The sequence below is a fragment of the Struthio camelus genome, chromosome 1, assembly GCF_040807025.1.
Source record: "Struthio camelus isolate bStrCam1 chromosome 1, bStrCam1.hap1, whole genome shotgun sequence".
In the NCBI taxonomy this organism is placed as follows: Eukaryota; Metazoa; Chordata; class Aves; order Struthioniformes; family Struthionidae; genus Struthio; species Struthio camelus.
In genome coordinates this window covers 61,914,134-62,058,312 of record NC_090942.1, presented here as the reverse complement: position 1 = coordinate 62,058,312, position 144,179 = coordinate 61,914,134, and the positions used below count along the sequence as shown (strand labels likewise).

Genomic DNA, 144,179 nt, shown 5'->3' with positions numbered 1-144,179 from the left:
GGCAGTGAGGGCAGTCTAATGATCTGCATATTCCCCTGTTGGTGACTCGCTTAGAGGTCAGAGTGATTCCACCTCAAAATGTAATAGAGCTGAGAGGTTATCTATCTCTTGGCCCAGCTGGAATTCATCTGTGTGCCTGCTTTTTCAGATATGTATTTTAAAAGCTCAGTTACATGCGCATGAGAACACATTAGAAGAATGCTTTGGTTGCCAAGTCGTGCTCTCGCAAGTTAGGGAATACCAGTACTACCATTCTGCGTCCTGAATGCAGATCGTGGGGATGTATTTTGATGTCAGTCTGCACCTACTGGGTGCTGCATGGGGTGTTTGTTGAGGGTTTTTTTTGTATCATTACAAAAATATTTACTGCAAATCCCAGGCCATGGCCAGGAGAACAAGCCACTTCCTAAAATAAAAATGCTTTAAAGCAAATTCCACGTGCGTGGTACAAAAGGGCACACAAGCAGTATTAATATTAATCAACAGAACAAATAGGTACACTTCCATCTGCCAGGCTTATCATGTGTATCATGTCTCTCACACTGGTACACAAACAGTTCTGCATGGAAACAGGCTCCTTTTTCAATAGGGGATTTCCCAACAGAGCTCTTCCAGAATGTGCCCTTGTAATGCTCTTTCTGGACAAGGACTGGCAAGGACAGTTGCTAGCAAGCTTGGATAGTTTTGTTAAGGACAGATACTTGTGCCTCTTGCCTTTAAAAGAAAAAGTTACAGCAATCTGTGGAAAAAAAGTTTTCAGTCAAACTTGTGCACATAATATAGGGTATAACAATGAGCTAAGAACTAGGTTATATTCCTGTACCAGGTCCCACCTTGATCCGTGTGCCTCTGTCAGATATAAGAGCAGCCTCTGCCTGGCAGCCTTGCTGGGTTATCATTATTGCAGTGAGGAGACTGAACCTATTGCAAACCCACAGGAAAGCTTTGCAATATCTCCTTTATCCTGTCCCTCTGCAAGGTTAGCTCCAGACTAGCAAAGTGTGAGAGCTGCAGCTCTTCTGCGATAACTGCGGTCTTGAAATGCCCTGGTACAGACTAAAGTGCAATTTTAGGACGCACAACCCCGGGAGAGGTGAGCTTTAGCCGATGATCACCCATTCAGAAGCAAAGGCTGACACTTGAGAAATCTATCTGTAAGTGTCAAATATGTTATATGTGAAATGTCAGCGCTTAAAAGAAACAACAAAAACAAGAGTGTTTAATAAGATAAGCATGCTGATAAAAATAGATATACTAAAAGATAAGATGAAACCTTTCATTGAAGCTGTAGGGTGTTTCAAGCTGTAATGACTATCTGTCTCCATGCTACTTAAATACTGGTTGCAGTTTATCTTTTTAGTTCATCATCTTAATCATGGACGTTAAATGGACTGAACATAAAGGTCAGCAATGCAGCTAGCTCTAGTGAACAGGAGACATACCATTCATTAATGTGCCATTAAGAAATGCTGATGGTAACGACAGCAGTTGCTTTGGTGAATATGAGCACATATTCTATATAGGCGTTCCTTATATGCTCACTATACCCTATTAGGTGATTTCTGTGTCTGCTTGGGCTTCATGACAAATGCTGGATATATGAACTTGTTTGAGAAGCCCTTAAACCAGTGAGTGCTGTATTATACTTGCCCTGATTCAACTCTTAACAGTGTCCCCCAGGCCCATCATTATGCTCTTGGAAAGATGGGTTCTTCCTTCCCAAGTCATGTGCTTAGCCTTTTGTTTAGCATGTCCGAACACTTCAGCCTCATGGCGCATTTACGTTTTAGGAAGTGTTATTTATAGCTCACCAAACAATCAAGGCAAATCTCTCTCTGTCTGAAAGCTAATATTTGTATTTATTTATTTGCTTTAAAGAAACATGCTCACAATCTGTTGAAAGATCGATGAACAGCAGAGCCAGCACCTTCTCTACACGTGCGTAAAAGCCAAGGTAAGATCTGCTAGTGCAGCTTCTTTCCTATAGACAGCCAGCTCATTCTAACTAGACATATGGTTAAAATAGCCCAGGCATCAGAGTGAGTTGCAGTAGATGCAAAGCAAAAAGAGCTGTATGTGGTTGAAAATGAGGGCTGGGTTTCAAGTGATATGATCCAATTCTGCATCCTGGCACAAACTTCTTATGGGACCATAAGCAACTCGCTTCACTTCTGCACACCTGCATCCACCTCTCCCTTGCTTGATTTTTCCAGAGCAGGGATCTGTGTCCTGCTTATCACAACAGCCCCCATACCTACTGAGGCAATAAAGGTGCCTCATCCTTCTTTTCACAAGTCATGAGCTTGTAGAAGAGGAGACTCTGTAAAGAGGTAGCTATGGCTGGAAGCAGAGGGAGGTTCTGATGTCAAGAACAACAACTAGCCTGCTCTCTGACTATTGCAGCCTCTCAAGAAGTTGTCTCAGTGTGGTAGAGGAAGGAATACATTTTATTTACTTTCATATGTCATTCATTTTATGGAGATCAAATTGTGCCTCCTACCCTACCTCAGGGTGAGGGGGGATATCGTGAGGGGGATATTTGCCTGGTGACTTCACACAGACTTCCTTCAAACTAACCTCTACTCATGTATTTGCTTGCAGAGAGGAGCCTTCTATTGCTCTGAGGCAACCATACAGCTGGCAGATTTTCCTGAGGGGCAAGGTGGTATGCTCTGGTTTTGCTTTGTGGGTGACAGCAAACTGTCTGTGCTACAGTCTGCCGCTTAGGGATAACCCTAAATAGGGATGTTGCAGGTTGGTTAATACATGAAAAGATAGGTGTAAATTAAACACTGATATAAGAAGACAATACTTCCAAAAGAGTGACAGAGAGACAAAAGGCTGGTCGACAAAGCAGAGATTAAGACTTTCAGAGAATTCAAACTGGGGCTAGGGAGATGCTGCAAATTAAAATGACAAATGATGCAGTCACTCCGTTGGCAGATGAAACTGGTCCTGGTACAGTGATCAGGACAGCTCTATCAGAAAATCCGTCATGATGTAAAGCATGGAAGTCTGCTCTAAGAGTGAGCAGAGAAGACAAATGTAGTATCTCAAGCAAGAAACGAGACAGAAGAAATCATGTGTGTGAAAAAATCTCTTCTCACCCAAAAAGTCTTTTCCGAGTTGAGAGATTTTGCTAGACAAATTCATTGACTCACCACCCAGGTTGGTGAAAACTGGGTGAAAAGGTTGAAAAACACTAATGGATCAAGGGAGATTTAGTTTGGATCAAGAACAGGGACCATAAAGAAGAATGGAGGCATGAAGTATTTGAAACTAATTCCAACAAAACATCTCGTAAGAACCTAGAGATTAACTGTGTGTTTAATTTCCTAATGGGAGATTCAGATGGATCTTTTGTCACTGAAGGATCCAATTTTGACTTTGTGTAACCTCATTTTTCTGATGGTTCTTGTTACATCTTTAAATGCTAAATTTATACAATTTATTGCAATAACAATGAGCCTCACAATTGGCAGGTCGAACATTTCTAACATCCTCTCTGGGAGGGCTTCTCCCTCAGCTGCTGCAGCTCTGCTGGCTGGGGGACCTATTCTAAAGGTAGGCTAGCTGTGGAACTGGCCCATAGAGTTTTGTGAGCATCTTTTACAAGGGAGATTAGACAGCAGATTTTTGGTACATTGTTTAAACCCTCTATTTGACTGAAAGGTCTTTGTTGTCAGGCTAGCTAAAGGGAGAAATAGGGAGTGAGACTGATAACATTCGGTTGCCTCTGGTGAAGTGAGATGTGAGGAATATTAACAAGGACTTTTTGAAAACACCTTCCCTTTCAGCTTCAGATGAGACTGTAACTGCAAATGCAATTGCTTAGGTGAGAAACAATGGGGCAGCACGGGAAAATTTCCCTGATTTACTTATGAGACCTCAGTAAAGATAATTCTGCCTTCCCAGATGATGATGCCTCAGCCAAACTTGCATCACTTTCAGCCTTCTGGGCATTTCCATATGCCTTCTCTGAGCAACTAACTCACAACAGCCTGTCCTATAACCCTGCAGGCCCTCCAAGAGAGAGGAGGACTTGCAGCTACTTGTACTCACACCCACCAGGGTTTCTCTCCATGTTAGGTCAGGCTTACAAAGCTGCAAAAACAAGTGCCCTCTCCCCCTTGGGGATCGTACCTGAACTCAATGACATTTGGGTAAGGCAAATAATTCGATGGAGTCCAGCTGAGTTTCTCCAGACTTCTAGTGACTGTCACCAAGATCAGCATCTCTCCTCAGCTGATAATCTGTTGTGCTTCGCTTTAGTTGTCAGCTTAAGTTATCTGTGAGCACAGCTGATGAGAGCACTCAAAAAGCCTGTTTTGCAAACTGATAGCATATCTCAGAGGAAGCGTTTGCAAAATGTCAGTATCCCAGTAGAGATCCTGTGATAAACAGTCCCAGTAAAACAAATACATCCCCCCTTGACAGCAAGCAACGGATATGTGGTTGGCCTGGGTTTTGCTCGTTAGCTTCCTAAAGTGCCACGCAAGATTTGAGGTTGAAGTCTGGGGTCTGTTCTCATGGTGCTTGAGCTGGCGGCCAGGAGCGCTGCAGAGGCACAGTGCCTAGTTTTGAAGGGCCACAAGGTCAGGGAATCACTGCTCAGTAACATAACCAGCAAAGAGGATTTCAGTGTATTTGAAGAGTGTTTGATCACACCTGACTGCTCCGAAGAAGTAAATTATAAGTTGAGGGTTTTGTGGAGGAGGAAAGGAAAAGTCTGCCACCAAATCAAAGCGGAAAGACAGCAGTCCTGTGCATTTCTTAGGCAAGACTGAAGGGGCCAGTCTATTGCTCATTCAAAGCTGGCAGACAGAACACATCTTACTCACAGGGAAGAAACAGTACTAAAAATGAATATCTTTATGTTAAAAAAAAATAAAACGAAACCCTCATTTAGCTGTCAAAAGCTTTTATAGTCATCCTTGAGTGCGAACCACAAGAGCCCGTTCGTGTCTATCAGTTTGTTAGTCACAGGAAACTGGGTGCATTTTAAAGATTCCATTGTCCTTTCATTCCCCTGTTTATTTGTCTTCCTTTGCAGGGCCCTGAAAGTGATGGATAGTTTGTTGACTTCTGAACCCAAAGTTAACTTTCTGAGTTGTGTCTCACGTCGGAGGAAAAACACGTAAAGGGGAGCAGGAAAGATTTCAAAGATTCTGTGCAGCGGAGGATGGCAGCAAGCCATTAATTATGTGCAAAAGAATAATACCAGATAGGCTTTTTATTTTATTTTTTTGCAAGGTGAACTATCGAGTGAAATGAATAGCTGCTGCAGAACGATTGCAACCCACGTAACCAGCTAGGATTCTACAGTCTTTGATTAAAGAGATTAACACAGCTTTGGTAGAATACATTAGTATGCTGGATAACAAGGTTCTCTGGAAAGCTTTGGAAGCGTCCCTCCCCCCATCAAATTACCTCCAAATTCTTATTTATTATTACTTAGAGAGCACATTAAGTGCACACTGTGCATTATAACAAAGCCATGGCTCCTGCCCTGAAGATTTACAAGTCTGAGGTCTTGATCTCATGCCATTTAAATCTATGGGAGTCTTTGCCTTGACTTCAGTGGGGTTTGGATCAGATCCTTGTACGGCATTTCATGAGACTTAGCAACGGTTCTTGTTACTCGCTGGTACATCCAGTTAGTTCAGGAGGTCCAGGGCACATTCATGGCTGAGCAGTTCCCTGCAGTAGTCCTGCTGAATGCAATGGGAACAGTCACTCCTTGAGTGAGTGAGCACTTACCCACCTGGGCAAATGCAGCCCCGATGGGAATGAGGCTAGAGGAAGGAGGGGGAGGGCACCATGCTGTTTTGCTAGAGCTTTTTTTTTTTTTTAATCACCAGACATAGTATGTGTGCATGATGGCTTGCGAGGCTAAAATCCCTTACCCCTTCTCTCTCCCTGACCAAGAGGTGTGCTGTCAGCCCATGTGCAGCCACCTTAGCAGGCGCACGTCACTCCACCTTCTCCCTGAGCCACCTTCTGCGGGAACATTGCGTGCACCCAGCCTTCACCCCTGCTTTACTCATTTAGCTGCTTTGACTCATGTGACCTTACCGATGGGAATTTATAACCCTTTTTCTACTACCACAGCACCAGCTCTGCAAGTATTCAGCTTGTGATGGAGGTTGATGTATGCTTGTTTGGAAAGGCTGCTTGTGTATTGTTTTGCCTCAATGCAAATGCTTTAGGCCTCAGTGCAGCGAAGTAATTAAGTATATGCTTAGCTTTAAGTCCATGAATGATCTCTGAATCTGTGTCTTTGTACTCAGAAACCAGAACAAAACCCCTTAAATAAAGGCATAGCCTGAATGCCAGCAGCCCAGCTGTTCCTGGACAACCCTCCAATAACAAACGCGAGAGCATTTGCATTGGTAGAAACAAAAGTTGGATAAGGAGGCTGATTCACTGTCTGGCTTCTGGAGACATTTTATAAATAGCAGCGAGAAAAACACAGGAGGTTTTTTTATTATTATTATTAGTTGATAAAACATGTTGACAGAGTCCTTTTCAGGATTGTAACTTGGGGGCAGCATGTCTTTTTGGACAGCAGACACATGGCAAACAGTTTATTTGCTGAAGAAAGCCAGATGCTCTGTGTCCTTGGCAGGCAATTTGTAAGATTAAGGAAAATCATGCTAGCGACTAGAGTGTGGTAAATAAGTAAAATAAATAAATAAAACACTCGCGCTGCTTGCGAGAAACTCTTCTGTCCTCTTTGGCAGGACAGCTGGTTTTCAGCTACTTTGCTCCATAGTGTGCGGCTGACAAGAAAGAGCAGGCCACCTGAAGGGAAGGGTGTTTCTTGTTTGTCAGCTGCTGCTTTCCCTGTCGATTCCACTGCATAAACAAGCTCAGCTGCCTCTGTGGAGTCTCAGAGAGCGTCCTCCTGAAGACTTATGAGCATGGTGCTGACCAGCGGATAAGGTGAGAGATGCATGTGAAGGAGAAGACAAGGACCAGGAACTTATGTGTGAGGCATCTTCCATGGAGCAGTCACCCAGCCTGACTTTGAAGCTGTTATGCGGGAAGCAGGCCATCCCTGGCAAACCTCCGGTGAATAATAACCAGGCTCAGATCAAGGGCCAGAAAACAGGAAATACAGTATGTCTCCTACATGTAGGGCTTGATCCATAGCTGGCGCAGATCAGCACGATGCCATTGGAAGAAGAGAATTTGTATAGATTGAGACCAGCTGAACATCAGAATTACCAATAAAATAAAGTAATTGTGTGAATAAACAGAATGCTAGTGGTGGAAAAAACAGAGATGATAAAGTCTGCGTTGTTTATTCTTTACACAACTGGTCTTTTCTTAATTTTTCTTTAGCAGATGTTTGCACCTGCACAGCTTAGCGATCAAGATATTTTACAACTCTTGAGCAGTGTCAGGGAGGGAGTAGGAGGTAAAATATCCACTGTGCCATTCCAGTTTATGAACCAATGGTCTAGAGAGCTCATGCTATAGAGTTATGAATGCCTGTTCAGAGCCTCTGAATTATATACGCTCTTAACATTGGCCTTACTATGCCCCTAGGTAAAATGTTACTTTTTCTTTGTTAAGGCTTCCTTCTCAGGCAACATACCGACACAGCTTCAAATAACACAAGGATAATTCCTCTGTCACTAGTCCCTGTGGAAAGAGGAATGTGGGAACAGAATCCCTCCACTTGCTATTCTGCTCTGTATAGGCCCTAGAGATGATAATACTTGAACATCTTCCACTAAGGCATTACAGTGGCAATATCTGTCCCCTTGGTGCCATTCTCGTTGCTTCACACCTGGAAGGGATTTGTGGGTGCAGTAAAGGTGTCATGGGAAGTGAGAGCGCTCAGACTAAAAGGCAAACTGTCCCTTAACACAGGGGCTACATTCTCCTTCATACTAGGCTTCTTTCCCTCTTACGTTAGTGCAAGGGGACATGAAGGAGCAGTCATTTACCTGGGTAATTGATTACACAGGGTAAACAAGAAATGAACTTGTTGACTTATTTGAATAACACAAAGGAGAACCTGAATACTGTGAAAGTATTTTGATTTAAACAATGCACCCCTCTCCCTGCCCAGCCTACTAAAACCAGCTGGGACAAGAGAGAGAGAGCAAAGTATGTACAGTGTGTTACATGCTAAGCCCCAGAGTAGCTTCTTGCTGTCTAAATCCCCCTAAAGGATAGGAATTTGGAAAAGACGGGTAAGGCGGTAGTGCCAGTGTGATCTGAGCCTCTTTCTTTTTCAGGAAGTACAGACCCCCCTCCTGCTTCCAAATACAAAGATATGATTTGACATCTCTCCTGTATGCGGGTGGAGACTTCCCTCTATCTCTTCTGGTTTGATCATGTAGATGTGTGGCTTCTTGGGAGGAGCAGCACACTTTGGTAAAGGAATTGAACAGTGACTAAAACTGCGTGGGAGAAAGAACCTGAAGGCTGAAAATCTTGGAAAATCTTTTTTTTTTTTTTGAAAGGTCCATTTTTAATGACTATAACATTCTATTAATGTTCAAGAGAGATATAATTAGGACCTTAATTCTATTTTGAGAATATTCTATTTTTGTTTTTGTCTGAGTATTGGTTTGGATTGCAAAGCAGCACTTTGGCAAACTTGCACTTTTGTGCTTTATTGGAGGGCAGTCCTTGGGTTGACCTGATGGGATTACAGAAAGTATTCACTGGGCCTGCTCCCCGAGCCAGCTCTGGCTGGACACTTGGTGGGATTTTGGTGAAGCTGACACCATTTTGTGTGCTTTCCATTGCAGATAAAAGAACACAAATAGCCAGGTGATGAAAATTGAAAAGGCATTTAAGGTGCCACTTTAAAAATGCATGTGCTGTTTCATAGTTTTCTCTGAGTTGCCCAAGATCAATGCGGTGTGGGCAGTGTTTTCTTTAAACTATCCCTCTACAAAACCATCCCTCGTAATCATGTACCAGACTATTTATTCCCAGGGACGGCTTGCATCACATATGAAAGAATTTAATAATAACACTTGGATGAAGTGCTGTTATTTATGGAGGAAAAGGTCGTGTTCTGGGCCTCTGTCAGCGGTGGGTGGCTGCAGCCCTTGGAAGCACCGAGCTGGATTGCTGTGCTGTTACTAGATAGGGGAGCATGCCTGACAGCCAGCCACCTTACTCTTGTCATTACTGCAGAGCTGGTGCATCGTGCGCCTCATTTCTGGCTTTGTTATTTATATCACTCTGTAAATAAAACTGCTGCCTCTTCCTTCTGATAAATGGTGAGGAAACCAGTGCAAGTTAACCTGAATGAGGGAGGGAGTGGGAGTACTGTACTGTTGATATTTACTGGTATCCTCGTGTATCCTGTTTCGCAAGGGAGAAATTGGTTTTTATTTCTGGAAAGTAATCATTTTTAGTCCCCAATCAGTGTTTCTCCCTTTCCATCCCACTCCCGTGTTGCTTGCCAAGTTTTGCTTTTGGATGTTCTGGAAACGCCCTTATGGCAGGAGGAAAACTGCAGCGCTGCCAGCCGTGCCTCGTGCTGGCTGCTGTGTTCTTCTTCCCCCAGTCCGGTTCAGCTGGCTGCTCCCTGGCTCTGCAAAGCGAAACAGTATCTTTACTTCTCTCCCTCTCTGTGTATCCCTCTCTATCTAATGTTTTCCCATTTCAGGAAATGTAACTAATAACTGTGATTTCATTTCTTGTGGTATGGACCTTAAAAACTGAACTTAAGCTTTCTTTTTTGGGTATTATTTGCAAGTAAAAGTAGGGCATGATATATTTGTCTTACACAAATAACACAGAAACTCACGTATCTCTTTCCTCCTGGTCGCTTATTTTAATTACAATTTTTAAGGAAACAAGCAAACAAATAAAATGAGATATTATGTAGATTAATTTTGAGAATAAGTTGAGGTAGGATAAGACAGTAGAGTTGCTCTTAAAAAGAAAGAGAAAAAGTGCACCCTTCTAGAAATGCTAGGTAGAGGTCTGCTGTTTTGTGCTGTGGACTAGACGGCAGGTCTTTTAGAAAAGAATAGCAATGATGTGGAGCAATGTGTTGCTGTGTATTTCCAAGCCCAGACTAAATGTGGTAAATGGAGAAAGCAAAAGGATTTCCACACCATTCCCTATATTTATTGCTAGCTCTGCCAGCTCTGCTGGTGGAGCATTAGCACCAGCAATAGAGAGTCTGCAGGTCACATCTCTGCATTCTGGAGTTTACTCCTACGACTCCATTGGTCTTCAGTGGGATAAAAACAGATACACATATCGTTTCTGAAGTAAGCGTGGTGGATACTGAATGCACACAGGAAGCAGATTTTTCATAAAGTCACTCTCCCAAGTAGAAATGAACTTCCTGGGGGGAACTGATCCTCTCAGTTATCATCTGTGGGGATGAAAACCCCCATATTTGCTCTTTAGATTTTAACTGTTTTGTGTATTTGTGTGTGTGTGGTCTAGACTCCTGTGCAATTTAGTCATAGCCTAGCCCTGATTTTCCCATTGTTTTACACTTAAGTCATTCTCAGCACTTTCCAGCCTACTTACCGTTCCTCAGCGGTGTTTATAATTTACCAGCTAAAAATGATAAAAGTCCATTTTCATCCTTCCCTTACTATGAGGAGTCCTGATGGAGCACAGTCTTGCCATCACCCTATAAATCAGCTGTTCCACAGTGGGGAAAGGACTATGCAGATAATTACTCAGGAAAAAGTGAAATGATCTATGCCTGAAAAAAAAACGGGAAGACCACTAATCTGTAGTAGAAAGTTTTACATAAGACAAACTTACAGAAGAGATGTTTTACAGAAGAGGTGTAAAAGGCTAAAAATAGCCTTCCTCCTCTTCTCCAGTGACGCTTTGTTAATTACTTGCTCTGCTTGCAGTTACCTGTGGAGGCCACATGGCATCTTGTAGCTCGTCATGAATCCGCACATGGCCACTGACCAAGCCTTCTGCAGCGTGACATCTCTTCAGATACCTCGAGTAGAGGAGGAGTTCCCCTTTGGTTCTCGCTGTCACAGCTTTTTAAGGTACCGTTTTAGAACAGCCCGTGTGCAGCCCAAGCCCTGTGTGGGAATACTGGGGCAGGGGTCTGTGCCAGCCTGCCATGCTGTCCCTGTGCCCATGAGAGAGCACTGCCCCACTGCTGCTCTTTGAACTTGGATCCTACCTTCTCTTTATTTTCTGTGACTGAGTTAAGGGCCAGGATTTAAGCTAGTTGGTTTAAATTCAAGCCATATGAGACGGAAGTGATTTTCTTGGACAGGAAAAATAATCTTGGGGAGTTTATAGGACTTACAATTGCTCTGTATTTTCATGGAGTATGAACACAATTTGTCTCTCTGGTTCTCAGTCTCAATGTCTTATTGGATCTTATTGGATTAACTTGTTGTTCTTGGAATTTCCATGTACTGGCAGGGGCTCAGCAAGCCTTTTTCTCATTTGGTAAGCCTGAAGATTGCAACTTTTCTTCTACAACATGAAATTGCTTATGGAGATGATCCCTTCTCCCTATTTTCTCCTGATTGTATTTAATGCAAATCAATTTCTTTCTGTCCACTTTTCAGTCCTCCTTGGACCAGGGCTGACCTAAGCAGAAACCCTGGTGTACCCCAACACAACCAGCTAAAAGAAGATGCTATTAATGCTCATGCTGCTTGCTTAGAAGCAGTAGCTCTACAAGGAAGTGGACAACATTTTGGCAAATGAGGAACTTGCCCAATTCAAGAGCGATGTGGTAGTACCTTGTCTTGGGTGTACTCTATGGAGAATTATGTACCCAAAAGAACCCACTAAAAAATCTTTCTGCTCTCCGTGTATCATGGAGGAGATGTTTCTGAGCAGCTTGCTATAAAATGCCTTTAAACCTGCAGAGCTGGGCCCATGCACCTGTGTTACGAGAAAATATAAGTGTATGATTCTGCCTATATTAATGACTGCCTTGATCATGGTACTCACTGCTGTTTCTTCAGAGCAGTAGTGCAAAAATGGCTTTGGCAAAATTGATGGGTGTCAAGAAAGGAAGTTTGATCCTTGTCTCAGTAGTGGCTAGTAAGCACTCCAGAGTGTGGTGTGAGGAAAAACATGCAGTGCTAAGGAATGGAAAGTAGATTCCTGCGGTTGTCTGCCTGAAGATCTGAGCAGTTCAGAGAAGTAGAGAGCCTTCAGGAAGCAGTGAATAGCAAAGAAATGGTTTTCAGTTATCACAGCATAATGAAACAGCGGGCATTCACTTCTATCTCATATGCTTACCTTACCACACCTAGAGTGAAACGTTGATCTGATGTAACATGGCTGCAGCGCAGTCCTTCCTCCAGGTCTGCATAACAGAGTGTCTGTAATTCTTCGCACAGAAGTCAGACCCTTCTAAGACCCAGACATTCATATTCCTATCAAAATCTGGACAGTGGGTTTTTTCCATCATCAGTTTTAGGCTATCAGCCTCAGCTGTGAATGAAAAATTCATCAAGCTAAGGCTAAAGAAGTCACACCTGTCAGCTTGACACGCTGTTTATCTCAAGGATTTTACTTCAGAAAGTATAAACAGTAGAATATTTATTTTCCTTCTTGCCATCTATGAGGCCATTCAGCAATTTAAGTGTGCTCACGCACAGCTTTCATGAGCCAGCCTTAATTGCACAGCCATGTGCCATAAAAACAAAGATTAGGCCTTATTATCTAGGAACCAATTTTACATTTTTCTCCTCTGACTTGAACTGTTTAAAATATAGGGCACTATCTCATCTTGGCCGTACATAAATATCTCAGTTGTCAAACTGCCCTTACTCAACCAGCCAACTTTTCGTGGTGGTTGAAAATCATAGTGTTTAATTGTGTCAACTGAGGTGAAAAATGTTATTGGTTCACCACCTGGCTGTACCATATAGTTAAAAAAAAATTAAGCAGTATAGAATGTGAAATTCCAGTGACTGCAAAAATATTTTATCCATTAACAAATGAACGTGATGCAAGGACAGAATGAAGAAAATCTACACAAACGATGTATTTCATTATCCAGGTGCATTCTTGCTTTCTCCTTGCTAGCGGTTTCAAATCTTCCAAACAGCATATAATTAAATAAGATGTGATATGGGCCCAAGGCATCAGCAAGAAACTTCTGACAGATTTCAGTAAGCTTTCAATTAGTCTGTGTCTGCAGAATCTTGCAGTTATTCAATAGCCTCTGTAAGCTACGTGAGCAGAACTAACAAGGAAGAAGAAATACGGACCAACATGAAATGCTGTTTTTCTGGGTTCAATATTTACTGTAGTTCTGGTGACCTCATCTGTCTTACAACAGAGGCAGAAGCAATTTGGTGAGGAACTTCATTACAGACTACCTGGGTGCAGGAGAAAAGCCCTGCTAGATAGTAAATTTTAGCACTCATTGAATGATCTCCATGCTGGACGAAAGTTTTGGCAAGCGGTGTAAGCCATCTGCTCCTAGGAATAGGTTCCAAGGAGGTATGAGAGATTTATGGTATTTGAGATCCCTTTTGCGTACCCCTTCATCAGTGAAGAGTGCAACAGTGACATTAGTTCTCAGCTAGGACTCTCCCACAGAGAGAAAGCTTTGGGATCTGGACAAAAGGGGAACAGACTGTCCTATATCAATTATTATTTATAGAGAGTTTGCTTTCTGTGTCATAGATATAATACTATGGTGTTTTTAGCAGGAGGAATGGTAATGTGGATGCTTTTAGTAGAGCTACCTTGAATCTCTCTCTACAGCTCAGTCTTTGTCCCATACAGATCTACCCACTGGTGCAGGGTGTAGCAGAATTTAAGGTGGGGAGGAACAACTAGATCTTTTAGCCTCCCTTGTGGTGTGGCATAGGTTATTACATTTCACCTGGTAACCCACACTCTGAACCAAAAAACTTGTCTTGAATGACATGATTTTCTTCTTCAGTAGATGAGGCTCTCTTATGCTGGAGGCAAATGATGGACATCGAGATATGAACAACTTGTGTTATCATAGGTATGAGTGGATGAAGTGCGCACTCAGCTTCCTTGCTAGCTCCTCTACTGGTAAGGTGGGAGCGCTGCTGAGTCCTTGGGAAATTTTCAGACTGGTTGTGGACCAAGAAGGAAATAATCTGGGGGCAAGGTAAGGTAGGAGAGCTGTGATATGCTGTTCCTTGGCCAAGAAAGGTGATGCGAGAAGCAAGCATTGACTCTATTTGCCTTGAATCACTTCTCTTTAAAGGTAGTGATGTTTATACTCATAGCGTGAACAAATACATTACCCTGCAGGACCCCTTACTGCACATCACCATCTTCCCTAGCAATAGAATCTGATTTGCTGCAGGAAAAGTTTGTTCAGTGAGGCTTTTATTGGAGTATGTCAACATTTTTTCCCCGTGGAATCTCAAGCCTTAGGTAGAATTCAAAAAATCAGCCACCAAGCTCTAATTCTTCTACAGTCTTATGATACATTCAGGACTGGTATGTGCCTCCTATTTAAGTCCTTTACTCCCAAGACAGTATTAAATATTACGTTTCTTCTAAAAGTGATCTTCTGTAGTGGAGATTTTCTTGGTAATGTGCCGTATCAATTTGTCACCCATGTGCTTCCAGCTTTACTGCCTAAACTTTTGTGCATGTGACAGTTTAGGAACAAGTCCTGTCACAAGTAGTTTGTGGTACAGTTAAACGGTAGATATTTCTGACTCCTGCTCCTCTTGACATCTGTCTAAAATTTTTGAGCATGGCTCTGTTTTGGAGCTGTGAAGAAGGTGAGACAGAGCACAAGAAAAATGCTTATGGCAAGGCCCCCTGGACACACACAGCCCACTTGGACAAGCTAAGTATGAGCCTGGTCTGCTCATAGCTGCTCTTTGACCTGAGGCCCATAGAGGAATAGTCTCTGGAGAGTATGAATTGCCACGAGGGTGGCAGTTTCTTTCTCCTGACCTTTATTTTTCCTTAGGATCTTCTCAGCCCCTTCCCATTTCATCACTGCTCAGGAGCTGTAGGGCTTTCCTGACAGCATCCTGGGGACCGGTTTCACTTGGTGCACCCAAGGTCCCAGCGTGTGCCAGGCTGTGCGCTCACGTGCTCAGAGCTGCCCTTGCCTACATGCACGGAGAGCTCGTCCGTGGGAGTGGGCTGCTGCATCCAGCCCTCCTGGAGTGGGTCCCGCCAGCCAGGAGAGCTGGCCCTGATCTGAGTGTGCCAGTAGACAGCCTTGTGACTTACAGGGACAGAGTTATTATCCCAGCTCTCTTCTTTTGCAAAAAAGGATGTTTTACTCTGTATTTCCCTGCCATTTCATTGGTAATTTCTTATTCATTCCCTGCCTTAAGTTGTCTGATGCTGTTGTGCAGCCCAGTGGAATAGAAATCCCGTTTTCAAGTCCTAAGCCTAGGTTTGCTGAGAAATGAAAAGACAAGGTTCCAGCTTTCGTTTTAGCGTATTGTGCTAGTAACAATTCACTGAGATCTGGCATTCTGTTTGGTCAAAGGGCACTTCCTCCCTTCCCTCCTTCTTCTTTCCCTCCCTCCCTACTAGCCTCTTATGAAATTAATAAAAATAGAGTGTTTATTGACTGGGTGGAGAAATTGCATTCAGATCACATAATGTCTGAGGCCTGGCAAGTCTTTGTGAATCTGTTCTGGTCTTTGCTAAATGGAGCAGGGTGCCCTTCAGTCTAGTAGCAAATATCTTAGAAAAAAAATTGCTTATATTGCTATTAATTAAAGAAATGGGTCGGTATGTTTTGCAGCCCACTGACCCTTCATTTATTTATTTATTTAATTTGGATAAGAGAGATTGTGGTCCTCATCATGGTGGAAAAACAAAGTCTCTGTGGTTGGAACCACATTACACAGTACTCAGCAAACCTGGCACTCCTACAGGTCTTTTATAATGTGATAAATGCGTCTGGGCCAGGAGCTTTGTAGGGGCTTGTGGGTATGCACATATCACCCACTTCCCTTCTCAAAGAGAGATTAATGTATCTAAACACAGATGGGCTCCCAGGCCAAAAGACAGGAGCCGTAACAGCTCCAAATATGCATCTCTATCAGCCAACATGACACTGACAACTAGCAACCTTCTAGAGCCTCATTAAGAGATCTCAAGCTATTTGACATGTCTGGGGTCTCTCTGAGGACCTCATCTCCAGCACTGGTTATGGAGGCAGTTCAGTGCTGCTGTGCTGGATCTGGTCTCTCAGAGACTTGTCTGTCAAAGCACTCTGCTTCTTAATAGGCCTGATGGTTATGTCTAAGTGGATGCCTTGTTTTCTTCTCCTACCAAATTGTGGCATTTCCCCTGGGCCACTATCAAAGACTACAGCAGTTCCTGTTTTTTTATTTGTATGTGTACGTGTGTTGCTCTTCTAAACAGGGACAGGAATTTCCTTTCCTGAGTCTAGACATCAGCCATTCGCTATTTCTGTAGCTTGCAAACAGGCTGTCTGCTGCCCTGGACCCTTTAATTTTTCCCACGAGAGTGGCAAATTTGCACTGGGCTGATAGAGGAGGCCTTGTACGATACTTCTGGAGCGCGAGTCTGGTTTGTGCTTGTGGTGTTTTAACTGCACTAACTATCCTTTTAAAGCAAGCCTGGAACTCATGGAGATTGTTTCTCTGCCTCCCACTGCAACTCCTGTGGCGTCTGTCCTTGCTATGCCTGCGTTGACAGTGTGCCTCCACCTTGGCCAGAAAGGGAGAGGCAGAGATCCGCCGGTGTGACTTCAGCCTGAACTGGTGTGTCCACAGAGTGCAGCTCACACCAGCAAGAGACCCTTGGTCAGATCCAGAACATCGAAAACCACTCGAGCATGGAAAAGGTTTTGGAGCAGGGAACCCACGGTGAAGCTCTGCCTGTGCAAGAATCGCCTGTGCAGAAATTGCTGTCCCCCTTTCCGCTGAGCAGGGGGCTGCTCAGGGGCAACCTGGGGCTTTAGGCAGTAATTTTGGCACTGGCACACCGTAGTGATTGCAGGCCTGTGTACCATGGAGCACGGTCCTGAATAAGGTTCTCGGGACGCTACTTGGCTTTGTAAACTGAGAGGGTGTGGGCTGCTTCAGATGAATCTCACAGATTTCAGTGGCCTTTGAGAGCAAATTAAGCCTGCCAGTACTTTTCTGAGAGCAGCAGATAAAGGCTGAGTACACTTGCTAGTCACTTTTCTCACTTTTTCTCAGTGGCTACCGCAGCCAAAAGTTACCATGAATAGGGCTAGGAGGGAAAACTTCTCAGGCAAATGACTCCAAGAAGGCTACATTGGCTGGTAAAATCTGTCTCAATGTACATTAAGGATGAGCAACCAGTGAGTACAAACAGAAGATACTGTAGAGAAGAGAAGAAAAAAATCTTGGTGAGGTCACTGAGAATAAATTCTTGTAACACAACTGAGTTCTCCGTCCTCCTTTTCAGCCTGTGACTGTCCATCTGCATTAAGTGTCTTGTCTGACTGCCCCCATCTGCATAAGTATTGGTCTGTCTGCCCACATGTCATTCCTCCTCCCTTTAGAAACTTTTGAAGTGGTTGGCTAATTTCAGCCAAATTAGTTGAAGGATAAAGTTGCTAGGATCTTGGGAGCTTCTGGAAAGTAGGCATCTGGCTTGGAGCAAGGGACTCTGTTAATGCCTTAGCTGAATGAAAGACTGCAGAATGAGCTGAATCCCTACCTCGTATCAGGGAACGCATCCCCCAGGCAGGGAGGATGGCAAAAAACCAGACTGCAGTGCTCCCATTTTTCACAGACCTACTTATTTTTGCATTCACAGCCTGCAGCACAGCTCTGGTTATGCCACACTTCAGGACAGAAGAAAAGTAAATACCTAGATCTGAATACAGTTAGTGTTGAACTGTTTAACAGTTCAGCTGTAGTCTCAGCACATTCATGCCTGGGTCCTCCTTCTGAAACAGGCTTATACTGGTATCATCCCGATGGCTATACCAGCCTTTAGAGCCAATCAATACGGGCTTTTTGAGAAGTCTCTCTTTGGAGTCTATTTTTCAGCTGCAGTCTCTCAAGGACATAAGGAAGTTGATAGAAGTATAGACTTCATTAGTTGTAAGCTTTATTTTTTAAGATGGAAAATACAAAGTTTCCAGGTGATGCAGCATTTCCTGAAGTAATAAATAGCAAAAGACATACCCGGTGTAACATATTCAGCATTGTTCATGAAGCCCAGCGTTGCAAAAAACATACTTTTTAGGAGGAGGAGTGAGAGATTAGGCAGGCAAGGGCTAAAGATTGTGAACTTTATGTACCAGGTGAGTAGTGTGTCCTGGGAAGTGATGACAAAGTGCTGGCAGCAGGTGGACAAGCAGCCATGGCATGAGTTCTCAGCGTGACTAGAGTAGACAGCAGAGGCTGGACTGTGTTAGCACAGGAGTAGTGGTCAGAAGTAGATTTGTCCCCCTCTGCCCAGTCCTGCTGCCTCCCGCTCTGGCCTCTGTTCTCAGGCTGAGTGCTGAGAACCTGCAGAAGAGTCAGAGAAGAATTACGAGAGTGAATTTAGTGCTAAATCCACTCCTGACAGCTGGAGGTGTGAGGAGCTCTGAGTGCTGAGTTTATCTGAAAAAGAGACAGAGAGGCCCCCTGGTTCTCAGCCTGAAGTCTCTCTGTGGGGTGAATGACAGGATACCAATGGGCTCTTTGAACAGCAGCCTTGAACACAACAAGATGCAAGGCTTGGAAAGTGAAGTCAGAAAATTCAAATTGGAAATGCAACTTGAATTTCTTAACCACAAAGGTAACAAATGCTTGGAACAGCTAACTGAGGATGTGGTAAGTTCTCTGGCACTTGGAGACAAAGTCAAGATACCCTGGGTCTCTTGATCACAGGGTTAAATGTTGTGGCACGTGTTAGTCAAGAGGCCAGACCAGATGATCAGTCTGGTCTGCTCTGGCCTTCGGAAAAATGAATTGATGTTGTAGCAAGGATATAGGAGAATTACCAGGAGACAAGAAACAGAATAATTAAATAACCACAGTATTTCCAAGGGCTAACATCAAAGAGTGGACTATTTTTTAAGCAGGAGCGAAGATTCAGAAATATATCTTGGGGAGGGTGGAGGTAGCTTTCCTACTTGGAACCTTGCCCAATGGCCGACTCTGACCCCAGAGATAAAGCTGGTCTTCATACTGGAGGTTCATGAGCTCATTCATGGTCTCCATTTATTGGAAAATTACTAGAGTTCCAAGGTGGGCTTATCCTAAAACATTACTAGCTTCCAAAATGCATTCATCAGTCTTCAGAGGTGCAGTAAGGCATGGTCTTGCACAGAACAGATTTACCCAAATGGCTTATTAACAAAATCAGGATTATGGCCAAGCAGATGTCATTTTGACTGATTAGCTCAAAATAAACACAGTTGTGAGATAAGAAATAGCTGTGTTTTTGCTCCTTCTTGTGGTTGCATACTCAATAGATGATGGGAAATGACATGTTAGGTATGAGCTGAAATGAGTCATCTACTGCTACAGCTCGTAGAAGGCAGAAAAGAGGAATTCAGGAATTCTTGTTCTGTGGTATAATATAAGCAATGGCCTCATCCAAGAGACTCTACCATGGAGATGGATCCCCTCAAGGTGTGCAGCAGCCTCTCTGTTTTAGGATTGTGCAGGTGTAGGGTTTTATTTTGGCAACTGAAACACTACTATCATTTCCATTAGGCCACATGGATTAAAGTTCTGATAGCTGATAATATTAGACAAGAAGTAACTGTTGTTCTTTCATGGGACGTAAATATTAATTTAGGCCAACTGAGGAATATAGGCATTTTAAGGGCTTTTTAGTGAGAAGCAGAGGTCTGTATTACCTTGCTTGGTCCATGTTATCAGCATGAAAAATGTTAGGAGATGTTCCCACTGAATCCAGTGTTAGACGTCATGAATTGCATTAGATACGAATCAGCCACATCGATCCGTGTACATTGAAAACTGTTAATCAAGTCCATTTGCTACACAGCTTTACAGAGAACATACAAATCAGACTGAAGTCATGGAGATAAAAATGGTAATAAGCGGTTATTTATTGGCACTCCCTTTTGTGCAAAACCTAATTGCTTGCTCAAATATGGTAAAAAATCCTAAATTTTTTTCAATGTTCCTAGTGGAAAACTGGGTTTTGTGTTACAAGGTACTCTGTTTTGGTAAATGTGTAGATCCATGAAACTAATTTATAGTTATTCAAATACTTTCATTCATGTTACCATTGTCTAAGTGAAACGTTTGGACTTGTAAATTTTCAGTGCTAATTTTTCATTTCAGTAATTTAAGAAAGAATTGAGCTAGCCAAATCATTGCTGAGCAAAACATTTTAGTCAGCCTAAATAAGGACGTCCTTCTGTACAGCCATTTCATTGTGAAAATGGAGCAGCTGGGGAGAAGGAAAAATTGTTTTGTATCAGTTGGAAATGAAACTATTCTTGCTGAATATTTCTCATGATTATTCTTTTTTTGGCAGGCAAACAAACCAACACAGCAAAGATCTACACACAGACTTCCTTGAAAACTTGATCCCTTTTGGTATGGATTGCCTTCTAAAGGATTGAATCAGCCTTCCAAAATGCTGCCTGGATCGCTTTGGAACCTATTATTTCATTCATTTTTAGACGGAAGATGACTGTATTTATTTGCACTACAGGAACATTATGAGAACAACACTTTCCAAATGGAATAGATCACCTCTTCGCCAGCCGCCCTGCTTTGATTCTTTTGACTAGTGGTACTAGACCACATGCTGTCCAGGCAAAGAAATGTACAGAGTCACAATGCCTCCTCCAGTCCTACCTTCGTCTCTTCCTATCTTTCTTGTCCCTGTCTGTGCTCTAGCTTAGCTGAACTGGCTGATCTCCTTTGAGATGAATGAAAAGATTTTGTGCATTTACTGCCTCTCTCTGTCCCATTCTCTGCCCTTTTACTATGATGCAGGCTGTACTTTCCCTCTCTGCTTTGGTTGATAGAGAGTGTTAAGATCAAAATTCACTAATTAGCATACTCCCACTTCTTGTTCTTCCTGGGCCTTCTAAACATTTTCCTCTCATATTACTCTGAGGCATACTGGATATTACTCCCAGAAATGCATGGATACATTTTTTTTTTTTATTTACACATCCTTTTAAAAAATGTGGATGTCAAAGTATTTCCACACGATTCTGTTCCCAAACACTCTGCCATTGAGCTGGGGAAGCTCTGCTTTCTCAGGAAGAATGTAAGCAGTCTTGAAGGCATGGGAAGCAAGGATTTAGTATGATTTAGATTGAAATTCATCTCACCCCTCTTTAGATACCAAACTGAAGTGTTTAATTTAGGAGATTTGTTGCTCTAAAATCCTATCTAATCAAGTAAGATGAACAGGCACATTCAGCAAATAATTCAGTTCTTAGCTGGACCTACTACCATCATTTTAAAAGGGTGAAATGGCTTGTAATTTATAGCCAGGTCTTCAGCTGAAGTAACTGGTAGCATCTCTCTCAGTGTCAGTGGAACTATATCCACTCACACTCTATTCCAACTCACACTCTGTGCTTCCAAACTCTTGCGAAAATGATTGATACTCCTCATATTAGCCTCCTCAGTGAGAACATTTTTGCTCTATCCATGCCATTTTCCCTGTAAGGTATGTTATTCTACAGTAACCAAATACCCTTCCTTCTGTCTCTCTGAAGCCAAAAAAGGTCTACAATGCCTGCTCTTGCCAAGACCAGATTTCATGCACCTGCTGGAAGGGGTTGAGGCAAAAAGAAACTTGTGGGCAGGAGAGCCTTGTTTTGCCCATGGAGGGTACTTTGGGAGTAGCAGGCTTCAAACTCAGCCTTGAAGCTCTTCAGCATTTCACAGGGTATTATCAGAGAGGAGATAAGGCTCCCAAAACATAGGGCAGAAAAATGAAATGCCTCTGTAGAGAATGTGTCACCACTTCACAACCAGCAGTGGTAATGGTTTTTGGTCAGGACTTGCCTTGATAGTTCTGTGAGTGAAAGCCAATCTTCTTTTCAAGGCACTGTATTTGTAGTTATTTAATCAAGCTAAATTATTCCTCCTCTCCTCACCCGCAGTTAGATCATGGCACAAAATTAAGCATAGCCTTTCATTCTGCCTCCTCTTGCCTCTCTATTTGACCTAGACTTTGGGGAGCCATTAAGTTGTCTGAGATATTGATTTAATAAGGGTAGGAGAATTAAAAAGGACAAAGAGACACCTGACTAATTGGCATTTCCAAGAGATTTTTGTAATCAGCCAATGGGGATTTTATAAGGTATGAAGTATTTGCTTTCACATAAATTTCTTCCACATTCTTTCTCTCATGTTTGCTCGGTAAACCTTCTGGAATAAAGATCACATCTGCCTCTCTGTAAACTTTATACTTGGGAGGTAATTGAGTTGGCTCTTTGTTATGAGAGCATGTACTCATTTAATTGCACATATGTGTCTATGAACACACTATCCCTGCTTCTCTCCTAAATTTGATTTGGAATGAATCCCATGAAGGGCTATTTTCCAGTGTTAATGGATAAAAGGTCTTTACCAAAGGGAAAAGTATTCAAACACTAAATTTAATAAAGTTTAGTTTGAAAGTTGTTTCTTTGTGAGAATTCTCCTTGAAAATATACGGTTCTGAGAAAAATTCCTTTCTTCTCACAGTGTTTTAATAGCATGTATCTTCTATCAGTTTTGAGATTTGTACCCAATGAATTTTTATTGTGTAAATATGGCATAGTAACATGACAATTTAATGGCATTACAGTGAAAGAGTCACATTTTTGTGAAAGTTGCTTGTTCTATCCTGCCCTGCAGTGCTGAGCAGTAATGCAAAACTTGGGAAGATAAGACCCTTATGGTGAGATGAAAATAAACACTATGGTGAGCTTTATTCCATTTCTGTGCATCTTAAGCCCAAATACTGACCAAAGAGAGTGAAGCAAGTGAATATTCATCTTCAAATATATAAAGTGTTCCTGTCAGAGACAGCACAGCAAAGTGCTAGGAGGGAGGTGATATGAAGGCCAGAAGATTTGTCCCTTAGGCTGAGAAGTCACATTACTCAAGCCATTTCAGGCAGTGTAGATTAGGTAAACTATACTTGAAGTGGTGCTGTGTGTCACTTTGATCGATAATGATCCTGTGGGCTTTTTATTGTTTTCCACTAATTTGAATTGTATTGTATGGCAAGACTCAACAACTTCTTATTACGAGCTGACATTGTGATATTTTTATTCCATTTCTACTTAGCCGTTGTTTAATACTAACTCAGATAAAACTGTCAATAGCTGAGCACTGCTTGAATGAAGGCATCAAGATCGGGGTCAGCTGAATGCTGCATATTTGTGCCAAAGGATGTCACACACGTGACAGCTTCTTCTGAACTTAGGAGAGGAGGTACAGAAGTGGAGGAGATTGGCTGTTAGTTTAGCTGACCAGTCTGCTGTGGAGATGGGCTTTCATACACCAGCAACTAAGTTGTGCTACTTTATGCCACGTGATGCTTCTGTGGGGTACGAAGGAAACAGTTCTCTTTTGTTCACTGATTCTGTGTTCAGACTCTGACTGTTAAAAAGTGCACTGCCCCTGTTCTGTCTTTTGGAGAGTTCAGAGATGTTTAGGTCTTGGATTTTGATCTATTCTGGTAGAAAGGCAAGAGCTGGCTATAAAAGCAGCATATGCTTTCAGATATCAGTATTTTCCAGCCTAACTTCTTACCCTGGATTCCTAGGGTGTTTGAAACAGAATACTTGATGCCTAGCTGAGTTTTTAGGATTAGGTAGGGGAACGTGAAAACAAGACTCTCAGCTGAGTGCTGTAACTATTGTGTTTTGGGTATAATGAGGCTCCAGCAGAATTCTGTTTTTAAAAATTATTCAAGCTCTGATTGGCTGAATTTCCAGATTTTTAGTTGAGCACCAGTTTATTCTTTATACTGAGGCAGATGCTCAAATACTGGTAGACAGGGTATTGTACAACCAGCCATTTGTGGTGTCATTAAACCAAAGGTTAGTTTCATCAAAAGCAGCAGATTTCCATGTCTGCTATGTCCTAGGTCACTGACTAAGAGCCTGCCAGTTGGAATCTGTTGATTAAAGAATTAGAAACTGAGATTTTCTGAAGACAATGAGAATCACCTTTTCTTGTAGTCTGCTCTAAGCAAAGCCAGAGTTATAACTGGAAACTGGGCCAGAAGGGGAAAAACATTTCTCAAAGTTTGGTATGCATTTGTCTCATGCAATGCAGTCTGTGGCAAACTTCAGAGCTAGCTTAAATTAAAACTTTCGTACAATCCCAGAATACCAGTTTGAGGCCTAGTTCCGTATCCATGTTCATAAAATAGCTACTGCTTAGGTGTGTGCAAGAAAGCAATGGCAGACAAGAAAATATTTTTTTTTCTAGGTTTCTCCAGGCGCACCCTATCAATGTTTTACTTTATAACTTTCAGTTTTGCCAGGAAATTGGGGTTTCTGCAATATTTCAGTGCCTCTGCAGTGTCTACTGTGTATGAAAGTGTTTTAACATTTTTTTCCCAGGAATAACCCCAAATCTGCAGTTTGAGTCAAAATCGATATCCTAAAGTCTTTAGGTGCTCTGAGTTCTATCATAAAGTTGCAATTTTCTGAGATATTTGCTATGAGCACATACATTTTTATGGTCATTTTCTGTTGCATTCTTGATACGGGTGAAAAATAAGCGGTATTGGCCGGCTGGCCTATATGGAGGCCTGGCCCAATATGGCCCTGAATGAGAAAGGGAGCCTAATTGGGGACCATTGTCAAGGCAGAGGAGAAATCAGGACCCTCGTCTTTGACTAGGCAACTTTGGGGTGGTATGGCTGCAGGAGAGCTGCAGAAGGAATAGCACCCTCCAGAATCCTGCTTAAAAACTCCCAGCCCTGGGTCTTCTCTTTCATCTGGACTGGGCTTCGTAAGCACAATTAAGGCCCAAATTTTCAAGTGGCCAAAACTCTGTTTCATCAAAGCAGGCATCAAAAAGGCAAGATTTGTTCTTCCATTCCGTTGAGATTGCAGACTCATAGCAAGAGCTAAGACAAACCCGACTCTTGCTGTCGGCTTAATTAGAAAGAATATCAGTCCTGCAGGTTCTTGACACCAAATAATTTTCATCTGGAGAGATTTGAAACAGGGCCAGATTCTTAGGGAGTGCAAATTTGCATTGCATCACTGGCTTTGATAGGGTGATTCTAATTTATACCAGTAAAGTCTTACTTTTATTGGTGTGCTTTCAGAAACAACACGGAAATACAGTTCGGAATGACAATTTCAGAACAGCATGGCATAACAGAGGGTTTGACTATCTGCAAGTCGGTGCACACCTTGTAATTTATGCAGTGCGAAGCCCGGTAACAGTGCTGAGGAGCCAAGAGCTTCCTGATAACCGCACCTCCTGGAACTGTGCAGTGCTGCGGCTAATAAATCTTAGTGATGGCACACGGCTAAGCTGGGAAAAAATGAAATCAGCCACTCGGGCAGCTGAACAGCTGTCTCAGCTGTGCTGATTCACCCAGAATTATGCACTCCAAGGGGTTTTCACCGCCTAAACAGATGTTCCCCTAGCACAGGATGCTTTCCATTTTTCTATTGTTCATGCTGGATTTGTGTGTTGTAGATCAGATCTTCAGCTGCTGTAACCAGACCTGTCTAGTCAAATGCTGTCAGGGCAAGACTCATGCTCTCAAACCCCATCTCCCACTTCCGTCTGTGGTGCAAGCATTGCTCCCGCTGTAAGCTACACCGGCTGCATGGAGTCCCAGAGCTGGAGAGAAGCCACAGTGATGTGCTGTGTGTGGCACGGTGTCTCCAGACAGGCTTTGCCAGAAGGCATCTTTCTCTGGCAGTGGGAACCTCACTCCCACGAGCCCCTTTTGCTGGGAGGGTGGGATCGCACAGAGGCATTCAGATAACATGGAAGCTGCGTGGCAGTCAGCACAGCTCCACTGAGTTTAATAGTGCTATGCCATGTTGTTCCACTGGAGGGTCTAAACAGAGAGAAATTCTGGCCTTTAGATTATATCTGTATCAATACTGCTCTCTAAGTGCGAGTCTCATTATTTTGGCTCTGCAACATTCAAGTTGATCATGCAGAGACAATCTTCCAGCCTGCTCAGCCCTGAAAAGAAGATACAGCTATTTTCCCTTCCTTTAGAGCAACTGGGGGACTGTGACTTGGTGGCTCGCTGAAACAGAAGAGAACGATAAGAGATGAAGGCAACCCCTTAACAAATATGTAAGTCTCCAGTAATAATAAAGGCAACAAAAACTGGCTAGTTAGTTTTCCTATGACATGTTGCATTTTCTGTAGTCTTCAACTTCCACATTTTCACATCTCAGGAAAACACTTTTAGATTTCAAAGTTTTGAGGATAGTCTGCAATTTACCCTTCCAAGAGCCAAAGCTGGGACATTATTGAGAATTGGAGGGGACAGAAGAGCCTCATACAATTTAATTATTGAAGCAAGTATGTGACCATACAATAGCAAGTGTGCTGGAGTGTTAATCCTTGTGTGAGACTGCTGCAGTGCTATACAATAAATGCACAATAATAATAACACAACAGCAATTCCAGATTTCTGTCAGTTTAGGAGCTGTGCCTTTTTGGTCAATGACGTTGCAGTCTCTTTTTGCCTTGGACTGCACTGCTTCTTGGATGTAATGGAGCTCCAGTCCATTAGGGTCTGATTTTCAGCCAGATCCAGCTCACCCCTATGCAGAACTGTGGGGACAAATACACCATTGGATATGAGAAACACCCAAGCACCAGGTGCAAACTCTGAACAAAATGTTGATGTGCTGTTCTTATCCTTATCCAAATATACGGGAAGATGTTTATATCTGTGAAGCAAAATGGAAGTCCGTATGCTTAAAGACGGAAGAGACCTGAGAGATAAGTTGAGGACTTACTCCTGAGATTCAGTATCAAGGTAGAGAAGGGTATGCCATATCTAACACATACAAGAAAGGCAGAAGTCTGCATAGAAGAGAGGCTATTAATAGCTAATATTTCATAATGACTATCATACAGTGTGAGCTGTATAGTATGATTTTCCCTAATCTAGGTATAGGGGCTAAAAGGGCTAAAAGAATGAGCGATTCTGTAGCTACCAGAGCACAGTGTCTGTCGGTGGATGCTTACTCTTACCTGGTTGCTACCAGAGCGCTAAATACAAGTTTTTGAAGTGTCCTGTCCAGCTGCCAGTCTGGATGTGAGGAGTGTTAGGCCTGTGTGACATCTGCTGCGGCTAATGAGATCAAGGGGGTTTGTTACTGTAAAATCTGGACTAGACAGTTGAATTGACGCCTTTGTTTCTGCTGCAATTATTAACCCATAGCAAGGGGAATCATGGGGGGACTTCCTTGCACAGTGTCAGTGGGCTGTCTGCTGAATACCTTATCATAACAGACAGTGTAGGGGGACGTCTCTCTGTTCAGGATATAGGAGCCCAGCTTTTAGCCATCCCAGGCAAGTAGCTGGTCTAAACTGATATCACTGTCTTAAGTTTATATGCCATGATACCTAAGGTACATATCAGCATTTATTGGAATAAGGCGCAACACTGAGAACTGAGCAATGTGTTATGTTACTACCCACTCAGAAATGTCAGATTAATTCAACCCCCTCCATGCTTTCCTGTAAGTTTTCCCCAGCAAGGTTTTGGACAGAGTTGACCAAAATCTCAGGGCTTTTACTATGGAACAGTTTTATGTGAATTTTTCCCCCTACTTTAAGCTCAACTTGAATAGCTGCCTCTCAGGTTTTTTAGTTTCAATGAACCCCAAAACTCAAAGGGAAACTTGACCACAACTGCAAGATTTTCATCTAATTTATATTGGAAGCCATGAAAAGCCATTAATCATTCAAGATTTGCTGAAATGTCCAGGAACTGAGCACTACTGAACCAGAACAGAGTTCCTAGTGGAAACCACACTCAGGTAGGTTTTCTCTTGTTGCCTGTTTTATGGAAGTAGTTTTGTACCATTGTCCATTTTACATGAGATTTTTCATTTTTTTCTACTCAGCCTGAAATGTAGTCATCTCCTACAGAAAACAGGACCTTTTCCTACCATGAATTGATAGCAGTCAGAATGTCAACGCTTGATGGTATCTATGTGGCTTATTAAATGAACAGTGGAAATAACAGTGTCTATGAGTTCCCATGACTCTTAGCCGACATAGTGATGTGATTGTTGGCCTTATAAAATGTTCAGTTATAGTGTGAAAGAACACTCAAAAAACTGGAGCAAAATAAATCTTTACAAAATGCATTTTTTTCCTGTGCTAGTTTTTGTAGCCTCTGTTTGGTTTAAACAAAAATATGAAACTTTTTATTTGGAGCAGAAAGTCAAAATCAATATAGTTCACCTCAGATTTTTTTAAAGTGAATATTCTGGAGCCCCAAAGCCTCCCTTTTATTAGAAGAAGATAAGCGATGTCTTTTTGCAGCATGCAGTAGGAACCCTCATTTAAGCTAAAATAATAGAGGGAAAGCTCCTTAGAAGTTATTTTTAGCACCAAACGGCATTCTTACAAAACTATGTCCCCAACCTGCATTATACTGACAGGTTTTAACACTTAGGAATTTATACAGTAAAGCCATTGACCATCTTCCTTTAGAAAAGGAAAAATGAGACAATTTTATAGCCACAAATTCAGAGATTTTTAAAGCCAGGTTACGTAATGGTGATCCTCTAATCTGACCTCCTGTATGACACACATCTATGAACTTCATTGCAGTGCCTCATGATTTCTGCTGTCCATGATAACAGACAGCTTTTTAGCCTTTCCTTAAGGGCTGCATGGGATAGAGAATTCGTTTCATCATATTGAATTGTTATGCCCTTCACAGTTTACAGAAAATGGCTGCCCTATTTCTGCTTGGAGTTTGTCCAGCTTTGGCTTCTACCTAGTGGATTTCATTATGCCTTTTTCCCTAACACCTACATAAAAAAATCTCTTCCTCTTAGCTGTACTAGTTACTCTACCATCCAAGTATCTGTGAGCTGTGATCATGTTACTTCTTAAGCTTCTCTGGGATAAATCAGATTAGACTTCTTTAGTCTCAGTCTGATTTCCAGACCATGGGTCATTCTTGTAGCTCTTTTCTGAACTCTTTCCAAATTTTGAATATACTTTGTAAAGTTTGGATGCCAGAACTGCATGCAGTATTTCAGTAATATTCTCACTAGAGTTATATACAGAATCTTTCAAATTCCCCTGCTTATTTATCTAAGGTTCAGAGTTGCTTTGGGGAGTCACGTTCAACTGATAATCTAATGTGACCGTGAAGTTTTTTCAAAGTTAATTATTTCTGAGTTGCTGTTTCATATCTTAAAGGGTGACATAAAGCCTTTGTGGCAAGATATATGAACTTACGTTTGTTCTGAAAATCCTGTTCTATCAAATGACAATGAATTAATCCTTATAACAGAATGTTCCCTGCATCACTTTTATCATTCTCTATCCCCTTTGTGTTGTCTAAAACTTTTACCACCGTGGTTTTGTTTTTGTTGACATTGTTGGTATAAATGTCGTTGACAGCAGTAGCTGGGACCAAGATGGAACACCTCTCCGGCTGGTAGCCATTGTGTTAAAATTACTTTTAGGAATCCATTCGTTAGCCAGCTTTTAAGCCATTTAGCACTAATGGATTGTTACGTGGGAGTGAGTTAAACACCTTAGAACATCTAAATATTTTTCCTTTATGCAGCTACTTCTATCAGCCAAGCTGGCAATCCTCACCAGGACTGTAATCAAGTCCTGCAGGTTTACAGATGTTGTTATTAATGACTGCTGTTTAACATCATCTCTAATTGCCAGTGAAATAGTAAGCATTAAGTTAGGCCCTGAATATACCATTCTGAACCTGAAACAGAAACATTTGTCAAGTAGTTCTCTATTTCCCACACTATGATTGATAATTTTACTATTCTTGTTTAGTATTGGACCCATCCCATACAACGCTGAGTATATCAAGATCTACTTTTCCACCTGGAAATGATGCTTCTTTGGAACCTTTTGAGACAATATGTCTGTTTCCACTGTATTATCAGCAGAAAAACTTCCTAGGTTGGTAGGGGAATTGTGGGAAAGGAGAAAATGAGTCCTACTCTGGAGATACCTGATGTTAACTTCTCAACCTCCTAAAGTCCTGATGGGAGGGACCCTGTGTGGGGGTCTGCGTGAGTGGTGAGGGGAAGGGGCATGCTTACGCATCGGTTTGTGTGATGACTATAGCACATGGTCTGGAATTGTGCCCTCCGACGGGTATCCTTTCAGAGTGAAGCCCCCGAAAGAGACAGCTCCCCCAGATGTGGCTCAGGGCTTCGGCTTTCCTCCCACTCCTGCTTGAAGTGTGAGATCCGATGGGTCTGCCAGTGGTCAGGAGACTTCCCTGGGAAGTACATCCCCAGGTCACAATCCTTGTTTTGCTTTGGAGTAGTTCCCTGACCACCGAGCTATACAGGCCATTTCACTTTTGTCCAGTGAATACTTAATTGAAATCAGCTACGAATCAGCCAGAGCAAGAACTTGAATCCGGAGCTCCCTTTTATCTCCAGGGAGCTTCCTAACCACTAGACTGCATACTCTCATACTCTGTAGCTCAGTTCATATGTAATTGTTTATATGGAGTGGAGAGGCTCCAAGGAGATGGGGGCAGAGGGTGAGAGAGAGTTAACTGAAGGAGCGTGTGGGGAACGAACCGGCTTTCCGTAGCTGTCTGATGGGGGGAGTCCGAGTTCCTCTCCCTCTTCTGTCTGACAGTGCTGGGGAGTTGGGAGCCAGGCCTTCCCCTTCGGAGAGGAATAACCGAGGCACTAACCTATGTGCCGTTTGGATCCCCTTCTTCTCTTTTCCTTTCTGGATCTTACGTGTGAAGGTTTTGGAAGCATTGTGGCTTTGTTCTGATGTGTGATAAAAACAGATCTGCAAACCTCCCGATTTTTTTTTTCTTTTGAATTGGGAAACAGAATTCTTGTCCCGTGGCCAGCCCTGCGTATCACATCTGAGAAGCAGAACCTGCAGCAGAAAGATTGATTGAGTCAAACCTGACAAAACCTGATTGTGCATTCCTTTTCCATTAGTCAGCAGGCTCCTCTCTTTAATAGATCAAGACTTTTTGGACTAGTTGCTCATTCTTAAGTTGAGATATATTCTTTCATTTGTACCCTTCAGGCATGCTGTGGAAGTAAGGTTCCTATTAGCTCAATACAGTCCATTCCTCCCACCCCCCCACCTACGTGTTCCCTGTTTTGTGCCAATTCACATGCTGAAGGACAGATCAGAATATGCTGGGGATGATTGTTTCACATAACACAAAGCCCATGTCATTCCTTTGTATCGCCATTTGTGCACTGCACTACCCATGCGGTTCAGATGCTGGGAAAACCACGCTTCCTATTAAAAGGTGCTTGTTTTATGTGTCTCTCTGTAGGGTTCTAGATGCTCTGTAGTGTGTAGATGCTGCAAGAGGAGATAGAAAATGTGAAAGAGAAACAGTTTAAGGGCACTGTAACCTTTCCATGGATGGCTGGGTGTTCAGAGCACACGTGCCAGGCCAGATCTATGGCTGGTACTCACAGTATTGTTCCACTGATTTATGCCAGGGAGCCCACAGCACTTACTGTGCTGATCAGTGAGCACCAACATTACGGCACTTTTAGATCAGGGTTGCAGCTCTCAGTGCAGCAGAGCTGGATTAACTCAGTGGAGCATAAGGGCCTGTCGCCAGGAACTTGAAATGGCATTTCTTGTGTGGCTCTCAAGGCAAGCCCAAAATCCCCTCACAGTTTTCACTGGCTTTTGGGACTGTTCATCCTAGGTCACACTTTCAGGCTTCACAGCACTACCATAAAGGCTGAAAACCTATTCTCTTCACTATCTAGGTTTGGCAGAATAACAGCAAAGGTTTTCCACGCTGAGAACACTCTTCTACCTTGGCTATAGCAAAGAATAAAAGTGCTAGATTGGAATAATTTGTCATAATCAAGGCACGGTCATCAACAAATATCTGCAACAGGTGATACATCAGATCTTTTTATTTTGATTTTGTCCATGTCTTTTCCTTTCTTCCTTCCCCAGGGTCCTCCGAGTATCCCCAAGCATTTATTCTGCTTGCTTGTCCCTGTTCTACTCAATCAACCAGTACCAGGCTATATATTCTGAGTTGTTGGTATCACACATACATACTTTGAACACAGGTTTTTTTAAACTGTGTCAAGAAGATATTTTTCCCTCAGAAACATGCTTTCTCGTGCGGCTGATAAGGCATATAGTAATAAAGTTGCTGAGTCAAGCTCAGCAAGTTGAGTTAAATGGACTTTTTCATGCTCCATTGAAGAACTGTGTTTATAAGGAAAAACTATAAGAAAAGATTTCTTAACTGCAGGACCATTTCTGTTTATTGAAAGAGCTTGGTGGAGTTTCCAGTTTGCACTGGGTAAAGATTTCCAGCCACTGAAGTGAGTGCACTGTAACACAGAGACATGGAGCAGAAAGGTTGCTGCAGACAACCTAGAGAGTTAATCTGGAGAGACTGTTTTCCCTTAGCAGTTACAGCAGGGGAAATGGCAAATCTGACATTGCTTTCGAACAAATGCTGGTTTAATGCTCTGGGCGTAGTAGTTGGTGTGTGTGATCTTCTGTGACAGAGACGATGTTACTATGAAATCTGTCTTGTCTGGTTCTATCTCATATCCCAAGACATAAAGGACAGATGGCAGGAACTGCGTGGAGACATAGTTATATCAGCAGTGACCCGGAAGATTTGTTTTGTGAAAGGTGCCATTATTCTAAATGTCTCCACGCACCTTCAGAAGAGTGAGTGAATTACGATACTTCTGTTACAGGATGCCTGGAAAAGGGCCCACACTGAACAACTCAAACTTAGAACCTGAGGATTTGGTTCCAGGGGTTTACCTTCATCTGTTGTAGAGGAAGCAGTGAATGAGAAATTCAGTTCTGTGCTGAAGGCATCCCATAGTCTGGTTAGTAAAAACCTTCAGCGCATAAATCAAGGCTTAGCTCAAGCCTCAGGTTAGTTTTGTTATTGAGCTTTAAGTGCTTTTTACATTTTAAATGATGTCAGCCTCAATGTTTATGAAACTAGGGAAGTGCTGAGTCGAAAACATTCACATTAATAAAGAAATGTTGGGAACCACTGAGATTGTGCCAGTGTCAACCGCTGTTGTTAAGCTAAGAAGTTCTTTGGCACTGCTAAACTAGGGAAGATCATACCCAATTTATCTCTTGTGGTTAGTCATTTGATTCACGGCTTTTGATTCACGGCTTTGTCTTGGACTGAAAATACCAACTTCCTTATCAACCAGCTAAGAAAAATGTTTTTAAAAAATGATTTGACCATATTTTCACGCTAATCAGGCATGGGCCAAGTCATCGACCAGGAATGTATCTTAGTAGCATCCAATGTCTTACTGATACATTACTATACTGCATCTCACTGGATGCAGTGTCTCCAACTCCAATCTGATTTTATAAAGCAAGATCTATTTTTCTGAGCCCCGCACAGATTACTGCAGCATTACAGTTGCTGTCTTGTACCAATGGATATCTAATTAAGATTGAGTGATCACAACTCTGCCTGTTCCCATATCGTGCTGCCAGGAGGATCTCAGATACTTGGCAAATACGATTCCCTTCCTTGGGTGTTGCCTTCAATGCAAGTCTCTCGTATGTCTTTGGAATTTCCTCATCCGAATCCTGAGATGTGGAGTATGATAAGAAAGAAGTAGTTTGTCAGTGCTCTAGTCACTGCTCAGTAGCTTTATGTAAAATAAAAAAATTAGATGAATAAAATCACTGTTGTTCATCTAATTGTTGATGATAGTTAAAATGATTCCATTTGACCTGAGGAAAAAGCAACCTTTCCCTTGTAAGGGGAGACGTCTATTTATTAATGTTGCTCAAGAGTAGCTGCAGTTTCCAGGTGATAGGCAGCTCGCTGCCCTTTGTCACTGTTCCCTTTTGGATGCACCTCCATTGTTTCCCACATATGTTTTTCAGTGGTCACAAAGCTCTACAGTCGGATACAGTAGGAAGATATTATTATTGTTATTTCATAATGGAGCTGTTCTCATGCATGACTCTCGGGCAGATGGAAGGTCTCTGAGGTTTTTCTGTTGAGTTTTGAAGGTGGTGTACTCCCTAACACAACATACTCTGCATGTTTCAGCCAGAAACACTCGAACGAGAAATGAAGAATATCAGTTTTATCTACCAAAGCTGACTGTACAGCCATATAAAGCAAGCCTCATTAGCAGGCATTTGGACATGTCTAGAAAGTCACTTTGACAAAAAGGGCCCAAAAGACTTGCCTAAACCTCATGGTTTTGGCTTTTTTTTTCCCCAGTGGTACATATCATTTGTCTGAAGAAGCTTGAAAACACTGTGGTTTTGGACCTTCTTAATGCTTAATCCATCTTCAAGTCCCTCAGTCCTGCCTTCTAGAAAACCTGGGCTAAAGAGTCCAATTTCAACATTCTGCTGTTCCGGTTTCATACTAATGCAATCCTCTGAAAGTAATAGCAGCACAAAAACAGGATGAGCGATTGCTCAGTCCCAGAACAAATATGGCCTTCAGCAGGATGCAAATATAAGTAGGAGGCTCCTCCATACAGCTGGAGTTTGCTTCTTTGATGATATTTTCCTCCCAGGAAATACCTAGACAAATAAACTGTGTGGCAAAAGGGAGAGGAAAAGGTATAATTTTTCATTGTTATGACTTTTAAGCAGAGTTTAGTTTGGAAAGTCAGGAGGCCCTGTATTTTTGGGAGAACAAAAGAGTGGTTTGAGTGAAGTGGGATTTGCCACAATTACAGTGGGAAACACTTGGGGTTGGGTTTGGCCATTGTATAGATGGGTGCAAATACAGACTAAGTCTGCTGATTACAGTGGAATCATGCCAGATGTGCAGCGGTCTCTGCAAGTGTGCAATTTCATATGCAATCTTTTTATTCCTGTTTATGGCAAGCAGCTTTTTCTCTTCTTTCAGCTTTCTCTGTCTAACATTTATGATGAACAATTGTCTGCTCCTTGTAATTGGGAGGGCGTTACAAGCCATGAATGCCTTTGTTGCGGTAAACCGCTTCCTCTTTGTGTCTCTTATGTCCTTGCTTTGCAAGAGTAGAATAAGCCCCATTTGGCATCTGAAAATAGGATAACATCAAGCTTTCTGCATCTATCTGACTAAGCATCTGCAGGGTCTACTATGGCAGATGCAATTAACCTGGTGTGGCTCCAGAAACATTATCTCAATTCCCAGAATGCCCTCGGACAGAATTGGATGTCAAATCACCATACATTACACAGATGCAGGCAGACAACTGCAGCTTGCCCCAAGCTTGTAGTTTGTCTACTGTCTTTAAAAATAAAAACCTAATGTTTCTCTTTGTGAATTTTATTGCACAACCCATAATACAAGGGGCAGATATGCTTGTCCTAGAACTTTTTAATAGAACTTAACCAATTTAAGCTTCCTTTTACTTGAAGAAATTACAAATTGCCTTGTACAGCTTTTATAGTGCAAATCTTACTCAGATAGGGCCTGTTTCTGTGGCCAAACCCATTCAAATTACTCAGGTCAAATGTCCTTTAAGTCCTATAAGGAGGGACATTATACGGCTCCTTAAAAGGTCATATAGGCATGGTATTTGAATGTAACTACAGGACAGAGTGCAATCCACTGGAATGGCCTTAGCCAGCCAGTGTCTTTGGCCAGGGCATGGCCCACTTCTGCAAGGTGCTGAGCAACCCCTGCCACAGACCAGTGGCAAGAGGAAGCTAAGTGCCTTGTAGGAAATGCTTGATGTCTTGCAGTTTCAGGCTACCCAGATTGCAAAGAGCAAAGCTCCTGGGTTTTTTGAGTTGCAAGTCCCGGTACACCTACCAGTGAAGGTGCCAGCCCTATGTCACAAATGCAAGCCTTGCTTTTCTTACTGTCTTCTGCAGACCTTTTAGAAACAGCCAAGGACAGCCCATGTGGTCCATGGATCACAGATTGAATGCTTTTGTGTAAACTAATATTTCAGCTTCCAAAGGAACAAGTGACTGGGTGCAATTCGTCCTTGTGCTGAAGGCTGGTCAAGACTTACAGACCATTCAAGTAACGTCTAGGTGTGATGACGGTTCTTGGTAGGATTTTTATCCCATTTCCCTGATTCGTGGAAGGATTGTATGAATAAGGTCATGTCAGCATAAGTAATGCTGACATGAATGGTTATGCTGACATGAATGGAGGAATTTTACCTGGGTTTCTGGCATAGTTAACTGCGTGGCCCATGCTTGAGTTTCTCCTTTCTAGCTCGTCCATCTTGAGTGTCCCATTAGGCCAGATGTGGGTTGTCTCCTGACATTCCTTGTGGGGCCTGTGCAGCCCCTGGGGCTCACTCTCTCGGCCTAAGGACTGACTGAGCTGAATCACAGTCTTGCTCTTTCCTAGCAGAGCGTGAGAGAGCATGTCCATTCATGCTGGGCACACAGGAAAGGCTGTGGGAAGGCATGAGAGGACCTCTCTCTAGCATCTGAATGGCAGTTGCCTGCGCACACACTGTAACAAGGTCATGCTACGGACTGAAGAGCTGTTGTTAACTGAGCGTTACCCTGCACCAGTCAGATACAGCTGAAACACCACTGCTTATAACTTAAGGATTTTAACATAGAGGCAGCACTTAATTTAATGGCACATGCTAATTGTTAGCCATGTTGATTTTACAAGACAAGATATTAGTGATGCTCTAAAAAAAGAAGGGTAAATAGGAACCTAGTGTAGCACGATTTACTCCACAGAAAGGATGCTCCCTTTTTCATTGCCCCATTTGAATTCTCTAAAATAGCAGAACAACCGATTTAAAGCAGATGCATGGAACAACAATCAGGTTTCATCTCTGGTTTTAATCTTTTTAAACCACAGCATTTGGCACTCCGAGCTCAAAGGAACTGCAGACGGTATCAGGAGTTTGCTGTAACTTAGCAGCTTGGTGGAAGCAAATTTGTGGCTCTGTAACAGGGAGAGATGAAACAGCTCTGTTCAAATAACCAAATTATAATAAAATATGCAAGTGTTGGAATCTGGAGACAAATGAACATCCAGAGTTCCTGCCTGTGAAATGTTATCAGATACAGCTTGGGAACAATAGAATTAAATAGTAAATGGCTAGCTCAAGTACTGCTTCTTAAGTGATGAAACAGTGAACTTGTGAGTTTTATTGGTACTTGCTATCCTGTGTGCCACAAAAAATGAAATGTGGAGTGAATCAGTTTTATGTGAAAGCAGGACTTATGAATGAAGAGTAGTATGATTCAATTTTTACTTCTCTTAGTGACTTTTGGGAGGGCCTTCTTTTTCTAAACAGGGCAGCAAAAACAAAAAACCCTCATGAGAGCCACATGGGCCCGATTTCCCGTTTCCCTGCCCGCTGTGTGTCAGTGTTTAACCTCAGAGACTTTGCATCACTTTGTGTGACTGCCCACGGCTGCTGATCCCGTGAGGCTGAAGTCATTCTTCAAAGAGCAGCTGATTTTTAAGGACTTGGTAGAGGGAGACTGAGAATCAGATCATCCAACACTGGGTAGGACAGCTGAAGCCCACATGGATATGATGTCTTTCAGACAGACAAGCTAACGCTGAAAATTCCTTGGGGACCAGCCTCGTGACATGATGTTATGCCATTACAGACGTGTTTTCAAGGCAGTGGCTGTGGCGGGTGCCTCTTGCCAGCCTGCTTAAGACAAGTAGCACTAAGTAGGGGTACTTACCTGAGTATGTTTGCATAGGGTTGCCAGGACAGCCTCTCTCTCTAAAAGTAGAGATACCCAAAAATGATGTTGGAGGAGTGTTCCCCAAACAGGGGAACAGAATCTTCAAACAGGTTGAGCAGAATCTTCTTTTTTTTTTTTTTTAATGAAGTTCAAAGTGATAATTTAGATATTTTAGCTCTGGGAGCCATTTTAATAACCCTTCTCTCAAAGACCAGCTCATCCTTGCTGCCAGGGTGACTTGCAGAAGGGCCGTGGTACCCAGATGGTCAGTGTGCAGGCAACCGCTTCTCTGCACCAGCGAGCGTGCTACAGGCAGTGAGGGCATCCGGAGAGCAGGCTGAGCTCGCAGCTGCTGTCCTTGGCAGGGGTGCCCGCACCGATTTCGGAAAGGCCGGTTATTTTAGCTCTCCCTCCCTCATTTCATGTCGCTAATGCAAAGCATGCTGGAGACAGGGAGAGATCAGAAAGTGAGAAACACTGCCATGGCTGCGGTAGCACAGGATGGATGATGCTCGTAGTGAAGTACTGAGCAGGACAGTAAGGAACGGAGCGGTGTGCATTAGGGTACAGCCTAATCCCTACTGAGCAAGCAAGCTTTCTCTCATTTTGCTAGCTCCCTGTGTTTCTACTTCTTTCTTTGCTTTTTTCTCTGGTTGAGGTTGAGTCATTTAAGTGTCCCTATAAGTAGACAGCAAAAAAAAAAAAAAAACCTAAAGGCATCTGTATGGCATGTTGCCTTATTAACCACCACCATCCTGTAGTAAAGACAGGACCTTGTCATGTTCCTTGAAAGGTCATAGCCTGATCCAAACTGTGGTCTACGGATCTTTTTTCCCTGGATTTACAGCTCTGGACTATGAGATCACAGCGTAGCCTGATATTCCTTATCCTTTCCAAATGTCAAGAACGACTCCCTTCTTCTTTAGCGACTGACATGTGTTTAATTCATTTGTGTTCCCAGCTTCCCATTCTGATCTCCAGCCTTTTTTAAAACAGCTCCACTCCTCCCCCTTCTCCACTGCTTACGTGTAGTTTCAGCATGCTTTAGTCTATTTCTGTATAAAAAACACTCGCAAAACACAGCACCAGAAATTATGAAACCACTTAAGCCTTCAGACAAAAAAAATCTGAAACTGTTTATATTCACAAATGGTACCTATTTAAACAGTTTTGGAACTATTGCTTCCTCTGGTAGCAAGTTTAATAAAAAAATTGAATTTAATTCCAAAAGGATAAATATGACAGAAGATATTTACAGAAGAATTGGAGTGTTTTTATGAAAAGAGCATTTTCTCCACTGCCTTCCAAATGGGATCTAAACAACTGGACTTACAGAAGATTAAAACACAATCTGTCAGTCCAGGACAAAAAAGAAATACATAACCCCAAGCATTCTTGTAATAACAGCACATTGCTGATAAACAGAGCAGAGGCTGCAGTGCCACTTTTCTACCCCATAATTCTATTTTATCTTATTAAATGTTTTGCAGCATAAAGAGGCTCAGTGTTATATGAAACAGGTGAATAATTTCTTTATAATTTTTAAACATGTGCACTGAGAAAATACACGTGCTTTGCTTGTAGAAAAGGAACTTAGCCCTTGGGAAACATTGGGAGTGTGGAGTGATGAGGCAAGTTTTCCAGCCCAGGGCTTGCACGCTACAGCCTTGCCCACCGGGCAGGGGGAGAGCCGAGCAGAGCAGCGGTGCCACTGCACTCTCCCTTTGAAACAGGAGAAAATAACTGCTGGAGGGCAGGGCAGGAGACAAGCAGGCAGGGGGATGTTTGCACATGCTGATGGACATGCTGACAGCCTTGTCAAGCGATAGCAGCTCTACGCTGAGTCCTGCTGAGATATTTCAGTAACGCGGGGCTACTGTCTTCTGAGGCTACGTGAACTCATTTATCCTCTTCTTCAGAAACAATGAATGCAACGAGGGATGAGGCTGTCTTCCTGGTTATGTAAGCTAGGAAGGAGAGGAAAAAGTCTCCACCACTTCCAAACTGCCGGGCTGTAAAAGCAGTTCTCTGCTCTCCATAGTTGCTGCAGCGTGCTGGTTTTCTCCCAGCTTCTCCAAGCGAGGGGGCTGGCCAAGGTGGTGGGTGCCCCCTGCTCCCTGCTGGGGAGGCAGCTCAGACACAAGCTCGCCTGCTCCGGGTGCCAGCAGACGCAGGTGGTGCTTGCCCTCCGCTGATCACCAGCGTCCTACCTCACTAACCAAGCCGACGCGGAGGTGTCGTGGGGGCACGTGAGGAGTGCCAGGGAAGGGTCAGTATCCCACTGCCCTGGGCACTTCACAAATACTGACCAGGAGGTCTGCGACCATGCTGTAGGGCTTGGGGATGCTTCCCAGCCTAGCTGTGCCCCAGCTCCACATCCAGGCGGGATCTTCTCTTCCTTCTTGCCCTCCCCTGTTGCTGTGAGCCCGCATTTCTCGGAGGCAGTAGCCTAGGCTTGTAGGTATGGGGGGACCGTACTCTCAGCTGGGCCAGAGTCCTCCGTCTAGATGCTGGGAGTCTGGGCGTACTTGCCACCTGCTCTAAATATAGCCACAGAGAGTGGCTGTATGACTCCGGTAATACCTTCCTTATTTACTGAGAAGGTGCTCGGGGGTTGATGTAGATTCGGAAGAGAGACACTGCACTCCCAGGACAGGCTCTCTAGTGCTCTCGGAGATGGATGGCGTTGCTGCATTCTCACCCGCAGTTGATGATTTCAAATATATGTAACCTAAGTTTATGATGCAGGGAGACATTGTCAAGGGACTGATATGCAGATACAGGAGAGCTGGTTCTAGGTTTTGGGGCTTTTTTCCCCCCTAATGTGAAAATCAATCTGCTTTTGAAAATAGCAATGTATATTTATTTACTTCCCTTAGATAGCTGTTTGTATGGCTTTTGAATATTTGCACCAGTTCTAAATGTTTTCCGATAGGTACATTGCAACTTTTACAGAGACTGACAACTAAAGTAAAGATTCCTTTAAAAGACAAACCTAATTTTCTAAGCTTTTGAGCAGCTCAATTAATTTTAATTGTAATTGAACTCTTCTACAATCCTCAGTTTTCAAAACTGACCTAATTATAATTTAGGGATAGATTCTTCCCTCTCTCCACATCCTTCAGTCTGCTGGTTGTTCTTTTTCCTTCTCTAGCGACTGAAGTATCAGAGCGGTAAGAACAATGAGAAAATATAGAAGACAGACTCTTCAGTTAAGCAACTCATCTATCTGGAGAGATATCAAAATAAAACAACAGAAAGCTCAGCAATTTTATGGCCCCAGACCCTGAGCAGGATGATGAATGAAAGTTGAATGAAATTAAAAAGCCCTTTTGTCCCTGGTGACTCTAACCGCTTGCAAAGTCCTTAGGCACCCGTGAAGTGTGGGTCTGTCATTACTCTGATATGCCTTTGACAGACAGAGCAGTGTCTTCACTCTAAAGGCATTTGACCATCTAATACTTGGGGCTGATCTTTGTTGCACCACATGACATCATTCCAAATGTTTTAGTGGTTACCAACTGTTTTGCTGGACAGTAAAAGGAGCTGATCAAAGCTGAGTTTAAGAGATATGTTGATGATATATATTTTTTGAAGTGCTTCCCCTAACCAAGCCCCGCATTCCCCTCCAGAGTCAACACAGGCATATGCTCCATAGGTCTGCAAAAGGAAATTGGTCCAGATTTTTTTTTTTCCCAGGGAACCCGCTTGCTCTGAATATATCTTTGTCCTAAGCATGAGAAGAGCAAAGTGCTAGATACTGCTTCACGGTACCCAGTTTGGGCTGGAAGAGGCTTTACGGAGGGAACAGAGGGCCCTGGCATTTTGCGCATGCCATGTTTGCAGTCAGCTCAGCTTAAAAAGATGAAGTACAGTCTGCTGCTTGCTATCGGTCATGAGAAATGAAGCCCAATAATTCTAAAGTATTGTTTAGCATGTCGTTCTTGGGCCATTACACTGAGGTAGTAGTGCTAGGAGAAGGGATTTATTTTTCTCTCTCTCTCTCTCTCCTACTGTAACAAGTCTCGGATTAATAATGCTGCAGGCTTCAAAGTCTGTTTTGTTCATAGCTGCTGGCTGGGGAACAGGCAAAAATAAGGATCAGATTTGCAATGAATTGGCATTAAATCCTCTAAAAAAGCGTCTTTTGGCCCCACCGTGAAGAACTATTAACGACATTACTGGATGACTGCAGAAAAATGACAAGTTATTATAAGTGGCTATAATGTCTTGGATTAGCTACCAAACAATACCTGACAAATAGGTGGTTTCAGTTTATTTAGGGCCCAGTTTTTCTTTCTGCTAAGGCCCCTTTCCATTGCTACTTTGCAGGAGTGTAAAAGGGCCTCAGTTTAAATGGGAATCAGGCCCTCAGGATCCAGACAACGGAACAATCTCAGCACACCAGGGCAATGTGACCAGCTATGCCTGTTTTCCCAGGAATGAACGGGAACCAGCAGCCGCAACATTTGATAGCATCTGCAACCACAGCATATTAAAAAAAAAAAAAGGTGAAAAATTCTAATGAAAAAATGATAGCTAATGTTGGGGACTCTAGCAGTAGATCTAACTTGGCTCAGAATAACAAATGTCTCTTAGGTGTGAATATCCAAAGCATCTGAGTTGACTGCTGCACTAAGCTCACCACTTGCTTACAGCTGATCTTCTTGGAAGAGGACTGCTGGCTGCTTTTCCCCAATAAGTCAGGCAAAATTTTCAAAATCAACTTAAGGATTTCATTTTCAAATTTACATGAGTTCTTTTAACTTCTAAGACATTATTCCATGTGTCTAAATATAGGGATGTATGTTGCAATGTTGAAAAACCTATGCTGAAAAGTTTTCTGACTCATACAACGAGCTGTTTCAGTTACTACATTCATTGTGAGTGCCTGCTACATACAGAAATGGAACTGGAAATTGGTTAAAACAGTTCAAAGTTTTAAACTTTCCAGAACATCAGCTAGCTCATTCCCCGTGTGTTAGGCGTTCCTAGACTGTTAGATGGAGGCATCACTCCCTACTAACAGGGCAATGAACACTTGCAATAAATATGCCACTAGTGGTTGTGTGACTAGACAGCTATTGAGAGCGAGGAAGAGAAATGTGGAAGGAATGGGCTATCTCAGGATTTAGAGCTTTCCTTTTGCATTTTGAAGCACCCAGTAAGTTAAAGACCCCAAGAGTGAAGCAGGGAAGAAGAGCATGGTCATGTTTCTTCTTTTTCCTGAAGGGCGCTATTCAGGCAGAGTTGCCATCAGACAGCTTTATCTCTAGAGAAAGAGTTGCATTTTTACATGCGGTGTGTTTGTATGCAGTGAAACAACTTACTCCAAAGAGCAAGCTAGTGCACCTGTAGTCCAAGAAGCAGAGCTGCGGTAGAGGAGGACACATAGCAGACCAAGGTAGTCACGGGAATTAGGACACAGATCACAGGGGAAGTTCTGGCATTGCCCATAGCTGACTGACAACACGGCACAAGAGCTCTGACACAGCAAGCGGGAAGAGCACAGGAAGGTCACGAAGTGGTCAGTTTTCTAAAGAAGGAGATGCCAGAAGTACAGACCTGGGCAGAACATGCTCACTACACCCCTAAGAGGTCTTTGCTGCAAGAATTCTTAGTGGGGGGTAAGAAATTTCTTCCTTCTTCTTACTGGAAGAGGTGGGAAACAAGGATGTTTGTGGGAGTAAAATGTTCAGCCTTGGTCTGACCATCCCCTAACATCACTCATGGGTCCTGTCTAACTCTTCTCTCTGGCAATGCTGTTGTCCATCTGTGTTTATCTCTACTCTGAGTGTCCCGTTGGCTTTTAAATTTGTGGATGTGCTCCAGATTCACTGATGAATTTGTACTTTATGATATTTATATCTCCACCCTTCCCTGACTGTTGCACAAGATTTCGGGCTGGGATTTCTAATCCCAGGTTTTAAAGAAGGCTCCTTGATTTAGGGAAAACAGAGCATTTTCTGCCTAGAAATGGAGAACTCTCTGGCAGCAGAGAAGAATAAAATTAAGGAGGAAGCAAATACCTGAAGAAGACAAGCCGCAGCAGATGCTGAGGACCTGATGGGCTATCACTGTGGACAAGCTCTACTTTGGCCCCGTAGACTGAATTACTGTTAGTGGATGGAGTGCAGCAAGGTACCTTTCTGGAGGGCGTCTTTGAGTTTAGTATCATCTGAAAGGAGTCCTGTTCATGCACTCTGAGACTACCCCACAGTATAAAACAAAGTGCAGAGTGTGGGGTTATCAGAAAATTTGCTTCAAAAGTGCACCCGTGATCCATATTAAAATGAAAGTGAAATGGCTGAATCCAGCCTATCCTGGGCTGGATTCAGCCCTGGATCCTAGAAAGTGAGCATCTGACAGAAGACAAATGAGGGAGCTGTGTAATGAAAAAAGAATTGTGAGCTACTCGGTAGTAAGAAAGTCAGCAAAAGGGCCATGTTGTCTGAAGAAATGGATTGCCTAGAGCAGGGACGTGCCTGCAGCAGTCAAGGGCTAATGTTGTTCTAATCCCTTTTCCTAGCTGCCACCACTTCTAACACTCTCCTGATGTAAAGGCCAAAAAGGGCATTGAGACAATAAGGCCATCACATACCTTCCTCAGGTAAATTCCTTAATCAACCAACATGAATGTGATACTCTGATAATAAAGTAACACAGAAACTCCTTAATATGTCTGAAAGAAGCATAGCAGCTGGGCTCCTGAATGCAGCCTCAGCAATCCTGGACCACCACATAGCTGAGACTTTGTTCAGCAGGTCCTTGGACTTTGTACTTGTTAGAGATTTGCACACAGGAGCCACAAACTCTTCCCCGGTCAGTGGCAGTAACAGGCTTAAACCTTTTGTATAAAAAAGGCAGCTTTTTTACTGTAACAAAAAGGTCTAGTATGCTTCAGGAAGAGAGCTCACAAGCATCACCAATGACTCAAATCCCTAAATAGCAGGGAATTTTCTGAAGGTGAAAATGCCAGACAATCTAGGTGACGTTTGCATCTTGAATCCTTTGGACACCGCTGTGCCAGAAGCCCTACAGTCTGGGACCTAAAGTAGCATTTAGGGCCAGCTTTTCCTTTGAAACATGCCTAGCACTCCTAAATATTTAGTGTTCAAGAAAGCTAAGCTGAGATCACTAAAGATCCATGTCTGAAACCATCAGAGCCTATTTTCTTTCCCTCAAAGCATCCCCAGGAACTCAGTACTTCTTATGGATGCTCCACATCCTAGTGAAGACCAACGAATCAGATTTTTATTACAGATAAACAGCATTTTCTGTTTATGTATGTGGTTGTGGAGGTATCAGAATTTGGTATCATGAAAGTGAATGAATTAGTTAATATAGTAATTGCCATTAGAAAGAAATGAACATTGGGATTGTAAACTAGAGTTATATTTTCCTTCCAAAAGCATATCCTCTAGAATGGCATGCACAGGTCAAAAGGAGAGCAAATATAATGAATCATGATCTTTATATGCTTGCAAGACCCCCCAATTACTGTGCTAGACATTTTGTATAATGAATTTACTAGACCAGAAATATACACCTACTGAAGTTGAATAATAACGCATCCTTACAGCTCTCCCAAAATGTATTTTTGGGTTTACTTTTGTATTATTCATTTCTTGCACTGAAGCTACATTAAAGAGATCAAAGCATGACTAACAGTTACAAACTTCTGGCTGAAAATTTTTGTTCTTAGTTTGTTACAGACCTCTATTTTCAGTCAGCTGGAACAGTAACAGGGTTGTTACGATCAGTAATTTCTGGTGTTTGTGATGCATTTTCAGAATGTTACCCAAGAGGAAGTATTCCCAAATATTTTACTTAATCTATTCAAAACACTTAGTGAGGTTGACCTTTTAACTTTTATTGCATGTTATATTATCAACACCAGAAAAGCTTACAGCAAATTTGATTCTTGTGTTACAGTAGAATATTACAGAAGTCAGAATGATTCAGCAGAACTGGGCAAGTTACAGGGGGTCTCATCCTGCTAAATTGTTAGCGTCCCTAGAAGAGACTGAGCAAAATCACGCACCACTGATGTTAATGAAGTTTAGAGCTGTCAGTGCTTTTGAAGACCAAACCATCTATCTCTGTACTCTGGTTTTCCTGAAGTAATTGGTGTTTAATTGACTTGGAGTGTTGTAAGAATTAATCTGGAAATGAAAACATCTGAATGCTTTGCTGGGAACAGAGAGTGCTCATGGCCAAAACACACAGCTGCACACAGCATCAGCGCTCCTGTACAACAGTGCCCTGAAATTGCTTACTTTTGTGCGGTATGTTGTGCTTTATAGGTGACAAGCACTCTACAAGAAATGTGTTTTTGTTGTCCTTATAAGGATATGAATACACAATGACTACATAAATTAGAATTAACAACAGTGAATCAGCACATTCGGAGTTAACAAGAATTTAGGTTTCCCTCTTTAAACATTTCATCTAGCCGTATCCGATTCTTTGGAAATTTCAGACTGTCCTTCCTCTATAAATCTTTGCATGAATTTACACTTCAGCTTGATCATACAGTTTTTTTAACATTTGGGGGCCTGATCCAGTGAATAATGAAGACAGTTGAAAACTCCCGTTGAATCCTAAGAGCTCTTAAACAGATGGTAAGATTTGCGATGGGAAGAGGATGACTAATTGACATATATCAGGTAATTTGCTACTTACCAGGAAAAGTAATATAATTAAAGGAAGAAAAAGCGTGGGCGAGCACATGTATGAGCATGTGGGCATTAGTCTGCACTTGATATCAGAGTGTTTGCAACTTGCCTTTCATTTTTCTTACAGTTTCTTGGGTGGAATAATTCTACCCAGTGAATTGGATACAATGGGAACATGCGCAGCATTCCAATATTTGAGCTTAAGTTAAAAATTGCTTTTGCTCGTTGTCTTTGTTTTATTCTCAGTATGGCAAGGTGTCTGAGGAGATGGCTCTCAGTAGCAAAATATTTTCTGAAAAAAAGGAAAAATCTGTAGACTGAAGTCTTTTGTCCTCTGACCACCATGTATTCCAATGCCACCAAAATCCCCTCTTACTCATTTCTGGCTCTAAGAATTCAATAGTTGTTTAATTCTTGTAGATGCTTTGTAGTGCTAAATCCTCTGCCGCTCTTTTCAGCTGCTAAGGTACAATGTGACTGTTCCCTACGTTCTTCTGTGGCCTGCTAGAGGTGCAGAGCATTTCTCCACTAACGTGTAAGTGAGGGCATATTTGTAACAAAGCAAGATGAAGTTATTCAAGGAAGTCTAGCAGAAATGCTGGTGGCTAGATCAGAATCACATGAAAGAAAGACACGTCAATGTGAGTAGGTGTCTCTTCTGTAACCACAACTTGAAGAAGAAGTTTTGATCCAAATGGTGTCACATGGCAACATTTATTGCAGGCGGAAGGTATTAAAGACATCCTATTATATCGGGGAGCAATATCCTTGAAGTTAAACTCAGTCCTTTCCTCCTCTTCCCAGGAGTCTCCCTCCGGGTGGGCGATTCTGGAAGAGCACGTTGAGCTGACTCCCCATGGTGTTGCTTTCATTTCAACACGCAACTTGCTCTTTGTATCAACTCTTTCAGCGAAGTGCGATGCTGGGAATGGCGAAAGTAAGAACAGAGCGAAAAAGCTTGAGCAGGAACCAGGCTGTTTGAAGACTGGGCATTGGACAATATTTAAACAATGTTCTATGCCTGCCATTCTTCATGCTTTAAGGGAAATGTGAAGTACCAGCAGTAAAATGGGAAAAATCAGCAGCTTCAGAGAGCTGTGCGTGGGCAGCATGAGTGACTATCGTCTATAGATCAGATGCCTAAAATACCACAAGAGACAATGCAGAAAACAATGCAGAGGCCTCTAGACTTTGCCTTCTTTACAGTTCATTGGCACTGAAAGGAACAGCAGAAATGCTGAGGAAAATGTTGCCCACTAAAATCACGGCTTCTATTTTACAGCCCGTGGATTCTAGCTTGCAAAATAGGCACAAAAATCCTACCAGCAATTCAAATCATTTAGATAACATTACAACATCTGTACCAAAAATAATATGCGCCTGTCCGTTTGCAATTTAGTTAGGACTGATAATTCCAAAAGCACAGATATAAGCTGAAGTCTTATTTTTAAAAGTTATTTTACAACTGTTTCAGCAGGCAGGAACCATATGGGCATGTCCACCATAAACAGCAGTGCACAGAGCCCCATGCAACCTAGGAAAAGGCTGTTATATCTCCAAGGCACAACACAGGGACACGAGAAGGTGCCAGCTGCAATATAGCTTTATTTGGGGCTGCACCCAAATTAATAATCTCTTTTTTGAAGCAAGGCCAGTTAGCAGTTGCATCCCATCCAGCTCTGGAAATAGATAGCTCAGGGCTCTTTGCCTCGTACTCCCCTGCGTGGTGTAGACATGCTTCAAATCACAGCACAGTGCTGAAGAAACACTGACTCCTACGTTGTTTTTTAAAGACACCTTTGAAAATCGTGATTGATGGGGGATCCTTCAGTTTATTTACTATTGTATTGAAATATGTTGCTGGAGGTCCTTCAGCTCATCACATCTTCCTTGTCCAACAGATGATTCATTAGAACTTCCTGTCTAGGAAGCAGACAGAGATCTTTGCTATAAAGGAGTCCTGATGTGGCAGATGGGCGCATAGGTAGGTTAGAAATCGGGAGAGATGCTCCAAGAAGGAGCAAGGCCTCCCCTCCCAGGGAGGGGAGGAAGAGCAAGGCATTTTGCTCTATGCTCCCTCATGAGAGGTTAGAGAAGGCACCAACTTGTTTCATTGCAAGCTATCCTCAGAGACAAAATGACCCAGTTTCAACTTTTACTGTGGTCCTTCACGCTCATTTTGCACTACTGACGTTGACCTCACTGACATTCCTGTTTTCAGTGTGCTGTACTGGAGTTTGTTTTTGTAGTTTCTCTTTCCACAGCTGCAGCGAGTGCCCAGATGAGGTGCTGCCCAAGCCCGAAGAGTGCCATTCCTCTGAGCAGAAAACAGACATTCATTAAGAAAAGGGTAGAGACTGAGGGGAAGACAGCTGGGAGACCGACTGGGTTCAGGGCCCTGAACCCAGCAGCTCTGAAAAGCATTTCACCCAGCAGCTGTCTCGTTCGGAGATCATGAAGCACTCTGTTAACCTGCTGCTGCCTCGACTTCCTCACGCGGACTGATTACCCACCCCAAGCAGGAGGTCTGACAGCAGCGGTGCTCATGTGTGGTGCAGGGGAAAGCTGTGCTGCAGGAGCAGGAAGGCCCTGCCTCAGCCCCTAAAGCCTGGGTTGCCTGCTCAGTTGTTGACATCTATTCCTTTTGCAGACTAAACGGGTATGGGAGTGGACTTTGCTTGTCAAGTCATGCAGTTTTGCACAGTAGTCACACACATATATGGTGGGGTATCTGATTATTTTAAATACGCTCACACGTGCAGTTTATACATGGTCTTTTCTAATGTGAATTTTTGGTTCCAGAAAAAAATATGTGCAGAATTGCACTCAGCTTTTGATCAGTGGAGTCTAAATAAATATTCATAGTATAATTTATTTAAAGATGCTATAATTTCATGCACTGTATTTTTCCTTCGTTTATACTCACAGATCAGGCCGGTAGAATGGTCTTGATTCTAATATCACAATTACTGCTGACACAACATTGGCTTTACTCCAGGGATTTACTCCCATGCAGACTTTTTGTGGGATTCTGTTCAGACAACAGACTTAGACTCTGAATTTCTGGTTATTTCTGGATAGTTTACTTCTGAGTGTTCTTTCCTGCTTGCCTTTGAAACTCCCGTTTCTATTGTTAAAGCTGTTTGGACTGGAGTTTTCTCCTTCCCAGCCTGGATTCTCCCTTAGCTCAGCGATGCCAGGAACTCCTAATCCCGTGCTCCTGACATCACAGTCTGTTACTATGGAAATGTCTGAGAGCCGCACATTCAAAGACTTGATTTTTCTGCAGAAAATATATAGGCAAAAGGATGAATTCAGGGGAAGAACTAACATTCATGTGATGTGCACACATACAAATGCATGCAAAAAACAACTAGGGGAAGAATGCAAAAGCTAGAAGGCCAAAAGGGATTTTTGTTTTTGCATTTAAGGTGTGGGCTTGAAGCAGAGGGAAATGTTTCTTGCGGATTTCCTAAATTCCTAGCTCTTGGTCTTGTGCTGAACCTGGGTACTACGACTTCATCCTGTCAGCATACTGCCAGTGCCTTCTGTTCATGGATATTCAGTTGGTGGTTGGTTGGGTTTATTATTGGTTATAGTTTTTCATGACTTTTCCATGTTTTTTCTAAATTTGCATAGTTGAAAGAGGGAGAGAACAAACAACACAGGTTTATCCATCTTTTTATTTCTCCTCTAGGTATTCTGCAGTTTTAATATTCTAGCGAACAGAAGAAATGCGTAGCCGTTGGAACGATTCATTCAGATTACATGGCACTTTCCCTTTCTTTCACTAATGTCTGGTTCCACACTGAATTGAAAATATGGAATAATATCTTTTGGGGTTTTAGATAATTTCTTTCTTCTTATATTTAGTTGCCCACCTCTTAAGATATCTGTGTGTCTTGTAAGGAAAAATGACTGTGCCGAAACTTAGCTGTTAGCACGGAATTCCCTTTGTTTAATTGCACTGTTTTCCCCGACTGTGTAAATGTAACCTACTACATTGTAGTCACATCTCATCCATAATTAATATGTAGAAAGAAAGAAACAAATATCTTTAGTCATATGCTCACAATTTAAGCTATATATAATCTTTTAAGAAATTTTATATTCTTGTCCCACACATGGGGGAGACTCTGTCTGTGGAAAACTATGGAAAAGGGCAAGAATGCTCGCTCTTTGCTTTCAACTCTCTTATCATAGTCAATGGATGCTTATTTGGCACTGGTATTTGGGCTGAAACTCCTGAAAAGGGGGGGATTGGCTGCCTGCTGTTTGAGCACCGGAGTACATGGCCCAAAGTAAGCCGGTTGCATAAGATATCCCCGAACTTGGCAAATCTAATCTCTACTTTACAGAGAAGCCAACCTGCAAAGTCTGCTCTCCTTCGGAAGGCAATTTACTCTGCTGTATGGATTGAATATGTGACTTCTCTGATGACAACATTTTGTTTAAGCTGGTGAATGACTCTCTGCCTTGCCAATTTATGACACTATATCCCTCCAGGCATCCCTTTTGACTTGTCTGTTACTGCCAAGATATGTGAATTGAATCATCTGGTAGTAGTTGAGCTGCACATCTCACCCCAATAAATGGCCGATGGTCAGACTGACTCAGCTGTTGCTATATGTTATACTTTTAAGCTTGTTACGTTTACTTAATTAATTCATTCCTGCTCTGAGACATTAGAAGCTGATAAGGGAAGGTTGCCCTTAGTTCAGTTCCTATTTCTTAACTTAAACATTTGATTAAATGCAATAATAAAATTACATTAGTCCTTTGAACTCGTATCTATCCATGAGTCAAAGGATTAGAAGAAGTTAATCCAATCTTTTAAGGAGGTTTTTGAAGTTTTGAGAGCATCTTTCTTCTCAGGGGCACACTTTGTTGCGTTTGCCCCATTTCTTTGTAATTTTCTGTCGCTTATAGATTTGTAAGGCTTGAATGGACCGCTGCAGCCACCTCATCTGCCTGCTGCCTGCCCTGAACCCTGGAGCTCACGTTCGGCTTCCCACACTGGGGGGAGGTTACTCGGTTTTACTTCTTAACGAGCCCTCCGACAAAGCCCTCACAAAATACATGCACTGCGGAAGACAAATGTAATATATGCTTTTTCCTCATGTCATCTTTCACTTGAGCGGACTGACAACCATCAATAAGCCCTGTATCTCCATCCGATTCACGGATGCCACGGAGGTTATATTTTGTTGGCTAAGAACAAAAGGTTGAATATCCCTAAATTCCTCAGATGCCTGATGAATTACCACAGACAATTAACAAAAGAGAGATCTTTCCCTCCTCCCACCAAAAGTCACTTCAAAACCTGCACCTGGCTGTAATCTTTTCTACTTGAACTAATTGCTGTTTGCAGTGGCATTTGGAACAAGGCTCCTTTGGCTAATACTGGCATTTCAAGGTACAAAGAGATTTCATAATAGCGCTTATTCAGTTTTGGGATTGTCTGTATTTTACAATGATTTTCCTGTGCAGGAACTGTGGTTCTTGAAAATCTGAAAAAAAGAGAACAAAAAGCAAGTGACTCTGACAAAGCACGGGAATTTTCATATTTAAAGCTCCCTGAAAGAAGGAGTAGAGAACATCGGATTTTGTTCACCTCTCTGAATAATTCATATATACTCACTTAAAACTCTGACGGAGATTCTAGTTCATGTAGAAACTTTATTTATTTTTAAACTAACATGTCAAATTAATTTCCTTTTGTTGTACTAGGCACATAATGTTATTAATACTTTATCAATAAGCTTTTGGCAGATAATTAATAGCTGTTAAGGCCAGAATGCATCACTGTGATCACCTGTTCAGAAGCCTGGCACAGCATAAGCTGTAAGTCCAAAAAATTCTGCAGCGGAGGAAATTATTCCTTCCAAATTTGTTAGTGCAGTGCCTTCTGGGATTTATCTTTTAGGAAGGCATTCAGTGTTATATGAAGATAAGTAACAATAAATGAACCGTTATAATAAGCTTTGAAGCACAATTTTTGGCTGTTCCAAGCTAGAAACTCTCATCCTTTCCTCACCCTAAGACCCACTTAATTTTTAGGAGGAGGTGATTTCTCACCTTTTGCTCCAACAACACCTGTTTCATAGACAAAGAGAGATAATTAACTGCTGGGCTCTTGGCTAAAGAGCGGGCAGACCTTCTACCTATCTTTTGAAAGACATAAAACCATCTTTCGCTTTATGAAATAAAAGAATTAGGACTCTGGCGCCAGGAGAAGAGCTGAGGTTATGACTCGCTAGCACAGATGAGCACATCCCTGCAATTCATTTAGGAGATGGACAAATGCAGAGGGTGAGACTTGCTGATTGGTCTTCATTTCTCATGGCTGGGTGTAGCTCGCACTGTGAAACTGCAGTTTCTATAAATCCCACTATAGGAATATAGCTATGGGGGCAGTTGTTGGAGTTGGTGATGATGGTTTCTTCAGTGCCAGTCTGTTGCTTACTTTCACCGTGTGTGTATGTTACTGTGATAAAATGTCAGTTTGTGAGGAGCAGCCGCAGTTACAAGCTGATCAGAAGAATTGCCAGTGCCTGAAAGGTGAGAGGTGGCTCTGCTTCTGCCATGCTTCTGTGCCAGGTGCGATTGCAGTGAGGGCAGGTACACAGGCACCCTTGTGAATCCTGCTCCATCGGGTGCTGGTGGCAATGTCAGCAGGGCAGTACAGGCTTTGGGACACCTAAGGCTGTCCCAGGGGGTCTCAGGAGTTTTGCGTAGCTCGGCATAAAGCTCACACTGCTGCATTTTAGGTGCCGTTGACTGGGCAAAGGAGATTTAAGCTAGCACGAGCACGCATCCTGGTTGCAGGAGGGGTATGCTTTTGGAATCTAACTCTTCTTTGTGCCCTAGATGGGGAACCCACATGTCCCCCTGGCTGTCCACCATTAGTTGCACTAGTGGGACCATGTTCTGCTAAGCAACCTCACTTTGTCACTGTCTCACCCAAGAAACAGTAGGGTGAATATAGACAACAAACCACACGTAACTCTTTGTGAGAGTTATGTGATCTGAAAGGCCTCTCCTGTCTCAAATTTCTCTGAACAAACGTGCACACAACCAACTTCTGCCCTTCATCCTGGGAGTAGGCCTCTCTCATCCAGAGGATTAGGCACATGTCTCATGGGAACCCTAGTAGCTTGTCCTCTTCTCCTCTCTGGGTTCTACATCTCCTTGTCTAGCACAGGCAATTTTAGAGTTTCCATCTCTCTAAGGCCTTTTTATACAGAGATAAGATGGGGGAAAGAAGCAGAGAGTTTAGTTTTCTAACTGTGCCCTGGATTCCCTCATAGGCAGGACTGCTACCCCATCTCCACGTCAGAAGAAGCTGAGTTTAAAAGGCTGAAATATCCCTTGTTGAGCTGCTCCTGTCAAGAGTGCCATTACATACAGTAGAGGGATTATCCTGATGTTTTCCATCTGCTAATATGCATTGTTGATGTAGGAGGGGTTTGTCTGATTTCATTTCCCACCTTCATTACGAAAGCTGTCCAACTAGGACAACTGCACTCCCGCATGGCATCTAAAATCCTCACTATAGTAATTACACACAGCAGGGACTGGATTGCATTTGCTATTCTTATGATTCACCTGTAACAATGATCTTTGCCAGCATTTTTTAGTAGATAGATTGTTTGAAGCATTATCCAGTGCATTTGACCTATAAAAAAGAATCCTTGTCATCATTAACTTAATATCAGAAGGAGAGGGCTGTTGGTTTAAAGATTATAGATGTATCTTTGTGGATTAGGGCTTAATATGAAAGAGCTCACAGAATTCCTCGTTTGTTCCATCTCTAGTCATGCAAGGCACTAAGCAAAACCGTATCTTGCGGAAATTGCTCAGCACATGCAAAAAGGGAAGATATTTTAGAAAGCCTTGGCACATAGCTCACTTTAGTGTCATTCACTAAAAAGGAGTGGAATAGATTTAGTGGAGTTGAAGAAGAAGCTGCAGAAGAGCTCTGGCAAGCTCACTGTACTCGAAGACATGGGGAATTAGCATGTTTTAGAGGGGGCTTTTAAAGTATGTTTTAAAATCTCATTTGAGTATTCCCCTTTGGGTGCTGGTTTTGTTCAATGCCCCGTGAGTCAAAGGAGAGGTTACTACTGACTTCACTGGGCTTTTAATGAGACCTTTACTGCTTGGATATCTTTGATGGCTTCCTTCCTCGTCTACAATCTCTAGTTATTAATGGCAGCTGCTTTTGCTTTCTGCTGGCTCCAAGATTTGTATACAGAAATAAGGCAGTTGAAACAGGTTGGCACACAGTGGTATGTCCAGAAGTCTAAAAGCTGACAAAAAGGAGAGTCAGTGTGGACGTTACTACCAAGCCTGTCATCTGTAAGATTTATGCATAGTGTGGTAGTTTTGGAAAGCTAAAGCCATGCTAGAAATTTTGATTTGATAAAGTGCATGAAGAATTACTGTGTTTGTAGAAGATTGTGATGGTTTAAAAATACTGTGGCAGCCCAGGAAGCAGCTTGAATTGCAAACATGAGAATCCCCCTGGTTACAAACACCAACAGTTCTTTAGGGGGAAGCAGGGCCAAAATACTGCGTTTGAACAGCAGCAGGTTAGGAACAAGATCAGATTACAGAGAGGGAAGAAATGAACATAGAACAAAGACAAAGTGGGGGAATCCAGAGGAGGCAACCAGCCCAGAATATTTAATTTTAATCCAGAGGAGGCAACCAGCCCAGAATATTTAATTTTAGCGTGATGTCTTTTCTTGGTGTGGGGGTTATCCGACATGACTACAAGTGTTAAGCACTGTGGTTGTATGCATAACTTTCTGTAAACTATGAAAATAACTGCTTTCATGTTTCATTCTTAACCTTTTTTTTTACTGAAAAAATGTTGGTTTTCTATTTCTAAAAGAATGTATTGGTGAGGACAGCAAAGTTTTGTGTTGGAAATTTAGTTTTGTGTCACCCGGTAGCTACATGCATCCTGTCCGTGGGTCTTGGCTATGTCAAACTGAAATAAGTAACAAAACAAAAGCACGCTGCAGATACTGTGCAGGCAGACACCCAAAGCTCCTTGGTCTCTATAGCATCCACAGATGTGCTGCTGCTGTCTTTCCGTCCAGCTCAGCAGCATTTCAAAATCACGCATTTCTGTCTGGTCAGATCCCTTTGAGATACCAGTTTGGAATTCCTTTCAAATATCTCCCTTAGCTTCAAGTTCCATAAAAAGACAAAAGATGCTGCTTCTTGAAGGAAACAGGTTTTCCCCAGGGGATTATATGACTGCTATTATTAACTCCCCTCCTACACCTCTTTCCCAATGTCATGTTTCTCGTAATGTTTTAAGGAGCCTGAAATGCTAGTTTCCGCTTTGATATATTTTGAAAAAAAATTGATACTATAAATCTTTGCTCATGAATAATGAGATCACGAGACCTAGAGGGACACACATATGAAAATGTCAAAAAAGATCAAGGAGGTCTGGGGGAGCTGATTTTGGAACATTTTTCTTCCTCTTTTTTACAAGACTAAAGCTAACAGAAGTTAAAATTTGACACAGGCATTGAGGACTTAGTGTAAAGCATAAACTGGTAGCAGAAAAAACCCTTTGTCCTCCCTGGCAAGAATCTGATGTATATAAATCAGATGAAATCAACAGATAATTTAATCAAAACATGTGTTGCACATACTGTCCACTGGATTTTTGTGACTGAGCCTAACATCACAGGTGAGTTCGGAAGTGAAAAAGCTTCAAAACTGCTAATGTCTGCCCTCACAGGTTCTTTTAAGAAGATGATGTGTCAGCCGCGCAATGTTCTTTATATAAATATATATAAATGCATCTTTATAAAAGAAATATCAATAGGGTTTGGGAAGAATTAGCTGGCAAAATATCACTGCAAAATAATACTATTACACTCTCTACGAACAAAAGAGCTTGTTCATGCTAGAATGTGCATGGTATCTGCTGTGCATGTTTAGCAGGACCCGTTTTATTTTCCCCGGGCTGGTAGGGCCTACAAAGGACCAGACCTTACCACGGACGTATTCACAGACCTCCTGCAGCTAGTTTCAGTGTCACCTGAACACAAAAATCCATACTCCACCATATTTTTTTCAAAACGGTGTTTCGCTTATGCCGGGTGGGCTCTGTGAACCTGTGTACAGCCCATGAGAGACAGGAAGATTTTTGCCCGCAGACTGGGGCTCGCTTGTCAAAAGGAGATGCGTGTCATGTAAAGGGATTGGCATTTCAGTGTACTTTAAAAACAGATTTAATGTGAATTTAACATCGCATCCTTTCTGGTAGACAGATAAATGTGTCAACAGCTTTTGGCTACCTTCATAGCTACAGGTCATGTGGGAACAAGAGCATGTGAATGTGAGAAGACTGAATAGCGGTAGTAAAACTTATGACAAGGGAAAAAGTATTTTCTTCTTTGTCTTGGACTGCTCTGAGTTGCTTCCTTCCCGTCCTTCTCTCTCAACAAGGAGTTTTATGGTGCTTCAAACACAGATGACTGTGTGTATATGTCCATTTGGTTTCAGCAGTCACATGTCATTTTACATGAGTTAACTATGCTTTGAGTCAGGCTGTACAACTATAGTGAAGGGTTTTTTTGACTTCAAGATAGTTATTCCTGAAAAAGTTGTGGCTAGCTAATACACAGGCATTTCCCTATGTTTCAAATGATAGAAGCTGAGAACTGCCATAAATCAAATACACCAGCTTTTATCTAAAAACGCCTCTACTCTGAAAAGCCTTGGTACTTTATTCTGAATGTAGGCTTGTCACCATAGAGATAAGATGAATTCAAGGATTTAAGACTTACCAGAAAATATTATGTACCATGTTTAAGATAAAGCTTTGATTGCACAGAACAGCAACAGAAGTTGAAACTGTAAACCAGCATCTAACAAAGGAAGACTGACAAAAACAAAGAAAGGATTCACAGACTTTAAATAAAAGCTATCTGCTTTTAACTAAGGGTGTAAGAGCTAAAGCTATGTTTGTCCTCAGACCTCTTTAACAGCTGTAGTTACTGTGTGTTTTAGTGACTGTGTCACGTAAATATTCTATTATTTTCTATGCATTTCATTCTCCCTCTCTTTCTCCCTGCTTCAGAAGCAAATGTTTTGTTTTATTTTATTTTGATTTATCCCTTACCATACTTTTAAATCTCCATGGCCTTTTTTCAGATCCAAAAGAAATGTTATCAGTTCTTTTTGGTGATATATAAGGCACACTTTGACATGGTTTTTTTGGGTGTGACAGTCCCTCTATTCCTAGAAAGTATTTTATTGCATCCAGATTTTGGTTAAGTATCTTAATAAAGAGATATACTGGACATCCTCTAAATATGCAGTTGAATAATTTACTATCTTGTATTACACATGAAACAACAGCTAGAATTTTCCAAAGTGAGATGCTTCTGTAAGTGCGATTCAGATTACTGATGCCTATGAAGACGTTTTTGAAAATGATCTTCTAAAGTGTTTCAGCACTCTGGAAAATGTTGCACAGGACGGTCACCAGGCACCTTGAGGTGAAAAGAAACTCTAATGCAAAGTTCTCCAGGAGGGGTTGGGAGTCAATGAAGGCGGCGGCATCTGGGCACCCCAAGGAGCATTTGGTACCCCAAAAAAAAACCCCTCTCCTGCTCAGCTTCCGCCTGTGCACCCATGCAGATGGGCACTGGGGATCGCTGCCTGCCCCTCTCGCTGCTCCTGCCGTGCTGCAGAAGTGGAGCGGTGCCTGCGCTCAGCTGCAGAGGAGCGGGGACACACTGCGGCTCACCTACGCCCCATCCAAAGGTGGTGCAAACAAAGGGAGGGCATCCCCGGCGTGGTGGGTAGCAGCTGAGTCTCCACATAAGAGGTAACTATTGCTATGGTTTTTGCTAGTCTCCGGACTATGCAACCTTTTCTAGTTCAATGAATTTCTTAGGAAAGGCAGAAGTACTTGCCATTATTGCTGTTATTATTAGAAGTTAATAATTAAAATTATAACAACTGTAGCAGCAATAGCAGTAAAATTTTATTTGTATTTATTATCCACGTAGCGCCACAGATACCATAATGTGCCACAGAAAATATGGTGAAGGGCCAACATCAAAACTAAGGGCTGCCTTTTAATCACAGAAAAACCATTTTAGCAGTCTTTGGCAAGCTGAGCAGCAATGCAAATATCCGAAGTGGTGCAATATGTGTTTAGGAGAGGGGAGGAAGGGTTTAAAATTCATTTAAATTGAAAAACAGCAGTCACGCATTTCTCTAAACGATTGTTTTCAGTACCATAAGCCACATCCTTTCAAATTTCCTCCGCTTGGCCACATCATTGGAATGAAGTGTCATAGTTGGTTAAGTCACTTTGACATTATCCTGATGATGTGTCAAGCACAGGAAATTTGAAAGGACAGGGCTCAGTAAGGTCTTAGCCTAACTTGCCTTCTTTTGACAATTCCTCCCTCCCCGCTCCTTCTTTCAGCTTCAGTGTTTCTGAGCTCAGTTAACTCTTAAAATCCCTACAACAAGGCTAATCCCACCACAAGTGTTGAGATAGTGTTCTGCAGGGCACCCGCCTTTCTTTCAAAGCCAGCGTTTTCAAAGCGTCTGAACAGTTATGATGGGTCGTAAATGGAATCTTTTATGTTGAAAGTGTCAGAGAAAAACCGTATACGTGAGCCTCAGCTGACAAGATCCTCCAGCCTAGGAGCACTGGAAGAAACCCTGTAGGCCTCAAGTCCGCCCCCCAGCCACCTCAGCAACCGTATAGGAGAATCCATCGCACAAACTCATTAACCAGCTAGTGAGGTAGCTAGTGAGGTCTTTTATCCAAATACCGCTACTGAGAAACTGTTCAAAAAAACCTTAAAGCTCTGATTAAGAAGCAGTGTATACAGTTCTTGTACCGGTTCTTTTGTCAGTGCTGTCCGTTAGCTTAAGTAGCTCTTTTTCTCTGATATTTATCCTCAGTGTATTTATAGAAAATAATCCTAGTCCTTCTCAAGGTTCACCTTACTAAGCTAAACAAACCAGGTTATTTTCTCACGAAGTAGTCTCTCCACTCTTTCGAGAAATCCATCTCTGCATTATTTTCTGTTTCAATACTTCCTTCTCGACAGTAAGATGACAAGGAATTAAAACAATATTTGCTCTGCAGTCTTTCCACAGCTTCACATGTAGTACTATTATTTTCCTTGTGCTGATGAAAGTATCTCCCCTATAGGCTTACCATGATTGCTTTTGCTTTACCTCATGGCTGCATCCTGCTGATAGCTCAGACTCATCCTGTAGTCAGTCCATATACACAGATATTTCTTTCCAATAGAAATTCTTGGTAGCAGAGTCCATGAAGGCCTGTTTTTGACCTGCATTCATGTGCCTAATAGTTCATTACCTCTGCAGGTTCGAAATAGGCAGGAGCAGACACACGGAGGTGTACCTGCATCTCTGACCTCTCTGAGCAAGGGCATTGCTCTCACTTCTGTTACCCATAATCTCATTTCTAGTGCAGCAGACCCCGAGGTTATCCATTTCTTTCTGCACAATGTTCTACTTCTCCTGGAAACTGGAAGTTGGAAAATTTCCAAATGCTTTCCAGTTTTATGTCGTCAGTAAGTGTCTTTTGTTTGCTACTATTTTCTGTGCCAAGGTCACTGATGAAGCCATTAAGTAAATAGGGCCTAAGGTCAATCCTTCAAACAATAGGTTTCCTCCTACCTGATAATTTCCCTTTCACAACCTGTTGTGAGCTGCCCTTTAGCCAGTTCCCTGCCGACCTTATAGTCATTATACTATTTCTCAGCTTCTGCACATAATGTAACCTTTTTCCCTATGGCTTCATATCAAATGTTTGCCTGAAACCCAGATAAAATGGAATAACTACATTTTCTTTGTCCAGGAAAGGATTTTTATCACCAAAGAAATGCACTTGCTTCTCCTCGCACGATTTAATTTTGGTAAAGCCTTTATATATTCTTTCCTTTGAAATTCATTCTTAAATTTTGTATACTATTGAAGTCAGATTAGTCTCTAGGTATCAGGGAGCTATTTCCCCTTCTTCAGAAGTAGCAGAATTACATTAGCTGTCTTCAGCTGTAATGTACCATGCCAATTTAATGTAATCACTGCAAAAACCGTTACCTGCTCTTCAGTTTTAGGTGCCAGCTCGTTCGTGGTTCCAGGAGGCAGATTCTCTGCCCCAGCTGATTTCTGCTTCCACTTCAGGTGTCTGCATTTCCATTTCCATGTTCTCATTTCACTAGCCGCCCTGCTCAATTTTGTCAACTTCATTAAAAAACAAGGCAGAGTTTTGAGGCTGTACCTGAATTATCATTGATTTCTACATTGCCTTCACTCCAGTGTAGCTTCACTTAATTTTCTTCACTCTTATATGTATGGTTAAGCAGCTTTTTGCTGATTGTCTCAGTTTCTTTTTCAAGGTCTGATTTGGCTTGAATTTGATTGACTCTCATTTTACCCATATGTTTTCTGACATCTAAGCATAGCATGTTCTGCTGATCAGTCCTTTTTCCCCCTCGTGGAAGGCTCTTTCCTTATACCTAATAAATTCTTTGAGGTGGTTATTTACCTCTTTCTATCTGGAGCCCTTCCCCAAAAGTATACAAAGATTTTTCCTTTGCTTATGATACAGGTTCCAGATAGGTTTTATTCCTCTGACTTTGAGTAATTCTACGTTTCCTCTGCACTCAGGTCCTTGATTTCTTTAGAGTAGTTGACTAATTAGATCTCTTCATGTTTCAATTTTTATCTTTTTGAAGTCTAAAACCTTAATTACAAAACTACTTTGTTTATTCTTAAATTGTATTAAACTGAAACAAATCACGATCCACTTGAAACAAGTTTGTTTTTTTCCTCATCACTTATAAAAACAAAGTCTAATTAAGCATCTCCTCTTGTTTGCTCAATGAATGGTTGATAACAAAAATTGCCTGCTATCATACCCAGAAAAACCTGGACCTTATTATTAATATTAATACTTGTTCTTCATGCTGTATTTTTGCACAGCAAAGTAGGCTATGCTTCTGTTCTCTGAATATTTATCCATATTGTACTATCTTTGCTTACTTCGTTATGGTCTCTCACAGCATAGTTTATAATGTTGCTCTACCCCACTCACTTTCATACACATCTTTTCATCACAAGCCCTTCAGTATCCCTGTTCCCTCCTCCTTGCCACTGCATCTTATCTCTGTTGGAGAAACGTGCTTACAGAGCCTTGTCTACTCATTCTCTCTCTTCATTTCATTAAGGACAGATCCGTTCTTCCATAGGGATCGCTCTCAGGTTAGCAACCAGACCAGATCCAGCTCTTTCACTAATGGTGTCTTTATCTGGATGACAGCTTTCAGCATTAACTCTCCATTTTTCCTCCCTTCCACTGTTTCTTTTGGAGGGTGAGGAGGTCTCAAAAGTTTGTCACTATTTTGTATCCACGGTCTTCAGGTGCAGGGGCTGAGAAAGGCAGGGGCTGTCGTGCGTGCAGCGTTTCTTCCCTCCTTGGGGCGCCCTGCCGAGGACTCCCTCTGCGCTTGCTGCTCGCCCTGCTCTCTTACGCTGCTTCTGTGCTTCGCTCCTGGGCATGTATAATCCTGTTGTTTTACTTTTATTTCTTTTACCCAGCTGGTGTTTCTTCCATGGCTGACTGCCCCTACCATCAGCTTAGCAGAGCAGCCAAAGCGCCCTGGACTAAGGAGTGCTCCAGAGAGGACCACGAGAAGCACATCACCTTTCATTGCAAGAGATGGATAGTGAGCCAAATTATCCCTGATTTTGACATTATTTTGGTTTAACACCAGTAGTTCCTTGTAATTTCCACCCATATGAGGGATTAGTCAGTGCCGTATTTTCAGATCTGAATAGAGATACTCATTTGCCTAAAACATAATATACCTACCTGCAGACTCCAGGTTATCAGTTAGTGCTGGTGTGGCTTCCCTCCCTTTCCCTAATTATCACCAATTATATTATTAAATCATTTTAATGAGCAGGCTATATCCAACCACTGTACTCAAAGTGCCCTCTGCCTGAACTCTTCAAACCTGGCACAGAAATTTCTGATAAAGTTTACAGTACAAATGGTTTGTGGAAATAAAGTGGCACTAGGAATGTTTTCACTAGCTGTGCCAGCTAAAACCCACATAAGTCATGCACTGAATTGTTATGGTTTGAAAAGAGCTGTTTGTGTTTTATTTTCTTTAAGCATTAATTAAATGACATATAAAGCTTCTAACAGCTTAGGTCAGGGAGAGTGCCAAAATGGACATTATAAAAATGTTCACTTTGGTATTAAGACCATGTTTATGGGGCGTCTCTTGTCTCTAAAACCTCCCTGGACCACTATTAATCATAACCTATCAAGTACATTCATCACATATTTTTCCTGTCATACACTAAAGAATGTCTTATTAATTAAACGGGTGAAAAATTGGAAGGGTTCCTCTTCTCTCCTATTGTTTTGCGAAAGAGGAAATGATAAAGTTCAAACAGTAAATCTGCTCCTTTCCAAAAAATGTTCTTATTGGGAAAGTGGACTTCAGTCACAGTAAAAGCAAAACTATTTTACAAAGTTTGGCCCAGATCTGGCCTTTGCTGCTTGCTCATCTAGTTCTTCTGAATTCAAGAGCGCTGCAAAGGCCGGATTGGGCCTTTTAGCACTTGTGCTGCAAAATCCATGACGTTTATTAAAGGCATTTTAATTAAACCCAGCATTAAAGCTACATTTCTTTCAAACCATCTATAACCAATAATTAGCAGCAAGAGGTCTTTCAAACCTCAAAAGAAATTGTTTGGGTGATACGCTATATGTGGTTTATAGATTTAAAATCCCTGGGGTTTTGTTTTCTGGGAAAGAAAAGACAATCTCTGTTTTCAAGTTAAACGGGTTGCATTTTCTGTTCGTTCCCCACTGGACAGCAGTCCACATCTCAAAAGCTAAATGCAGCCTTAATTCATGACAGCTGTTTTCTTTACAATGGATTTGAATGTTATATAGCTCCATTCATATTTGAGGTGTCTCAAAATACTTAACGATAAGGAGTTGGTGCCAAATCTCGTGGTCTGCTGCATCCAGTCAGAGTTTGCTCAATGAAGGTCCCCAGGATCTGGCCTCATGGCTGGTGGCAACACACTGACCTTGGCCACAGCCACGCTGCACCCAGTGCACCTCTTCAAGCTACCCTGCACCTTGGATTTAAGTTTGCAGTGCTTTAGAGACTGGAGCAAAATGTGCTTTTCTTTAACATCTCTGAGCAATAGCACCCTCAATCTATTGTGCAGGCTTCTCTCTGCTATATGCTCTGTATTTGCTATGCTTTTTGTCCAATCTGTGGCTTAGCATTGAGCCTTGGATCTGCTGCGAAGACTCATGTGAAAATAGCCTGACTGTGTTAGCTCTTTACCACGTAGCAGGCTGGGCAGCACTGAAGGGCAGGTAGGATCCTCTCGCCCTTGGTAGCAATGATGCTGTCATTTTTACAGAAAATCCTGGGTTAATCACTGCCTGCTTATCAGAGTCAGTCCATGCATATCCGCTGACCATACCATTTAGATCTGTGTACCTCTAAGATGAAATATCCATAAATAACTGCCAACATAAAAGTTGTTGTCCTACATCTTACATATGTTGTTTTAAATACCACCTTAAAATGGCAGCAGCAAGATATATATACATCTTAAGGTCTGAAGGCATAAAAACTTGGACCAACAGGTATGAGAAAGAAATGTCTCCTCCTAGGTGCATATATACTTGTAATTGGCAGTTTAGTCTAATGAAGGAATTCTGCCTTCACACAGAGGAATGCTCTACAACAGAAATACCTGAGAATACAAGTAATAAGCTACTTCTGAGGTCATCAGGCCCCTGCTACTGCAGGCAGCTACTTTGTAAATCAGCTGTACAGGTAGGGAAGAGTAGTTGACACTGGATACCTTTAGAAGGAATAGCCCAACCTTTCCGTCACCTGTATCCACACACATATTAACATAAATGAGATTGCCCAGGAGCAGATTTGGTTACCTTTAGATAGATAACCTATTCAAATCAGGATTACAAAATGGATTTACTCTAGAAGGACTTTTTTTCCATAAAAAGGCACAAGATTAGTTATTTTGCCTTTTGAAACAAAGAGCTTTTATAGATAGTCACGGTGGGATTAAGCTAAGTCTTTTGGCCTGAATACCTAAATTACAGGTTCACAAATTGCATTCCAGATTTGAAACCAACAAACAAATGACACCAAGTTGTACTCTTGAGCAGCGTAACCTAAAGGATCTATATTCTTCCCCACTGTGATTCTGGGAAATCAGTGAACGTACACTAGAGTTCTGAGCTTTGAAATACAAGTCTTATAGCACAGGAGTAGGTTCATCTTCTTTAGATGTTACAGATGGATTCCAGCTATCATGAAACAAACAGTTTTCAGGAATGGATATTCAAAGTGGATTTTCTACAAAAGAGCTGAGGAGAAGCTTGCCTCACCATTATATATTTAAAATAAATCAATACAACAAGGAGCGTGATTAAAGATAGGCAGGGTTTTCGTGGTATGGAGCAAGCTTTAGAGACTGACTTCACATGTGAGGATGAGAATATGAGAAGGAAGGGAGAAGAAAAGCAAGGTAAAGCAAACATCGAGCAGTTTCATGGTCCATGCTGATCTGGCCTGACCTCCTACGCAACACACAACAAGAATGCGGTGGGGAAAAGCACACATGAGAATGGGATGGGATAAAAATGAAAATGGAGAAATCATAAAGAAATAAGCTTCTCTGAGCAAATAGGGTAAGAAGAAAGCAAGGTCTCGGCAAAGGCGCGTACGCTACAGAGCCTTCTAAACACACATATTGCCCAGGGCCCTTGCTATTTTCCAAAAAACTTTTTTCCATTTCCCTTGCTAAGCTGAAGGATGCAGCGTGCACCATTCTGTTCTACTTCCAGGAACAGAATTGTTCAAGCTTGGCTCAAAGACTGTGAATTCCTTTTACTTGTCCTGTTGTAGGTGGGTTTTAGTGGGTGATGACATTCATCTGTTGTAGCAGGGGATAAGTAAGATTGTTCATTCCCATATTTCTCACAGGAAGAAATCCAGACGTGCATGCTTAGTACTATCTCTATCCTGATTCTGAAAAATTCTCATTCAGCTCAAAAGCTCGTCTAGTTGGCGCAGAGTTAGGATCCAGGCTGCATCGCAGTGCAGAACAGTTATATGTTGTAACCAAATGCACTAATGGTTACATAAATATAAAGGAGCTATAAGTCTTAGAGTAAGGCTCTGCTCACACTTTCAGGTTCCTACTCACTGTAATCACGGACTGGTTCTATGGTTTTCTCTTGGAAAAATCCTCACATTTTTGTCTCTTTGGGTGGAGTCGGTCCCACAAACTTTAGCTACATAAAATCATCCCAGTCTAAACTAGTCCTTTAAGCTCTCTCCATAGAAAAAAAATAGCCATCTTCGGAGAGTGATTCACCCCATCTGAGCGCAGCCACCCAAGAAAACTGGGATATATTGCCCTCTGGGGGTGTTTATTTTTCTCTACTGCTTAAAAGGGAAACATAGACAATTTTCAGATATATGAAGGCAGAGGAGATGAATCCCACACTTTGTAACCAGATATGTTAGTATAATCAAGTGCAAAGTGCTAATTTTTTTGCAGATATGCTATGCATGTTTCTCTCCTTTCCTGCCCCCTTTTAGGCTTCTCATCTCTCTGGTGCTTAAGGTGTAGAAGATTTCAATAGCTTCTCTGTGAGAAAGGAAAAATTGCTAATTGCTTCCCACTCAAAAAGTCCAGTGCAACCATACAAAAATCTCCATCACCTGTGGCCAAACACCTAGTTTGGTAAGTAGCTCTTGAAACATGACAGCTGTCTACAAAGCAACTTCCTATCTGTTGTAAGTGGAAACAGGTAACCATGTTTCCGTGTTGCTAGGGGCCTTATTCATGTCTGACATTAACTTTTTTAGCCTCCTCAGAATTATTTGCAGCTTTTAAGGCATTCAAGGACAGTTATGGTCATGACCTGCACAAGCCACTGAATGTGGCAATACCCAGTCCTACAGTTTTACAGCCTTTTAGCCTAAGATCGTGATCCACTTTCCCTAGAGGAAACGGCAAAGGGCAAGGTGGCAGGAGTCTCACTGTCTGCATTTCTCTCTGTCCATGCAACCAGGCCTTCACTGCTTTGGCATCTAGACCCCTACATAAGCCCATGTTTAGTTTTAATCACGTGGTTTAAGCCCCACTAAAATCAACCATAAGGTACTCAAGTGCCTGACTTGCCCTCTGTTCCTAAGTATCTGCCACTGCGTGCTCCCAGGGACAACACACAGGACAAGACGGGCTTTCGGTCTGACTTAGCGCTGGTATTTTTATTCTCTGATGCATATAAATTTTGTTCATTCAGAACTCAAGGATGCATATCATGATTTCAACCTACAGCCAATGAGAGACATATTCTCCTTTTGTAGTATATAATTAAAGTAATTCTTCTAATGTAAGGCTATGGTTCTGGACTAAGTCCAAGAAGGAGCAACGTAGTGTGATATAACTTCATTATCTTCATTTGTGCTCGCTGAGCATCTGGGCTTTGGTGTTTCAGGTAGAAGCTTGCAGTTAATTACAGATATCACCAGAACTGCAGTGTAGCCTAATTGCACTTACCTCCCAGGCTTTGTTTAACCAATTTTGAAATCCTAATCTACACGTTGTAAAGTTTATTGGTAAAGTTAATTGGCTAAATCTGTCATTGGAAACATGGAAGGAATTGGCTAATTGAACTAGACAATAGAATGTAAAAATCCAATATCCAGATAATCCTATTGTTGCTGCCACTGAACTTCCACTTTCTCCTTTTTCTTTTATGAACATTTTTACAATTAAAATTGATTATATAAGACTGATTATTCTAAGACTGATTACTTTCAGTGCTGCAGAGAGAGCTTTTTCTCTCTCGTCTTCCACTGAAGTGTGGCAGAGACAGCATTAAATGCAGTTGTGGATTCAGAAATGTTTATGGTAGGCAGAGCCTTCAGATTAACATGACACATGGAATTTGTGAGCTGTTAGGTTGTATTTCAAAGCATTAGGGTAGGATTTCACGTTTTGTTTTTATGAAATGCAAATACGTTTCAGTTGCTTTGTTATTAAGATGAATTTGAAATGCTAGTTGGGAGTAGATACGGAATCCATACTCATTAGGAGAATGTTGCTTCCTGGAATGGGTATTTATCTATCTTTCTTCTTCAGGATTTCTCCCAGATGCGAAGCAAACTGCTACTGTGAGGCAGGCCAACCAAAAACCATTTTCCGATGAGGAAAAAAGACGTAAGAAATGAACCAGGTTAACTTAGAGCGCAGGAATGAAAAGTCGGCCTGCCAGCCATGACAGCCTCTGTCACGCAGCTGCATGGACAAGAGGCCAGGAGCTCCCAGAGCTCCCTTGGACTCCTCTAGAAGAGCGTGGTGTGGCCTGTGCAATTGCTTTGGGTTGTCATTGTCAGATCTCTGGCCATCAGACTGCAAGCAATACCTCAACTACCATTTAAGATTTCACGTTAGCTTCAACTGGAGACTCTAAGGCAAAATCTCAATCTATAGAATGATCAAATAGTCAAGTTTTCCAACGGGAAAGATCGGCGCTGGCTATAAAAGCTGTTTTCAAAGTTGTAACTTTTAGTCCTAGTGTTAGTTGGTTTTTACAGGGATGCATGAAAAAGTCTGTAGATTTCCAGGAACTTGCAGGCAGCTCTCAGCATCCCAGGTTTCCCATTGGTAAACAGGAAAGGTAGAAGGACTGCTTGAATTTCTTGCAGACTGTGCCTATAAGTAAGAGAGTCAACCCTTTTTTTCTAATCCCCTCAGGTGCAACAGATCACTGCATACCTTGGACAAATATTTTGCTAGCCAAAAGGACTGAAACAGCCGCTAAGACTTGCAGGTCCATAGTGACCTGTTTGCAGTGATGTATATACACGGGTTAGGAAGGAAGCATGGCTGGGTGTTTCTATGGAGATTAGAAAGAACAGCTCCTGTTTCCTAGGCACAGCTGTAATTAGCAAATGCTTAAAGTTAGAAAGATGTGTTGTTTTTACAAGGACGTTTTGTTCCAGGAGCGCTTGTGTTTTCCTCCCCTTGCTCAAGCTGTGCGAGGCTGGGAGGCCAAAGAAGTCCAGGGCAAACGAGCTTTCTGTCTCTCTCCCACACACAACACTTGAGATGCCAGACTACAAAGAAACCTGGAATCTAAAGCTACTTTTTCAAAGTAGATTTAGCACAATCAGGAGAGATATCCCCAGAACAAAATGCATCTTATTTAACTTAAAAGGATGAATTCTCAGAATGGAAATTAAGTTTTCAGGACACGTTTCTTTGATCCTTTTCTGAGAATACCAAAAAGAGAAGAGGAAAGGGTTACATGAGACTAATTTTGAGGCATCTATGCATTTATAGATGCGTTCAGAAAGATGCATAGCTATATCCTGTAAAGATAGGAACCTGTAACTTATTTCATGTACAACATCAATCAGCTTTTGTTATCTGCTACTAACTGCTAGTCTTATCATGGTGAATTGCACTGGACTGGGACAGGTGATGCCAGGGAAGGAAACCCCTCAAACCTGAACGCCCGTTCCCTGAGTCTTAGGGAGCAGAGATGGCACGTCCTTAAAACTGAACATCTCTGCTCCCCACTTCAGCTATGCTTCATTAAACCATATTCTGATGCTGCATCTGGATGAGATTGCTTATGTTTGAATGTGACACATTTTTAAATTAAGTTTTTATTTTCTCTTTTTCCCTGTCGCCACAGGTTTACATCTCCAGTCTTTAATTTGATGAAGTCAGTTCTACCTCTTTGCTTGTGCTTACTAGGAGGTGCTTTTTCAAAATTTGAGTCTTGGCTATTTTTCATAGCTCCAAAATGAGTGCCAAATTCTGCACTCGAACACTAAGGTAATATTTTAGCAGATTCAGATATTGTCCTCTGGTGAACTAGAGACACGTACATGTAGACCAAAGGTATTTTTGTGCAGTCTTTGAAGTGAGCTGAGACAAACCAGTCTCTTCTAGCTGTCCCGTCATTTCCTCCGCTTCATACCCAGCCTCCGGTATTAAAAATATTGATATTAAAAATCTATTATGGCTCTCATTGTTACTTCAAAAGTCCTGCCTATCCAAAGTCTTTATTATCAGCCAAACTTGACAGATATAGACATCTTAAAGAAAAAAGTCATCACCTTTTCCTACTCCTTGGCTGCATTTTCCAGTCTCTTTTCAGAGAAATATAGTATTTCAAATATTTCACAGGAAAATATGACTCTTCCCAGACTGCTGAGGCTTCTCTCATAGATTCCCTGTGGTTCCTCCTGCTTCTGGAAAGGACCTATGCTTTGGGACCCCACCAGCTGACTCAGCATGAGAAGGGTCTTACACCCGAATGCCTCAGCTCCACGCCTCTCTAGGGGGTGGTTTTGGTCTTCATGGCAGACCACCCCGAAAATGAGCCAAGCACCCTTGTCCTGCCATGTCCTTCAGCACTGACAGCAATCAAGAGGCAAGAATATTTTTGGCCTCAGTCATTTATCGTCTGCTGTATCCCTATACTGCTGTTGCAGTCCTGTAAAAGTCCCCATCTGTGAAGATCTGTACAGCTGGGACCTCGTTCTCTGTTAATGTCCCATTTCTGATGTCCTTTCACCAGTGCATCAGGGCTCTGTTGTATTTTAACAGTTACTGGCTCTGGAATGCAAGTAACTTCCCGGCCTCTTTTACGGGGCACTGAGGAGAGCTGCTGCTGCAGGATGATAACATTTAGTGGGTTTCCCCAGAGGCATGCAGTCTCAGGCGCCAAGTAAATGACCCACACCACTGCATGTACGATAAGAAATTCTACCCAATGCACTTTTCAGCCTGCTTTAACATTGCCTCTTTCACCTCCCCCTGCTTTCTCTAAAGCTCTGTGGCTTGTCTTTGCAGGACGTGTGTGGTGGTGGGTGGCCTGTGAAGGACAGCAGAGAAGGCAAGAGAATAACCGGGCTCTAGTGCACCGCCACCATGGGGCTAAACAGCTGTGGAGCCTGCACAGCAAATGCTTAAGCTATAAAACCTTAATCTCTTACCGTGTTCAGTGCTAGCTGGAAGCTGCTGTGGCTTCGTCTGACTGGTGCTCCGTATTTACCTTTCAGAGATGCATAGGACCTCTGCCCCATGGTCTCCTGCCAAATAGACGTAAAACTGCAAAAGAAGAAAGAGTGAAATTTTATATTCATTTTCTGCCCTGAGGTATATCTTTTCAAAGGTGCAGAGGGTTTTGCCCTGGCTTTGTTCAGGGCCATTTTATTAGATGGGAGGAGGTACTGAGGAGGAAGCTCATTTGCCTTGTGACAGAGGATGTTTGCAGCACTGATTCACAAACATTTTCCATTTGCTCTTTCACAATCAGGGTTCCTTTTTTTTTTTTTCTTCAGTTACCACAGGTGCAGAGCCCCACCAATATTTCTGCAAATGTAACTGTTGTCTGTGTTGGAGGTCAAATTCAAACAACCAAAAAACAGCAAACTTCAGTAGAGTTCAGTGGTTTTAATCTGCAAGAACACTTAGCTCTAGTATTAGTTAAGCATATGTCCGCATATATTTAATAAGAGAGTTCAGGGTAAAGTCCTGAATGTAGTTTCTCAGCACATTGGTGTATTAGAAACTAGATTGTGTCGTGCAGAAAACTGTCCTTCGTTTAAGATACTGCAATAGACTGTTAAGCACATGTTTCCATCCAAAACAAAGGCAGCTCAGGAATTCGAATATTGTGGGAAGCCAGGCTTTGTGTGGGTATTATTTTGGGAAAGGAATATGTTTGGGTGGATGAGAGACAATTCAGGTGGGGAAGCAGAGAGACAGCATGTGGGAAGCAGACAGCAAGGGAAATGTAGCACAGCCAGAGCTGCATGAATGCGTGTCCAGGGAGAAGCCTGAAAGGCCGGAGCCAGCTGGAAAAGATTTGGTGCTGTGAGAAGAGAAGTTGCCTCTGATTGTTTGCATCCTACTGTGCTTATGAGAGCAGACTCTCTATATTCTTTGAAATAAAAAGCATTGCATCCAAAATGCTTGTCTCTATTATTAATATCTTGGAAAAAACTGATGAGCCTGAATTTTGTACAGCTGGAATGATGTGGAGTTGATTGTATTTTAATGTGGCAAATTTTCAAATCAAGCTTTTGATTTCTTCTTTTCCCTTTCATCTCTCAGTTCTTCATTGCTCCCGTTGTCTCTGCCCCTTGGGAGAGGCAACAGGTCTGGGTTGGTACCATCACACCCTGGTGAAGCCTCGTAGCTGTAGTACAGAAACAGAGGTCAGTGGCATTTTTGGGGCTGTCCGATCACAGGAATTGGCCCTGCCACGGGGCTCAGCTGTTCTGCGTTAAGAGCTGATGTAGACACCTGTAGGAGAGGCTTCATTTCAGGTACTTAACAGTGATGCATCGAAGCCAGCGTAAGGGATTTATCAATCCATCTGGCTGTTCCTCTCTGCTTCTGGAGGATTCCTTTGACCTAGATAAACAGATTTCCAAAAGTCAGATATCAAAGCAAAGGTTTATATGTAGGTTTTATGAGGGAACAGTGATACTTCTTGGTTAGAAAAAATCCCCAAAGTCTTACTGGTTTGATCAAACTGAATTGAGAGTGCTCGCAGCAAGTGAGAACGTGAGGCACTGTTTGCCTATTGCTGCTAGTTATTGATCTGGGCAAAGTCCTCCTAGCCAATGGCTGTGTTTTTCAGACTCACTGACTTCTCCTCACAGCTGAGCAGGCTTCTGTGGTTGTTAATAACAGGATACACTGTCTGAGGAGCTTTGCTGTACAGTGCTGACTGTTCCTGAACCCCAGGAGGAGAGCGGCTGCACAAAGTCACTGGCAGAGGTATCTCCTAGTGCAATGGTAGCACGGTCGAGCAAAGGAGAGATCTACAGATGCCACCTTAAAATGAGCAAACATTTCACCATTAAAATGACACCTGTTAAAGAAAATACCAATGATTCTGAGATCCAGCCAAAACAAACCAGCCAAAAGTTGACCAGAAGTCTCTGGACGTGATTCTGGACTTTTCCCTACAAGTCGGGCACAGGAGTAACATGACAAATTCTGAGAGTGAGGATCATACTGCAGCCTATAATCACCACCCCTTAGGCAAAGTGTCCTGAGACTTGAAAAGTAATTTATATGGAAAAATCCTTCTGAGCTCCTCCTTCCTACCGCTCCTGGTCCTGAGGAGGATGATGGTCCGGGAGGTGGGACAGTTTTCCCTGAGAGTTTAAAAGCAAATCTAGCAGCTAGAGAGGTCATCTGCTAATGGAGATGCCGTCTTACTGGGCTTCTCTAATTGCAACCCGGCGTCAATCCATTGACATCTTTTGGGGCTCTGGCTGCAACTGGCAAGGAAAATAAAACAGCAGCCACTGGGATTCAAAGAAATTTGTGCAGTCTGGATTGTGCATTTAGACAGTGTTTATTTAAAAAAGCTATTATCTACCAGCTGCTCATAAACTCTGTTATGCCCTGCAAGAATCTTTGTGCTATGTAATTGTCTTGCCTCTCACTAAATGCATTTTCCACTGGTTTGAATTAGCTGCTAGCTCATAGTGATTATGGTCATCATTCATCCAGAACAATTCGAATTAGATTTAGAAGTAGTGACATCACCCATACATGGGTAGTGTCTGCACATTATGGGCATACTGTCCTCCATATAGGCTGAACTTGTCTTATTTTTGCCTCCAGTGTCTTACAAAGTATAAAGGTTATGTGGAAAAGCCTTTCCTTCCTTCATTGCAAGAAGGGTGTATTGCAGTTAGTGTCATTTGGGACCTTAATTGTCATCCTCAAAACTCTGCCCCTGTGTACCCACCCTCGAATAGATTTTCCATTTAACTCAATGCATTTAGAAAGAACGTTCTTTATATCTGTTATGTCTATGGACATCTCCTTTTTAACATCTGTGACATATTATGCAATGTTTCTTCTGGCTCTCTAGGAAACAGAAACCATATGAAGGTTCAGTGTCAGTGCTCCCTTGGACCTACCTAATGCTGGCCTTGATGTGAAGGCTGGAGATCTACTGAACAGCAAAGTGAAATAAATCATTGATGTAACTTGTGTATAGAGGATTTGTAAAATCATTTAAAAGAGGGCAGATACGGCTGATTTTTTGAAGAACATTGTATATTGCTAAGACAATGAAAAGCTGCAAGAAATGTTGGCAAAAGCTGCAAAGGCTTCTGACCTAAACCTTCTTAACACATAGGTGGGAAAGAAAGAAATTCTGAAATCTGTAGAATATTTTTAAAGGATTTCTTACTATTATTCCACTTCATTGTTGGCTGTATTCTGGCAAGCTGGATGACAAATAACTCAGTAAAATAAGGAAAATGTTTTTTCCAAAATATATGCTCTCTCGTTAAGCAGCAAAGCAAGTTAACATTGTGAGCTTGATGGCACCTGAGTCCAATACAATAAAAGGATGTATCTGCAACTCGCACTTTTCAAAAATGCTACACATATTGAAAAGCTGTCTTCTGGAGGGCTTGCATATTAATGAAAAGTTCTGGATTACATTTTTACTTGTATTGATCTCAATATCAATAGCATTTGTTAGTAGGGATACGGCTCAAATTTTTGTACTGACATAGCCTGGGCAACAGCTACCACTTACGTCTTCATACTTAAAATTGATAGGTAATTGCTATCACCAGAGTGACTATCACCAGATTTTCGGCAGACAATTCATCATTTCTCAGAGAGCTAGGGTTAGGCCTGTCTACAGCTTAAACCTTCCTTCTGCCTCGATGCTCCCTATAATACATGTAGAAATAGTGGTAACTATTTGCAGTGACAGCAGTATAAACATATGAAGGTTGATGGTGCTAAAAATAGGATTTGAACAGTCCATGCATGGTAGAGGGTGGAGAAGCTCAGTGTGAAATGATTCCAGTTATAAGCATGGTAGGCACAGAGGGTAAGATAGGGAAAGAGTAGATAGCAATATAACAGTGTAGGTGATGGGTAGTGGGGGATAGAATTATCTTTGAAGGCTTTGGAATTAGTTTTTTAGCATTCACCAACACTCAGTCACTTGAGTCTGCTTTTTAAAAGCCTGTTTATTTTAGAAGGACATTTTAAAAGTGTTTAATATCTTTCCAGGAGTAAACTAGAAAATAGACTCTCTCTCTCTAAGCATCCAAGTATCTGAAGAATCCAAGTATCTGAAGGCCCTACTGAACAAAACGACTTTAGGCCAGTGTCTGTAGGGAAAAGTTAGTCCTCAGAGTAAGGAGCAAATCTCTTTAATTCACGTGACTGAGTAAAGTTCAGCTTCAGTATATCTGGAGAAAAGTTTTCCAAAACAAAAGAAATAATAGTGCTGCATGCCCAATTTCCCTCCTCTTTACATTGGTGCAAATTACCCACATAATTAGAGAGACTAATTTCTCAGCTGTGCAAAGCAAAATGACAACAGTGGGAGTTTAGAGTTCCAATTATGAATTTCTTTTTTTCTGCTGGCTATATCAGAGCCAGAAATATATATATTCTGCAGCTTTCTGTGATTTGCAAGAGTGATATTCATCTTCTCCAGAAGGCCTATGTCTCACTTAAGTCCATTTACAAGACTGGGTTTATTCAGGTAATTCAAACAAGACAAGTCTGGTTTTCTATCCAAAACCATTCTCCCAGGAAGTGGAAGCAAACCTACCCGACCAAGCTAAGTCAGCACTCACAAGTGTTCTTATCAGCAAAACGTTGTCATACAACATCAATCAGGGAACAGGCAGCCATACAACACTGTAATAAAAAAATGTATTTGACATTTTCTAAACTATTTACTGTTTTATTGAATACCATACTGTTCTGAATAATGACTGCAAATTCCAGGGGACAACCCAGCCCACTCTCTCTTCAGCACTGGAATTTTAATGGCTCTGATAAGAAACGGCCATCTTTCATCAGATATTGTCGTGTTTATTTTAGCTTTTTGACTCTTTTGTGGCAATTGTATCTGCACACAGGCCTGGGGTATCAACTAATGACAGTCAACCCTTTCAGAAGCCTCACCAAAGCACTTGAACCATCCATTATGCAGGGTAGCACGAGATAAATTTATCAGAAGCATTTGCACAGGACTTCAGCAAAGGAAGTGGTATGTTGTGTATATTTTCTATAGGCTTGAGAGCACAAACAGCACCAAATGATGAAAAGATTCAGTCTGTGAGAAGAGACTGCTCCCTCATTCAAGTTTGCTTCAAGTTTCATCTGCACCAAGCGAGTTCCCTGTGAAGCTGGTGCCTCCATGCGGATGTGGGTGTGTGGATGAAAAATGTGGAAGAGTCACTTATGCTTAGTTTTGTTTTAGACTTCTTGCCTTTGGACTTCCTAGAGTTTAAACCCAAAGAGATTACCATGGTTATCTAAGCTGACACTCCAGTTGTTGCCCAATTCAGGGCATGGAGACAGAAAGAACAGTAAGCACAGATTTTTTTTTTTTTACCAGCCTTTTTTTGATTTACGAGCACACTGGATTACAGGACATACTGTTACTTTTAACATTTCCAGCCCAAGAGCTAAATGGTCACATATCAATGTATGTTTTCATCTTTCATAGAGAGATGCTTATTATGGTCAACTTTGTAAGTCAACGATGTCCCTTGCTCTGCAAAAGGAGGTAGAGAAAGATAGTAGCAGGCAGCTCCACGATGCATTGATGGACTTGTCACAGATTTCCTTGAATACATTCATCAGTGCTTCCCGAGACTATTGTCTACAGTTTCAACAATCAGCGCTCATTCTCAGTGAGATCCCCAATGCTTTGAAGCGAGTTTCTATCTTTGGTCAAAAATACATATAAACCCTTGATCTTTGTGTTACAATTTCATTTGCAGCAAAGAAGAAGAAGAAAGGCGAAGCAAATGGCCATGGCAGATCAGCGGTTTGTTGGGAAAAGCCTTCTCCCACGGTGTTGGTGGGAAGTGATGTTTGATGGGTTTTTATTACACTGGTGTTGTTTTTCTCTGCACATAGTTCCAAAGGTGCTCAGAACAGTAAATTGGCACCTTTTAAAAATTCTACTGTACATCTGAAACAAATGCAAAGTTTCCCATAGCCAAAGTGGGATTTTCTTGAAGTCCATGGGCAGATTCCTTGGCAAGAGGCAGGAGGCAGGAGGCAAAGCTAGGACTCAGCTTCAGTGTATCTCTAAATACTCCCAATAGTTGGGCACTTTACATCAGGGAGCCTCAGCACAGCTTCTCTTTAGACCTTTTCAAGGCTGTGGTGGTATATCCTTCTGGGATGCTGCTACAGAGTTGCATGATGGTGGATGGTTTGGTCATCAGGTGTTAGCTTCCAGAGGCAGGGGTCGGCCCTGGCTGCAGCCTCCCTGCAGCATGGCCTTCCCCATGGCCACCAGGACACTGGGGCAGCCACTGCTGGCCCTGAGCCCCTGCAGCCGAACCCTGGGAAGGGTGCGCTCAAGGCCCTCACGGCCAGAGAGCTGGGTCCCCAAGGAATTAATAGCAAACGTGTAGCTAAATCCTCAAGAAAATTTTTGAAGGCAAAACTGGAGGTTAGATACCTCGATTTGCATTGGCTTTTGATTGCAATTAATGTCCTAGACGCTCTTTATGACTTCGGAAAGTTTAGCCCATACAGAACAGAATTTTCCTGTCACTCTAAACAGATGCAGCACCCATGCAAACACCTACATTTCTCTACTTCCCTGGAAGGCCCCCATTTGTTTTGCAAACACTTGTTGTGATCATTTCTGTTTTCTGAACACTGGCATAGAAGTCTTAAGAAAAATATAATCTGATCGATTTTCCAGGAAGATTGAGACATTCAGTACGTTAGCCATGAACTCTAAAGAGCGCTCTCCTAAGGTCAGCCACGCTGGGTCAGGTCCTGCTGAGCACACCGAGGGATGTGGGATACACCTCAAGTTAATGACTTACAATTGCATGTAATCATTCCTAAAGCTGCCCATCTAGTTAATGCGTATCAGAAGTCAGTGACACTATTCAAATTACCTCAATTTCCCAATGATTTATGATGTATGTTTTTGACATCTTCAGTTATTTATCTATCCTCCTAGTGTTGCTAGCCAAAACAAGGAAGGGAGAAATGGATGCAGTAATACCATGTCTGAGCAAAGGGTCACGCTTTTTCAGGAACAGCAGAAGTTAGACCAAATGGCGTTAAGCAACTTGAAAGTCAGAAAGCTAGCAGAGAGATCAGTCTAGTGTACAGTCAAAGCAGCTAAAGCAGCTTTTCCTCATTCTCCTTCTATGGTGAATCATTTCCTGACTCTGGAAGATGGATTCTGCTCATTTAAGTATTTTTCCAGGGAATTTTTTTTTACGATACACCACTTACAACTTTTCATAACCCTAAAAAATTGGTTTTCTTTAGTAGGATAAAACTCACTTCAGACACAGCACTTATAATAAATGGGCCAAATTCTGTTCTCAGTCACAGCTATGCAACCTTCATCCTTAATACATGTAATAACTGAGCTTAATAGAGGTAGTGGATTAAAGACCTGGGGTTCCAAAATCCATCCTCAGATGCATGTGTGTGGCTAGGACTGAAATCAATGGGAGTCCCATGTGTACATCCAGCGTAGACTTTGGCTTGTGATTTTTATTGTTTGCTCTATTGGATAAAATTGATTCCAGTGTTACGTTTCTCAGTCAGAGTTATTTCTACCTCATGCATCAAAATGTTGGCTTCAGTCTCTTCTTCTTGATGGTAGCTTTGAGGAGTATTTGTTTTCTAGATAGTTTGGGCCCAGCATTAATCATTCTCAGGCTTCCTCTAACCTTCTTTTATTATTTTACTGATGGCAGATTTAACTGTTGGCTCACCTTTATTTCCAAAACAGATGAACTTTATTAGTCTCTAATATTAAACAGATCCAGCCCGTTGATAGAGTTAAACCAACATGGTCCAGGCTCTCAGCTGGTGACCTGCAACCCCCTGATGCCGGTCGTGCTGTGCAGGCTGTTCAGAGGGTCCAACAGGATGCCAGGGTCCTGGAGATACCTTCCCCCAGCACCCGCACATGGGCAAAACCTGGCCCAGCTGATGGCTGGCTTGTTGGGCCCCTTCAGGTTCTCTGGATTAAAACAATGAGGCCTATTCAATATGCTGCTTTATAACCAGGAAGGTGCTCGTCTCTGAGGGGGATGGTTTTTGTATTTGTTTGTTTGTTTCCTTTCTTTCATTCCCAGTAGCTGAAATTTAGGGCCTCAGGAGAAAACATATTGCCCTCTCTAGTTAGTACCGGAAGTGCAATTCTGAATGAGGCTGTAAAGGCTTTGGTAAGGAGCTAGACCTCAGTATTTGTCTTCTCACTTTGAAATCTGGGTAGATCTGTAATGCAAAAGCTAGGCATCATGTTCAGAAATACAGGGCATCTCATGAGGATAAGTTTTTTCCTCCTCTGTTTTTCTTTCTCTTAGGGATGGAGACTCGCAGCTCATGTGTGCGTCTAGGTCTGCAGAAAACTGCAGTGGTCTGCAAGCAGTGCCATTTGTAAAGCTTACCTAAAGGTGTATGAAGGAAAGGGGAAAGCGGTGAGGAGAGGAATTTCATACTGCCGCTGGGAAGCCATGTAGTTTTTGCTGAAGAGGCTCAAAGGTTTGAATGTTTAGGGTGCTCTTCTCTAGCAGCTTCAAATGCAGCAAAAACAACAAACAAACAAAAAAAACAGGGCTACCTTTTCCATTCCCTCTTTATTTCACAGTAGTTGTTACCAGTGCAGCCTACCTCTGAGCCTTCTTTTGGGTGCTTTAAAGCAAGACAGCCAGACTGCTTGATGGTAGATCCTTTTAAAGGGGACGTGTGGCTGGATTCAGAAAATTCTCACAATTCTTAAGCAATTTTTAATTGTAGGATTATAGGACAAATCAAGTTGGAAGAAACTTCAGAAGGTCTCTTGTCCAACCTCCCTCTCAAAGCAGGGTCAACTACTCTCTGGACATTTGGAAAAAAACAAAGCAAAGTTAATTCAAAATATTACTTATAACACTTTATTTTTAAACATAAACATGACTTTTCTTAGAGCTCATATAGCGTTCAAAAGAATGAGTTTAATATTCAGTCTCATAGTTTTATTTATACTTCCATCTCTACTGGTTGCTTTTAAAACAACTTGCAGTAAGAGTGTAAGTCCTTTAACAAATGTGAATTAGGCCACAGGTCCTCAGTAAAATTTACCAGCATTTCATGGCTGGGAGAGCTGTTGTTGCAGACAGGATCTAAAGCCTTGTGCTCATTATAAGTTCACACTGGTTCTTACACCTTTTCTGTGCTCATTACCTGCACTTAGGCAGCCCGAACAAAGACATAAGGGCTCATTTGTCCTGGCGTGCTGGATCTACGAGCTGTTGCTGCAGTGACATAGACTCTGCAACTATGCACAGCAGTTATTTTCCTGTCCGTAGCTATTATTCCATCTGTCCTCAGTGTTTACTAGTAGCAAAAATATTTGTGATGTGGAGATTTAATTCCTCCAGAGTAAATCACAAGCACATCAGTGTAGGATGATTTCTGTTACAATGGCCTTGGCTGTAGTGCACATGACAATTGCCATATTTCTTGAGAAAAACAATAAGTTTTTTTCTTTTTCCCAGTTTATTATCAGTTCTTTGCTCAGTGCCTTGATCTGTTCATGTAAATTCCTGTTGACCTCTGCCCATGGCTTGTAAACTGAGATATGAGGTCATATCGCAAACAAAATATGTTTTCCACAAAAGAGCTGTAAGTTGATCCTGCTTTGAGAACACGGTAGCAGTGTGTTTCATGACAGAGCTTAGTACCTGTGTACCAAAACGCTGTCAGCTGCAGAGACGTCTACTACAGTATGATGAATAGAACTAGAGAAAACAGGTCGTGTTTTTGAAAAGATATGGGCTGGTCAGGGCCAAAGACTAAGAATACAAGCTAGGATAGATAGTTGCCAAAAAGCGTAGCCTTAACTTGAAACTCATCCTCTCAACATTTTATTAGGTTCTGTTCAAGCCATCCTACTTGCCTGCCGTATCACTTAATGTTAATGAAATATTGCGGCAGGAACAGGTCTGTAAGAAATTCTAGGTGCAGCAGCTATCAACATGAGCTATGCTATGCAGTCCAAGGGCTCGGGATACCACCATGATCACATCAGAGTGCAAATGCAGGGCCATTACTGCACCAGCTCTCCTGTTACACCTAATCATTTCTTTACGAAGCCTGTTCACTGCATACCTTATAACACTTCTAAGGTGATTTGAGACCTTCCAGGGATTTATCTGTAACTGTAAAGCCAGGAGAGTGTTGCTTTTTTTTTAATTTTATCAGGACAATGCTGCAAAACTGGGCTGTTTCTGAACTCGGAAGATGTTTGCTTAAACCCAACTTTCCAGGTGTTATAGTTGCCACTGCATTTAAATGGCCTACTTTACTATTTGTAAGTATCCTTCTGCACTTCCTAGTTCAATTAGATTAATGGAGAATGGCTTTGCATATCCTTATGCTTTGATTTATCTCAAAAGCCAACATTTATGGTTGAGCAATATGTTAATGTTTGTCTGCTTTAAAATCAACCTGAACCTAGAAAAAAAAGAAAAAAAAGTAGGGAATAAACATGCAAGAATTATGCATGAAGTTGTCCTCAAAGAAATATGCATTAGTTAAGCAAAGATGACGCTGTCATTCAGCTAAGGCTTAGCTTGGTGCCAGCATTGCTGAAGCCAAAGACAGATCAGAAGGGTTTTGAATATATTTTGGAGAATTAGATTGCCCAAAATTTCCTCCTTATCCTCCATCAGTAGGGAAAAAGAGCTTAAGACCTTATACATAAGACAGAACTGTACTGTGCTGCACTGGACAGTGTAACTAGGCATTTTATTTTGGAAATATGTTGCACATACATTGATAAACAGGCTGCTTAGAAATCCCATGGGTGAGTATTGCTAGTCTCTCGCCACATCTACTGGACAGTCATTGACAGGCATGTAGAGAGAGGAATGAGTAACCAGTAGCACTTATATGAGTTCGCACGGATTTCCCTACAGCAGTATAATTCTGTCACTGTCAGGCTTCTTTCAATTCTCTTTAGGAGAATTCCAGGAAATCGGATGGATTTTAAGCCAGTAGACTGATTATAGAGCAGCCAAGGCATAAGGGTAAAGCGCTCCATAACTATCCTCAAGTATCCGTTAAAGCCCTGTTGAAACATGATCTACTACTGATTAAAAGGAATTAAGAGGAAAAAAAGAGCTTTTTGAATTGTAATGTGCTGAATGAAAGAGATCAATTAATGAACCAGGGAGTTCTGAGAATCAGCTTGTCCTTGCAAATGTTTTATTTTAACTTCACGGAAGAGAAAATGCACCTGGACCCTTCACATCAGCTCCATGGGAATCAGATCAATTTTATGGGTTTCCAGGGAGGATAGGGAGGTTAGCACTGTTAATGGAAAAATGCTGACAACTGTATCAAATTGTGCTATTAATTCGAAACACTACCAATGTCTTTCAAAGTAATGATTCACCTTAATTGCCTCAGGGAATAATTTAGGTGTAATTGGAGAGTGGTTTAAAGTGATGTGCTTTTCTGAAACTCAAGAAGGAAAAGAAATGTGGCAAAGATGAAATACCCATCTATGGAGGCTACTGGGAAACCATTAACTTGGCAAAAATATGGGGTGAAGTTCAGCAGTCAAGCAAGCTGGCAATACAGAGTAGGACAGTAGGAGACAGAAGAGGTCAGTGAACCTACCTGATCTTCAGAGACAGGATTTCCACTGAAATCAATACTGTACACAAAGGAGGCTGGTGGTATGCAGCAGAAGCGTTTGTCAGAGAAGACAAAGAAGAGGGATGAATGGGAGCAACAGGGAAGCCCACAGGAAAACTCAGCGAATTGTGAGAATTCACAAAAGACGTGCAGGGTTGAATGAGGATGCTGAAGGACAGTGATCCTAAGTCAGGTGCACTCTGCCTGCGTACTTACAGTCAGCCCACCAGGACGGTGGCTTTTGCTGCCTGGGAGGTAGTTTCTGTTACTGAAGTTTTCGTCTTTTGTCGTGCGCAAAATGGGAATCCCGAAGGGAGGCTGTTCTCTGGGGAGCTCAGCGCTTCATGACAGCGACCAAACACCGATGAGGTTTCTGACTGTGAGCGTGCAAAATTACTAGATCCTTCTGAAAATTCGGCTGAATCCTTATTAGCAAGGACTGAGATGGGGTTGAAGGGAGAGTAGTTGTAAACAATATTGCACAGCTTGCTTGAAGTCATCAACTGGGCTTGACCTGGTTGATAGAAGTTGTGGTACCACATTCAAGGAGGAGTGACTGGGGCAAGAAAATGTGAAGGAAGGTGAGAATGACAGAGTCAAAGTCCTGCTGGTGCATCAAGTGAGCAGCTTCTCCTATTATTTATTTCTTAGCTACTGATGATAATCACCCTTAATGAGTAAAACATTAATAGAGTATGATAGCACTGAAAAAAAAAGCACGAGGCTTTGGAAACATAAAAGCAATCTTTAACATAAAAATGTTGATATTAAAAGAATAAAGTTTTCCTTGCCATGCCAGATATATTTTATTACTTAGGTGACATCTTTAAAAAAGTGCTGTTGTCCACAAGCTCAGAAAAAGATACGAAAGCAATTTTATATGGAAAAACAATAGTAATAATTACTTAAATATTAGCAGCAACACAGTAAAGTTCATTATCTCCAGAAGATTATTCCAGAGAAGAAAGGGGTGAAATGCCATAAGTTTCTTAATTTCCCGGAAAGATAGAATATTAGTGTACAGCTACATCCTGCTGGGATTACTCTTCATTCAGCATTCTACAATAAATAAAGATTGCTTGTGAGAACTTCTCACCAAAGAAATGCAAACAAAAATCTTTACCACAAGTCATTTTTACTGTTTTGGTTTTTTCAATAAGTGCAAATGCTGTGGAAACAATTACTTTTAAATGAACAGGACTTTAAATAAAAACACTGATGTACGGCTGGATCAGAGCTTTCCCTCTCATGATGTGCTACAGATATGCGTCAGGTGAATGAGTTACACAGCACACAACATAGATAGTGTATATGCTATACTGTCAGCCAGATGACATGAGGTTGTGAGCTAGCATTTGCCTCATATGATTAAAAGAATTGTAATTTGAAGCTCAGAGAAAATCTCTAAGACCAAGAATTTTACAAGATGTGGAGACAGTTTGGATAAACTGATTATAAAAACCATCAGAATCATCATGAATATTTTGTGAAGGATAGGCTTTAGGGCAACGCCTCTCTCAAAGCTTTCCTTTCTACCACAATCAGCAGTCAATGCAATATAATTTCATGACCCAGTACAGAGTTGTCAACTGGAACTGCTAAAAGGCAAGATGAACTGAAAAAAAATCTGAGATGATACACTGCTTTAGGGCTTACATCACACTCTAACTAATTTGAAATGGGGATGAAATTTTAGTGCAGAGAGCAGGTTACTGCACAGCTGCCTTCCAGGAGATGTTTGTACCTCCCTCTGCAGCATCCAATACAGACCACGGACGGAGGCAGAGCACAGGACTGGAGCAACAACAAATCTAGCAATTGCTGTGTTCACTTTCCCATCTGCAGAATCCAGTCTGCTTTGGTAATTCAGCCTAGAGTAGATGCAAGTTGTCTATTTAATTTAGATAACTGAGTGAACTAGGCAGACCAACCACTACTACGTATCCTCACAGAAGCTACCAAAGCTATCAAAAGACCGTTAGTAAGTTCAGCTCTGAAAACATATGTTGTAGCTAATTTATCTATGTGACCAAAGGTGCTGAAATTTCAGCCAGAGACTGCTTGCTGCTGCTGTCATTTAAAAGCAGAGCTGAGATGAACGTACAGCTGTGACGCTTTCCATAGCTTGAGGCCTAAAAGCCATTTCCACAGAGGAGGTTACGTTGGGCTTCATTGGTTACAACTTCATGGGGGGTTTCAGCCCAGCATGGGAGACACAAAGGCAATCTCACAAGCTGGAATCTGTTCAGGCACTTCTCTTAGGGCTATAAAAGTCTCTTGCCAAGGGCCTTAATATTCATTTTCTGAGTAGACTCTTCCATCTTTGAATCACCTTGCTTTGAAATGCTGTGATGAAGAAGTCAGCAGATCTCTCTAATGCAAAGATCAAGCAGAGTGAATTAACCAGGACATCCACAGAGACATTCTTTCTTCTCCTTTTTCAAGTGGCACCCGGAGGATTAGGGTGAACTTGCTCTGAAAGCACTTGAGTTCACACACAAAAAAGATCAAATGCAGGGTAGGATTCCCTTGCTCCGTAACCCTGCCAGCTTCCATAAACTATCGCCTTTTTCCTTCCAACCCAAGCCCCACCAAAAGTGAAATAAGCCTAAATTAAACAAACTTGTTTCAAAGAGCACAAGCTGAGAAAGTGTGCAGTAAGATATGCTTAATTTCAGGCTTAGCTTTAAATTTCTGAATCTCCTGCCAACACTGTAAAATCTGAAGTCAGTAAGACTGAAAATTTCTCTATTGGAAAAAATGTTCTTTGCCAGATCCAAGCAAGGATTTCTGCAGGCTTTGCAGCTGCACAAGGTCCAGCAGTGATTATGTCAGAAAGCAGTCTGAGGTACTGAAAATATTAATTTTTCCTCCAACAATCCCGTAGACTGATTCAATTTAACAAAGTGCCAACTTGTTTCATATTGTCAAGCCACTGTCTAAAAGGTGAGATTTTTGGAAATTATGTCCCATCATATGCTACTTTTTTGCCTGCTTTGGTAGTCTGTGAGAAACCGAAGAATGAGAGGTTAAGCTGGTATCTTATAGCTAATTGCCTGGGGAATTACCTTATTAATAGGGCCAACCCAGCAACTGCTTACCAATTTGATTGCAAAAATGAAACACAGAGCATTTTTTCCTTTCTCAGCCTTTTCCACAGATCTCTAATTTATTAAAATATCATAAAACTTTTGTGACTTTGGACTGTTATTTAATATGAACCATTCCAGAATCACCTAGGAATGGGAAGTGATTTATGCTTGTCATGCCAGGAATACCTGCAGCAGGTGCTCTTCCAATGGCATAGGCCTCATGCAATGTGAATGTCTTCCAAGGAGTGGGGCTGAGTGAATCGATTACCCAGAGCCACATTTTAATTGGTTTTGATTTTTTCCTCAGTTATTTTTTTAGAAGAAATTGCTGATCTCAGAGTTGGCTCGGGAGCTCTTGACAGTTCTCAGAATTGCTGTGGTAATTCCGTTCTTTCAGTGCGAGGACCAACATGCTCTGTGACAATGTATTTGTTAATCTAAAATACTGGCATCTGACACAAATCTGAATCACAACGGGATGCATTTTTGGTTGGTTGGCAGCACTGGAATAACCAGTGCGTGGTGTATGGTATGTAATCCTCTCCTACATCACAGCCAGTAAATAAATACACAAAATGCCTTACAGAAATGAGAACCTTAGGGAGAGAAGTTGAAAGTAGAGCTGCTGAGAGTCCATGTGGCTCCTGGGTTTCCTAATAGTGCAAGCACGGTCTCATAGTGTGGGCTCCGCAGTGGAACAATGTGGTACAGCACCCTTTACTTTGAAGGAGTTAGCTTGTCTGGCACCTTCTAAGGACTGGGCAAGAAAGACTGTCCAATGACTGCTAGAGACAAAAAGACAGTTGGCTACTTTTCCACTTAACTCTCCTGCTCAAAACACAGAGACCTATCTGAAGTAATTCAGACAAGAATCATTTCAGTCTTTCAGAGAGAACTGCTAATAACATTGATTTCTGAGTAGCAAGAATAGTCTAGGAGAGTCCACTCCTTCCGTGATTTGGAAACCAGCAGTAGCAATGGCAGCAGTAGGAGAAGTTTCAGGGCTCTGGTCCTAGCTGTTTGCAAGCCCTAAAGGAGATATGCTTCTGTTTGGTGGCCATTTACATCCCACTTACCGATAAGTTGTGTAACCCTTAGCTACAGTGATAGTTGTATTATACTTCATACTGCAAGATGATCTATTTTCCTTTCTCAGGGAAAAAAATGTAGCTGCAGAGACCGTATTTCAAAAACAGTTATGAACTTTTGGTTGCAGGAAGGTACTCTGAGGATTTCTTTTTGTCACCATCAGTCATTTTGATACCATAAAGGACCACTTTTTTCAGTAAAACCTCAAGGTGTCTTCAACAGAGGAGAGAAGCAGACTGATGAATCATGTCAGAGAAAATGTATGGATGTAAGACCTCCAGCTGGGCGTCCGCTGTCCCCACTGTGTAGGCTGGAGGCTGTAATGAATAACTCCCCCATGAGGGAAATGAAGCCAAAATAATGTTGTGAAAGAACCTCTGTGGGATCCTCAGGACAGTTTAGTATAGCCTCAGCACTGCTGCAATGAACACAGGTACAGACAAGCCAGTATCACAGAGCAGTATAGACGCAGTAAAGGGAAGCGTAAATTCTGCATGTTTAAAAGGGTCAGCATGACTGAGAAACAGCGGTGTGCAGTCAACATAGAAAGGAAATCAGGACTTGGTATTCCAGCCATTTAAATAAATGAGAATAACATTTCTAAGCAATAGCTAGATAAAAGAATGAAAAGCATGAGGAAATGGCATACTGTGATTTAAAAATAGCTTAGCGCAAGCCAAGGCAGCCATGCTGAGAATGGAGGGAGCTGCGCAGCTGCACGATCGCTCCTGCCTTACATGACCTGGAGCATGCACAGACTCCCTTGATTTCTTCCTCTCTCCTACATCTGCGCCTGGCTAAGGATTCCAGAGACCTTTAATGTTGCATTGCAGATTAGGCTCAAGGGCCAAGCTATGTAGTTCTGGAAGAGCCAAGACACACGTAACTTTAGGCTCTCTGGACTGGAAGGGGAAGAGGGTGCAATTTCAAAGGAATCACTAGTGTGGAAAGAATATGTGGAAATTCCTCGTTCACAAGTGGAGCTATGTAAACCTTGGCCCTTGCGCTTTTCGGAGATTTGCTGTCTTTCTCTTTTATGTCAGTTCATGCAGGCTTGCACCCCCTGGCTTTTCTTTTGTGTTCTGGGAATTGAATAAACCCTGGAAGTAGTAAGAATCATCTGGTCTCACAACCTAACCATGCAAAATCCCCTGGCTGGTGTGGTTTTGACGTGAAATCATAAATCAGTCCAGGTTCACAGAAAGGGTTTCTGAGCCGCAGCAAACCTTCAGACAAATGTGAACTTGGTTTTGGATTATTTTTATGTAAGTTTTCCTCTTAATTTCATCCCTTCTATGTTTTTTTCATTAGCAAACATCTGGAAATTGCATAAGCCATAGTATTATGGATGATTGTCTTCTCTCTCTCTTCCCCCCTCTCTTGGTGTATCATTAGCTTTGCCTTTTGTTCCTTCTCTTTCTGTTCCACACACAAATGCACTTGAAAAAAACCTCAGCAAAAAGTGTGCTAGAAAGACTACCTAGGACTACTTTCCTACTCTAGGACTGGGAAAATAATATGTTCACAGGTCATATCAAGTAAGGAGTTTGAAAACCCCTCTAATTTTGTTGTTTTGACTATCGACTGATCTTATTATAAAAAAAATGCCTAATAAAATAAATATATGCCTTTAGGTAGGCCATTGTCCGCTCATTAATTTTACTTGTGCTTTTCTTAATGCCGTAATTCCATCTAGCTCAGAGTTTGGATGCTTATATTGCACTGCCAGAGAGCCAACAGGAGAAAAGTGCTAGCCATACTTTTAAAAACCTTTCAACATAGCCCTTCACAGAACACCTAATGTGCTTAGAGCGTTCAAGGTCTATAAGCAAACACAGCATCGGCCATCCACTTCCAACAGGTTTAGAAGTGACATGGTAATGAAGTGTGCAGGAAGAGAGTGCGAGGGGAGGGTGTGAAAATGGTTGGAAAAAGGCGACCACTGAACTATCACAAGAAACAGAGCTGTGCCCAACGCACAAAAAACTTACTGCTGTAGAAAAAGAGTTCTGAATGCAAAAATGCAGTAACCTCGTACCTCTTCAGCCAACCCAGCTATGTTTTATAGCCTTTCAGAAAATGCGGTTTCTATTAGTCTAATGTATACCATTGGTGGCCGAGGTCTAAAGAGGAAGAGAAGATTACCCTGAAGAATGACTCAGGGCCAAAAGATGGGAAAATTAGAGAAGAGAGATGGACAAAATCAGCAGAAAAGCTTGAAAATATTCTATTCTCGTTGTACCTTGTACAATATACAAGCTCTTTCCGTTTCGAACAGAAACCCACACAAACAGGTAGTAAAACTGAAGGAACTGGAAAAGATATAGCAGTAACATGAGAAGTCTTCGTCCACCCATAGGTATCCAACAAGCCTGAATCTCCCTAATCCAGCAACGTAGCTTGCAGGCCCTGACAGTCTGGCCATTGAGGGGAAGGAGAGGAGGCTCCTGGGGAAATCTCCCTCTGCAGGAAGGAGTCTACTCAGGGCCTTTGTACTCCTATCTTCTACTAGTGTGGAGAAGACTGCTAGCAGGAGCGGGCAGTGGAAAGGGTAGCTCAGCTCTTTCTGAGTCCACTGGCAGCTCCCTCGCAGGTTTCCCGCCTGGCCACTTGTGCAAGGCTGGGTGAAAAGGCCTCAGCACTTGTTGTCCCATTGTCCCCACAATGTGGGAGAGGAGGCGCTGTGACAAGACGGGAGCAGTGAGCTGCCTTCCAGAGGAAAAGAGGGCTCTGATTTTCATCCTTGTGTTTTGCAGTCAAAGGAACGGTGGTGGCTTTTGCCTCCAGAGGATTGTTTGTTCTGTCCCTTCCTGTCTTCACCCAACAAAGTAATGTTTAGGTAAGCCTATTTTTTTAACTTATTGCTTGAAAGCAGAATGCAGGTTTCTGGATAGGGCATTGTAAAGTAGGGCTTAAGGGGGCACTCTTAGCTTTTGAACCCAATCCTTTAGCTGCCAGTCAAGACCTAGCAGAAGGATGACAAGTGTATTTCCACCTGGTATCTAGCAGGAGAAAAAGTTGCTATGGCAGAAAAAGACAAATGCACAGTTTTGTCAGAAACAGCAAGAATCGGCCAATGACACGTTTATGACCACTTGAGGGACTTCCAGACAGCTCAGTGCACTGCACAGCCATCGCGCCTCAGCACTCATGGGAATCAGCTAACTTGCCTGTTGATCTTGGCTGGGATTGCTCACTGGGTTGTCACTAGTTGGCAGTTTAGCCTTGTTCATATTCATTAGCTTCACACCCTAAGTGAGTGTGAAGTTCTCAGCGCAGCCCCTAGGCTGGTTCGCACCAACCAATAGGGGCAGATTCATGGACGTTGTAAGGATTTGATCCCCATGGTATTTCTGGCTCCCTCCTGCAAGCCCCACCTCAAACGGGGGGTGTGGTGGCCTACCTAGTCTACTTCCAGACTGCTCGAGATTTAGCCTTTCCATTACAGGAGCAGACGTGGAGCCAACTGCAAATGTTGAAACCCTTTCTATGAAACCTCCCTTTCTGTGAATTGTAAAGTAACAAGGTGATGAACTCTCTCACCTCTTCAGCAATGGGGCAGTGGCAAACTGCTCTTTTCTTTCCACCAGGGCACAGCCGGGAACACTGATTCCTTGCTCACATGTACCCACATATTTTTCTCTTTTTAATTTACACTAGAAAATGAATCCATCCTGAGTCCTAGAAGATGACAACTTTCAGAGGTGATAACTCTAAGGACTCTGACAGGCCAATCATTTTGGAAGAAGCACTGAAAAACCCTCCTCTGAGAATCCTTTTCCATATCCTTATCTGTAATTGTTATGGATTTTTGTAATGAGTTTATTTCATCATGTTTGAGCAGTTTTCCCCCTTCCTTTTTCCATTTGGAAGGACAGTAGCAGGAATGTAGCTGGCAGAGAAGGATGATACTTTAACAGCAGAACCAGATGCTACTTTGGAGCTTTGTGGCTTAGCACAGATTTTTCATTTTATAAGAAGATGCTATTTTTATATTACTGGTCAGGCTTATATTCCTGGTTGTTGGGCAGGACAGTTCAAATTCCTTTTGATTCTATTTCCTGATCTTTAACTACCAGCTTTGAAAGATTATTGGGCCTTAGCATTTTTTGTCTCCCTTTTGGGGGTTCACTATTATTTCTTAACAACCTTATATTAAACTATGATGCGCAATCCCTCCTCCATGTCTCTCCCCATACTTCAGCAATGCAAGGATTAGGCTGATAATATCTTCCTTCTTGCAGTAGACTATGTCAAAGCCCAGGTGTTTCTCTAATCTTTTAAAGGCTGGCTTCGAGAACAAGCAAAGAAGGTAGCTGCTTGGGATCAGACAAGCCATACAGCCAACCTAGTCTCTATGTATGTGCAGCAGTGTGACCAAATCAGGAAGAAATGACTTGGAAATGCTTGCACTGAGAAAGCCTTTCTTGTTCAATTCTGCCTGCTTCCCCGGCAGTTTTGAGCTCACGTGTGCTATTGGTTGCCCTAACTTGTCCGTGCTTTCTTCTTGCTTGCTTAAAAAGAGCAGGCCGTTGCTGGCTAGTGCTCTGCTGCACTGAGGGAGATGTTACCACAATGGAAGTGTTTTGTAGACTGTTATCTATGTTCTTTCGGGGGTTGTGTTTTGGGGGGTAGGTTGCTCAAGGTTTTAGGGTTAAGCTGGGCTCTTTGTGTCGCTAAAATATTTTGAACCCTTTGGTTTTCAGATTCCCTGGAGGAAGACCCAAGACTATGCCTACAACAAAGGAATTTGTAACACATGTCAGGCTACCCAGGGAGAGTCCTTTATTTTGTTCTTTGTAATTCAAAACAGCATTGGGGTCCTTGCGGGATGTGGAGCCCTCCTTAACTTTCGCTCACTCTAGGGAAATGAAGTGCTGAAGGATGGAGCAGTTAAGCATACATGAACCCAAGCATCTCCTGTTCGTGGGAATTTCACAAGAGAAAGGCATCTGTTGTGCTGAAACAGTTGCTCTCCAGAGCTGATATTTAAAGCTGCAGGCTGTCTCTGCTTTGCACTTAAGGTCTTGTTTTTGCTCTGAAGGAGTGAACGCCATGCTAAAATCCCTATAGAAAAGATCTGTGTGGGGTTTACCATCTATTAAGTGCTATGCAAAACCGTTTGTAAAATTCTTGAAATGCGCATTAATTTTATTACATGAAGAAAATCCTTTTACAGCAGATCAGATTTGTTCCGGTTGTTTGCTTGTGTACTGGCCCTCCCTCATGCCTTAATACATGAGGGGAAAGAGGGATTTAGTTTTACTTTTATTTATCTTGGATTCTGACCCGACTGAGGCCTCAAGTAGTAATGGTAATATTGCTGCATTAGCCCAAATATACCAGGGCTGGGGGCATGTGACAACAATAAAAAAAAAAAAATCTCCTGCAAGTTGGTGTGAAACCAAGGAGCTCTCTGAGCATGTCCTACCTGGGCTTATGTCGGCAGTCAGGTCTACCACCAATATGAGAATGGGCAAGCATTTCCCACCAACCAGGGCAATGCCAGGTGGTGATTCTCGCTTACTTAGGAGCCATCAAATCACCTGCAATTCCTCTGCTGCAAGTGATGAACTTTGGAATAAAAATTGTGGAGCCCATCGTAAATCAGGAAAGCATCTCCTTTCCACCCAAGCAAACTGACAAAGGGAGTACAAAGGACTGCTAAAGCTTCCCAGTCCTGAGAGTTATCAACCTACATCCTGCATCATTAAATTTAACTGGCTCTAGTTATTATCTCAGCAACAAAAGTTATTAGAGTTGAAAAGAAATTATACTTTTCTTCTTAAAATTGACATTTGATTCAATGACTGATTCAATCTTCTCAGAAAGGCTGAATTATAAACTGCATGAAGAATAGATCCACTTTGCTGAGGCTGGTTTGTAGTGTTGCAATTACATCAAATGTTCCTCTTTCCGGTCTTAGGGGAGAAAGTGAAAAGGGATTCGTGCTCCCCATTTTTCACATTTTAGAATTTTGAATGTGCCACTCCAGCTTTCTCTTTTGCTTTTTCCTTTCTGGAGCAAATGGTTTAAATTTTGCTTCCTACTGTGACAGCTTGAACCTTGCACTTAATTTTGTCTTCATTGCCATTTCCCAGTCTAGCCTCTTTTATATTTTTTCAATGTACGTAACCAAGATCCAGTTTTACTACTTATTTTAACTCATCAACTAAAAGCCATGCAAACCAAAGGTAATATTGTCAGTGAAGATAACAAGGTCTCACGGAAAGGCAGTTGAATGAGAGACAAGAAATCTAGGCTTGGTTTACTGTCTGCTACTGACTCCTCATGTAGCTTTGAGCAAGTCACCATGTCTCTTTGTGCTTATTTCCTATCCCACTCTGAATAAGAACGGTGGCATGGTTGGTATTCGCTTCACTGTCTCTACAGTGCTAAGTGCAAGGGAAGCCTAATCTGATTTGTGGCTTATGAGGGTTCCTGGTAATACAAGCAAGCAACACATTGTAGTCCAACAGCAAAACAGTCATTTTACTACATTGAAGAAAACATTGGAGAACCTGTAATGTTGTACATACCAGCATATGAATGTGATTGACAGGACCGGTCCAGGCATTTCTGGAAAAACATTTTCTGCAAGCCTCACAAATTCTAAATCAGATAAACACTCACAAACTTCCTCTGCATAAGTTATATCGGATCTTACTTTGCCTGAGAGCGTGTAATGTTTGAATCTCAGAAAAACAATAACATGAACAGTGGTTTGGAAAAACAGAAGGCAAGGACAAGGTGAACATAGAAGGAGGTGGACCTCAGGGGTACAGGTTTGACATCTTCCATTTTAAAGGTGCTTCTCATCACCAACTCTGCAGGGAAAAAGCAAGTGGGAGCAACACTCTCAGTCATGGTTAAACTTGGTGTTTTAAGGTTATTCCCCACCCTTTCTTTTCAGAGTGGAGCATTTGCTCCATCCTTTGCTTCAGTTTATCGTGCTGAATTGAACTGAGCTTTTTAACTGCAGTACAACCAGTTACTTGGCAACCACAAAAAGTCCTTGGAAACTGCCATTTGTCATCCGTAGCAGTAAGCCCTGCTCAGAGGGGTGCAAGGATTGGGATGGCACTAGGTGAGCGATGGGCCTTGCTGAGCTTTGTGCCAGCTTGCATCCAGAGCTCTCCCCTGGACAGCTGAGGCTCTGCCAATACCGTAGCGGGGGCTGAGGGCCTCCAACCCTGCACCCCTCTCCATGGTTGACGCAGGGAGAGCTGTCCTGCGGGTTGCTCTCCTTTCACGTTTTGCTAGGCCTCACTATGTTCGCGCTGGATGCCCCCCTCTTGCCCCAGTCCTGGTTCATGACCTGCAAGCAAGAAGGTGCAGCAGGGAGGAGGCAGCGAGCTGCCTGCTGTTACTATGGAAATAGGATCTCCTTTGACTGGATCAATCTCCGCAGTCTGGGAAAACATGGTTTCAGATTTCTCTTTTGTAACGGCAACCCACGTTGTCAACTTAGATTATATAGCCGACCGGTTAGATTATGCTGTCAAGTGTTTGCTACTGCTAGATGGTGTGGCATAGGTCAGGTGTCATGCCTCTTCTCATTCTTTCCATAGCTCTTCTGTTTGGTTTTTTTACATCTTGCTAAAAGTGAAGATGCCCTGAATTATATTGAGCATAACAGTGAAAGATTCGTGTGCCTCCCAGGGTGAAGGACAGTCACTGAGGGGTCCGGGGTTTTCCCTGCATCAGCAAAGTTACAGAATCAGATGCTGGGCACTGGCCTGAGCAACGGAAATAGTGCCTCCAGACTTTTTCTCTATTTGGCCATTTTTCCACATTACCTGCAACATCAGACAAATCTGAGTTTGGTTTTTTAGCATCTCAGGATCTTAAGCACCTCTGTAGGCAGCTTCATGGTGAGTGTGAGTGGGACAGAAATGTGCAGACAGGACAGGATGCAGGACCTGGATCTGAGGTTTCCGCTGGGCGCCCCTCCAACCCTTTTAATATTAAAGTCTAACAAATTCAGGTGCAGACAATACCTGCTCTGTCCTGTGCAACTTTATAGAGCATTGCACTGCTCCAAGGCTCATTTGAGCCCACAGTAAATTAATATTTTACCTGTTGGAATGTTTTTTGCTCCAGCTAGTTTAAAGACAAGTTGTGGCAATGAGTGGGTGGGGTGTATTTTATTTAGCTGTGGTGAAAATATTACTGTTCTTGATCTGAGCAGCTGAAGCAATGGAAACCATAGAGAAGGAAAAACACCAAAAGGGAGGTTCGGGTTGGGGGAGAGTGCTTTCATGATGGGTGTGTGAGGAATTTGCAATTCTGAGAGTGAAGCAGATGTGAAGAGATGATGCATGGAGAAGAAGGCATGGATATCTAAGCAGGATGGGCCTGTACAACTGCCACGCGGCTTGGCAAGTAATTGGGCCAAACTGCTAGTTACCAGGAAGGTTACCCAGAAGACTGGGCAGTGGCTGCTGCCCAGGGTTGCCTGTACTGGGTTCCCAGGTTGCATATCTGGGGTTTGAAAAGTTGAAGAGTTCTGGGACCCTCTGGACAAATGTGGATTTTGCTCATTGCCAGGTAACATAGGCAGAAAATTTCAAATCCCTGTGTGGCCCATTTTCACATGTTCCAAAAAAAGTTGCCAGGTTGCTACACTCAAAAGTTTTTTTACAGCCTGTGGTATTTAGCACAGAATATGTCAGATTCCCTGTGAATAAACTGTTTCAGAGGTCTACTGTTCACTATATAATTTTAAATCTTTTACCTTTCATCTCACAGCTGGAAAATGTTTTCAGTGAATGCCAAGAGCCGAGGACTCAGTGAAAGGAGGGTGCATCTGGTCCCACTGCAAAACATACAAAACAGAGGGAAAAAGCAAAAGCAGAGGGTTAAACGTTAACCACTTCCTGCAGATAACATCTTTTTCTCTTCTAAGGATGCTCCAATGTTTTAGTGATGAGTATTCATATCAAATGCCTCAATTAAGAGACAGGCATGAGACAAGCTGGCATCTGAGACAGCCCTATTGCCGCCAAATGCTAATCATGACACATTCCCCCTGCCAGCTCAGCGTGTAATTAGCCCCTTCTCTGTGCCACGGTTCTGTGCAAGAGAGAACGGGGCATGGAGGCACAATGCACTGGTGTGCGTCTGCTTTGCAAGGATGGTTGTGTGCCGTCAACAGGAAGCTTGGCACTGCTGCTCTTCTTCAGTAACAGATGCTCCACTCCAAGCAGGCAGCAAGTCCTCCCACTGCCCCATATGCTCTGTTGCTAATTGCAAACATGAAGAACTGAGATTTTGATGGCTGCTCTTTCAACTTCCTCAAGTTCTCACTTTCAAGCAGTTCTTTGTTTCCAAACTGGATTGCCTTCTTTTCCTCAGACCCATGTCTACAGGCCAGCAGAACAAGGTGAGGGGTGGAGGTAGAGGCAACTCTCGCCACTACCATGGGTATTTCTGTGCAAGCAATTTAGATTATCCCATTAGCTGCTTCATTAATTGGAGATTCTAGGAACAGCTGTGGTGTGCTTCTTTGCCATTTTATTATAGCAATTAATGTCCACACTTATTTTGGAGCGAGCAAGAAGCAAAGAACCAGCAGCGATAGAAACTTGGCTGTCTTTGCTTGGGAGCAAAGACACCACCTCGTATTTACTGTGGGCTAAAACCACACACATTTACAGTAGGTAGTGCTGTAAGGTCACACTGCAGCTTTTCCTCCAGGTAACTTGGTTGTGTGCTGCGCACTGCTCACCCAGCAGACAGCATTGTCACTCCACCCAAGCAGGATGTTAGATCCGGTTCCTACTTTCTATATGAGACTTGACGACGTAGGTTTAAAACGTTGCGGTTTTTCTGTCCACCTCTTTTTCCCTCCCCATATTACCAGTAAGCACAGAATAAGCCCACTATGGCATAACATTCCCTCTGCAGCCCACATTCAAGCAAGGAAAATAGTGCCTCTTTTTTGTGGCAGCTGTGTGACAAAGCCCCTGACAAGAAGTTTTTGTTCATGACTCTTCCCATCTTCCCGCCTATGTAAAGCGAGCTCACAACTAGTCTCTGACCTGTTTGTCGCTCCCCCCACCCTGCCAAACTGTTGTGAACATCTACTGTCCTAGTCATTTAAGTCTCTCTAATTAGTGACATAATAGGTGGGCAATTAATGAACTGAACCTGCATCATAATGAAGGCTAAACACTGTTAGTGAGTCACTCTGAAGCAGGCTGTGAGAGTGTGTTTTCCCCAGCAAGCTACAGCTAGTCCAAACAGGGGTGTCTCTTTTATATGTTTTGCCTCAGGGGCAAATTACTTCAAAGAGGACTTTGTAGCGTGGCTGGAGAAAACAACTATTTGTTTGCAGTTTTCCGTTCAAAGGGATGACTAAATCATATTTGCATGATTGAAGCTAAACGATATTTTTCAAGGCCAAACTCTTTCTTGCCCTGGCTATTTTTGAAGCATAATCTCTGCTGGATTTGTCTGTGTGGGAGACTCATGGACGGGGCTCTGTGTGTGCCCTGGCCAGCAGACGGTAACGTACCCACACAATGCGAGCGCCAAGCCCTGCGACAGGAGCTCCCATCCCCAGCTGGTCACCCAGCAGGACTCACTCTGCTGGTGCTGGTGCAAGGGACAGGATGTATTAGCGTCTGTCTGATTGCTGACGAAGCTTTTCTAGGGTGAGGCTCAGACCAGTAACACTGTACACAGTTGACTTGGGTTAGTGGTTTACCTCAAGAAATACTTGAAGGAAATCACTTAGCTCTTTAAGCAGAAGAGTACCACAGCCATAGCGGTTTTGAAGCAGTATGGGTTGACGGATGTTACTTAGAGGTGGAGAAAAGGGAAAGGACTGTGGCAGAGCGCAGCAATTTTCTAACGCAGCCTTGGGTGAGTGGCAGTGGTTGCTGGGCTGTGAGGCTCATAACATCCCTATCAGGGCACTCCAGCAGCAACTACTGGAGAGGCAAACCTCTTGCTCATTTATAGAGGTATGATCTTTCTTCTTTTTCAATAGATACATTTATAGCCTGAAGCAGTCTAATGGCCAGTCTGGAAATCATCTCCTTCTGACTGGCTGAGATGCCCTTTTGACCAGAAATGTCAGATCTGATGCCCTTTGGATCATACTAGAAACCAATTTCAGTATATTGGAGGGATAAAGCGGAGCAAGGGTCCCTGTGACCCAAGGTTGAGGGGCTGTAGCTCACTGAAATCCAGCATGGAGAAGTTAAACTTGGCCCTCTCCCCTGGTGAGAGACCATCACTTGAGCAATATGCAGCTGTCTACAGCTCCTGGCAGACTGATCCCAGCTTTTAAGGGTGTGAGAAGATGCAGGTCAGGGAGAAGTGGGGTTCTCAACAGATACCTTCATTGCCGTGAGTCTGTTCACCCTAGCCTCCTCCTCTAGTCAGCAGTGAGAGGCTTTCTCCATGGAGAGATTCAAAGCAGCTAAGCTAGGTGTTCATTCTGAACCAACCTGTAAAGGAGGCCCTATTTTTTCATTGACTGCAGAGGGAACTGGAGAAAATTAATCTCACAGGGTTGCCAGCTTGCATTTATACCACTAATATCACGTGAGTTGCACGTTGTGCATACTTCATGTATTCTCTTGCATGGTCTCCAGGAACAGGCTGCAATGTCCTGGGATTTGAAAGGACTTCCTATGGTTTCACTTAGCCATAAAATCTGCACATGGCCCATCTCAGTGGGCCTGTGGACGAGAAAGAAATTAACTTCTAGATAAAGTTGTGAGGAGACGGGGAGCGTGCCCCACACCAACTCTGAACCCAACATTTGCAAAGCTTGCAAATGACATGGTATTGGATTATTGCACTGTTTATGCCTGATAGTGCTTCACAGCAGCTATGACAGAGTAGCCTTTCCCTTTAGGGGCCCAGATAACTGTCATATCCATGTATGGTCCTGTAAATGGGAGAGTTACAGAGGGATGGTCAGAAGAGCCTCTCATGTGTGGGAGCACACCGTACTCTGAGAGTCACAAATCAGGCTATAGATTCCTTAGGTGCCTCTCCATCCTCCAGGCTTACTTCTAAGCCCAGTTACTCTGCTAGGAAATGGTCAAATTATCTGCAAAAAGACACAAGAGCAAAGCTGCAAGGAGGAAGCAGACCATTGCAATGGCCCTGACACAGGCAAGAGAAGGGAAGGCATCTCTGGAGGTTTTAGGTTTGGCTAGATAAAGAAAATGAGGTCCATCTTGTATATTAAAGAACAGCATTGCTGAAAGAGACTCTTGGATTTGGCAGAGCAGAGAAACATGACGGCTGCTATACAGGAAGACTGGCAACAGCTTGCTGGGCCTTCAGTGGGTCCTCTGTGAAGAAACTAAAGTCCACCTAAGCTGACCTCCTGCAATTACAGGCTGCAGATTTCCAAGTATCTCTGTAATAAGCTGCCTAGCTTGTGTTTGACTGCAGCCTTCCCTCACGAACAGCTTCTGTGTTTGGTTTTAAAGAGTGCAAGAGACCAAACATTTTCCTCGACAGGCTGCAGTCTTGAGTTTCTGTAAAGCCTCCACTCCAGGGCACCCAGGATTCACTCTGTGGAAGCCTCTGCAACTCTCCGAGTGAATGCCAGAGAACCGGGACCTCTTGCCCCTGCAACCCACCCCACAGGTCCCGTCAGCAGATCTCCGCAGCCTGTGCAGCCTCTTGACCTGAAACACTGCAGTCCAGTTCAGCTGAACCACAAAGAGCAGATCCCATGGCTGTACGTGACTTAAACATTGCTGAGACTTTTCCTCTAACAGACACTGAAAATCTCCATAGAAGGAAGAAGAACTGAGACATTTAGTCCGAGAAAATTGGGGAGCAGTTCCAGCAGTCCCAAAAGGTAGCCAGGAAGCATAGGGTGCATCCCCCACAGTTCCAGCTACCAACACAGCCTAATTTTCATCCAGATTAAAAGAACTCCAGGATTTTACGGCAGGAGAAAAAGGAATTTCCAGGGAAGTGAGAAGATCCTTTAGGATCCCCTCTGGAACAAGTATGAGCTGGCTCAGCCACATGCGGTGAAAAGGAACCCACCTTGTTCACCTCTGCCATATCATCTACCCCGCTCTAAAAATAGCTTCCCACAGCAGAAAGCTTTTCACTTGTGTTCTCCATCTGTATGTTTTTCCTGTCTTGACAGCTCTTGCAGAGCTGTCACCTGTTTTTGATATGCAGACACAGGGAAATGGCCATCCATACTAACCAGGAGAAGGAATACATTTTTAAACAAAAATAAAAAATGCTACTTTACAGTGGACAAAGCACCTTGCTCTTCTCAGATTTCCATGTTAGTGTTGTTCAGTTAAGCTGGTAACTTTTCTGCTTACCCAGGTTAATTGGAGCTTCACAGGTACGAAAATATTTGCTCTGTCAGGGCAGACAGCAGCCATTGTTTGCCACGGCCTAAATTCCTAGCAAATGTTTTCTTCTGTCTTCTTATTCTCATCTCCTTTGACTACACCAGAGCACAATAACCCTTTGTAACACAAACACCTTGCTATGACATGTTAGGATCTGTTCCTCTGAGCCGAATTAGAGGGAAAGCATGCTTGTAACTGTGTAATTGGACTGTGCTGATATGCATGTGCCAAGGAACATTAACTTCTCCTAAACTCTCAATAGTTTCACATCCATGGTATTTTTCCAGATGTATTGTAGTTGAAACTGTATCTTTAATGTCCTTAAGACACAGCACAGCAACGCATGAACTTCTTGAGCTCCACAGAGCATTGGGTGGAAAAGTTTTTACTGTGCCAGATTTCTCTGCTAAGTATTTCTCCTGATAGTAGCATGTTGAAAAGCCATGTAAATGTGAGATCTGATGGCTACAGTGGTTTCGGAAAGGAAAAATAGTGTTACGAGCAAAGGTTAACCTACAGCGATTGATTTACTTAAGCTTTAAGCAGTCACATTGAACCTTTCAATAAATGTTTATTTAATAATGAAAATGCTTTGTTTATTTTCATGACACAACAAATAAAGTGCCTGTTTGCTGGGACATGGCAAGGTTAGCTATATTTGGGGCCGTTAAAAAAAAGAGCCTTAATATTATAGAATAAGATGGAAAAATATTCTGCAAGTGAATGGAACGATATCTCAGGTTGGGCTCCCATTTATGGTTTTGTTTGAGAGGCTGAGAAGGGGATTGTCCAAAAAAAGAGGAAAAAATATTAGCATATAGCATATTAGTTGCATACCAATGTAACTAATCAGAGTGTTAATTCTGATAGGAGGAGGTACGAGCCTTACGCCTGTCCCGCGTGTCTATATCTGGCCATGATCCAGGCTGGGTAATGGAGGTGTTCCCCTTTATGCATCAAGGCAGGATCTCAGCTTTGACTCGCCGCAGAGAGGGAAGGTCTGTGGTGCTGGAGAAGAGGGAGCAGTGAAATTCTTACAGTATGAAAGAAATGCAGCTGCCATTGAATGTCTCTGTTGCAGCACAGCTTTCCAGTGTTTTCCATAAAAAGCTGAAGAAAAGCTTTGTCAATTTAGGACGACACATGGCTGTCAAGGGACAGGCAGGGGTCAGTGGGGCTGGTACCTGTTAAGGCGAACACAAAAGCAGCCAACTCACTGCCAGCCTGGAGGGATTTTAGGAAGCTGACTGGTATAAGAAATTCAAAGACCATTTTCCAGGATCAGTGGGGCCAAACTCCCTCGTGAAGTCAAGCCGTCTGGACAAGATCTAGTGTGGGCACATGCCATGGGCCAGAGTAAAAGGCACTCTCTTGGCTTTACGCTTTCACCATCTCTTTCAGGATAGTTGGAGACTGTCTCCAAAAAAAGCCATCAGGCCTCAGGAAGTTAGAAATCTCATATCTGCTCTGGCTGCTAGCAAATTGCAGGATTATATATAGTTCTGTCGGGGAAAGAAGGATGGAGCCCCTTCCCAACAGCATGGGATCCTCTTCCTCTTGTCCATGTTGTTCAGTCTGGGAACAGTTCAGCAGGAAGAACAAATGTCAGGGCTGGATCCTGGCTCTCATCCAGCAGGACAATTCCTGCAATGTTATGAAGCAAGATGGTTGCACAGCAGACGCTGAATACCCCAGAGTCAGCAGGTGATTACACTGAATCTAAATGTTCCCCACTCCAATGTTGATTTCTGTGCTTAGGGGGCTAGCCCAAGTAGTAGCAGTTACTGCCTCTTTGGTAAAAGCCAACCTCTTACAACACTGATTTTAAATCGAGGATCTGTGGGTGGGCTACTTTCATGAGGTCCACAAAAAGTAATGGAGAAAAGTCTTTCTGCTGGCAGGCTGCCTAAATTCCTTAGAAGATCTGCACTTGCATTGGAAGCTTTTTAAGGGTCTCCACATCAAAAAAGGTTGAAAACCACAGTCCTTGAGAGATTTTCCGTCATATTGGTTATCATAACCAGACTACAGATGTTCTTGTTCCTATTGTCCCATGGAGAGCACTCTTCTGAAGAAAAAACATGTAAAAGGTAGCCTAAATGAAGGTATCTGCAGTAAATCCTTTTTCACATTTTATATGAATAAGACTCATCTTTCCATTTATGCCATTTTACATTCATTAGAAGCTGCATAGGATTTACTTAATGAGTAAGTAGAGAAGAGCACAGCTAATCCCTCAGGGCTCATTCCGAAGTTCTTATTCAGGCAAAACTCCAGTGACGTCAATGAATCATTTGACCATGTATGGATTTCAGTAGCGGGCTCTATCAGCTAAAACATAATTTTGCCCAAGCTTTTACTCTATAAAATTATAGTAATCTTGGGCTCTGGATCTTTTGACTACGACTAGAGTGAAGAACACTGCCAGTTTAATAGTATAATAATACCAAATATCATCCGACCTGTGTGCTATATGCTCGTCTTATTGTGGTACCAAACTGGCTTCCAAAATACTCATGCTTTTGACCACATGTCGTCTTTAGTAAGAGTATGGCAATTATGGTAAGATTTGGACCAACTCTCCATTAATTATGGATAATTCATACTCCACTCACACAACAACTGTTATGGGCCTTTTATTTTTCTGGTTTAGTCATTTCTTAACTCTATATCTATATCTGAAGGGTTCTGGGCTCTTTTTTTGCTTCCTACATGCACAGCCCCTGGATTTGGACTTTCAAGAGGAAAGGGAGTAGATAAATTTCCCTAATGAAATTACCCATCTTTGATATCAGAGAACCACATTCTCCAAACAGTAACATGATTCTGCAGAAAATCTATCCAAACTAGGATAGATAAATATTGAATCCTGGGAGGAGGGAGAGGGAATGGAGAGAGGCAAGCCTGCCTTTTGTAAGTGTGCAGTCTGCTTAGTGGAGGGAACATCATCAGCAATTCATAAGCTATACATCAGGTCAAAAGCAACCAGGAAGAGGAACGATAGGCTTCAGTGGTCAGGCAGGCAGATCATCAGTCTTTCCATAATCCAAGTTGTACAGAGGAATCTGGCAGGAAGGCCAGATCTAGAGAGTCTCCCCTTTATTCGTGTCTCCATTCTAATTTTTAAGATATTTATTCCCATGCACTTATTGAAACTTGCTGCCACATCTCCGTCCTTGTTCCAAAGGGCTAAGGAAAAGAAAGTAGCTTTTTCCAGTGTACACAAATTCAGATTAAAACGGAAGAGGTAAACAAACTATAAAGCCCAAGAGCCCCTAAAAGTGAATATTTAAAGCAAACTTCCCTGGGCACAAGCTTCAGTGATTGGATGGGTTCTGCAGAAACTGTATTTTTCAGCACTCAGGTCTCACTGGCATACAGTTCCAGATTTATGTCATCTGGATTTTTTTTCTAGGTGAAAAATTAAATGTTTTTGGTTTGTTCTAGGGAGTTTAAACTGTTTAAATGAAACCCTATCACCTCAGATTCTGGAAATTTGCACTTGAGGCAGGGAAACACAGACCTCGTAAATTAAATAGGGAAAGTAATTCCTCCTAAATCCCAAGTAAGCTCTAGTGTTTACTGTGCTAAAGGCTTAGAAACATTCCTCTAGAGAAGATAAACCTCTGGGGTTTTGGACTTGTTCTGATCTAAGTAGCCACATGACAAGAGTATCATAAGGTAATAAGAACAGGTATGCTCATACAGTAGAGAAATAGTGCCTGAAATTCCCAAGTACACTTGTACAGGAGTTCTTCTTCCAATGAAAGTACAAGACAAGCTGACAGATGCGAGCGTTGCTACGTCTCCCACACTCCCATATGTTACCAGGTCATATAGCTACAGCATCACAGATCATTTCGGGTTGGAGAGGCCCCCAGAAGGCCACCTGATTCAAACACTTGCTTAAAGGAGGGCCAAGCTTGAAATGAGGTAGAAGTTAGCTCAGTACCAGCAAGGCTGTGAGCTTCCATCAAAGTAGGCAGCCAAGGCCTTGATCTGAAATCTTATCCAGCTGCCAGGAGGATCTACTGAAAAGCATTTCAATCAGTGCAAAGGCTCACGTTGGCTTCCACGGGAGCTGGATCAGACATAAATTCAGTGAGACCGGCTGCCACAGTCAAAGCATGGGATAATACAACTAGGCTTCTGTTGGCAGCATTCAAGGCACCAGATTGTGTTCTCTCCTTTATTGGTGTCTATCCAAAATAAATCCATTCACGTCACTAGAGCAATTCCCTACTTGTTTCTGTGTAATTAAGAGAAGAATATTTCCCACTGGGTTGGTGAAATCACTCAGCATTGAAGCTATGGATAATCTGTACATATTTGTCACTGTTAGCGTGAAGAGATTTGGGAGCTTGTGCAGGACGGAACATTTTTCCGCTGGCTTCCAGGTTGCAGTCCTAAAAACATAAAGATTGCTAATAAGGTCTTCTCAAAAATACCCATCACCTGGGTTGCAAGAGTTACAGGTAGCTCTGCATTTCTACACAGTTTAGGGATAACAAAGCTTTCATGGTGCGTCTATGAAAATATGTAAGCCATACCGGCTAAATAGGTTGTGACACTCTCCCCGGAGCTGTTCTGCAGAAAAAATGTGAACCTATGTCTATATCTGACTGATGCAGTTACTACTGTAGATGGAGCAGAAGAGGCCTGTTCTTCCCATACTTCCAGTTAAGTGGCTTGTTCTCGTGATATCACGTAGTAGAAGTTGTGAGCCACAAACAAATTTTTAAAAACCTTTAAAATTAGAAACACTTCTGTGCAAATACAGAAATGCAGCAGAGCTACCAGTATCCTACCACTTGAAATCACTGAGAGACACAGCCCTCTGAGGAGACATCTCAGAGAAATAGAGAAGAGTGTTGGAATGTCAGATAAAAATTTGGAGAAGTACCAAAGAAGTAAAAATGCTTTAGAACTTGATATCAAATTTTCTCAAGTTTGATTTAAAAAAATCTCCAAACTGCACATGCTCTGAGAGCACAGTACAGCATTGGTGCTGCTGTGAATGAGGAAGGAAGACACTGAATCTGTTTGGCAGCAGAGTCTTTGAAAGTAGTGGTTTTTAAAAAAGAAATCCACCACCCAAGAGAAATGATGTGGATATAAGTTTTGATTTGCAATGCTGTGGAGAGTACAAGAGAAACTTCTGCTATAATCCACAGGCTAGATATTTTTGCAGGCTAATTTGTGTCAGAAAGCAAGAGGTAGAAGAAGGAAGGATGGAGGGTCTGATCTAGATGGGAAGCCCATCTGTGGCCACTGCAGTGGGAGAGATGCTCCCAAGCCATGCACCCACACACCCTCCCCACAGAGGCTGGGTTGCTCAAGGGGTCATTTGAGCAGTTGCAGGGTGGGAAAACCAGGAGTCCCCAAGCCTTGAGAAAAGCAGCCTTAGTCAATGAGACTGTCACAACAGGAAGCAAAGGATCGTTCAGCTGATCACATCTTTGGGTAGCTCTTAGAAGCACCCGCCTTTAATTTTGTCCCTCCAGTCCTGAAAGAGATACCCAGACTGTAGGCTCAAAGCTCCCATCAGAGAGATTTGCTGCACCTTTTACTTGCTAGGGAAAATTTAAACAGTGCAGATTTCACTGCTGGGTTAGTCACACAACAGCATGGAGTTTGGTCCTACACTCCCCAGGAGCTGTGCTCAGAGCTCTGCCAATCACCTTTACCAGCTACATGCAGCGAGCATCCACTTCTATGTCTTTGCTTCCAGGGGACTAATCTCCCAGGTTCCCTGTGCAGACACTGATGGCAAATGCTTGCATATTGCAGAGGACCAGGGGCTACCTCCATGGAGACTTCTCTTTCTCCATGTGCTGTAATAAGGCCTAATGAGTCTGCTCCTGTAAAGCTTAACTTTGTGAATACTCCTTCTTAATTAATATGATTGTCCCTGTATAATGGGTATATGTGTGTGTATATATTTGTGTGTGTGTGTGTGTGTGTATACATATACTTATATACATACACACACACACACACACACACACACACACACACACACACATATATATATATATATATATATATATCAGATATATTGGCTCCTAAACACCAAGATGCTGGGGAGCCTGTGAACAAGCTGTACAAGAAAGTCGCATTCCTGAAAACTTCATGAGCAGTGAGTGAGAAGCAGCTATAAACAGACTCTAGAAGTAGACCCTTTATAAAGTTGTTCTTTTGAAGAGACACGCATCAGATGATTACATTTCACCTGAAGCAGAAGACAGTAAATACCCTAAGTTTATCCATGTTTATACTAGTTAAAAGTCACAGACACTGTCTCCTCTTTTGTAGTGAAGTTTTTTCTTGGTATTGGTTTTGTGTCAGGGCCAAGTTCCGTTTCAAATCTTATTACACTTCTCAAAATGATCCTAGGACATCATGTGCTGGTATAATCCGATAATTGTTTGAACTACTCCTCAAAACATCAAATTGGCTAATACTCTACAATTTAAAACTAAATATCTTTATGTGTGAGAAAAAAGCATAGACACAAAGAGAACAAAATTGCCTTTTATTATGTGAAATATTTTCCACCCCAAGGTTTAAAGTATGTCTTTTCTTTGGTTAATCCTTGCAATAGGTCTGTGACGTGCACAGGTGAACAATAAGTTTCTTCTAATTTTGAAGGATCAACTCAAGCTACTTTGGTCCTGATTTTCAAAGGTTCTGCCCAGCTAAAAAATTCTTGGGGTTCAGCTGTAGTTCCAGGGGCTTGCAAAAAATCAGGCTGAGGATTTTCAAATTCAGATGCAAAATGATGATGGCTTATTCAGACACTGATATACTTGATTGACTTGAGATCACAGGAGAGGCCAGTGGAGCTGAAACCAGGCTAGCAGATTTCCCAGTCCAGGTACCGCCATCCCACCACACTCCCTCTCTGGGGCTGCTCAAACAAACTGTGTAGCCCTGAGTTTTCTCCCACAATGCAGTACCTCTCTGACCAAGTGCCTCTTCTTTCTTATTGAGGTTTAAGAGTTGTCCCATAGCCTAGCTGAGCACCAATTAGTCAGTAACACTTTTATTATAAAGTAAAGGATTTCATTTTCCACTCTTTAATCAGTGAATCAGACTAATGAAACTGCATCTGCTTCCTTTCAGCTAGTGTAATCAAGCGAAGAATCAGGCAAGCAGTTTCCATTTCTCCTTGGCTTCTTCCACTGACTTTACCTTCTATGCAGAGCTCTTGTGGAAGCTCACCAGATTTCAGGCACATGTCTGAGGCTGTCCTCATTTTGTTGTTTTTGGTGCTATAATGACATTTTAACCTGGAATTTATTTCCCATTTCAGTAGTAGAAGGCTACTTAAAAGACCCAGGGAGGAGAGATACTCCTTGTTTAACTCCCTACAGATGTCATATTAGTCATAATAGGTAAAGAATGTATCTCCTGGCTTTACTCTGAGCTCTAGCAAATGGCTTTGACCCACATCCTCATAAATTAGAATGCAAGCAGAAACTTACCCAACTACCCTTTATAAATCTAATCAAAATCAGACCTCTGCAATGTAACAGCTCTGTTTATCCTCTGTGATACCCTTTCAATTATAGCCATGAACATAATCATCAAAGTACACAGAAATTTTCAGTGAGGACTGGATTTATCTGGTTATTCACATATCAAGAGGATTTGCTTTTCACACTTCAGTATAATCATGCATATATTTTATTCATGTCTGAATTGTGTACTCTGCTAACACAGTAGAAATGGCTGAATGATTTCCCTTAGAAGTATTATGCTGCCACATGACTGTTTTATCCCATCATTGACAGCTTGACCCCACTTTCTAAACCTGAAGTTAAAAACATGGCTCTCCATTAGTACTATCTCAGAAAATGTTCAAACCTCATGCCTTGGAGGCTTCTTACTTTTCTATATCAAAGAACAGCTATAAAGGACATAATTCTCTAGCAGTAGGTCTTCTTTCCAGTTCCTGTGTTTCCTCTAAGTGGCTAGTGCATCCTCAGATGCCTTAGTCACAAAAGCTGGGGGGAAAAGCAGATGGTCTGCATATAGACAGTGAACTAAACATAGGAGATAGTGCCAGCCTGGTTAAACCAATAAAGAAGTGCTGGTTCAAGCACCAGAGAAGCGTGAAGAGCACAGCTTTGGGAACTAGACAGTTTTAATTTTGCCTCCCTGACAAGGCACATTAATGCGGATGCATGCAGTCACCTATTTGTGAGACTACAAAGCACGGCCTGGGCTTCCCCCACCCTGAAGGACTTTTACATGGTAGCAGTTCCTCAGCCCCAACTCTTGCACGCGGAGGGAGAGGAGATGGCCTATATAACAGTGCTCTGACTAGCTTGTAAATATGTTGCAAGCCTGACTTTGTTATTAATACTACTCTCAGATCCTACACAGTGTGCATAAAATTGGCTATGCCCTTTACAAGGTCCTGTTACATTGTCCAAGGAATAGAGTGTTGGAGGAAGTAGGATTCAAACTTACCTGCTTCACAGTGACAATGGAAATAAAGCTAAAGCAGCAGAGCTTTTTCTCATACTTCTTTAGTGCTATCCCACAATTTTCCAGGCCTCTCTTGCTTACTCATTTCCTACTTGCCTCCAATATAGCGGAAACAACCCGCAAGTTTCTCTGCAGCTAAATGAGACGTGATCCTTCATTCCACATAGTCTGCTCTATTTCTACACTCTGGCCCACCCTGGATTATCAGTCCCTGTGTCTGCATGGAAGAAGATGGCCCCTAGAGAGTGGCAGGACTTGCTTCTCTGCATCTATATACCCTGTGCCTTGCAGTTCAGAGGTATTTAGGCAAGGGGAATCAGTTCCACTTTTAGTAAGCCTGTGCCTTCCTACTTAATAGAGCGTGATGGTGAGCTAAACATACCACAGCACAAGTGCGTAGGAAGGAGGGGCAAGTTGTCCTACCAAATCCTATGAAACTCGATCTGGAGTAATGCAAGTTACAGAGGCAGCGAGTGAGACTTTGCAGTGTGTGTGCCTGGTGAAAGACTTATCAAACCTGGCTGCAATGACCAACGCCTTGCACCACTGGCAGTCTGCTGCACAGGCGTCTCTACCATCCAGCATCTTCCAGTGAGCACATAATCCAAAGCTGGAATGATATTATTCTGAACTTCCCTTGTTAACAACCTAGTACTAAAAAACCACCATTTGCTATATTCTGTACCACTCAGAGTATTTCCCAACAGGATGTCATGAAAGCAAGCCAAAATCTAACCTGCAAAGTGACAGGGCTTGTGTGCTATGCTGTCAAAGGTTCAGTTTACCAAACTGATTGTCGCGTCAGTTTGGGAGAGAATTACTAATGCTTTCAATGATTAGTTTCTCTTCCTGATTAGTGTCCAATTACACTTAGAGCATTAAGTTTCTTCGGTAGCATTTTTACTACCTGCGTATAGTCCAGTGCTGTGCTTACTATTTAATTGATGTATATGAACTTATTTCACTGCAGGAGTTTGGTTCTGGTTTAAGCAGAAAGGATAAAATGTTAACTCTGACAAAAGCCCATTGAAGTCAGGGAGCAGACACCAGTCTTGAATTTGGTCTCCAGTCTGTGCTATTAAGGAAACAGACCACAAGATGAATTGCTGATATATGTGTTTGCTAAATGGTACATTCACCTCAAAGCATAGTTGAATCTTAGAAGAATGCAACTATTCCAGCTTTCTTGGATGATGTGCCAATGGTACAGCCTGAGGTCAACATGGATCAGATCCTTCTCTTAGTTATTCCAGTACAAGTTTATTGGCTCAATATGTTCAATGCCTCTCCTCTCACCCTCATTAAGAAGAAATATCCCAGATTCTTGATGATGGTTTTCTGAACCAAATCCCTAGTAGAGCATAACTAGGATGAACCACCTGAAAAAAAGAGTCTCCAGCTATGACCCGTAGGTATTGCTATGTACCTAGAATGTCTTGCTCTCTGGAGTTACATCTTTGTAACCCAAAAGCAGACAACATGAAAATAAAATTGACTTTGCTGCTTGTTCAATCATACATAGCAAAACTCTCTCTGTTGTATGTTAAATGACCAAAAAATGAAGGACTCTGGGTCAGTATTTGCTGTCTACACCACAATGAGGAAAAATAAAATTATATGGCTTAATAGCTACAGGGGTATGTATGCATACATTATACATAATATATACACTGTACAAACACACATATGCAAAGTCATAAATTAATTGCAGATGGAGTACAGTAAGCTCAGTCTCCCAAGAGTTAGACAGTAATATACAACAACAACACAGTCTCTGAGCCATGAATCCACCACCCACATCCAACACAACTCAAGGCTTCTTAAATCATTATGCCAAATTGTAATGCAAACAGTGTACAGAAGGATGAACAAAGAAAATAATTGACGTGTCTACCCCACGGCTCTTCCAAGATTAGAGAGAGAAGCCCCAGGGCTGGTATGTTATTTTCTTTGTTCTTTATCCTTCTGCTGGTTGTTTGCATTACATTTTGGCATTGGATGATTTAAAGCACCCTTAGTTTTGATGGGTGCAGGTGGTGGTGTGTGCACAGGTCCTTAGTAAATAATGTTACCAATGTGGATTGCTTTAAATGGCTCTGATACCAGAGAGCTGTGTCTTAATTTGCAAATGCATTTATATCATTAAATAATGTCTTAGAATTAGATTATTTCGTCTTTTCTGATTTCAGTGGCATTCTAATTAAAGCTCCAAATACATAACTATTTGAAGCTGAACAGTGAACAACTAACTCTTTCTCACATTATGAATTAATGCAGGGAGGGGAGAAATAACCTGAAACACACACACAAACAGGGAGGAAATAACTCCACAGGCAGGATCACAGGAAAGGATGATGGTTTTACAGATAGCAGTCAGAGATCATAGGGCTTAAACCCAATCTATGTGGGAAGCATAGATTAAACCCTATCTATGCATGCAGTTCAGGGAATACCTACACACAAGGGCTCAGGTCACAGAGGCAAGTCACCATCACTGGAGCTACAGCTATTGCCTATGGAAAGAGGACAGGGATAGGGCAGGTTTATAAGGAGGACTCTTATTTAAAGAGAAATACGTGTAGTGTCCAATACTGGAGGCAGTGTGCAACCAGAAAAGTGTTGAGTAACAGTGGAGGTGAAGAATAACAACAGTTACAAGAGTCCTGTGGGGCTTTAGAGAAAGGTTTGAAGGGACTGGCTGAGTGATGGTATGAGGAGAGACGCACATAAACATTTGCAAGGGATTAACACCCAGTGGAGAGTGGAATTACTTATCTAGGAATGATGAGATGAGCGTGATAAGGAAGGGGCAAAAATGTCCAGTGAATGTGATACAGAGCAGTGCTGCGAGGGAAGTGATGGCAGGTAAAGCCATGCTGTTCAGTCAAAACAGGCACCAGAAACAAGATCTCTCCCTGGAAAGTGGTGCTTGGCTCGGTTAGGAAAAGTTTTCCACACCCTCATGAACCCCGTGGGCTGCAGGAGCGGAAGAAGGTTGCAGCCTCCAAATTCCACAATCATCTTCTCACCTCTCATCAGAAAGACCACCCAGGAAAATCACTGCATAGGAGACTCTTTTTATTCCCCCTTCCAGGTTTTTTCCCACATGAAGTGGGGGATCTTGTCCTAGCTGCAGATATTCACCTGAACTGCAGCCGTCTCTGAGGTGAATCACAGCAACCCAGTAGTATAGAACAAAACGCATACTGGTGTTTGGGGGCAGCGAAAGGGTAATGTGAAGGGGCAGAGGAAATGTTGAAGTGTTAATTCCTGCAGAACAGGTACAGTTTAAAGGTCTTTCCTGCCGCGGATGGCAGAGGAGAATGAGAAAGACAGTAAGAGCAAGAGAGAGACACCCATACATCTCATCTCAAATTGCATGAAATTACAGTTTATTTCTCCTAATGGGTGAAGGATTAAAATGATCCTCCCTTCTTCTGCACATGCTTTCCCAGAAGATATGGGTATGCCAAACTTTAGTGTCATACCGTTAATCCTCTCTCTCCAGAGAGAATCATTAAAAAAAAAAAAAGTTTTGTAAAATAGGGCTTCTACAAATTAAAACCAGAAGATGTATACTCTCTCAGCCGAGTAACTCAAAGCCCTTGTAAATCTATGGGTGCTGATGGAAATGCTTTTTTCACTTACGCCCCATATATATCATAGGAGGACGGGAACCAAAATGTTAGCGGAGAACCAAATTATTTCTTGTTATTATCATGTGATAAAGAGAGGAAACAAGAAGCGAGGAGCAGTGGGATGTAGCACCTTTCGGGGAGCGCTTTGTGCTTGCCCCAAGCCCCAGTGGCAGTACCTCAGGGCATTGTGCAAACCCAGTCACTGGGATGACACAGACAGTCCTTAACATGAGTCACTGGCAAAAGATTGACACAAACATTGTTGCTCAGTCAATCCGGTGATGAGAGCACCCGCCTACAATAGAAAGCCATTGATTTCTTAACGAATTTTCTAAAGACGGGGAAAAATGCAAAAGGCATTTATAAATTATTCAAAATCTCCGGACAGGCTTCTGGGTTTTGTCTCTCTTACTGTTTTTTAATTCGAAAGACGAGATTTGTTTTTAAAAGCACTGCTTCACGGGAAACTGTTGAACACCCCATGCTCTTTCTCATTCAGGTCCTTAAAACGTGGGCCATCTTCAGCTCGTAACTTTCCTTCACTCCTCATTTCTGAGCCATTTGCAAACGCTGCTGTTTCTGCCTATATTTCCTATATTTTTTAATCCAGACTGACCGCTTGCTTTTGCATGTAAAGCCTTCCAACTATTGAAATCATGCTTTATTTTTCCCTCTTTATCCCTCTCTTTATTCTCAGGTTACCAATCTGTGCCTTTCTTCAGTTTGGCTAAAGCATCTGAAGAGGCAGAATGTAACCTAGGGGCAACCTGGGCTGAGCCGGGAGCCTGGCTCTGCGGAGCTCAATTTTATGCTCTTAGTCCGGCTTTAGTCTGCTAATGGATGCATCAATCCACTTTTTGCTTCTAGAAGGAGTGTTATTGTCTCCAGCCTTCGGCCCCTCTGTCTCCTGGAAGCCAGTTTTCAGGGTTTGTGCCTCTCGTTGAGCAGGTGCTCCTCATAAAAGGTTGGGGCTTCTTGGTGGTGGTAGTAATGGCGGTGGGACTTATCTATGGCCATATGCGATGGAAGCAACGGTGCTAACGGTAGGCTTGGCAATAAGCCAATTGGTGGGGTGCCAATCATCCTGGCACCTCCACTCTGCCAAAACAAGGGTCTGCTTCCACCACTTCGCCAAGACCCAGCACACCCAGCAGCAAACCCAGCTCCTTTCTGTTTCTCTCCAGCTTCTGCTCCTCACTCCAGCTGCTTAAACAGCAATGCAGTCTACATGGCATAGCCATGGCTACTCGGTCTTGTCCAGGAGGACCTGGCTCAGAGCTGGGCAAATTTTAGCCCTTTTCAATCAGGCATATTTTACTGGGTGAGGGGAAGGGAGGAGGGAGAAAGGGGGAAAGTGGTGGGATGCTCCCACCTCCATTAGCACCACTGAGTGCAGCACATGCTTCTTGCACTGCTGCACAGCCCCTGCCACCTCCAGCTGCCCCCATCACTGTCCTAGACACCTTCAGCTCTGTTTAACTCAAGGGTGCTCCCTGTCCCCCTGTACAGGGAGCTTTCCTGCCATCCCAGGGAATCTGCTGTTGACCCTTCCTGCACACCCAGTTCAGCAATTCGTAGCCAGCTTTGGTGCTGAGAGAAGGCCACTTCTGAGTTTATTTCAGTCCTTTTTGTTGGGCACGAAAGTATGAGATCATAACTGTTTTGTAGAAAAGGCTGGCATGAGAGGTGGACTTCGCTGTTAGCAATATCAGCACTCAGCTTCCTTCTGCTTTTATCTCACTTACCAGTGAATTCACCTAATAGGGAAGTCGGTAAGAAAAATAAATTCAGGCTCAATTCCTCTGCTGGTATAAACTGATATAATTCATAGCACTCACCATCAATAAAGGTCAACTAGCTCTGCTAAAACCTTCATGCCTGCCCTTATTTTCTTTTTTCTTTTTCTTTTTTTTAATTGCTGATGGCCACTATTCAAAATGCAGTTGCTAAGATCATATGCTTTGCCCATCAGTCCCCCAGTGTCAGCTCCTTCTACCCTCTTTGAATCACTCCTCAGCCTCTCTTTGCTTCAGGACATGAAGGTCAAGCTTTTTGTATCCCCTCTGAATGCCATCCATGGCCAGATTCTTCTGCCTACCTGCTCTTACAAAGCCTGCGCGGACAGAGGGGGTCTGAGTTCCCACCCTTTATGAATAGGCAGCTGTTAGGAGCAAGCAGGAGAGCTGTGTGCTCCCTTTTCCTTTGGGAAACTCCAAATGAGCAATAAGCCAAATCAAACCAACCGACCAAACTGAATCCCAAACCCAAGAGATCACCTCCAAAACTCTGCATGACTTCCAGAAGGGTTCGTTATAGTCCAATCTGAATCTGAAACAATTTTCAGCATGAAAATTCCCTAAAAACAAGCCTGCTGCAAATTTGGCTTAGGAGAGGAGTGGAAAGCAATCTTGACACTTTGTGATGGAAAAGTCAGTGGGTTCTCCATATTAAGCAGATTTTCCCTTTTTCTTTCTGAAACTCAAAGTAAAGCTCAGAAGATTTGAGCTCATGCACACCAAAACCAGGAAATAAGCTTTACTGTAGCCCTGGAAACCAAACCAGAAAGAGCCGCAGAGCCCTAAGTCGAAACCCCCCATGTTTTCCCCTATGCCAGGAAGGGAAGGGAGAAGGACATGGGCAGTGACCAAGGGGCAGAGCCAAGCAATCCACCCTCTGAGCACCGGGAAGCACAGGGCCATGACATCCCCTGCTGTAATACTACTGCAATGCCATGGAAGGCCACCTGGGTAAAGCTTCATCTAATCCTGCTCTCTGGGCTTAACCCTGAGGCCCTGGTGCTCCTGGCTATCCTGCAGGGTGCTGTGGTTCTTGGCTGGGCTGCATGCTTGATTTTGCTCTGCTTGGAAATTAGGACATAGGGTTGGAGTATGGGAGGGAGGGAGGAACCCTGGTGTGGGTCCTGGGCTAACAGCCGCATCACTGGACTTTCTGTCCTTCTAGACAAGGGGCATACATACATCTGTAGCAATGGATGATTTGTTAAAACTCATCTGAACGAGGTAGATCTGTTCTCTTTTCCATTCTGTTTTCTTCTTACAAAGGCTCTAGCCCTGTTATTTGCCAGTGCCTTTTTTTCCCTGCTACTACATGATTTAGAAAAATATCTTGGTTGCCCTTTAGACACCAGCCAGAAGTGACAGTAAATTTAATGCAGAGTTTTAGGACAAAGCAAAAACTATGTCTGAAGAACAGCAGCATGTGCAAAGCATAAAGCTTGAAGCTTAGCAGCTAAATTCTGAACCCATGCAGTATTATGCTGCCCTATGTCATTAACAGGCTGCCAAAATGACAGCAAACTGGATTATCTCCTTCATAATGTAGCCTGTTCAGCACAAAGTAAATGATTGCTGATTTTTAACAATGCACAGCACCATTATAGTGAAACTGCGCTGTAACTAGAGGCAAACCTACATGGAATTACCTGGGGAAATGAAGTTGCAATTAATCTTCTCTAGCTACACATGTTACCTCGGGTTCGTCTTATCCAAATCATTAATTAAACACTGCATTATTTCCAGTTTCATGCCAGCCTAACTCCCTTGATGTTATTGGAACAATACCGCTATAAACTGGAGTAACACAGCAGGGAATCAAGGCATAGTCACCAGCTTAATTACATCACCATGGTTTCTCTCACTGAGAGGATGTCTCTAACATGCTTGCTGGCCAGATTCTTCCCAGACGAATTCACTCAAAGTCTAACTCTGGTGCTACCAGACTGCAGCCCCAGGAGTTTACGCTATCAACCAAACCAACAGAAATTTTTGTGCCATAGGAAGATGATGAAAGATCTTTAAACAGCTACTGCCTGTTGTTTTAAAAAGCCTCTGTTTTACAATGAATCATGAAGAAGCTGTAGAAATTGGGTTATCTACCAATCCTGAAACTGAACACACAAATCCAGCTGAGGTTTTTCCAGTGCTTAGCAGAATAGGATTCCTTCTCATTTTGTTCAAGCTAAAAGACTTAACAATTTCAGGAACTGTTTGCTAAGGCCTAAATGTAGCATCCTGCACTTGACTCTTCTGAATTTTGTCCTATTTTTTCCAGACTGTTTTTCTAAACTGTCAAGATAATTTTATACTCCAATCTTCACCCTGATGCACTGCAGTTCTCCCAGTTTTATGCCATCCAGAGATCAGCCAAACTTTGTCTCTGTTTATGCTCCACATCGCTATTGAAGACACTGAACAAAGTCAGACCCAGGGCAGCCTCTGTGGTCCCTACTTGAGGGCATCCCTGCAGGCGGGTAATCAACCACAGACAACCGTGCTGTTGTCTGTGAAGAGAACTACCCCTCCAAAACCATGTTTCCCTAGATGGGAGAGAACCATGTGAGGTGACACCAGAAATGAGGTGGACACCTTGGGCATCTAAGGAAGTGACCCAGCTCTCGGCTCTGGTGGGACCTCACAGAGCTCCTCGGCAGACACCAGTGCAAGAGGCCTGGCTCCCGCTTCCTGCACTTGCCTGAAACAGTGAAACAGTGGGCAAGAAGGAAGGAAAGCATTTATACCTTGTATAATAACACTATCTTGTGCCAGGCCCATCTCGGTTCTCTGCGAAGCAACTAAAAGGTTAAGAGACTCATGCTTTTCCCCACAGCAAAGAGGTACAGTAAATGGTTTCACCAAAGACAATAAACAACTATGGTCATCTTACCTTTCCAGGAGAATGAAAGCTATGTTTTTGCACATGAGTCGGGTGCGTAACACCGGGCAGGCCCAAGCAAGCAGACTGGGTCATATGTTTGCCTATCTTTTTGGCCCTTATGGGACAGCTGAGCTCACATGTGCACACCCTACCTGTCACCAGCCAGGGCATGGCTTCCTCCAGCTTTGGGAGACTTGCTGAGCATGCTCCCTCAGCAGCGGGGCTGCTTTGGCAAGGCCAATGTTTTGCTAATTCTGTGCATGCACGTACACATCTCCCCACAGGGACTCAGCTTGTTCGGCTGCCTCCAAACTGCCAGGTGCTTTGGTGGAGTCACAAAGGAGTGGCTGCCCACCTCGCTGCAGGCTGCCACGTTGATACTGTCTCGTTGTGAGCCCAAAATAAAAGGGGCAGGGGAGAGAGGACGGTGCAGTAAAAGCACTGCGCAGGGACTCTGCATCCAGCTTTTGGTTTTGATGTGGATTCCTATGGGATTAGAAGATAAATTGTTTCTCTCCTTATTTCGGGTCCTACTTTGTAAAAAAGTGTCACAGTATTTGTTGCATCCTATTCTTGCTTTGGTGGTTGTTCCCATGGCCAACTGGCCAAGCCAAGCCCCAGCCTTCCTTTTGACACAGATTCTCCCATGAATCTCTTCTAGGGGACAACCGCCTGTGATGGTAATCAGATATGCTCACTGCTCACCTGGCATTTGCACTGCGGACATAAAAACCTATTTGTAGCTCTTGGTTCTCACCGGGGCAGAAACAGTTCAGGAGGAAGCAGGAAGGCATAATAGGTTGAAACTGAATTGACAAGTAGCAGTGTTCTCAACAAGAAAATGCTTAGCTGCCTCCAGCCTGGCCCATTCCCTGTAATCCTGGGATGTTGCTGTAAAGGTACCATGCAGCAGAGCTGATGTGATTTGAGAGGGGTTACTGAAGTCGAGGGTCAGCAGGAGGTGTTCAGCCCTCCTCTGTTTGTATTTTAGAAGAACTACCTGACCACAGAAGAAAAAGCTTCAGATCCCATCCCTTTATCGTCCTGATTGGAATCTGGAGTAAAACCCCTGAAGAAATCCTTGGCTGATCCAGATTAAAGTCTCTGATATGTTTATTTAAATTATAAATCCTGCAGGATTAGTCTTTGTTGAACGGGACCTAGGACAATAGGGTTTTGTCTGTGATCAGGGCACTAATAAAACACAGAAGCCCAGATTTTCAAAAAGTAGTTAGGCATTTTGTTAGGAGTTAAAATAGGATGCCTAGATCCCTGTGAGGAGGAGGATCTGTGGCATATTTCAGAGTGGCAATAAAAATAGTTTTTTCAAAATGACGCTGTGCTCTGTCCCTACTACAGCTATTTCTTCTCTGCTAAACTCCACCATGGTATTACAAGGAAACTTAACAATACAATGCATTTAATTTAGAGGTTAACATTCTGCATTCATCTTAGTAATGCATTGATGTCTGATTTCTTGCTGCATCTCCTCGTGCTTGGGATAGATCCTACATGTTGCTGTGCCCAGAGGGAAATTGCAGCTAAAATGGGCTGATATGGCTGAAGAGTTTCCAGTGTGTCCCCTCATTCTCCATGGATTCAGTAGAGTTCATAAGCATGTGTCTGGGTTTTAAGCAGAGGAATAGTCCTGTTAGAGGACTGATGCTGCCTGAGGTTGCTGAACCAGCACCTGAATTCATGGAAATTCCCTTCAACCTTTTCAGTTCTTTAGCAGCGCTTTACTCACATTGAACACTAAGAAGATATTTTTATTTTTGTACATCTGTCCTTGATCTATCGTGTGGGTTTTTTACAACAAACAGTCACCAAAAGGGCATGTGTCTGTATGTGTGCGTGCAGGGCAGTTTTTCCTAACCAGTTGCCATGCTGCCTTGCTGTCATTGGCAGGAAAAGATCTATTGCTGTGGCTCAGAAGTCTAAAGAGTTTAATGACAAGATCTAAAACCCAGCAACACTGCAGTCTGAGATCCTGAGTCACTTCTGGGCTAATAAAACTGTTCTTCATACAAATTGCCCATCTCTTCTTTTCCCCTCACCTCCAAGCACTCACCAGAGAAATGGATAAGGTTACCCACTGAAGTAGAACCCGTATGTCAGGTGCTGGTTTGATGACAGGCTGTTGGAATAATGACCTAGAGACTGAAATACATTTTAAGAGCTGAAGGTATGATCTGCTGCAGTCCGAGCTGCAGATCTGAGGCATTCTAGCCTAAAGTGCTAAGAGACACATTTCCTCTGGAAACTGAGTGGCAAGGAGGTAGCAGAATCCCATGCATGTGCGCACACAAGTGCACACGCGCGCGTGCACACACACACACACACACACACACGTGCACACCCACAAACCAGCCGCTGACACTAGCAGAGCGTTCCCTGGTCAGGACAGGGCCTGGAGTAACGCCACCACTTTAAACTGATCATAACTGAAGGAGCTGTGCTGGGAAAAGTATCCCTTAGAGGCTCACTGCTAAGAGACTAAATGGATATTAATTCCCTCATGTTAGGCTGAGGAATTGCATAATGGGGTATACTGAAGAGTTTCTGAGGAGGAAGTGAGTCAAAGTTTGTTATTTTCAGTGCAGTCAGGCTTGTGTTTTCTGCCGTTGAGGAGGGGGGTTGGGATTTACCCAGCATATTTGTGCTACAGGAATCACAGCCAGGAGCTGGAGCAAATGTCTTGATTGTGACATCCTGGCAAGAAGCTTGTTCTAACAAGAAACTATTTTGAGAAGAGGGGGAAAAAAAAGAACAAAATTTGGCAAGAAGCGCTCCTAGCTCTGCACTTTAAGCTGGCACTGGCCCTCACCAGGCTGTGTGGACCCCTGCTCCCTTTGCTCTGCTGAACCAACCTCCCTTTGCATCTCCAAGACCCTCCTGAACATCCACAATCTTTTTTTCTAGCTCCGCTCCTTTGCCTTCCCACATTCCTCTCGCCTTGGGCCCCTCCCTGACGCTGTTTTTTGCAGCACCGTTACGTGCAGCCCTCCCTCTCCAGCTGCAGTATTCTCTGCGCCATCCGCGAGCCATTTACCTCCTCATTCCTCAACTCCCAGGTGTGCTGAGGGGTATTTCAGCATGTACCTCAGGCAATATTGACTTTCTGTTGCTACCCGCAAGATGTGAAATATTCATGTAGGGCTTAACTTGCCAGCGCCTGGCCTCTTGCTTGGTCATTTACAGCTGGGCGAAGGAAACACAAGGTGGCTGTGAGCAACCAAATGTGAGCAGCTGTAAATTGACAAGGCCTGTTTGTCACTGTTATGAATCCCTTGAGTCACACTGCCTCCAGATATTTCCTATGTCACCGTTATTTTTCTTTCTTCACAAATAAAGACTGTAGACTTCAGTTTGCTGCTGCTCACATTAGTCTTGAGTCAAGCCTCTGACAAGCAGAATTACCTCGGACCTGCCCTGGCATGAGGCAGAAACCATATCCTAGGTGTTGCACAATTTTGCAGTTATTATGAAATGTATGTTGGTGTCGAAGTACTAAATAACATCAGGAACAAATCTGATATTAATAGAATCTTACAGACTGGCTGTGAAAACAGACCAGGTATTATCTTGAATTTTTCAGAAAGATTGGAGTCTAGGTTCAGTGCTGGCTTTTTTTTTTTTTTTTTTTTTTACTTACTCACTTAATGTTATCTAGCACTAATGCAAATACTTGCTGGCATTATTGTGAATAAAATCTGTGCAGCTGGGGCACAGCGAATAGCAGACAGTGCAAACTGTGGTAGCATGTAAGTGTGGGAGTCATTAAGCCTTTTGACATTAGCCAGAGATTTCTTAAATCACCTACTCTGGGCCATGGCAAAATGCTTCAGACTAACATAGCTCTCAGTTGCTTTCCACTGGCAACAGGTGATAAAATAATTAATGATGTTTGTGATACATCAAAATACGAACAGGCAGAACTTGGTTAACAGTGGCAGGAGCGTGCTAGCAGAACTGGTAGTATTTTACTCCCAAAATCTTATGGTATGGTTTACATAGGGATTTTTCCTAATTAGCCTTCTCTTGCAGCCCCCTAGACTGCAGAGTACAAATGGGAGGACAGAGAAAATGAAGGTAATTAATTGTTCTCTCATATCATGGGTTTCGTTGTAAGCAAAGGAGGCACACATCAAATTGCAGTGACCCAGAGCCATTATCTGACTCTAACAATACAGCACAGCTCTGACCGTGAAAGGTAAAACTCAGGCATCAGGTATGTGGTGGAGCAGAGTTAAAGAAGGTGCCAGGACATGCCTCAGCTGTACCAGAGATTTCTGAGTCACAAAAAGGGATAGCAGAGCATTAGTGACTCTGTTTTATAGTCCTGTGGTTACATTCATCTGCTGAAGCGAAATTCTTTTTTTCCTCAGATGCAACCAGTAAGCACTTGTCAGTTATCGACCATGGGGAGAAAAATGTGACAAAGGGGAAAGAACCCAAAAGGAAAAAAAACATATTTTCATTCCATGCTATATATCCTCTGAGAAGAGAGGCTTCAGAAACGTGGCTAAAAAAAACCCCACAGCACTCACTCGCAGGACTCAAAGTTACCAGACAGAGGACAAGTAATTCTGTCTCTCATAGCTAAAAGGATTCTTTTCCCTCGCCAGAAGGATTCACCAGGCCTTTAGAGGTTTGCAGTCAACACAGGAGAACTTTGTAGAACTGGCAGTTTTCTGGCAAAATATTTTATGCTGGTTAACCATTCTGTGCGTTCTCTGGAAATTCAGTGCAATGCAGAGATCCTATCTGGTTATATCTCTGTCTTTCTCTGGGCCCTGTGTTGCTCCAAACGCTGACAATAACCATCCTATCCACAACAACAGGCAACATCCCCTAGGGGTTCCCTCGGCCCTCCAGCCCACGAATCCTCCCACTCTCTCCTTCCCTCTGGGAGCCTGGCAGCTAGGTGGATCTGGTCTTTTTACCACTCTAAGAAAGAGGGAGCCTTTCTGTCCAGGGCGAGCATTTGGGAAATGAAGCCTCAGGCAGATACAATCTCCCAATGTACAGTGAGGTGAGAAATCCCCTTATGCACCGTATTTCAGTCAGGGGCCTTTCCAGAGTGGTTTTCCCATCTTCTCCTCCTTCCTTGCCCCTTTCCTTCCCACAAAGGGCCTGCTGTGTGCTTGATCCTGCCCTCTTTTGCACCCAGGCCAGTCCCAAGTACCACTACGAAAGCCAGAGGCATTACTCCGCAAACATACCAGCCTGCAGTGTCATGAATCTATGACACCCAGGTTATTGACAGTACAGTTTGGCATCAAGAGCTGGGCCTGTTCAGCCTGGAGAAGAGAAGATTGAGAGACGATCTCATAAACATGTATATGTATCTGAAGGGGAGTGTCAAGAGGATGAGGCCGGTCTCTTCTCCGTGGTGCCCAGCGACAGGACAAGAGGCAACGGGCAGAAACTGAACCACAGGAAGTTCCACCTAAACCTGAGAAAAAACTTCTTCACTGTGACGGTGACAGAGCACTGGAACAGGTTGTCCAGAGAGGTAGCGGAGTCTCCTTCCCTGGAGATATTCAAAACCCGTCTGGATGTGATCTTGGGAAATATGCTCTAGAGGACCCTGCTTGAGCAGGGGGGTCGGACTAGATGATCTCCAGAGGTCCCGTCCAACCTAAACGATTCTGTGATTCTGTGATCCTGTGATTCTGTGATTTTTTTCTGCTGTGTGCTCAGTTTCAGATTTTTATGAATCCTGAATTCATCTGTCAAGCCAGACCTTCAAGGATTTAAGGTCAGCTGGGACTGGTGTTACCTTCTGTATATCGAAGGCCATAAAATGATGCTCGGATTCCCCTAAGCCCCAGAGTTCCTGTTTGTCTTCCGTCCAGAAAGACAGCCAGTATTTGATCAGAGGGCTCTCAGAGGTGAAGATTTCATAGTTTCCTGGGCAGTTTGCTTCAGAGGTTAATTACATTGACTGCTAAAACTGCTGTCCTTAATTTTTTTATTTGAGCTTGTCTGACATTAATTTCCAGGCACTCATTTTGTTAGGCCTTTTGTTGACTTTGTACCTAGTATTTTCCCAAGTCACCTCTTTGTACTTCCTCTTGACAGACTAAGTAAGTTGAATTCCTTAAACGTCTGCCTGTCAGGCGTGCTTTCCAGTCACAGTGTCATTCTTTTCCTGCACCCAATCTGAAATTTTCAAGCTTGTTCAGAAAGTGTACACACCGCAGCCCAACGCAGCAATGCAAAGGCAAGAGGAAGAGCCAGGAAGATAAAGTATCTTTACCTTTACGATAACACTAAAGCTCCTGAGACAACCTGTATTTCCTTCGTGGCATTTGCTTTAGGTCTTGGCCTCACCCAGAGCTTTCTCAAGGAAGCTGGAAGAGGGGAAAATGATGACTTGGCTATTTACGTGAAAGCCCCTGAAGTCCTGGGCAATAAAGCTCCTATACTTGGGCTCACACTTGGCCTTTCAGACAGGGCAGTTGGAGCATCCGAGAGAAAAATTTGGAGCCGAGGGAGTAATTGCATACTCCTAGTGCAACTACATAGTAATTATGTGCTCCTGAAGTGTATGATGCTTGGTAATTATATACAGCAGACTCAAAAATATCATTTAACACATGCGCTGTTTTTTAAGGCAAAAATAATGATGAATTTACTTTGTGATTATATGGTCCTAACCACATATACCTTCTGCCAGTATTTGATACTACCATGTCATTACATGGTCAGCAATTGCTTTAGAAGTAAAGAAAGACTGCTTGGAAAATTGTTCCCTGCAAAATGGAGCATTACTTAAAAATCATTAACATTTTTCACGACAGTGTTTTTCTTAAGGATAAATATATGAGTCTTCCAGTTTGATTTCAATCTACATTCTTCTGGAGATGTGTTGTGTTCCTGTTATTCTAAGAAAGCATAATGATGTTGCTTTCAAAGCTCTTCTCTTGGCTTTATTTAATGTTTCCCTCTATCTGTTTTCCTCTCTAAGCCCTTCGCTTCCAAGCCAGAAATAATAATTGAAAGCTGATTGTAATTTTTAGTCAGTGATAATGATGAAGCCAATGGACATGGCAAAGTTCCCACTGACTTCAATAGTCCGAGTCTGTTTTAAGGATCTTTGCCGTTCAGATGGAATAACTCCACCACAGTCAATAGGGTTGCATTGGATACGCTGGGTACAACAGCAGCAGAATCCAGCCTAGTGGGAGGAGGATGTCCTGCAATTTCTTCTGAGCCAGGCATGCCTATGCATGCATGCACACACACCAGAGAGAAGTTCACAGTCCACAAGCTCTCTTCAGCGTTGCCAGCAAGTTATGTTACTTTGTTTGACTGCTGGGCTGCAGCAGATCAGCCCAACCTGGCATGAGTGCAAATTAAACAAAAGGTGGCCTGAAAGAAACAAAGAGGCAGCTTTATTCGGCATCCTTGTATCAAGACTTATAGGGCTCTAACCAGAGTAATATTATGGCTCCACATATAACTATTAAATTCCTATTTAGCTCTTCCTCTGCTTTTGCTTTGGTTTTCTATTTATTCTAAGGAACACTGAAAATATTTTGGTGATGATTCATAATAATGTGACATCAGTTAAGTTATAAGACTGGAATTCACCCATTTTCAGAAGACCAATAGAATGCCTGTGCATTATTGTGTTGCCAAAATAAGGCTCATGGGAGACTTTGGTAAAGCATGGACTCCATGTTAGTCACCTATACAGGGGAGAATTTGACCCTGTTCTTTTGCAGATTTTGCCAGCACGGCAGTCTTCGGGACAAAATGTACCCAACAGTGTGCATGGAAGACTTGACTATCATTAGTCCGGTGGGCATGGCATCCACTCCTGAGCTTGCAAACAGAATCTGTATTTATAATAGCTCCTACCACATCTTATTTTCAGATCTGACGAAAATGATGAATGGTTTCTAAAAAAAAAAAGATCAAACAGCTGATGGACAGCTTTGGTGGAAAAGGAAGACATGACCACAGCACCTTTAGTTACTGCTTTACTTGCTGACTGGCAGGTGGAAGCAACTTATTTTAATATCCACAGTGCTGAACCATATGGGATAGTTAAAATGCTAAATGTCAGACTTAAAAACATTTGTGGATTGATTTCTTTCTATAATAATAATAAAGTCTGCCTCCTCTTAAAGCCACATGCTTTCTTTAGCCATTTTAGCGTCTTTTGAGAAAAAACGCCCTTTTTCAGATGTTTCTCAGCTGACGGATTGCTGTATGGTCAGTCTTACCTCAGGAAATGGATGCATGTTGCCTGTCTATCTCACTGGTCCATGCATGCCTCTGTCAGAGGAGTAAGTTTTAAAATAGCTGTGTCTATTAAAAATACCTCCTGATTATATGGCAATGAAAAGATACTTAAGGGGTTCAGAAGAAATAATTCACCTCAGGCATTTTTGTCCAGGTCAGTGAAACAACATAAAGTGTTTTCCTTGGGACCTGTGTTTTGATTACTCAGGACAAGGACTTTTTTTTGGAACCCATCACACCCACAGAATTATTGCTCTTAAACCCTGGTTACCAGCTGAGACAAAACCTAGGCTTTGGGGCACCTGTACTTTTTCATATTGCTAAAAATACTATGTGATCCTTGAGTTTTGGCCTTTCCCTAATCATAATATCCTCATTCTCTCCGCTCTCCCACAGAGATCAAAGTCTACCCACTTTTAACTAGTAAGAAGCTCCAAAAAGTATCACTTCAAGCTTGGCCAGCAGCAAAGCCAGCAGATCTGCCCTGAAATAGAAGCAGCAAAAGAGAAATGGGTGATGACTCATGGCTTAGCTCTGCTGTTGTTTATAGTGGCACAAAACAAGAGTAACTCCCTCAAAATTGGTGAAGTTAACACCCTTTTAAGTAGCCGCTTCTTGAGCAATTCTAGATCAGCCTCCCGCAGTTCAGCATGATTCAGCTTTAATATTGGGTTGAATCAACCGGTTTACAACTCCATGCAGCTCCAGTACATCCAGATCAATTCAGAGCAATAAGTGCAACTGAACTGAATTGCACTGGGTGACAAACACTGCCACGGTTTGAATCATACAGGCTCTGCATTATGCAGCCTAGGATTCCCCTAGAGGGAAGCTCCCCCAAAGCCAATGGAAGGACATCAGTTTAAATTAGGGTGATTTGTGATTGTTGTTACACTTCCATGGCGCACGCAACACAATTTCTGCAGCCTGTCTAGGGCAAGGAGAGCTGGGGTGACTTGCTGAGCACAAGGGTGGGTTGAGAATTCTATTCATTTGTTTGTTTTCCTGTGAAAAGTGGGAGGTTTCTCATTAAAAGAGTTTATGGGAAATTCAGTTACAATAAAGATGTTTCCATTTTAGTGAAAATATTCACTAGGGGAAAGAATGTTTCTCAACCATCTGTACTGAGTGCTTTCAGTTCCTGAAGAAGAGAAATGAAAGGTGCCTGAGGTCTTGTGGGAAGTCCCAGAAGAGGAATATAGAGCATATGCAAAATAACCCTGAAAAGTTTGGCAACAGACCTGGGGCAGTGAGAAGCACATAAAAAGCTCTAAACAATGCCCAAATTACTGACCTATCCACTGTTGTTAAAGCAGTGGAAAGCCTGTACAAGGTATTGTGCTGGTTCAGTACTGTATGATGATTCTGCCAGACCCCCCACTTAGATTTCTGGGCCACCTCATCGCAAACAAGACAAGTTATCAGACATTGTTGATTGTCCACCAAGGAGTGGAAGTGAAAACAGCTAAACATCTGCTACTCTTCACAGCCTAGCTATGCAATTCACCTAGCTAACTTTTATGCAAACAAAACGGTGTGCCAGCATTTCCAGTATTATAAATCAAGATTACAACCTGAAATGCTGTTAGAGATACTATAAATAAAGATAAGTATATGTGGGGTGGGGGGCAAGCTAATAAAAAAGATCCTACATCTGTGGAGATTTGTGCTGTTGCTCAAACAAAGGGATGGGATTCAACAGGCACAGCTGTTCCTTGCCTGCTGTTGCCTCCACCCATGCATTTTAAACAATATTCATATTTAAATGAGAATTCTCAACAATGTTTTCCCAAATGCTTTTGAAAGTTCTGTTTGCTTCCTTTTTCCATGGCATCTTTATCTCCCAGCTGTTAATTTCCTTGTTACTTAGGACTCCCTCACTCACAGGAGGTCTAAATCTCAACTGCTTCGGGATTCAGTAGATTTTAAAGCTGATGTGGCAGAATATTATTATATAACTTACTATTCGCTAAGATATGATAGGGATGGGTTGTTCTTTTTTTTTTAATTATAGTTGGATTATGCCTTTAAAGATATATCTTCAAAAAAGTCAGTGCCCATAGCACTGTGCTGTGCCTGCCTCCACACCTCCTTTGGGGACCTAGCTGTGTACTGATTTGCTGCCAGAAAAAAACTGCAACTTATGCCCTTCCCTGCATTTGATGACTGCCGTTTGGAGCTCAGGCCTTGAGAAAAAGGACACTTGGGGCAGCTACACAACACTGAAGAGTGAGGCAAAGCCTCCTGAGCTAGTGCCCTGCGTATTAGCTCCAGATCCCGGGGCAGAGCAGCTGCTTGGAGGCGACAGCGCTAAGGAGGGTTCTCAGCAAGGCTTGCTGGGCCTCACACTGTGTGAAGGAGGCAATCCTGATCTGGAACTGAGGCTAAGTAGCATGGACATGCCCTGATATCTCTGCGGAGCCAGAGCAGGCGAGAATTAAGCCTTCATATACCTTCATAATTTCTGCTATCATTATTTTACGCACCTCTCAACCAGATTCTAAGCCCTGCTACTAACTGCCTTTAAAGTTAGATGTATAGGATGTATGAAAGGCAAAGGAGGCCAATGACGTCTTTGAAAAGAAACTGGTTTTACGAATTTATAAATTTACTGCAGCTTTTGGTTTTGCTCAAATACTGTTTTTTAGCCAATTCTGGCCTGCTCCTGTGATGTGTGATTCCAGTTGTGGACATTAGAGGCACATCTGGAGTTATGGGGCAGGCACCACTCCACCATGAACTTCCCTTCTCTGTTCAAGGGAGGGAGGAAGAAGATGGGGGTGCTGCCAAGCTATCCCAGAAAATGGACCCCAGATAGTGGAGGGCTGATGGCAGTGCCTGCCCCGCATGCCCTGGGTCAGGAGCAGGGTAGTTGCGAAACACCAGCAAACAGCATCATTCAAGTGTAAGATAAGCTCAAACAAGTGTAAGGGAGAGTCTAGTTCCCCTGAGGAGTCGAATGTCTTTGTTAAAATCAGTGGGATTTTGCTTGACAACGTATACAGCATGAGGGCCTATGCTGGGATGACCGAGTAACTTAGACTTTACATTCAAAAGACCAACTGAAAGGAATCAGATAGCAGATACAGAACCTGGTAAGAAGATAACAGACCCTTTTGATTTCTTTAGTCTTCTTTGTGACTCCTTCCATCAATATCAAAATGGTTGACATACCCCCGAAGTTCAGCAATGCTGGACAGACTGGGACCAAACAACAGAATATAATTTTAAGGGGGATGGAGATCTGAAGCAGTGGGAACAAGCAGTTCTATCAATTCATGCACCGTGCTCTGCCTCATGAATTACAGCAGGCAGTGGATGTGGCTAACACAGATCAGAGGGGAACATTTAAAACATAAAATGTGAACTAAAATAAATTTGCACACATGCCAGAAGGTATACAATCAGAAAGAACTGTCTGATGAAATGTATGGTTATCACAGCTTAGATGTAATTGTTATGGTCAATTTATTGCTGTGCTTGCAATACCATTACAATCCACGCAGTTGCTCAAGGGAAACCCGTTAAGGAATTCAACACTATCAGGATGAACATGGGGGAAGGATTTGTCCTCACGATTTGGACATTATTTGTCATTCAGGACTAAACTGCAGTGTCACTGATGTTTCCTTAATTTTGAAACGCCACCAACTGTGACACATGCAAGCACAGGAAAAGCTACCTGACACATACTGTATACATCTGCAAAAGAGTGTTTATTCTTTTTTTAATGAGATAAAATAACAAAAATCCCAAAAATGGGATTGCATTTTTAATCTAATTATGCACTAGACTCTGGAAAATTCAGTATTTCCTCTCATGCTGTTTGGCTTTAACTCCCATCTCAACTGAAGCCTCTGAGCTCACTTCAGGGCTCTGTGACACCATGCATCTGATTCAGCAAAACTCTTTAGTACATGCTTAGCCTAAGCACTTTGAGGACTTGCAGTCTTGTCTGGCAAAATTTTTAAACACTTACAGAATTTTAAGCGTGTGCTTAAGTCCTTTCAACTTCATTGAAACATAAGAGCTACTTAAGTGCTTTGTTTAATCAGGGTATACAGAATTAAAATATCATAAATGCAAACTGATTTTCCCTGGTTTACCATTGCTAGTTTATTTTTTAAGTAGCCTAGCTTGTTATATACATTTGCTTATGTTATTTTAAATGCAGAACTCTGTGTGGGAACTCTACAATTAAATTCTCCATTCTGTTTGTTTGGTTTTCTCTGCAGATGTGGAGGTCCTAGGCTCTTCTGGAAGTACCATGCTGCAAAGGATTAGCACAATGCTGAAGCCAGAGCAGGGCTGAGTCAGGTTCACTGCACGTGACAGAAGCAGGCGAGTGAACTAAGCTCAGTTGTGGCCCTCCAAGGCAAGGCTCATGTATTTAATTATTTTAATTTGGCTCTGATCTTGCAAGCCACGTATGAGCAAATAATCTTCATCCACTCAAGTATATCCTTGAAGTCAGTGGAAGCAACTGATCTGCAGAAAGTTTGCAGGGACTGATCATTATATAAGCAAACTAAAGAGAAAATAGTGCAAACCCAATCAAAAAAGCAAATCATGTCCATCTGCCACTGAAATCAGGGTCAGTTTACCACCAGTTTTGGCAGAAGCAGACTCAGAGCCAGAGGAGGGCCTGTACCTTCTGCTGCCTGTGACATATATTTAAATGAGAAGGAAGATTGCTTTTCCCAGACTATTGTGGCAAGGAAACAAATGAACTTGGGCAAGATCATCTACAAATCCTCTTCTCTGCATTCTCTTTTATAAAGCTGGGCAATTACATAGGAACTACTACGTGGCCTGATTTTTCTCATATAAGACAAAGACCAAATGTGAGATACAGCATAATAAAGCTGACTATGAATGAGCAGTTGTTAAGCATTTCAGCATTCTTGTTAATCTGTGCTGTCCTTACAAGCAGGCTCCATGGAGAAAAGGTTACATGGAGATGGTAGAGAACAGCAGAGACATGGTGGCTTGCTCTGGATCTGAGGGTATATCATGTTCTGCCAGTCCCGGCCAGTGGCTATTCAGGCTGACTCAGGGCTTTGTTCTCAGTGCCAACTCTATCCCAGTACTTTCTTTTGGAAATAAAGAAGTCATAAAATGTCAATCGGCCTAAATAAAACAGATGATAAAAGAAATGAAAACAGAGAAAGGCTGTTGCCAAGCTTTGTAGGAATTAATACAATGGCACCTGAAAGATGTAAGAAAGAAGTCTGGCTCTGTCATAAAACAAGCTTCGCACTGCAGAACTGCTGTGTTACATCCATGAGAAGAGCCCACACTGTACAGCCAGCGCTTGAAAGCATCTTCCACTGGCCCTTCCCTTTAGCACAGGAGTCCTCCTTAATTTCTCCCTGACAAAAAGACATAGCTTGATTCTTAAAGCTGCAGGATGATATTCCAGCTACTGGGAAATCTGGCAACCGTGATGAAGCTGGAGGGATTTTGACATTGGACTATGCCCCCCAAGGAGAGCAAGTCCACCCTGCAGCCTGGACAGTGAGAGTTTTGAAGAGGAATACTTTCTTACAGCACACTTAGGAGAAAAGCCACCCTAAAGGAGGTAAAGGCAAGTGGTAAAACAGTACGAGGTTCAATAAACTATGCTGACAGAGACATTTATCTCAGCACCAAAACGAAAAGAAGATTAATCTAGCCTTGGGGATGCTAATGAAGTGGGGAATCAATTAGTAAAAAGGGATGGCAGAAAGCCCTAAAAGTTTTAAGTGTACAAACTTCTGGTCAGAAGATTCTTTCAGAAAAAAACAAAACACCCTGAAAACTAGCAAATTTTAAGCGGATAGAGGCATCCAGTTAGAGGTTAGATAGCGGGAGAGAAATATCACTTTTTCTCTTTACTTTGAAGTGTTTTAGCCTTGAACAAATCTGGTCAGCAATATGAAGCAACATCTGTTAGAGGAAGAGTAGGGCTGTTGCTGGGCCTGTTCAGTCTGAAGAAGAGAAGACTGAGAGGCGATCTGATCAACGTGTACAAGTATCTGAAGGGGAGTGTCAAGAGGATGAGGCCGGTCTCTTCTCCGTGGTGCCCAGCGACAGGACAAGAGGCAACGGGCAGAAACTGAACCACAGGAAGTTCCACCTAAACCTGAGAAAAAACTTCTTCACTGTGACGGTGACAGAGCACTGGAACAGGTTGCCCAGAGAGGTAGCGGAGTCTCCTTCCCTGGAGATATTCAAAACCCGTCTGGATGTGATCCTGGGAAATATGCTCTAGAGGACCCTGCTTGAGCAGGGGGGTCGGACTAGATGATCTCCAGAGGTCCCTTCCAACCTAAACGATTCTGTGATTCTGTGAAGCACAGGACTAGCATCAAGGAGACCTGAATTGTCCTTCTGTCACCTTAACTAGAATATCTTAAACCTGGTTTAATCCCATGTATCTTCAGCTGTCTACCTGAAACATCCATATAAACTGTTTAGTTGCCCTCGGCTGCTTCTATAGCCAAAGGAGAGGATGATCTAGCTCATCTTTTCCTCATGTACAGCCTCAGGTGATGACTTAAGGACTACAAGTTGGGTCAGGGCTGTTTCCCTGTTTTACATTCTTTACAAAGAATAATAATATTTCTTGGTCTCACTCTTAATCGTTGACTCCTGTATACAATTACAAAGTCTCTGAGACAGGTAGAGGTCTCCACGTACTACAGTGTTATAAATAATAATGTAGTCTCTCAATTGCTCTTGCCTTGGAGGGGAGCAGTCAAGGACCCCAGCAATGGGTGATTGTCATTTTGATTTAGAATTAAACTTTCCAAGGGGGTCCTTGGAAAGTTGTTATACTCATGAGGCATAGTTATTATGTTCACTAGCCAAGTTATCACATCCACTAGCAAATGCTGCTGCAAGTATTGTGGCTACAGTTCTAGGAGCCTCAGCTAAGTTACATTTGTTCAGAGGAGTCTTGAAAAAATATGGAACTTGAAATATGCTTATCTTGATCCATTGTTCATATTCCTTGTTAGGAATATGTGCTGGGGTTTTTTGTTTTTTGGAGTTTTTGTTAACCCTAGAGCCTTCACATGTTTGAATATCTTCTATATATATGGTAGAAAGAGGGCCTAAAGCTTCACATGATGAGAAGAAATGGATACAGTTTTCTGCTTGCAGAAGATATAGAAAACAGTGGCTACTATTTTCATTATTATGGCTGGGGGAAGTGAGGAGAATTTGAATCCATTTGGTGCATATTTCCAATTTTTTCCCTCAGAAAAAGTCACTTTTTTGCAATAAACTTTTTTTTGGGCCCCCCTCAAAATATCTCCTTGACCTCAAGGCAGAGCATTCATTTCTGGAGTTCAAACTCAGAGTCTAAATTTTCCCCTTGGCCACTTCTTCTCTTAACCCCACCTGCCACAGGTGTTTTTAATTTCTTCTGGTAACCTAAGTAACAGCACCAACCCAGCATGTTTTGGTCTATAAAGCTGGAGTAAAATTGCAGTTTAAAATCAACCACTCGAGTATGAGAACACTGAAGGCTGGGATTTTAGTACTTCTGGGCAGTAAATTGAGATCTGTTAGATGTTTTTCTCCTCTCCGAGCCTGGAGAGCCAGCATCTTTCAATAATCATGCTTTGACTGGGGGGGATGGAGGTAGAAATCTTCTGGCGGCATTTCCTCACATGAGGCAAGGTCTCCTTTCCCTGACATCCTTCAGGGACAGCAAGAGATCGGCGAAGATAAAAGCCTCATTTTTCTATCTGTTGTGTTAAGGGAACAGCAGCGCTGATCAGTGGTCTCAGCACCGGGGTCACGCTTCCCCGTCTGCTTGTCCCAGCTCTGACGTGACCCCTTCGGGGCTGTGGGTGAGTCACTGTAAGGACCTAACGTCCAGAAATGCTGAACACCCGCAAATCCAGTGGGAGCTGTCAGTGCTGCTCCCGCCAGCAAAACAAACACATAGCGTCTCCAATGATGGTCTCCTCTTGGGTAGGGGTATGAGCCATATCCTGCTTCTTGGCCCGGTTGTGAGGTCCAGCTCATTAGCCTTCATGAAGTGCTAAGCAAAGCCCTGAATACCATTTTTGCTATTAAAAAAAGGAGCTTTTTTCATGAGATACTGGTCCCAAGGCAAAACACATAAATGTCTGCAAGTCATTGAGTCAGCCACGCGCGGCCACGGCGTACCGCGGCGGTTCACACCGAACCGTGTCAGCGCCTGCGGACGGCCCTTCAGCGTGCACCTACCAGGGATGCCACGCAGCTTCCCACGCCGGAGCGCCCGCTCTCGCCTCGTCCGTCTGCCAGCCCGGGGCTGACGAAAGCCGTCGGGACTCGACTTCCGCATCGCCGGCACCTCTGCCGCGCCTGGCCGCTGGCTTTCTCCCGGCGAGCGAGGCGCCGCCGTAGCTGCGTGCGAACCCCCCCAGCGGCTGCGAGCGGGCCTCCGAGCCGCCGACGGCCTCAAGCGCTGCAGCAGAGTACCTTACATAACCCTGGGTGAGGGAAACACCAGCGTTTTCCCCTCTCAGCATTTGTTTTCAGTCGCTAATCCAGGAAACACACGTCCCCTCTATTTACTTAGAAAAGAATGAATAATAACCACGTTTCTCCTCGGCCCTTTCCCCCTCCCCTGTCCTTCCTCCCCTCTTGGTGCTCCCTCCCCCACCTAGCTATTAAAATGGAAACCCCTGGGTTACAGACATTACTGGGCTGCTAGAGCACTTAGGCAGCACACTGCGAGTCGCAGCCATTTACTGTGTGCGATTGTTTCTGCGAGACCTAATAATTCTGCCATTGTTATTATAACACTGTGCACTAATACAAATGAGCTTGTAAATAGGGGTCCAACTAAAATAAAACCATTATAATCACAGCCCAGGCTGTAAATCACAAGACTAGTGTGTTCTGCTGTGGTTTGACTGAGAGCCAGGCAATAGTCAAATAATCAAACTGCAGATGTTGGGATAGCAAATCTGCTTAAATTTAAAGCAGTGGCAAAGGTCCAGACAAGGCTGGATCGGGGCGGGGGGGGGGGTTGCGCGCAGAGGGAGGAGAAAAGCGTTCTTTGCACAATGTAGGAATCTCCCCCCTTTCTTGTTAACTGGGTCTATAAAGTAACCAGACATGTTACCCGATCGTAGCGTTGCTCCTCGGCAGCTCGCGCGCACCGGGCGCAGGAGCCGCGCTCTCCGGCTGCAGCGCGGCCCGTCGTTCGCGCTGGCCGCCGGGACCCCCCTCCCCGCAGCCGCCTCCGCGGCCACCGCCAACGGCCAGCTCCAGCCACCCGAGCCCGTCCGGGGTGGGGGGGAGCAGCCCAGGTGTGGCCAGGAAAGGCCCGTCCCTTGTGGAGTTAAACGGGGATACCCCGAAATGTCGCAGGCGGCGGGGTCGGAACGGGTCGCCTCTGCCTTCTGGAAGCTTCCTGCCGCCCCTCACCTGGCTCCCGCCACCATTTCACGCTCCCCGTCCTTGCTGCCGCCTCCATTTTCTCCTCGTGCAGCCCGGGGCCCAGGCCCTTGTGCCCCTGGCATGGAGCGTCCCGGGTCGGTGCGAGGAGACCGGCCCCCTCCTGCCGGGGCACTGGAGGAGGTGGGGGGCAGAGCGGCGGCCCTCATGGATGAAAGCTTCCCTGGAGCCCTTGCTGCCGGCGCCATGGGGCAGCTCCACCAGCGGCAGGGTTGGATATCCTCCGAGCGGCCGGCTGAACCGGTGTGCGGCCGCAGCCGTGAGGCCCACCAGGCTCCACGGAGGATGCCCGGCGCAATGGGGGGGTGGGGGTCCCTCCAGGCTATTCTTCCTCCTTGCCACCGTGGCAAGCCCAGGAGCTCCCACACGGCTCTCGTCTCGCCTGGAAAACCAGCCACCGGCAGCATCGCGTGAGGGGTCGCGGGGAGTCCAAAATGCAAACAAACCATGGCTGGGAGAGGGGGTCATATCAGCAAAACGACGAGGAACCGGAGCAGCAAAGCAGGAGCAGCCACCCATCACCCCCCCTCGGCGCCGCGCTGCACTGGCTGTTTCCATAGTTGTGGGAGACGCAGCGCGGTTGCGTCTCCTGTCAGCCGGAAACCAGGATCTGTAGCGGTAGTGGCTAAATAAAGGCAGTGTATTTTCATGTGGAGAATACACAAACCTTGGCTGGTGCCCCCTGACATTTGAAATGATGTCAGGAGAACAACTTCTTTAGGAGAAGCTTAGGGCTATCACAGCCCAAGGCAAACAAATTGCATGGGTCCTGTTGCTTACCACATTGTCACATGCGGTCCCAGGAGGGCTGTTAAATGTGAGACTCCCCTTAATGAAACTTTAAGTTACCATGATGGAATTTTCTAATTCTTTTTTTTTTTTTAATGTAATATTTAAGCGGTTGCTAGGCAACAAGTCATAAGAACAATCAATCACACAAACAGATGCCATGTAAATACTTTTCTTAAGCAAGTAGCTCAAGAAATCATTGAGGGGATAAAGCAGCAATTTCTCTGGGGGAAAATCAGTAAAATGAGCTTGCCAGGCTTGGCCGAAGGCTGGAGACAGTACAAACCAGTCATCCTCCAGAAGGTTCTTCTTCTCTGTGGCACTGACACAGCAGCTGTGAATATTAATGTTATTTCCCTAAAATCTTGTGACTGATTTCCACTAGCAGGACAATTTGCCCTTCCTGCTCGGGAAATATTTGCTGTTAAAATGACTCCAAGGCAACATGAACCAACCATGTTCCAGCTCAAAACTGCAGGGACCAGAAGAGGGGATTTGGGTTATGAAAAGCTCATTTGAAACCCTTTCCCTAGAATTGTATCGAGTTTGGAAGAACATCCTTCTTCCTCCTTTTTTCCATCCTTGATTCTTTTCAAAGCACAGTGAATCTCTTGGAGGCAGAGAACTAGCTGAATCTCCCTTCTGGAGGGAATACGATGTTAGAAGCAGAAATATGCAGCAGTCTGAATATGCGTTGCAAAACTAACACCTTAATGTGCCCTCCTGCCTATCCTTTCTGCTGGATCAGAATTTCCATGCACTTTCCTGCCTTTTTTGGTCAAGTGTACCATTTTTAAAAGTGCTATTCTTTTTCATCTCCGACTTACAGTAAGCAGTTGCTCAGAGGAAGCTTGCAGAGAAAGTCCGGTTTCCTTTGCTGCATTCCTAGGGCTCTTGCTGAGATGAATTGTTCTCATGTGTGAATCAACCCTGCTTCCTCTGCTTGTCAGAAAAAGAGCACAACCTGGTACTGCTGATATATGCCACCCTGCATGGGTTGTGGTTGATTTCTTTTGCTGCTGCACAAAGATGGGTTTCCCAATGTATGCAGCAAGGAGATTAAAGCCAATTCTGGGGGCTGTTGTGAACAGTAGGCATTAAATAAACTGCAATATTGTGGCATAATTCCTCATGAATGATTAGATCATCCTGCTGGGAGTGCTACCATTTTACATAAGGCAAATGTCACTGGGTGCCTCATAAATTTAGCATAGAAGTAGTAAAAGTATTAGGTCTGGTTCACTGCTGTCTCACTGCAGTTTATCCTAGTATGAGGCAGAGGAGTTGCCCTGGCATAAATGTGTAGTGATACACTGGTTCCATTCTCTTTTTACAGGGTCAGCATGTTTCCACTGACTTTAGTAAGACCAACGCTAAGTAGATTCACAGTTGCTCCACTCCAGCTATGTTAAATGTCACTTGTGGTAGATCATGCAGGGAAAAAATATAGGCTAGTATTTCTGGCATAGAAATTGCACCCTTAATAGTGAAGGTCTAGACTGCAAAAAAAAAAAAAAAAAAGTGCTCTGGAGCTGGGCTGACAAAATCAAATTAGCTGATTTAGGTTAAAAAACCCAAAAACTCAAGGCAACTTGGCATTTCACACAGGATAGCTGCTCAAGTGCAAGTCTACCACGGAGCTCATGTTGAACTGGAGTTACTTACGTGATTCAAAACACAGATTGTCTCAAATTCGCTGTTATTTTCATCTGAGCAATCCTGTCAGACACACTGGACTTTCCTGGGGAAGGGGAAGGTAGCTATAACACCATTTGGTGTGCTGCAGAGCTTCAGTTCCAAGTATAATGACATTGCCTTCATGTTTCAGATTTCCTGTGAGAAGAGTGACTTCCCTCAAAAAGAGCTTCCCTGCACCTATAGTTTGTCTCATTGGAAATACGTGTCCCGCCTCAAAAATATTGTTGGAAGAACCTTTAAAATCACATGCTATTGACAATAGCACTGACATTAGAGCAGAATATGACCTCTGAATCTCTCTGGTGCATGACTTCCTCAGTGAAAGGTTATTCCCCACCCTCCTTCCTGGTGCATGTTGTCCAAGGCATTTTTAATGAGGTGTCTACTAATTCCTTTGGGAAATTATTCTATAGCCTGATAGGTCTCACTATTAGCATTCTAACCAGCCTAAATTTTGCTTTACCAGACTTCAGCTTAAACTACTTCCCTCTCTCCTTGGTGTATTTTGCATCTTTCAAATATTTGTAGACAGTTATCATATCCCCCTTTTAGCTGTCTGGCAGCCAAGTTAAACATAATTAGCTTTTTTAATCTTCCTTCATAAATCCAGTTTGCTTTCTTGAGATCCAGCCCCCTTCTTCTATTTAAGTATCCTTTTGGAACGATGAAGCTACATACTTTGTGGTTGTTTTTCACATGCTGTCACTGGTACCAGTAGGAAGAGACATCAGAAAGTCAAGCAGTAGATCCAGGATGGTTTCTATTCTAGGTAAATTTTCTGCTCTTTGCAACATGAACTTCACTTCACTGTTAAATAACTTAGGCTTTCCTTTGAATATATAAAACAATGCATATTTAGAAAACTCAGACCCTGTACAATATTTTGAAAGCTAATTGCTGTAGGAAATAAATTAATTTGGAATTTTGTGTACATTTTATACATATAGTGTGTAGCAGTAGAAAACAGGGAAGATACACACACTTGTCTGTCATGAAAATTTGCTGATGGGGAAAAATTATATTTCGTCAAAGAGGAGCTACCCAAACTATTCAGAAAATGTTACCAGGACTGTTTTTTGTTTGACATGAGTGAAGCAAGCGCTCATTTGCCCCAGTGCGCACAGCCTCGCCATGGTAAGCGTTGGTTATGTGGCCCCCAAGCCCCATTTTCCAGATCTGTGTAAATGAGAGGAAAGTATTTCCCAGCATATGCATCCCCAGGAGTAGGCCAAAGCTGAACCAGAGAAATGTTTTCCACAGCTATTGACTCGGATTGCAGGCAACATCTATTTACTTATTTAGTCATTATTTAGTATATAGCCAGATTTTAGGGGAGAAAGGAGCAGGGGTTAAGTGGACCCAGTGGATACACTTTGAGTATTCATATTCTCCAACCATTTAAAAATTTCTCCTTGAGATCAAAAGACTTCAGGAGCTTAATTAGATTCCATTTCAAACATGTCCCAGAGGGACGTTGTTGAAATGATAAAGAAATACGTCCATACAAAGATGGACTGCTTTCAGGACTTTGGCTGCTCAGTTCTCAATATGACTCTTAAAAAGCTCAGTTTCATATATTAGTAATACCTGACTAGAACAATTTTTTAAGGCAAGCTGTTGATTCTTTGCCCTTTGGAATGCTTGTACCAAGGTTGGCTGTTATTTTCTAAATGATAAGCTGTAATTTAAACAGATGCAAGTCATGCCTGGTAAAACTCTATAACTTCTGTTTAGCAAAAAGGGCAGATTAGAAGCTAATCCTTTGTTTGCCCTTAAGCATATTCTAACAGCTCTTTCATTCATTGTATATGTACAGATTCATATATTTTCACTTTGTCTTGCTCAAATACCATAGCTATGTTGGAAAATGTAAAGAAGAATCTGACTCGTCAAAATGCCTTCAGGAAAAGTAGCAAATGAAGCAGGAAAATCCCTGCTGCAAGAAAATCCCCTGAAGCAGGAGTAGAAGCGTGCTCAGGTATAGGCCTCCTTCAATTTTAATATCCTTCCTGAGGGCAGAAGTCTTTGTTCTTCAGGCCTCTTATTTACAGACTCCCAAGCCCCTTCTAAATACAGCTGCAGAGTCAGTGATCAGTGTGGCTGCTTGAAGATGTTTGAAATTTTGGAATTTAGACTAAATGTTTTAATTACAATTTTAGGAGAAACTGAAAGATGTCTCCATTTTTCCAGACTATATTGTTTTCACAGCTCTTTCAACGGGAAGGTGGAAACAACTTCTGATCCCTTTTATGTGTAAATTCACTGGCAGTAAAGGCATATTGAGTTGTTTGGAAAGAGCTCTTACAAAATGTGCAGGTCAAATGGAGCAGTCAGGTGATTTTTGTCTGACATCTCATGCTCTACCAGCCAGCTACCATGGTTGCTCTGTCTGTACTCAAAATCAGCTGGACAGCAATTGTGCTATGCAGATCTCCAGGTTCCTTTGGTTTAGCTCACGATGAGTTCATAAGGAATACAAGTGTGGAAATGTTAAGCGACAGGTGAAAGACCAAGCAAATGAAAATCAAAAGAGAAGGAACTGCTCTTGTTATTATAATAGCTCAAAATGCCCTCAGCAGCAGTTGTCACACACTAACAGAAGCAAGATTCTAGCTGATTATCAGTTCTTTTCCCAGTGATGATACTTCTCCTACAAGACGTGCCCAATGCCGTTCCCCATAGTCGTGAAGAAAGTGGAACAAAAGGCTGAACACTGCCATGAGAGGTCTGGAGTGTGCAATCACAGCATCAGTCAGGGTTGTGCTCAGCTAAGGACTATGACATAAATGTGCATAAAAATTGCATAGCTCTGCGCATGTCAGGTCACCCCCTGCAAGGAGCCTGCAACTGCAATATGCTCCACACAGACAACAGTGATCAAATAATTCACCTTTAAAAAATATATATATATTATAGCATTACCCATTTTTATGAATAGGAAGAAAGCTGGACCAGTGGCCAGGAACAGATGCCTGAATGGAAGAAATGCATCTGCAGGAAGGAAAACTGGCCTCGCCATCTGTTTTAGCCAGTGGATAGGAGGCTGCTGGTTCAGCAGGTTATTACAGGTCTAAGGCATCCCAGCATAACTCTTTCTTCGTGCTGTGCATCTCAGGAAACAAGACAGCCTTCATTTGGCCAAATGGGGATTCCCAGCACAGAAACCAACTACTTCAACCTCTCCAGCCCTTCCTTCCTTCCAGTATTTGGCTTTCTGCTTTTGAAGGGAATTGCCTGCCCCAGCAAAAGGGATGATTAGCCAACCTGTATTGGGGGACCCAGTGAAAAAGAACCATTGCATTTGATGTCCAGCTAAGATTCAGACTCTGCTGTTGACTGTGGCCTGTGCAAACCCATGAATCAAATTATCTTGGGAAGCGATTAGGCCAGACGTGCCCGAGGAAAATGTGTGGTCTTGGAGCGCTGGCTGTCCAATTAACAAGAAGAAAAACCCAGTGGAGGAAGAGGGGCGCAAGGAACCCCCAGAGGAGATCCCAGAAGTCATTCAGCTCAGCAGGTGTATGGCGCTGGGACAATGCAGGAGGGACGAGGCAGGGAGCTGGGAGGTTTCCCGGGTGTACTGGGGCTTCTGGAGGGGAGGAAGTTTGGAGCTGGCAGCAGAGGCTGCTGCTGCTGCTGCTGCTGCTGCTGCTGCGTGGGGTATCCACCTGTACTGCGCCGTGCCGAATGGCCCACGGGATGATGGGAAACATCTCTGGGTGGTAAGGCACCCTTGGACTAGCCGTTTTATTTGAGCTTTGGCTTTGCCTCTTTTCTTTCCTTCAAAATCTATTTACTTTACTCTGGCACTTAAAAAGAGATCAAACAGGTTAAAGGTCAGCTTTATTATTTTTGTTGTTTTTTAAGAAGTTTAAACCATGGCCTAAGGAGATTACCTTTGCCATTTGGGAGAGAAAAATCTTCATATAAAACCATTCATTTGAGAGGTAGGTGAGGATGCCTTATCTACCACAGACGGGAAGCTTTTATGGGTTGCAAAATAAAAATGCATAGTGACCATGGATATTCTCAAACAACCTCCCTGACTTTTTCCTCCATTACTAAACTTGTTGATTGAATTATTTCTGAATTCATAGTAAAAAAATCAGGGTTGCCACTTTAATCTTGCCGAAGAGTGTACTCCGTATGCACTAACTCCTATATTTATCCCATCAGAAACAAGTTTTCTTCTGGGCCAGAGGCATAGGATATGCTTTTGCAGGGATATCTATAGAAAAAAAAATCACTGGGGGTTCTGCCAGTTACTTGAACAAGAACAGAGCTAGGCTTATGCTGAATGTTTTTGAAAATCTCAGCTTTGATTTGTTAATGACCATTTGTATGATGGACTACTGCAAGCCATTTATCCACAGAAATAAATACTCAAAATAGAACAAAACAGGACACAGCCAGGCAAGCTGTGGTTTGTACCAAAGCTTCAGATTTGCTGAAAGACAGATATATAATATTCCTCTTTTTTTTTTCTGGAAAACCACTACTAAAGAGTTTTTGCCAGCCTCTTTGAGTTCATGTCAAAAAATAATACTGAAAACTGACCTTTGGGGATTTTCCTGGATAGCATTTCATCCTCAGATAGAAAGCCATACCCCTGAGTCAGCAAGGAACTAGCAGGCCTACCTTTAAACATGTGAAAGTGATTTATAGGAGTAATTTACTGAATCAGGCCTCATATGAGAGAGATAAGGGGGAAGAGTTCATAAAAAGACTAAACTATAGGAAATCTTGGCAGAGTTATGTTTGGAATGCCACATGTTCCCCCCCCCCCCCCAAAGAATTTATTAGTTATAGCAAAACTTTTCTTTATTAAGGTGGTGGTGGTTTGCTGGAAGATGGACTGAATGCGGCTGCTGCCAGTCTGGTGGTAGACTTAGTAAAGGTGGACTGCGAATTCCAAGCAAAGCCTCTAAATATCAGTGCAGAACAGATTACTGGAAGTCTTTCCTATTTTAGTAGCAAATTAGACTCATAATTTTCTGAATGCTGACAAACACCAAAAAACAACCACCAAGAGTTGCAAAGGAGTATGAGTGCCTAAATTTTTTGTTTTCTAATAGGAACCACTCATCCTCTGAAAAGTAAACCTTGTTAAGGTGTCTCAAGTGGGACATTCAGGAATTGTGGTACCTAAAACCACTAGACATTTTATAAAACCCTAGCCTGAACCTATAATGAATTAGTCCCACACAAGAATAGATCTCTTTAACAAAAACATGTCTGTTCTGCTGAAAGACAATATCTGTAATCACTGGTAAGAAGACCACATTTGGTTATTTTTTGTAATTCTTCCCCACCCCCCGAAGCAAGCTGAAATGACCTTCTAACAATAGTTTATTTCTTCTTGGCTTGATCTGAACAAAGGCTTTCTATTCACATGCATGTGAAAGAGAGTGTGGATATTTTTGTGGTGAAAGATCAAATCTCTCTTTTGAACTTTGCAGTGGATAGGCTAATTGTAGTATCTCTGAGGGTTTCACTGCCCTTTCAGAAAACAGCCAACTAAATGTTTGTTTGGAGTGTTTACCAGGAGTAAGGACTCTATATATCAGATCAGTTGACTAAATTAATCTAGAGTCTTTTGACGCTGCCTCAATGTCAGATGAGCAAAATTCACTTCCCACCAGTGTGCTTGTTAGTCAGTATAGCTTCATGGTATTTCTGTGCCTTCTTTTCATAGGAGGAATTGATGACAAGAAATTTTCTCCTGGGTATGCAATGCTCATCACGGGCTGCATGGAAAAGCTGTGACTGGTCAAAGACGTCATGTACTTTTTTGTTTCATTTCTCGGGCTGAAGTGAGCATCTTTTCTCTGACTGGAGGAACTTGCTTCAGCTCTTGGCCAGTGATTCTCCAAAAGAAATGGTTTAAGGAGTGAATGCCTACAAACCAGATGAGGGAGTTCCTTTCCCAGCAGTGCCAGCTTTGCCAAAAGACAAGTCAGATAGATAGCTTTCTGGTGGAATGGGTGCACAGTTTTAATTAAGGTTTAATGAGTGTGTTGACACAAATGGCTTTTCTGTTGTTTGAAGCAATCTGGTTCTTTCACAACGTATGTATTTTTTGAAGTATTTTTAGGGGTGGCCTCTGTGGCAAGGGTGACTTAGCAGGTATTGGGAAAGGGGGAAACTGTGCTTATGTCAGAGGGAAAAATATGCAAATCTTCCTTTCTTTGCATGGCAGAACTTTAACAAAGGATTTCACTGAGAGCCCTATTCAAGCACGTTATAGGCTCTGATCCCTCTCTCATGCTACAATTGTCTTTGTACCAGGGCTCAAAGAGCTTGAGCTCTGGCTGTATCAAGCAGGATCCTATGCAGTATTGCAGTTCTATCACAAATGGTCAAAATGTACAAACTTGCAAGTATTCTTTTGAGCACACACCACCATTTTTATTTGCCGTGGGAGAAGTAATGAGTGGGGCTCCAGTGAATCCTCTCTGACTTTAGAATGGAACACAGGAAAAATTTGATTTATTTGTGAATCTCAATTGCAAGAAAAGACTGTCCTTTTTTCCTTTCACTGAGATGAAATGTAGCCTCCATTCTTCCTCATTTGTTTGTAATTGTTGATAATCCTGTTGCTTCCATGAGCAATACTATTGAATCTCAGTATTCGGTAAAGCGAGGTACCTACCTAAGTCATTGCTAGATCAAGGCCTTAATTTGGTACTTTTCAGGTAACAGCATTTTTGGACTGGCGAAAAAGAACTACAATGACAAGCCTGGATGTTGCAGTCATTTCTTTACAGATCAGGTGACAACTTTCTGTTGTATCATGTCTATTAATGTCAAAGGAGGGCAATATCCATGTCCATGCAGACATGGATTGATTTATACACTATTGCCACTGATGAGTCCAGCCCTACTGGGATACTCTGGGTTAAGACACCCCTGCACGAGTGAAGAAACTGGACCAAAGGCACCACTTCATTTCCCTTGGAGAACAACAGATTCGTGGAACTATAACAAAAGTTTTGGGCTGCTGGGAACCTTGCAAGCATTTCATCTGCAATCCCAGGGGCGGATCATTCCTCTGTCCTCTGAGCAGTACTCTGAGCCATTCAATCCCACTAAATGCAAAACATTTTCATTTCCCCTAAAAAAGTCAGTAGTGATTAATCCCATTTCATCTGAAGAATTATGTAATTCCCCAAAGTCTTGGAAGCAGGGACTTATTTATATGATGCCCTGGTGTGTCAACGATTTGAAAGACTCCTGCCAGCTAAGGTAAGACTAATGGTTTCAGAGTAAGCCACTGGTCTGGATTATCTCCATTTTGGACTGTCCAGCCTGAGGTTCAGTAAGCCTTCTCTTTGTAAGTACCAAGTGACCATAGCTTGGGTTGAAGGCATGGGGAGCAGAAGGTGGCCATCTATTTCTAAGATTCAGGTCT

The 144,179-nt window shown here is 42.8% G+C and overlaps 1 long non-coding RNA gene across 1 annotated transcript; it reads right to left on the bottom strand.

The window, feature by feature from the left end:
- Window positions 1–54,090: 54,090 nt before the first annotated feature.
- LOC138067348 (uncharacterized) lies at window positions 54,091–133,328 on the bottom strand. Its single transcript, XR_011141205.1, has 3 exons — window positions 133,061–133,328; window positions 95,153–95,233; window positions 54,091–70,648 (listed from the first exon to the last, which is right to left on the bottom strand). It is a non-coding gene; the product is annotated as an uncharacterized lncRNA (long non-coding RNA).
- Window positions 133,329–144,179: the final 10,851 nt, after the last annotated feature.